General features: G+C 46.9%; 3 protein-coding genes, 1 long non-coding RNA gene and 2 pseudogenes across 12 annotated transcripts; 5 read left to right on the forward strand and 1 right to left on the reverse strand.

The window, feature by feature from the left end:
• Positions 1–4508: 4508 nt before the first annotated feature.
• On the forward strand, positions 4509–34557 carry NCKIPSD (NCK interacting protein with SH3 domain). Its single transcript, XM_020999118.2, is given in 14 exon segments — positions 4509–4746; positions 4748–4792; positions 11674–11786; positions 17475–17679; positions 19892–19976; positions 20993–21558; positions 22550–22720; positions 24464–24550; positions 24723–24861; positions 25091–25171; positions 31905–32033; positions 32256–32348; positions 32635–32807; positions 33471–34557. Coding segments are annotated over 14 exon segments (2220 nt in total). The 5' UTR covers positions 4509–4620; the 3' UTR covers positions 33678–34557.
• A 6538-nt stretch (positions 34558–41095) lies between these two features.
• Positions 41096–43234, forward strand: LOC110217102 (WW domain-binding protein 11 pseudogene; annotated as a pseudogene).
• A 416-nt stretch (positions 43235–43650) lies between these two features.
• Positions 43651–44600, forward strand: LOC110216999 (WW domain-binding protein 4 pseudogene; annotated as a pseudogene).
• A 5164-nt stretch (positions 44601–49764) lies between these two features.
• On the forward strand, positions 49765–90578 carry CELSR3 (cadherin EGF LAG seven-pass G-type receptor 3). Its single transcript, XM_020999259.2, has 36 exons — positions 49765–53836; positions 56688–57347; positions 59841–60066; positions 61033–61148; positions 61522–61610; positions 63596–63753; positions 63977–64140; positions 64478–64603; positions 64854–65023; positions 65238–65423; positions 66705–66815; positions 67410–67581; positions 67925–68066; positions 68229–68349; positions 68765–68948; positions 70156–70257; positions 70538–70552; positions 71289–71383; positions 72884–73093; positions 74241–74445; positions 74586–74741; positions 74920–75088; positions 75701–75868; positions 76271–76397; positions 76725–76931; positions 77090–77264; positions 78613–78725; positions 79130–79209; positions 79935–80046; positions 80192–80308; positions 80410–80555; positions 83406–83521; positions 83739–83912; positions 84257–84472; positions 85185–86238; positions 87802–90578. The coding sequence occupies exons 1-36, from the start codon at positions 49765–49767 to the stop codon at positions 87827–87829; spliced, it is 10482 nt and encodes a 3493-aa protein (XP_020854918.1). The 3' UTR covers positions 87830–90578.
• A 6280-nt stretch (positions 90579–96858) lies between these two features.
• Positions 96859–128710, forward strand: SLC26A6 (solute carrier family 26 member 6). Of its 9 annotated transcripts, XM_020999000.2 has the most exons (22): positions 99271–99412; positions 99874–99942; positions 115923–116105; positions 116415–116554; positions 116772–116882; positions 117264–117430; positions 117694–117858; positions 117981–118133; positions 118827–118909; positions 119145–119292; positions 119675–119788; positions 120189–120266; positions 120424–120519; positions 120772–120878; positions 121167–121236; positions 123827–123919; positions 124099–124203; positions 125098–125184; positions 127456–127617; positions 127844–127898; positions 128064–128200; positions 128386–128710. In XM_020999000.2, exons 1-22 carry the CDS (start codon positions 99390–99392, stop codon positions 128398–128400), a joined length of 2361 nt encoding a protein of 786 aa, XP_020854659.1. In that variant the 5' UTR covers positions 99271–99389; the 3' UTR covers positions 128401–128710. The 9 variants fall into 9 exon arrangements, 8 of the variants coding, with proteins under 8 accessions (XP_078008525.1, XP_078008526.1, XP_078008527.1 ...); XM_078152399.1 differs by lacking the exons at positions 99271–99412; positions 99874–99942 and adding an exon at positions 96859–96942; XM_078152400.1 differs by lacking the exon at positions 128386–128710 and having other exon boundaries at positions 99264–99412; positions 128081–128170.
• A 5541-nt stretch (positions 128711–134251) lies between these two features.
• On the reverse strand, positions 134252–136200 carry LOC144456775 (uncharacterized). Its single transcript, XR_013485872.1, has 2 exons — positions 135424–136200; positions 134252–134762 (listed from the first exon to the last, which is right to left on the reverse strand). It is a non-coding gene; the product is annotated as an uncharacterized LOC144456775 (long non-coding RNA).
• Between the last annotated feature and the right edge of the window lie 5480 nt (positions 136201–141680).

The following is a 141680-nucleotide window of genomic DNA, read 5'->3' on the forward strand; positions in this document are numbered from 1 at the left end:
TCTACATATTACCAGTAAAAGCCAGCAGGAAGAAATAGAGAAATTCCATTTAAAATAACTACAGAATATATAAAATGCTTCAGAATTTACCTACCAAGATGTATACAGGAACTATATGATACAATTACAAAACACTTTTTATATAAATAAAAGCAGAGATAAGTAATTGGAGAAATATTAATTGCTCATGGGTAGGCCAAGTCATATAATAAAAATAACAGCATTATCTAAATTAATTTACCTATTCAGTGTCATGCCAAATTACCAAAGGATTGCTTTAAGCTAGAAAAAATGACAACTTCATTTAGAGGAGCGAAAAATCAAGATTCTCAAGAGAAATAATGAAAAAAAGTGGGAAGGAAAGGGTGCCTAGCAGTTTTAGATCTCAAACTATACCACAAAGCAGTAATCATCAGGATAATACATGAGTTCAAATATGACCTCCGACACTTGAGACTTACTAGTTGTGTGACGCTGAGCAAGTCACTTAACCCTGACTGCCTTGCAAAAAAAAAAAGTTAGAAATACAGTGGTTGATCAGTGGGACAGATTAAATACACAACACACTGAAGCAAACAAACCTGGTCTCCTAATGTGAGATAAATCTAAAGATCATAGCCACTGAGTTACAAGATCACTATTTGAAGAAAAGAAATCTGGGAAAACTGGACACCAGTCTGGAAGAAATTAGATCTAGATCAACATCTCTATACCAAGATAAACTCCAAACTGACAAACATAAAAGGTCACATCAAAACAAATTAGAGGAGCAAGGAAGAAATTATCTTTCAGATTTATAGACAGGGGAAGAGTTAATGACCAAACCAAGGAGACGACCACAATAAGTAAAGTGGACAATTTTGATTACACAAATTAAAAAGGCCCTCCACAAACACATCCAATTAAGCTAAGATCAGAAAGGAAATGGTTAATTGGGAGAAAAATTCTTCGCACCAAATTTTTATGATAAAGGTTTCATTTCGAAGATATAGGAGGAATTGATTCATATTTATAAGAATAAGAGCCATTCCCTAATTGATAAATGGTCAAAGGATATGGACAGGCAGTTCTCAAAGGAAGAAATTCATGCTATCTATAGCTAGATGAAAAAATTCCCCAAATTAATAGTAATGAGAAAAGTGCAAATTAAAGCAATTCTGAGGTTAAACTTCACACCCATCACATTAGCAAAGTTGACAAAAAAGGAAATGGTAACACAGCAAAACTGAGTATAATCCTTCAGGGGAAAAAATGGTCATTCAGTGAAATAGAGGACTTTCAAGCATTCTTGATGAAAAGACCAGAACCGAATAGAAAATTTGACTTTCAAATACAAGACTCAAGTAGAACACGAAGAGGTAAACAGGAAAGAGAAATCATAAGAGATTTATTAAGGTTGAACTGTTTACATTCCTGCATGGAAAGATGATATTTATAACTCATGAGACCTTTGTCAGTATTAGGGTAGTTGGAGGGAAAAAATTATATGTATGTGTATATATATATATCTACATAGATTAGATAGATAGATAGATAGATAGATAGATAGATAGATAGAGGGCACAGGGTTAGTTGAGGATGAAGGGGTCATATCTGGCGAATAAAATTAAGGGGTGAGGGAGGATTATACTGGGAGAAGAAGAAAGGGAGAGGTAGGACAAGGTAAATTATCTCACAAAAAACAGAAAAGAAAAGGCTCTTATATAGTGGAAGGGAAACAGGGGAAGATGAGAGGGAATGAGTGAATCTTGTTCTCATAGGATTTGGCTTAAGGAGGAAATAACATACAAACTCAATTGGGTGTGGAAATCTGTCTTACCCTACAGGAAAATAGGGGGAGAAGGGGAGAAGAGAGCAAGGGAATAGTAGAGAGGAGGGCAGATTGGGAAAGGGGGTAATCAGGAGCAAACAGTTCTGAGGAGGGACTGGGTCAAGGAAAGAACAGAATAAATGGGGGGTGGGACAGGATTAAGGGAAATAGAGTTAGTTTTTCACAACATGACTACTATGAAAGTGTTTTGCATAACTGCACATGTATAACCTATATTGAGTTGCTTGGCTTTTCAATGAGGTTGGGTGGGGAGGGAGGAAGGGAGAATATTTGGAACCCAAAGTTTTAAAAACACATGTTTTAAAAAAATGTTTTCACATGCAACTGGGAAATAAGAAATACAGGAAATGGGGTACAGAAATCTATCCTACCCTACAGGAAAGTAGAAGGGGAAGGGGATAAGAGAAGGGGGGGGAGAGATAGAAGGGGGGACAGACTAGGGGAAGGGATATTCAGAATGCATGCCATTTTGGGGTAGGGGTAGGGGTGAGATGGGGTGAAAATTTGAAACTCAAAATCTTGTGGAAGTAAATATTGAAAACTAAAAATAAATTTAAAAAATAAAGAAAAAATATTTTAAAAAGGAAATGGTAAATGTTGGTGGAGCTGTGGGAAGACAGTTATGTCGATGCACTGTTGTTAGGGATAGGCATTACTCTTTCTGGTAAGTCATTTGGAACTATGCCCCAAAAGTTACTACACAGGCTACAGCCCTGGGCCTGGAGTCAGGAAGACTTGAGTTCAAATCCAGCCTCAGACACTTCTAGCTGTGTGACTCTGGGCAAGTCACTTTGCCTTAGTTTCCTCACCTGTAAAATGGGGATAATAATAGCAGCTACCTCCCTGGGTTGTTCTGAGGATCAAATTTATTATTGTTCTTTGCCTAGCAGGAGGCAGTGTAGCATACTGGATAGCATGCTGAGTTTGTAGTCAGGAATAGTTGGGTTCAAATCTTGCTATTTGATGCTTAATAACTGTATGTTGTTATTGTTCAGTTGAGTGCAGTTTAGGGGGAGGGTTTTCTTGGCAGAGATACTGGTGTGGCTTGCCATTTCCTTCTCCAGCTCATTTGACAGATGAGGAAACTGAGGCAAACAGGGTTAAGTGACTTACCAGGGTCACACAGCTAGTAAGCATCTGAGGCCAGATTTGAACTCAGATATTCCTGATTCCAGGCCTGGCATTCTACCTACTGTGCCATCTGCTACCCCTCTAATATATAGCAGCAACAGCATAGATTTTAATTCATGAACTCTATCCACTGTGCCCTCTAGCTGCATGCCCTTGTGTTAATCTTTATGTACCATGAATAGCTGCCTGGGATTCAATCTATTAAGATATAGACTGATTGGCCAACATGACAAAACAGGAAAATGGTAAATGTTGGAGATATGAGAAAATTGAAACACTAATGCATTGTTGGTGGAGTTGTGAAATGATCTAACCATTTTGGAGAGCAATTTGGAACTATGCCCAAACAACTGTAAAACTGTGCATACCCTTTGATCCAGCAATAGCACTACTAGGTCTGTATCCCAAGAGATCATACAAATGGGAAAAGGACCTACATGTACAAAAATATTTATAGCAGCTGTTTTTGTGGTGGCAAAGAATTGGAAATTGAGAGGATGCCCATCAATTGGGGAATGGCTGAACAAGTTGTGGTATATGAATGTAATGGAATACTATTGTGCTATAAGAAATGATGAGCAGGCAGGCTTCAGAAAAACCTGGAAAGACTTGTATGGTCTGATGCTAAGTGAAGTGAGCAGAACCAGGAGAATGTTGTACACAATAAGTCACGTAGTACGATGACTAACTTTGATAGACTTAACCCTGCTCAGCAATATAAGGATCTAAGACATCTCCAAAGGCCTCATGATGGAAAATGCTATCCACATTTGAAGAAAGAACTATGGAGTTTGAATACAGATTGAAGCATATATTTGCTAATTTTTTTCTTCTGTTGTGTTTTGTCTCTTCTTTCTGGTGGTTCCTCCTATTGGTTCTAATTCTTACTTACAACATCACTAATGTGAAAACATGTTTAATAGGAATGTATATGTATAGCCTATATCAGATTGCACGGTGTCTTGGGAAGGGAGGTGGTGAGGAAGGGGGAGAAAAATTTAAAACTCAAAAGCCCATGGAAGTGATTGTTGATAATTCAAAATAAATTAATTAATTTTTAAAAAAGATATAGACTGGTAGCAAGAAATGACAGGTTCTTTGCACATTTTACTTCGTTAATCTCTTTCATTAACTGCCTTCCCTCAGTTGCCGTGTCAAGCTTGTTTCCTCCGCTAGAGAATACCTCGATGGAGGCTCCAGCTGATGTTCTCAATAGATGCATACACAAAGGGTATCCGTACCTGGCGGTAGCTTTGCGGGGGTGGGCACGCGACGGGGGAGGGTGCCTATAATTGAGTGTGTCATTTTAGCTTTGGCACCTCCCCTTTGCATGACTGTTTCTGCCTGTCATTGTTTCAAATTATTCACACTGTCTCGGGACAGTCCTGGTGTCCGCGGGCCTGCGGGGCTGCGTGGAACCGCCCACTCCCAAGCCTGGGGAGACTGGAGGCCCAGGGTGGCCGCGCTCTCGCGCGTGGGCCAGGCGCGCCCCCCCGGGGGCGGGGCTCCGCGACGGGGGCGGGGGTGGAAGTGGGAGGCGGGAGCGCGCACGCGGCTGTGTCACGGGGCGGAGCAGGCGCGCGGCAACCCCTGGACCCCGGCGTCCCTGGCTCCCGGCTCCCGGATCCTCCAGCCCGCGACGACGGCGGCCAGGCCTCATGTACCGCTCGGTGTACGCCTTCCGCTCGTCGGAGCCCAACTCGCTGCCCTTCGGCGAGGGGGAGACCTTCCTGATCCTGGAGCATAGCAGCCCGCACTGGTGGCTGGCGACCCGGGCCCGCAGCGGGGGAGACCGGCTACGTGCCCCCGGCCTACCTGCGGCGCCTGCAGGTCAGAACTGCCCCCCAGCGCCCGCCAGCCCTGCCCTGGAGCCTGGCCCTGCCCCCGGTTCGCTGCGGCCCGCCCCCGCCCTGTCCAATCCGCGCCTGGCCCTTGTCCCCAGCGCATCCCCGTGCCTGGCCCTTGTCCCCAGCGCATCCCCGTGCCTGGCCAAGCCCCGGCTTCCCTCCCTGGCCTCCCCCGCTTCCCCCGGGTCCCATCCCGCCCTGGGCCTTGATCTGCATTACAGAGCCCACTTCGTCCCCTTCACCCCATCTGCACATCCCTCACGCCCGGGGCACCCTCATCCCTGGGCTCTCTCCAGGCCGGCGTTTCTCCTCTCTTCTTCATCCTCCTCCGGAAGAGCCCCGCCCCCTAAAAACCCCCAACAACGCGGCGACTCCGCTGACTGTAGGCTTCTCTCCCTTCCTCTCCCAATCCTGTCTAGCCTTCGGAGGATCCCCCCGTGACCGGAGCTTGGAGGGAGGGGCCCGGGGAAGCTCTGGCCGGGGGCGAGCATGGAAGGGGTAGGCATCTCTGATTTCCCTCTGCTAGGTCCTTTGCTCTGTGCTGGGGCTTGTTGGCTTCTTGGGATTGTGGGGAGGGGAGGTGGCATGGAAGGAGGACTGCATTCTCAGCCCAACAGGGGTTCACAACTCTCATTTTATCCCTCCTAGCTCTTTCCCCACTCCCATGTTATCCCCCAGACCCTTAGGAAGGTGATGGTGGAACCTCCACCGCCCCCTCCACAGCTCCCGTCTTGTGAGACTTCAGTCCCCTTGGGAAAGGGAGGTTAACATTGAGCTGGAGTCAGGAAAGGGGTGCTGGTATTTGAGGTTTGTGAGTTGGACTGGGAGTGCCCCTTGTCTTTAGTGAGCATCATCTTATTTCCAAACCAGCTCTCAGGACAGAAATAACTCTTTAAATTTGGAGAAGTAGCAGCTGTGTCTGGTTGTTCACTTCAGCCTCCAGTCTGAGGAACAGACTTTCTCCACTGGGAAGACTCAGGTCTGATTGTGAGATGCAGTCATGCCCTTGGAGAGCCTTGGTCTGGGGAGGATGATTCTTGCCTTTGGAAAGCCCGGGCCTTGAGTCTTTAAGACTGAAGCATAAATATGTATGGGTGGGAAGAAGTAGATGAATGGGTGTGCGCGTAATCAGGGTAGACTTCTTGGAGGAATTTTGGTGTTTACCATTATGGAGGCTGGGACAGAATGTAATCAGTAGGTTCCCTCTGCTAGAGAGAGGTTTGGCATTCTATCTGACCTATTCTTCATTTGGGGCTTCTAATTGACAATAGTTGGGGTCACCTCTGGCTCTGACATCTTTACACTGGCCTTCTGTACAAGGCCTCTTCACAGAAGTATACCTTTAGGTATATCATATAACATCTTTAGGCCTCAGTTTCCCCATTTTGTAAAATGAAAGACTAGATTGTCTGTAAGGTCTTTCCAGTTTTAACAGCTTATATATTCCCATGGCTGTCAGTGGCTACATACAAAGTCCCCATCATGACTGACAGTGTTTGTGAGACCCTGCTTGTATGTGTGTACATGTTTCTTTGCATAGCTATGACAGTGTCCCTGAGGAGCTCTGTCAAAGGAATGTCACACAGCAGCCCCTCCCTGGCTAGGGATTTGGAACTCTGCTGTTTGTCTGTCTGGGTCTTGGTCCGTGGGTCAATTTGGCACCGTCTGCGAAAGCTGGGGTGTGTGGGGAAGGTCAGGATATTCTTAGAGAGCTCAGGAAACAGGCAGACACCCAGCCCAGTGGTGATGAGGTCAAAACTGAGCTGGGGAAAGGAGGGGTGAAGTTGGACAAAAAGGTCCAGATTATAAGACCCTGGCAGTTGTGCCTTCTCCTTCAGGGTCTCCCCCGGTGCCAGGGCAGAGGTCCAGGACATTTGGGCACTTCCTTTCCTCTCCCCTCCTCTTCCTTCCTCTCTATCTTTCAGTCTTTGTGTCTCTTCCTCTTAGGGTCTTGCCAGCCATTATTTGAAGACAAAATTGTGAGACTTGCCTTGGGGGGCAAGGAGTGGGTAGAGGAAGAAAGGAAACTAGGAATCGACTTTTTACTAACATCCCTTAATTTTGGGGTGTGTGGACAGCACCATGTTTGATCATCGATGGGGAGAGGGTTAATGGTGGGATATAAGAACCTCAAAGGCTTGTGGTGCCAAGTGGTGCAGTGACTCCCCATGGTGTCTGAGGGTGATAGGAAGTGGCACTACTGAGGAGACCTCTTTTCTCCAGGGCTCATTTTTCTTCCTATTGGCAGTGTCTCTTGGGGGTCCTGGGGAGCCTTTCAGAAGGGCTTCAGCCAGTTCATTGCTCAGGGTGTGGCAGCAAACAGGATTTCTGGATGTTTCTTTCTGACTGGTTGTGGCGTTCTGTACTCCTGCAGGTCTGACGTGAGTTGTTGCATTCAAGGTTCTGATCTGTGACATTTTAATAATCATGATGATGATAAAAATGCTCTATAAATGTGATTTAACATTAACAAAGCATTTTCTTCTCAACAGTCCTAGACTCAGGGATGTGCCTAGCAATGTTAGCATTCCAGCCTCTGTGCCATGAGCCTGCTCTGTCTCTTGTTCTGAAAGACAGGCAAGACTCGGTACCCTCTGCTGTCCCTGGCTCTCCCATCCTGCCCTTGCCCCTCCTCTGCCAACCCTAGCTCCCTGGATTCTTCCAGGGCTTCTTCCCATTCTAAGCTGAGTCAACCACTGAATTCCGCTATCCCCAGCCTTACTCAGTATCTGTCTGGTCAGAGCTATTCTTCTCCCCTCAGTATGGCCAGGGCAAGACTGTACTAACCTTTACAAGGCAACTTCCTTAGGAGGCAGTGTGATGTGGTAGAAAGAGCAGAGCACTAGATATGGGAGTCAGGAAGAATTAAGCTCTGCCACTTACTAATGGAGTGACTTTACCAAATTACTTCCCCTCTCTGGGCCTCAGTTTTTCATCTGTAGAATGGTGAAGACGGGGTTTGGGCTAGGTGGTCTCTAAGGTCCCTTCCCCTTGAAATCTTGTGATCCCATGAGGAAGTTCCAAGGTAATGAAGCATAAACTAAAGTCCAAAGACGACTAGGCTGCTAGACCCAGGAGAGGCCTTGTCCTATTTCTTCATTGCTCCTGGGTCCCAGCCTCATTCCAGCCTTGCTTCAGCTTTGTCTGGGTGAAGGCCTTCTTAGAAGTTGCTTCTGCATGTGGTTATGGTATTGAGGCAGTAGGGGGAAAGGCAGGGGTACCTGCATCCATTCCTTTCTGGCCCAATACTGCTCTGGGTTCTGATTCTACAATCACTCTAGTGTTCTCTGATCCTTCCTGGATGATGAAGGCCCATGTATATCTGGCTACAAAGACGTCTTCCCTGGGCTTCAGATCATCTTTTTTTTTTTTCGAAGTGACTTGCCCAGGGTCACACAGCTAGTAAGTATTAAGTGTCTGAGGCCAGATTGGAAGTCAGGTCTTCCTGAATCCAGGGCTGGTGCTCTATCCACTGCGCCATCTAGTTGCCCTCTCCAGACCATCTTTCCTTGACCTTAGAGTCACTTCCACGTCCCTGGAGATTTTAGTGGCTATGGCTCCTTCCAGGATCCTAAAAGGATCATCCTTTCCCTTTGTCTGAGCCAATTTGTCTGATATACATTTATTAGCCTGTAGTGGAAAGATGATTCGGCTTAGAATCAAGTGGTGGGAGGGACTTCACAAGTCATCTATCAGCAGGAAATCCCTGAAAACGTCCTTGACCAGCAGTCATCCAACTTCCACTTAAAGGCCTTCGGTGATGGAGTGGTCACTGTTTCCTGAGGTAGCCCATCCCACTTTTAGAGAGCTCTGTTAGAAAGTGTTCCCATATAGTGGACCTCTGTGGAGACTTTTCTTCCCATTGCTCGTAGCTCTGTTTTCTGGAGCCAAGTAGAAGAAATCTTATTTCTTTTCTCTGTGACAGCCCTTCTGGTACTTGACAAAAGCTATCCTGTCCTCCCTAAGTCTTCTCTTTCCAGGCTAAACATCTCCATTTCCTTCAGCTCATCGAGAAGTCCCAAGTTTGAGTTCTGGCTCTCAGCACTTGGCAGGTGTGTGACCTTGAACAAGTCACTTAACTATTCTTTGCTTCAGATTTCCTCATCTGTAACATGAGGATAATGCTTGCTTAATGCAGGGTGGTTGTGAAGAAAACACTTTGTAAAGCACTCTAGAAATGGGAATTATTACCCTAAAGAGGTGGGTCTAGACTCACCTCTGCTCCATTTTGTACCTTAAGGATCTCATTTTGTTTTTTTTTTAATCTGTTTTTAAAATGTCTTATTGATGCTTTGTTTAAAAAAACAACAACAACAAACCTAAACACTTGTTTTGGAGCCAAATAATTATAATCAAGTCAACCATGTCCACAATGGGTTATGTCTGAAAATGTATATCATGCTGTACCAATTGTCATCCACCATTCTGCCAAAAGGTGGGAGACATGTTTCACCATGAGTCCTCTGCAGTCTTGACTGGACACTGCATTGATCTGAGTTCTTCAGTCTGTCAATATTGTTTTCCTTTATATGATTATTGTCATCATCCAGTAAATTGCTTTCCCAGGTCTGTTTGCTTCCTTTGCATCAGTTCAAGTGAATCTTCCCAAGTTTTTATGAATTCTTCATCCTTGTCATTTCTTATGGTGTTCCATGATATGCTCCATCATTCATATCATCTCACCAATCCTTGCCTCCTTTTGTTTCAAAACTCTTGCCTCTCACATCACCTTGAACTCCCCCTTCCTCCCTAAGAGTCTAGTCAGAGAGAAGGCCTTGAACTCTTACAGGTAACTTGACAGGTCCTGAGCCCCAGCTCTGGTCACCAGAGACTGCCTACTTCTCCAAATCCTCTTCAGTGACTCCCATTCATTTCCCCAGTCACCAAGGTTGAAAACATTGAAGTTCATTTCTCATCAGGGGTCACAACAGGTGAGTTCCATCAACAGTACCTAGATTTAAATATTGATAGACTCTTAAAGCTGAAGGAATATTGTACCCATTTTTCAGAGGGGGAAAACTGAAGCCCACAGAGAGGAGGGGACTTGCCCAAGCTCACACAATGAGTTAATGATAGAGCTGGGCCTAACAACCAGGGTCTCTAACTCCCAGACCAGGCTTCTTTATGCACTGTGTCACACTACCTCTGTGAGTCTCTGACTGAGCTTTGGTCTGTGGCCTTTAATGTCAAGGACATCTCCTCTTCTCAGTTTTACTTAAAGGTTTCCTCCAGGTAATGGGCTACTCCAAGAGGTACTGGGTCCACCCCACCCTACCCATCTTGGAGGTCTTCAAGCCAAGGCTAGAAGACCTTTTATTGGGTGTGTTGTAGTATTGGACTGGATAGATGTCCATTGAAGGTTCTTTTCAAACCTGACATTTTCTGATTCCTTCAGGAATATCTGACTGTGTTTCCAGGAGGTTTGGACCATTGAGGATCATCTCAGGGTCACTAGAAGGAGAAAGAGTAAGGGACAAAGGGGAGAGGTCAGTGTTGGACCTTTTGCAGTTAGCTAGACATTCTACAAGACTCAGAATGTGGAAGTTGGGAGGGACCTTAGAGACCGTGCAGGCCAATACTTTCATTTTATAGAAAAGAAAACCTGAGGCCCCAAGAGAAAGAGGGCCTAAAGACATACAGTGAACCAGTGGCAGAGCTGGGACTATAACCCATGTTCATTCTGGGGTTTTTTTCATTGCATGACCCTGCTTTTTTCTTTTGAGTACGAGTCGTTCCTCTCTTCAATATACAGCAGAGACTGTATGGAAGAGACTTTAGGATATCAAATATCTGACCTACGAGGCATCATTAGTACACGGAACATGAATACCAGAGCTGGGAGGGATCTTGGAACGGAGAATGCCTATATTCTGAAAACTAAGATTAAAAAACTAAGGGCCTAGACTAGATGATATCTTCAGTCTCCTTTTTTAAGAAAATTTATTTTTATGGTTATTTTTTGTTTTGACAACTTATTTTGAAATCTGTCCCTATCCCTTCCCCCACCTAATGAGCCAACCATTGAACAAAGATGTAAAAAGAAAGAGGAGGAAAAGACTGTTCAGCAAAACTAATACTCTAATTCATCCTCTGGGCCTAAGAGTAGATATAATATTCCAAAGCCATAGTCCCCCACATCCGAAAAGAAGGGACCAGGACCAGGAGAGCAGCTAGGTGGTACGATGGATAGAGTGCCACGCTTGGAGTCAGGAAGGCCTAAGTTCAAATCTGGCCTCAGATACTTACTATCTGTGTGACCCTGGGAAAATCACTTAACCCTGTTTGCCTCATTTTCCTCGTCTGTTAAATGAGCTGAAGAAGGAAATGAAAAACCACTCCAGTATCTTTGTCAAGAAAACCCCAAATGGGGTCACAGAGTTGGACATGACTAAAACAACTGAACAATATCAACCATTATATTTTTATAATTATAATTATAGAACTTTTTTTGTTCTTTCCATTCACATTGTTGTGGTATATGTTATTTTCCTGGTTCTCCTTATTCTACTCTTCATCAGTTCATAGAAGTCTTCTCAAACTTACCTGAATTTTTTGTGTTCTTTATTTCTTACAGCACAGTAGTTCTCTTATAGTTGGCTTACCCATTTTCCAGTGGATGTAGCATGTTCATTTTATAAATGATGAAATTGAGGCTCACAGAGAAGTGAAAGCCAAGACTCAAACCCAATTCTTCTGGTCCTTTTATAGGTCCTTTCCACTACTTCTTCTGATACTGGACCCTAGTGAGACCAAGGGTCCACAGCTCAGGCTATCTCTGTTCCCTTTTCAAGGAGAAGTCTAAAAACACACATTACTCCCAGGGCCTACGCTTAGCCTTACCACATCTCCTTTCCTTTCCCCTAGGGCTTAGAGCAAGATGTCGTCCTCCAGTCCATTGACCGTGCCATTGAAGCGGTGCACAATGCAGCCATGAAGAACGGGGGCAAGTACAACCTGGAGCAGCGAGATGTCCTGCAGTGAGTCGGGGCCCAGCCAGCCCTGAGGAGGGAGGGGAGGAGGCCTTGGGTTGTCCGCTTCCTTCCTTCCCCTGTACTCCCTTCCCCTTCTTTTCCCTTTTCCTTTCCTTTTTTTTTAGATTGGTTTTGGTTCTTCTGTTTCCTAGACTGAAAGAGTATCAGCCAGTGAAGAGCCTGATTGTCATAGGAGCTTTGATCTGCTTCATTTTTCCTCCCTGAGCTGGTTCCAATTCCAATTTCCAAATTCCAATCCCTTAAATTCCAATTCCCCTCAAATTCTGATTTCCAATTCCAGAAAACATTTGTTAAATGCCTACTGTGTGCCAGACCCTGTGCTGGGAATGAAAGTTGGGGGGAAAAAAAGACGTAGCGCATGCCTTCAAGGAGCGTATTGGGGGAAGGGGATGTGACTTATGCACATATATACAAATAGTCATGGAACAGGGACGAAAGAGAAATTCAGACAAAGTGATTTGAGAAGGGAGAGATCACTTTAAGCAGGGAGGGATCAAGGGTGGCTTCATGGAAGAGATGTCATTTGATCCCTGGGCCTTGAAGGAAAAAAAGGATGTTAGCAGGCAGATATGAGGCAGGTGTGCATTTTAGTCCTGTATGAGTGTTAGAGGTAGGGAGGGGGGTAAGGGGGAGGAAGAAGAAGAAAGGTGAGTTCAGAAAGCATCGGATTTTGAGTTAAATGAGAGATTAATTTAAAGGGGAGATGTGAAGAAAAGCTGGAAGGGGGAACTTGTTTAGAGGAGAGGATTGCAGAGTTTGTATTATGTACAATGAAGAGACCCTGAAATTATTCGAGCAAGGGAGTGGCACCCTCGGATATTGTGCTTCAGGAAGAGTTTTGGCAGTTGTGGGAAGAATGGGTTGGGGCTGAGAGAGCTTCGAGGCAAGGAGACAAGTGAAGGAGCTATTACAGCTATTACAGTAAATAGTGCAGCTAGAAAGTGCTCCCTTCACCTCCCACCCTCCCAAATCTCTAGAGTTTCTCCAAGACTCATCTCAAACACCACCTTTTCTTCTGTATGATGCTTTCCGGTTCCCTCCAACTCCTAGAGTCCTTCCTTCCGAATCTTGTACACATTTCGTATATACTGATACGCTCCCTCCTCCCCTACACAAAAACCTTCCCCAAGACAATTTAAGTTCCTTGAGCTCAGGGACTCTTTTACTTTGGTCTCATTATCCTCAGTGCCTACTGGCACATAGTATAGGTGCTTAAGAAATGTCTTCATTAATTCAAACAAGCAGTAAATAACAAGGACCTGAATTAGGGTGGTGTTGGTAGGAGCAGAGAAGACCTAGGAGAAGGAGGTATTGTGGAGGTTTATAAGATAGGTCAGGAAGCATGTGGGCTGGAACTATAGTCATGAGATTTGTCCTCTCCTCGGCCTCCCATAAAGTCCTTCACCAAAGCCTCTGTATGTAGACAGGGACTAGCCAAGGGCATCCTCTCTGTAGAGCTCCAAGGGGCCTGTGGGGAGTCTTTGGAGCATAGCTGCTCGCAACCCTGCACTGCCTGGGTCAGGGATGGTTGTCATGCCACCCATCCCCAGAGGTGGTGCAAGGCCTGGAAGGGGTGGGGGGACACATCAGCTGCAGCAGCATGGTATCATGGAAGAGGCACTGAATTTGGAGGTTCATTCATTTTGGTCTACAAGCATTTATTACACATCTACTAGATACTCAAGGCTCTGTTCTGAGGGGTACGATGACAAAAACAAACCCGGCTTTGAGGAAGTTACAGGTACACAAAGTGTACATAAATGTATACAAAGTATATATGAAATAAATACAGAGTAGTTTCAGGAAGAAGAGAAGGTTGACAACTGAGGGACTCTTGGAAAGGCTTTGTTTGTGTGATAGGAGGCACCGCTGCTTGGTGGTATCTGAGTTGAACCTTGAAGGAAATCAGGGATTCTGAGAAGAGGAGAGGGGAAGAAGGACGTGGATTTGGGGGACGGGAGCCAGTCTGTGCCAGGGTGTAGAGCTAAATGATGAAATGTCCTTGATGGTGAACAGCAGGGAGGCAAGGTTCAAATCCCAGCTCTGCCATTTTTCAGTTGTATGGCCTTGAGCAGATGTCTTCACCTACTTTGGCCTCCGTTTCCTCATTTGTTTTTTGTTTTAATTATGAGATTGGATTAGATGACATCTGGTATCCCTTTCAGTCCTGAATCCTAGGATCTTGTGACCCCTAGTCACTCAGGAGGTATGGGAAGTAATGTGCTGAGTTTTAGTGACTTGCTATTAGAAGACCTTATACAGCTGTAGTGGGATTGAGACTCCGTGATATATTAGAAGGAATCCTATTCTAGGCATCAGAAGATGCCGTGGGTCCCAGCTTCAGCGCTTAATAGCTCTGTGACCCTTGACAAGTCACTTTCCTTCTTGGGACCTCAATTTCTTTTTCAGCAAAATGGGAAGGACAGTGCCTACAATATGTATTTCAAAAGGTTTGTATGAAGGAAGTAGTTTGTAAACCTAAAGTGTTAGAAAAACAGGAACTGCTATTAATAGCCAAAAAAGTGCTGCTGGGCATATTCCTGTTGGAAAACAGAAAGTAAGTAATTCAGCAGGGTAAAACAAAAATAATATTCTAAGGAGCAATTAAGTGGAGCAGTGAATAGAGCACTGGCCCTGGATTCAGGAGGACCTGAGTTCAAATCCATCCTCAGACACATAACACTTACTAGCTCTGTGACCCTGGGCAAGTCACTTAACCCCACTGCCTAGCCAAAAAACCAAACCAAAACAAAACCCAACAACAACAAAAAACAAAAACAATATTCTAGAGAAGAGGAGGAAGGACCCTTAATGTTTTTAAAATCCTCCCATGATATTTCTCTGTTCATTTTGGAGCTGACACCCCCAGTCACTCTCCCTGTTCCTTTCCTTCTTTACCATGGCCTCCAGCCTCTCTCCTATTCACTGGTTTTTTTTTTAAATTTCTTGTCCCCTAGCTCTCCTGCTGAATGAAATGCAGCTTCTAAGCTTCTTTCTCATCCCCAGGAATCCTTGAAATAAGTCAGATCCTAAGAGGTTTACTGCTGGTTCCTTTAGGAACCACATTCCTCTTCTGTCCATCCTGCCTTCCCCCCATACTCATTCCCTCCAATTCTCTTCTCTCCTTCCATGTCAAATCGGATGCTACATTCCTGCCCTTCTAGTTTTCCATTTCTGTTGGAGAGATAGTGAAGGGACCCAGTCCTAGGTGGTAAGCTTCACCAAACTGATTGGGCTTCCTGGAATCTGATTGAATTCAGGAGGCCCAAGGTTTTTCCCTTTCCCACTAACTCTTCCTTGACATCTCACTTCCAGCCAGAGACTTTATTTTCTGGCCACTGTGCTGGGACAGTGGCCTTGAAGAGTGATTCTACTGGATCCCTAAGTATCCCTCTCCTCTCCTGCTGCTGTCACCGTGACTGGATTCTCAAGTCTGGTATCCGCTTCTCCTTTCCCCTTTCACCTTTGTCCACACATGGATCCTCCACACAAAAATGGATTTCCTAGGCTTTATTGACAAGGCAATACCATGGTACAAGCCCTGACTTCATATCCCAGCTTGTCCACCTGTGTGACCTTGGCCAGTCTCTGCATGAGTTTCTCATGGGCATCCATCTCATGGGCTTCAGTTTACTCATATGTAAAATGAGAGGATTGAACTAAATTCTTTCTAATGTTTTTCCTGGCTCTGAATCATATTATCTTGTGATCTACAAATTCAACATGGTCTGTTGGATCAGGTTAGGGTTAGAACCCTGACTCTTCCTTTTATTAGCTTTTCTAATCTTATATGGTAAATATATATAGTTATATAGTAATCATTTAAATTCTTTGGGCCTGTTTCCTGATCTGTAATTAGGATAGGGACTAGACTGGGGATTTCATTGGTATAGGGGCTTCCCTGGTGAGGAAACTCCCTCTACCAATGCAGGTTGGTATCTTCTCTGCAACTGATAAATTTAGAGAGTTGCCTCTCCCGCTGATAAATTAAGTGATTTGCTCGGAGGCAGTAGCCATTGTGTGTCAGAGGCAAGACCTGAACTCGGGTCTTCCGACTCTAAGGCTGACCAGCCCCATCCACTTTGCAGAGGGATATTATTCCCTGTACTTCTAGCCTTTGAAGGTTGTTGTGGGGAATGTGCTTAGTAATCCTTAAAGCACTATAGAAAGAAATTGTGGTGTTATTATTGTTATAATAACCATTTGAACTATAGATTAAGAGAAAATAATCTATTCTCAGATTAGGTAGTACCTAGACTCTCTAAGCTTGTCAGTCAAGCTGTGGTTTTGCCACCTAGCCGGAAGTCTGGCACATGGTTCTTGCCAAGGCCTAGAACATCTAGCTCCCTTCCTCCAGGTTCTCACAAAGAGTGCCACAGAACCCTTAGATTGATTTGGGATCGGTCTACCTGAGTACTCTAGATTAAGCTCATTAGGTCCATTCTACAATTTCAGTCTCCCTCTCAGCCAGTCAGGAATCTGCCATTTTGCACTTCATTCCTTGATCATTCAGTGAATACTTCTCTCTTCCCTTGGTGTGGTGTCAGGGGTAGGTCCCCAGAGTTGGTGGGGACAAAATAAATTTTTTCCTGTCACCTCAACAATAGAATCCAAACAGCTCACCGAAGTGCACAAAGAGAAGCCTCCGGGAGTCTGAGACCCTTCAGCTCACTGGCTGAGCAAAGATGACTGACGGGTTCTGAGCCCCATGAATCTCTAGTTCCTGTTACTAAAGAACACTTTAGAACATGGGCCCATTCTCCACTGATGCAGATTCCAGCCCCTGTGTAATTTGCTAGTGCCCTTTGAGAGTCTTAGACAAAAAAATGCGTCACCCTATAGCCAACCTGGCTATAAACCTTTCTAAATTTATCTAAGTTGGTCCATAGTGGACAGATGCTCACTCCATCATAAGTCTATACCTTGTAGTATCTGGCAGTACCTTCCAAAATGTCTGCCTCACTGGCAAGGTCTTGGAGATCTCAGGATCCCCTTCCCCCCATGCCATTTATGAGGTATCAGGCAGGGATTTTAAGGGCATGCTAAAGTTTATAAAACACTTTTCCTCACAATTCTCTTTGGAGGTAGAGAGTATGTGTATTATTGTCCCAGTTTTCCAAAGGAGGAAATGGGCTCAGAGGTTGAATAGCACATGGTTCTTGCCAAGGCCTGGAACATCTAGCTCCCTTCCTCCAGGTTCTCACAAAGAGTGTCATTTAGAGTTGCCTCTCCCACCAATAAATTAAGTGATTTGCTGGGAGTCACTAGCCATTGTGTGTCAGAGGCAACTCTGCCATTTTGCGCTTCATTCCTTGATCATTAAGTGAATACTTCCTCTTCCCTCAGTATAGTGTTTGGGGTAGGTCCCCAGAGTTGGTGGGGACAGAATAAATTTTTCTTATCACCTCATGCAGCCAAGTAATAGCAAAGCTGGGCTCAAACCCCAGGTCCTCAGACTCTAAATTCAGGCTCTTTGCAGCATACCATACTACCTCTAAAGCAGATATCATTTATATCCCTTTACATAAACAAGTGTAATAACAGAAGATTTTCACTGCTACGAAGAGCTTCATCTCACTTCGTTTCTTTTCAGCCAACCTTATCACCTCAGTATGAAGTTTCTTAAAGGCTGGAGCCTCGATCCCAGCTATCTACACTTTCCTCTCCCTGCAGGAAGCTGATCCATCACAGGAAGGAAACATTGTTCCGCAAAAGTCACGCAGCCCCAAGCCCAGTGACCATGACCCCTTCATCCAGTGACCACCACCTGGACACTGCTACCTCTAGGCAGCCCAATGGAGTTTGCAGGACCGGCTATGAGAGGCAGCACAGCCTGCCCAGCGCTGAGTTCCTGGGAGAGGATAGTGCTTCCTACCAGGTATTAGGGAATAGATCAGGAACCATGAAGTGCTAATCAGCAGATCCTGTAAGTTTAGTTAAAGCAAGAGGTCTTAACCTGGAGTCCACATATCACCAAGGGTGTTTATGGATAGATTTTAGGGGGGCTATAACTTGGGTGGGAAAAAAATCGTGTCTTTTACTAATCTCTAACTGAAATTTAGTATTATCTGCAATTATTTAAAAACATTATTCTTGAAAGGGGACCATAGTTCTTTACCAGACTGCCAGAGGGTGTCCATGACTCAAAAAGGTTAAGAACCTTTGAATTAAAGGGTCTAGGCTGTCCAGTCCCCAGTTGGCAAGGCCTGGACATGGATCTAACTAGAAACTGCAGACATTGACAGCTTAGTGTCTAACACCAGCAGGGTTCTAGACTAGACCATTTGTGAGCTCTTAGAAAGGGAAGTGGGGGTGACTAGCAGCTGGCAAGAGTTCTGAGGACAGACCGTACCAGACTAGCCTGGTGTTCTCCTTTGCCAGGATTCTTAGACTGATGAGTCTGATGCGGCTGACGTCACACACATGCCTAGATTTCAGCAAGGCCTTTGACAGTCTCTCATGATGCCCTTCTGGACAAGATGGAGAGATAATGGTCAAGTTAAGTGTATTTGAAACTGGTAGTAGGACGTTATCGATGTCAGCCAGATGTGTCTTTAGTAAATACTTTAGAATTGGATAGAGTCATAGATGGCAGGTTTCCCGATTACTTGGGAGAGCTAGAACTCCAGGTGAATGACAAAATTAGGATCTAAAAAGGCCTCAGCAGGCTAGAACAATAGAGTGAAGCTAATAAAATGAAATATAATAGGGACAAACATAAAGCTTATCCTGGAATTTTTTAAAAATTGGCTGTACCAGTGAAGAAGGTGAGGCAGGAGGCAATCAGGTGGCCCAGTAGATAGAGCTGGACCTGGAGTCAAGAAGACGTAAGTTCAGATCCAGCCTTAGACACTTACTAGCTAGGCAAGTCATTATTTGACTCAGCTTTCTCAGCTGGAAAATGGAGATAATAGTAGCATCTGTCTTCCTGGATTGCTGAGAGGTTCAAATGAGATAGTATTTGTAAAGCGCTTAGTACAGTGCCTGGCACGTAGTAAGTGCTGTATAAATGCTTCTTCTTCTTCTTCTTGCTATTATTGTACAACAGTCCTGTGAAAATGATCAGGAGATTTTAATGGCCTGCAAGTTTCCAATAAGTCACTTGTGTGTTATGATAGCCCAGCAGGCTGATTTGATCTTGGACTTCATTAAGAGAGACATAGTGTCCAGTCTGAGGAAACCAAGAGTTCTGCTGTACTTTGCCCTAGTCAGACCAGATATGGGAGTCGATTCACATTTTGAAGGGATGTTAAAAACTTGTGGCGTGTCCAGAGGAGGTGACCAAGATAAGAAGGGCAAAGGATTTCATGCTGTGTAGGGATCATTTGAAGGAACTGGAATAGAGAAGATGTAGTGGGAAATATGAAAGAGTTCGAAAGGTTGCTCTGTTAAGGGTTGCATTAAACTATTTCTGTTTAGCCCAAGAGAGTAAAGGTAGGAGCAGAAGGGGTCATTATAGGAGGCATGTTTTGGCTTAAATATAATGAGTTAGGCACCTTAGTGGAGGGGAGAGGAAGCTGGAGTCAGAGTCAGGAGGACCCAAATTCAAGTCTGCTTTGGACACATATTGGTTGTATTACCCTGGACAATACATTTAGCCTGTCAGTGCCTCAGGTAACTCAGACTATAAGTTGCAAGGCATAATTGTACTGGGAGAGTGGATTTCCATACTGGGAGTTCCCTATACCAGGGATAGCACAGATCTGGAGAAAAAGAAAAGCGAGAGATCTCTTTTCATTCATTGGAACTGTTCAGCAGTGTGGTGGGCTACATTATGAAGGAGCAACTTCCCTGTCTTTGGAAGTATTCGGGTAAAAGTTGAATGATCATCTGTAAAGAATTTTGGAGGACGGAGACCTGTCCTGATGGGGAGGTTGGACCAGATGACCTTCGAGGATGTTCCCAGCTCTGAGATTTTAGGATTCTGTGCTCACTGAGACCTGGATGGGGAGTTACAGGCTGGGGGCTAGGATTGGTCTTCAAGGTAGGGCTGGAAAGGAGGCTTTGGGGAGCTGCTGGCACCTTCTTTTTGAGGTTGGGTTGAGCAGCTTTGGAACGTTGCTGTGCCAGACTTACTCTTCTTTCTTCAGGTTCCACCACATCCTCGACGGGTGGCCTCTATCACACCTCCCCCACCAGGGAAACGGCGGCCCATCCCAGTGGGCTCTGTGAGAGGTAAAGGGGCCTTTGTGCAGGGAGGGAGGGGATACTGGAAAAGGGCAGTGAGAGACAAGGTAACAGCACCTCCTTGTTGGGCCCCTTCACCTTGGAGGGTGGTGAGCCCCCTAGTTGCTCTGCCTAGGCCACTGGGCTGGCTCTGAGGGTTAGATACAGAAATTATTTTTATGTCTCCTCCTTTATCCTAATTCTGGAGCAACATGCCCTCAGCTAAACACACTGTAAGCCATTTCTTGGAATCACTGGCTTGGCTGTGTGCGTGTGTGCGTGTGTGTGTGTGTGTGTGTGTGTGTGTGTGTGTGTGAGAGTGAGCTGCCATGTATGCAGGGAATGGTATATTCAGTGTGGTATAGTAGAAAGGGCATTGTTCTTGGAGTCCAGAAATCCTGGATGTGACACTCACCTACATGAACTTGGACAAGTCATTTTATGTCCCTAGCCTCGGTTTCCTCATTCACAAAATGAGATTATAATAATCTGCCCTAACTACTCCTCGGGGTTGTGGTAAGTAAAGTAGTTCATCGCTCTTAAAGCACTATAGAAATGTGAGCTGTTGCTATTCAGAATAATAATAATTTGTCATTATTTCCCCCATCATCTCCCTGCTATCAGCCAGGTGTCTGTGTGCTCTTAGCATATGTGACTGAGCTTGGGCCAGGGGAACCCTTGTATGATTGACATTTCCCCAGGGCAGCTGCTGCCCTAGTTCTCCCACTTACCATCCACCATCTCCCTCCCTGCCTCACTCAGTGAAGGAAAGAAGGGAAGATGGTAATGGAGACAGAGAGAGAAAATTAGAAAAGCAAGAGACAGAGGGGGAGATAATAATAACTAACTTTATATGGCACTTTGAAGTTTGCCAGTTGCCTTACAGAGAGAGCTGTTGAACTCAGAAATTCAGGAGCCAGGTGGAAGAGCAGACAGATAGGAGAGGAAAGGGCTGGAAGGGCTGGGGAGGGTAATGTGTCAGAGCCCCCATTTGGAGTGTCAGGGTTTCTGTCCCCTTTCTGTAGGGAGTCCAGACGCTCGTCCGGATGCTCCAGCTCGGGGCAGCTCCCTGTCCAGCAACTCCTCAGTTAGCACCACATCCCTGGACACGCTGTACACTGGACCCAGCACTGTGGAGCCAGGACCCCCCACAGCTGCCTCGAGTCCCAGCCACACACCTCCTCCTATTCCTAGCCGAAGCAGCACTCGTGGTGCTGTGCCCAAACCCCCCACCTTGCAGAACCAGAGCACCACTGCAGAGCCCCCTGAGACCACAGAGGGCCTTCCTGAGAAGGATGAGCAGGAGGGGGCTCCAGCTCCAGCCCCAGACACAACTCCAGCTCCTGATCTGGAGGCCCTTAGCACCCTGACCCTAGAGGAGCCAGAAAAGAAGGAAGAGGATCCTGTGGCCCCGGTGGCTGTGCCTTCAACAATTGGTGCAGAACTGATGGAGCTGGTCCGAAGAAATACCAGCCTGAGCCATGACTTGTGCCGTGTGGCCATCGGTGTTGTCGTCGGGCATATCCAGAGCTCAGTTCCAGCTGTTGCAGGTGTCATGGAGCAGATCCTCATCTCCCTGGTGGAGAGCAAGGTACAGAGTGGAGGGCTGTGAAAGAGCAGAGGTGGGTGATCCAATCAACTGGGATTTACTAGTCTCCCTACTTTGTTTTTTGTTTTTTGGCTAGGTAGTGGGGTTAAGTGACTTGCCTAGGGTCACACAGCTAGTAAGTGTTATGTGTCTGAGGCCATATTTGAACTCAAGTCCTCCTGAATCCAGGGCTGGTGCTCTATCTACTGTGCTACCTAGCTGCCCCTAGTCTCCCTACTTTGTGCCCAGTCCAGAGGAAGAGGCAGAGAAGAATGAACAGACTTGGATTTGTCCCTTAGGAAGCACTAAGTTTGAGGGAGACAGAAGAGCAAGAGCAGGTCCAGGTCCTGCCCTCAAGGAGCTCCCAGTTTGGGCAAGACAAAAGAGCAGCAAACCAGAGCCCCACTGTCAAGGATTGGGGCTGGCATCAGGACCGAGAACAGAGGATGGAGGGAGTCTTCTATCCCCACCTCTCCAACAATGCACAGGCTAATTCTTGGCATCACCACACTCAGCTCAATTAAATAGTAGGATTAATATTTTTTTGAGGGTCGATCAGTGAGAGAAATAAGCCGGTTGGTCAGGGGGTGGTCATAGTGAAGGATTTATGCTGTTTTTATTCCTTCTTTTCCTGGGGTCTGAGAGTTGCTGTTTCTGTACCAGGAAAGGCTCTGGAGTCAAAGGTCAATTTTAAGGTCAAGTCTGGAGGTTGAGGCTATGAACCACATGAGTAGGAAGACATGGTTGAGAGTCCCTAGTCTGAGAGGAGAGATAGGAACGAAACTAACAGAATTCAGTTTACATACTATAGTAGCAAAAGTTGAAAAAGAATGGTGGGGTGGGAGAGTGATTCTGGTCAATCCTGGAAGGCTATCTAGAGGAGAAGGCCTGTGTACCAAGGCTCTTGAGACTGAGGCAGTGGCTGGACCTGAAGGGGAGGAGCCAGCTGAGACTTCATTTACTAACGTTCCTGTGTCTGGGTCCTGGGTGACAGGATTTGAGCTCAGCCCTGCCGTCCGGCCAAGTGTGTCATGACCAGCATCGGCTAGAGGTGATTTTTGCAGATTTAGCAAGGCGGAAGGATGATGCCCAACAGCGCAGCTGGGCCCTCTATGAAGATGAGAATGTCATCTGCTGCTACCTGGAGGAGCTGCTTCGAATCTTGGTGGGCAGGCTGGGAGCAGAGATGGCAGGGATCCAGGGACGGGAGGAGGGCACACAGTCCTAGAAAAGTGTTTTTGTGTGATAGAGCCACTAAATCTCACATCTTTGAAGGCAAATGCTTTCATGCTTCCTTCCCAGGATTCTGCGTGAACATGAAAGCGTCATATTCCTTCTTGGATACGCAGTTTTCTTGCCCTGGCAGCATCACAGTTAGCGGGTGGGGGTGGTGTGGAAATGGGCAATTAAAAAATAATTCAAATCAACAAGCATTTATAGTGTCTAGTATGTGCCAAGCATATGGTAGGCACTGGGGTTACAAAAACAAAAATGATGGTCCCTGCCCTGATTAGGGAGATATAATAGATGCACAGATAATATATACAAATTAAATATAAAGTAATTCATAGGGGGGAGAGAGAGCATTAAAGTGGGGGAGGGGGGCTAGGGAAAGCCTCTTGCTGGTGGTGGCACCTGAGCTGGGAGCTAGGGGTTCTAGGTGGTAGAGATGAAGAAGGAGAATGTTCTGGGGAGAGGCACGGGGATAAGTGATGTAATGTTGTCTGTGGGGACCAGAAAATAGCTGCATTTGGCTGGAATGTAAAGTGGGTGAGGGGGAGTAATGGGAAATTAGGCAGGAAAGCTAGGTTGCAGGCAGACTGAGAACGGCTTTAAGTGACAGATGGAGGAGGTAGTGTTCTAGCTTAGCGTATGACGCCAGCGAAGTGTTTTGAGTGTGCAAGTGATCTAGTCAGACCTGTTCTAGGAAGGTGATTTTGGCAGTTATGTGGTCAGAAAGGGGAGAAACGGCTGTCACGGTAGTCTATGGGCGAAGTGTTGAGGGCCTGAACTCAGCAATATTTAATTATTTCCCTGTGTCTTTCATGTGATTTTAGAGCTAGAAGGTATTTTAGAACTTAGACTATCCCAGGCGGGGATGTGGGTGGGGTGCTGCATTTCAGCCAAGCTGGACTGCTGTTTGCTGAACTCTTTCCATGCTGGCTTTCATCTCTGTGTATGTGCTTAAGGCATCCTCCATGCCTGGACTGTGTTCTATCCTTTTGTAATCTTTCTCTCCCTCCAGAGACCAGCTCAGGTGAAGTCTTGGGCACAAAAATTCTCATCCCCCTCTGCTAAAGGGATCTCCTTCCACAGATTTTCCTAGAGCAGCTCCTATCTCTGCCTCTCTGTTATTCTCTACTTTATGTTATACTTACTTGGAGACATTTTGTATCCCATCAAAGAACATAAGTGCCATGGTCACCACGGGCTGGATGATTTTTATTTTGTGCTCCCGTGTAGAAAGTACTTAGTAGACACTTAATATATGTTTTTCAAATTAATTTGAATTCGACTCCAAATCTTTTACTGTGTTTGGGATCTTATTCCCAGTGATGGGTATGCAGAGACAAAAATGATGCAGATTCTGCCCTCAAGGAGCTTATAGTCTACTCAGGGGGAGTGAGGGAGCTAGCCCAGAGGTCTGAAATGGGGGTTCTTGCCAGAGCCCAGGATAACAAGGTAGACTGAAATGGGGCAAAGAAGGGATCTAAACTAATGCACTGAAAAGGTGGGAAGAAGGAAAGAGCTCTCTTCCAACTAGAGGTGGGGCATCTGTGGGTCTGAGCCCAGACATATTAGTGCGTGTATCTCTAAAGAGGCCGGACTGGCCCCTCTGCCTGTGACCAGAGGACTAGGCCTCCCTCCACTTAATTGCCACCTCGGTCTCCTCCATTGTGTTTTCCAGACAGATGCAGACCCAGAAGTTTGTCGGAAGATGTGCCAGAAGAATGAGTTTGAGCCAGTCCTCTCTCTGGTGGCCTATTATCAGATGGTATGGGCTGTGGGTTGAGCTGCACAGGTCTGGGCGAGGAGGAAAGGGAGAGTTTCCAGAGACCTACTTCTGCTCTCCCTCAATCCCGGGATTCAGAGCAGGGTATCCTGGGCAGGGTAGGGGATGGGGTGAGTGGATGCTGATCAGGATTGATCATTTCTTCCTTCCTCAGGAGCACCGGGTTCCCCTCCGCCTGTTACTCCTGAAGTGTTTTGGGGCCATGTGTAGCCTCGATGCGGCTGTAATCTCTGCACTGGTCACGTCCATCTTGCCAATGGAGCTGGCTCGGGACATGCAGACAGACACACAGGGTGAGGGCAAAGGGCTCTTTGACCCTTTTCCAGCCCTCAGGACTCCTTCTCCCACTCTTAATTGCCAGGACTTTTCTTCTGCTCCCTCTTCCCCTTCCCAACCTCAGACCTGATTCTGAGAGACCTTCCCCTGAGGACAGTCCAAGGCTTCCCACCACATCCCCCTCTTCCTCCAAGGTCAGCTTGGGCCCAGACTGAGCTAGAACATTTCGCTCTCTTCCTCCCCCAGACCACCAGAAGATGTGTTACTCGGCCTTGGTCCTAACCATGGTATTCTCCATGGGGGAGCCACTCCCCTATCACCATTATGGTAAGGCTGGGGAATGTGCGTGAAGGGGGCCAGTTGAAGGCTCTGGGCCTGATGGAGCCTGGGGGTGGGGAGTGTCCCTGTCTTACTCCCAGCAAGATTTTTCTTCCTGCTTCTTCTCTAGCCTCCACCCTTGCCTTCATGGTTGAGGGTCTGAGTGTGAATCCTGGCCCTGCAGCTTATTTTCTGTGACTTCAGACAAGGCATCTCATTTTTCCAGGCCTAGGTTTCCTCATCTATAAAATAACAAGGTAGACTAGATCAGAGGATTTCACCTGGCTCTGTGTTATGGGCAACTTGGGCAAGTCTGTTGAAACATAGGGACTCCTCAGGATCATGTTTTTAACTGTGCAAAATAAAATACATAGGATCATGAAGGAAGCCAATTATATTGAAGTACAGTTATCAAAATATTTGTAAAAAGCAAGTTCCCAGCCCTCCAGCAGGAAGATCCCTAGGACCCCTGGAACCTTGAATCCTGAGGTTCTTTGCCCTGTGTTCTTCCCCAAGTCTCCTCCTCACTGCCCAGCCCGGTCTCTCCACGCTTCCAACTTCCCCATGACAGGGGCTAAGCGATCTGCCCAGGGTCCTGCAGTCTTTCCTGATCGATCACAAGGCCGTCTCTGTTCATCGTGCTGTACACCTTTCTGTGCTGAAGATATAATTCAGTAATATAGCTAAAATATTTTTCAGAGTATCAAGTGCTATAGAAATACCAGGTAGCATGATGGTGATGCTGACAATAATAGTCATAATAATGATGACTAACAGGGGCAGCTAGGTAGTGCAGTGGATAGGGTCAGGAAGACCTGGGTTCAAATCCAACCTCAGGTGCTTCCTAGCTGTGTGACCCTGGACAAGTCACTTAACCTAAGCCTCAGTTTCCCCATCTGTAAAATGGAGGTCATAATAGTATCCGTCTCACAGGGCTGTTGTGAGGATCAAATGAGATAATTATAAGACACTCAGCACAGCGTCTGGCCCTTGATAAGTGCTATATAGATGTCGTTATTATATAAGGTTTTATATTATTCTATGCCATTATTATACATAAGTTGTGCAGAGCACTTTACGCATCTCCTTTGATCATATTTGGTCCTCACAACAACCCTGTTACATCCTCATTTTACAGATGAGGAAGCTGAGGTGGAGAGAGGTTAAGAAGCTTGCTTGCGGCTGCATGGCTAGTGAGCATGTGAGGCGGGATCTTCCTGACTCTAAGTCAGTTGCTTTGCCCACTGCACCACCCACCTGCCTGTATGATGTGTGAGGGGCCCAGCCTTGGGTTGTGGGGGGACTTAGTTTGGGACTTCTCTCTGACCCTGCCAGTGATGTGACCTTAGGCAATTAATGAGGCCTCTCAGAGCCCCTGGTAACTTTTTTTTTTTAAAGTGAGGCAGTCAGGGTTAAGTGACTTGCCCAAGGTCACACAGCTAGCAAGTGTCAAGTGTCTGAGGTCAGATTTGAACTCAGGTCCTCCTGACTCCAAGGCCAGAGCTCTATTCACTGCCACACCTAGCTACCCCCCTGGTAATGCTTTTAACCCTACAAGTCATAGACCAATTTCCAGTCTGCATTAGTGGAAGAAGGTAGCTCAGTGGATAGAGTTCTGGGTCTGGAGTCAGGAAGACCCGAGTTCAAATCCAGCCTCAAACACTTCCCAGCTGTGTGACTCTGGGCAAGGCACTGAACTACTGGCTGCTTCAGTTTCCTCATTTATAAAAGGAGGGTAAGAGTAACACCTGCCTCCTAGAGTTGTGAGGATCAAATTGAATAACATGCAGATGGCTTTGTAAACCTTAAAACGCTGTGTAAATGTGAGCTGTGATCAGCTTATCCTGGCCCCAGCTGTATGGAGACCTGGATAAGACTGTTTCTCTGTAATAATTTGGGATCTTAAACTGGTGCATTTCTGGGACACAGACTCATTTTACAAAGAGCTTTCTTCACAGCTCCACGCATTTGGTGTTACTCTGAATTCCCAATGTTGATTAAACCACAGGTCTGGTCTGGCAATGTACAGGCTATTCTATTTTATGTCTCTAAGGAAATCATCGGCATATTGTAGAAACTAGTCTCAATTTTTTTTTCCCATAAATCAAAGCTCAGATGAAAAATATACCTTCCCCAAAGTCCTATCAGGAAGTGATAGGAGGAACCATATTGCAATCTAATGTCATACAGGGGCATAGAAGGTTTTTCCTTATGGATCATGGGCTGTGGGAGCTTTTTTGGGATATGGGAGTGAAGGCCTTGTACCCAGGTTGAGGGAGTGTTTGTGAGCCTGGGAAGGTGGGGCCATCAGGCAAGGCCACATCAACTCAGGAAACCATGTGCCTAGATGGATGGCAGTGTCCTCTATAGAACTAGAGAAAAAAGAGGTTTGGGTTTGGGAAGAACTGGGGGAGATTGAGTCAAGCTTGGAATACACTGAGATGCAGATGCCAGTGTGACATATCGAGCAGGCAAGTGTAGATTTGGGACCAGAGTTCTGGAGAATGGGTATTAGGGCTGGATCCATGGATTTGGGGGTCATCTCTGTAGAGGCGATAATCAGACATATGGGAGTGAATAAGATCACCGAGAGGGACTGTAGAAAGAATAGAAAAGGCCTTAAGGGCAGCCATACTTAGAAATTCAGGAGTGGAAAACAGTAAACTAGCAAAAGATACCGAGAAAAGTCCAGTTAAACGAGATAAGAATCAGAAAAATAGAGCAATGGCTTGGAAGGTGAAAGTACTGAGTAAGGACTGGATAAGTAATAATAATAATAAGGACTGAATAAGTAAGCACTGAATGCTGCAGAAAGGTCAAGAGGGATGAAGGGAAAAAAAAAAACCAAAGCCATCGGATGTAGCAGTTAAGACCCCATCAATCAATTCAATCTTGGTCCTGGAGATTAGGTCATGAAATAGAAGTTTGCTACTCTCTTTGAAGAGAAATGAGAGACGTCAGGGGTGTAAGATGACGTATGCTATCTGGGTCAAATTGTTGGTCAGTTTTGTTTCATTATTTTTCTTTGTTAACGAGGAAGGATTTGATGTGGGGATGGAGCATATCAGGAAATGAGTAAGATGCAAAAACCAAAAAGCATTGAAAAAAAAACAAAAACAAAAAAAGAGGTCATTGGGGACCTTTACAACAGGGGTCTTGTTATTGTGGTGAGGTCAGAAGCCAGGTTGCAAGCTGTGTTGAGGAGTAAGAGGGAGGGTAGTAGAAGGAGATGTATCTAGTTAAAGACAGGGAGAGACATTGTGATAGATTTAAAGATCTGAGAGGGGGAATTATCATTTCTGGTAGACTTCCAGTAAGATGGAGGGGAAAAGGCTCAAGGACACAGTGGAAGGAGTTAGCTTAGATAAAGAAGGCCAGCTAATCCTCTGAGATAAGGAGAAGTTGGGGGAAGACAGATTTTGAAGTATGGAGGATGGGAAAGTTCTCATTGGGGGGTCCTCAGTCTCAGTAAAATATATACTGATGGAGAAGTGTGATGGTAGAGTTGGGAAAAAGGCAAGAAAGGTTTAGAATAATCTTTTGTGGGAATGTGATAGAAGCAGTCAATCAGAGATGGATAAATGATTTTTCATGCACTAGTGAGGGGTTGCAGTCAAATGAAAGGAATTTGTAGTGAAGCTATTCATGTTATTTGATACATTTTCCATCAAAGTTCAGTTGCTTGTGAGTAAGAATTAATGATAGCTAGCATTTATATAGTGCTTTAAATTTACAAAGTGCTTTAAGTATATTATCCCATTTGATCCTCAGAATAACCATGTAATGAAGGTGCTATTATTATCCCCATTTTATAGCTGAAGAAACTGAGGCAAATAGAGGTTAAGTAACTTGCCTAGGATTCTCACAGCTAGCAAGTACTTAAGATGGAATTTGAACTCAGGTGTTCCTGACTCCAAAACCAGCACTTTATCCACTGGACCATTGAGCTGCCTTTTTTCTTTCTGTATTTTTTAAAAGTTTATAAAACATAGGGATTATTTGTTCTCTAAATGTTTGCTAGAATTCACTTGTAAATTCATTGGGACCTGAAGTTTCACCTCCCTTCCCCCTGCCCCACAGTGAAAGTTAATTTATGACTTTGTTAATTTTTTTTTCTGGAAATTTGGGTGTTTATTTTGTTTGTTTCCTGTTTTGTTAGCTTTAGTTACATTTTTTGTGGGTTTGCTCATTTCAGTTAGATTATCAGTTTTGTTATCTTATAATTTGGCACAATAGTTCTGGGCAGTTTTAAAAGATTTCCTGTTCACGTGTGAATTCCTCCTTTTCATTTTTGTTTTTGTTAATTTTTCTTGTTGGTCAGCTTAGCTAATAATGTATCAGTTTGTTAGTCTTTTGTTCTTTCAGTGGGCACAGTGTCACTCTCTCAAGGTGATTCAGAGAAGCTTCTTAGTCTTGACCACTCCCAGTGTCCTCTTGTCAGAAGCTGCATGTTAAGTATATTAGAGAATAGTGAAATATTGAGCCATTGTCCTTATGAATCCTCCCCTAACTTAGTGTCCCTTGGACCTTCCAAGGCAGGGTTACTTGTGGTCATGGCCAAATCTGACCATGTCATTCTACTACTCAATAAATGCCGATGATTCCCTATTGCCTTTAGGATCCAATATAAACTCCATTGTTCAACATTTAAAACCCTTCATAGCTTTGCCCTCTGGCTGTCTTATATGTTACTACACTTTACACGCTCAGCAGTTCAGTCAAACTGTCCTCGGCTTTCCTCACACATGATATGTGCTCTCGTCTCCACCTCCGCTGTCTGTCCCCTATTTCTAGAGTGCACTCTATCCTTGCTCCAGCCTCGTGGGAGCCTTGTTTCCTTTAAAACTCAGATCAAGCACCGTCTTCTACAAGAAGTGCCTCCCTCCTCCTCCCAGACTCCTTGTATTTATTTTTATGGATGTAACATTGGTGATTTTGTGTGTCACTGTTAAGGGTGCATTTGGCTGGGAGATACTTGTTACCTTCCTTTCCTCACACCATCTTTGTCTCTGGCAATTTAATCAGCCACACCCTGTTAAAATAATTTGCTTATTTGTTTAGCCTGGGAGCAATCTAAAGACCCCTCAGGTCCATATTTTCCCCTCCTGATCCCCTCCTCTGCAGTTTATGAAATACAATTTCAATAGCTCAGAGTCCCCATGTTAGGCAAATTCCTAATATTTAGGCATAGATTTCTCTCTGCCTTAATTTGAATTTGTGTTTATTTCTATCTGACCCCTGGCATTTTTATGGTTGTGGCAAAAATTCAGATTACCAGAAACATTGAGAGTAAAATCAGTCAGTAAACATTTATTAAGTCCCTACTATGTGCCCTGCACTATGCTAAGCACAGTGGGGATACAAAGAATGTGGAAAAACAGTCTTTGCTGGGGAGAGTATGTTACAGTGTTTATTAAAAAAAACAAACAAACAAAAAACTCAAGTACTGGAAGGGGAAGTTGGAGAAAGAACAGACCTTTTCTTGGGACTTCCCTCAGTCCTTGGAGAGGTTCAGGTACAACTGATAGTTTCAGCCTGAGACACCTGGAAGTGCTGGTGACCCTCCTGAATCTCTTCATTCTCTGTTTCAGCTCAGCCAACTTTCTCTTTCTCCTTTTACCAATAGCTTCTATGCTGCAGATTCTTTCTAGCTCAACTCTTGATGTCTCCTTTCTTCCTCTAAGTCTGTTTCTTTCATGCTGTGTGTGTTTCTTTAAGAACTCCAGGTGTGACTCAGATTCTCCTGTTGGCTCAAATGTTTTGGTAGTCCCAAGGCTAGGGCTGATTTTTGAGGCCAGGAGGACACGTACACTTCTGTACAAAGCCATCCATGCATCCTCCTCATCTCAAGTAGCTATGGACTGGGTATAAACTAGATCTGGACCCCATCTTTGGGCTTTTCCTAGTCAGAGACTGGTAGGGACTAAGACACATATGGATGGAAAGACACATACAAGACACACATATGTGCAGGGTGGGAAGGCTACATAGCTGTGTGTGTTGTTGCCATTTTGCCAGGAAGGTTGAGACTCATGGTGGTTGAATGGCTTGACCAATATTAAACAGCTGTTGGTTGTTGGAGCTAGAATTCAAATCCAGGTCCTCTGACTATCTGAGCACTCCTTTCTATTATACCCTTCTGCTTTCCAGTTATTAATGCTAGCTAAATATTACCAATGATTGATAGACTTAGGGCCATAACACATTCAACGACTTGAAAAACCTCAGAAGAGGGATTAGATTTGTTCTGCCTGGGCTCAGAAGAAAGAAACAGGAATGGCAGGCTGAGGTTACAGAGGCAGATTTTGCCTTGATGTGAACAAAACTCCCTAACAAGGAGAACTGACCAAAAATGCAATAAGCTGTCTTAGCAGAGAGTGAGCTCTCCATCACTAGAGATTATCAAGCAGAAGCTGGATGACCATTTGTTGGGGATATTATAGAAGGGATTTCTGCTCAGGTACAGGTTGGACCAGATGTGGCCTCTGAGCTCCCTTTAAGCCCTGAGAGCCTGTCTTTCTACAAATGAACAGGGAGGTATTTCAGTTAGGAAGAGTTCAGGAGTCTGTATTTGGGATGGTGGAGCAGGAAAGACCTTAACTGTCAGGCATTGGAGACCCAAGGCATTCCTAAAGCCCTTAGTCGGTTTGCTCAGCCAAAGTGGATTGAGTGGATGCCGTGTGTGGGGCCCAGGGAGAGGACGGGTACCACGTGTGACTTTCTGCCTTTCCCCTCCATTCAGAGCACCTTAGTGCCCATTTTGTTCAGTTCCTTTTGGATGTTGTTGAGGATGGTCTGCCCTCGGATACTACTGACCAGCTGCCTGACCTCTTTGTCAATCTACTTCTGGCCTTCAATCTGCACATTCCAGGTGAGAGAAGTCTCTTTCACCTCCAGGGGCTTAGAAACCTCTCATCTCAGAAGTGAAAGATAGCCCTCCCTCTCCTCAGGGAGCCCCTGACCTGAGGCCCTACACACTCAGTGAAGGCCTGATTAAGTTGGGGAAATAGTCCTTGAGAGGGAGGAGGGAGATATGACCTCCCATCATCCCAGATCCCTCACAACCAGTCTCTCTGAGTCTATTTTTCTTCAGACCCAGAAAATAATGTCATCATGACCACTGTCAGCAAACGTTCAAATGTCAAGATCTTCACGGAGAAGCTGCTGTTGCTGCTGAACAGAGGGGGTAAGGTGGAGAGGAGGGGAGGGCCTGGAAGCATCTTGGGAGGAGGAGCTGGGGATGTGCTGGAGGGAAATGCCTTTTTTCTGCCCTTGCCCCCTTTTCCTCCAGGGCTCATGGGGTGCTGGGGGAAGAAAGAGGGGGAAAGCATCTGGAAGGGAAGGAAGGCCCCAGGTAGTGCTGTGGGGTGGGGAGGAGGAAGGCCTTTAGATGGTGACAAGGACCTGGAAAATGAGGAATACAGTGTTCAGATAGGACTTTGTCCTGCCCTGATTCCGACCCCCATCTCCAGATGACCCAGTACGCATCTTTAAGCACCAGCCACAGCCCTCTCACTCAGTCCTCAAGTTCCTGCAGGACGTGTTTGCATCCCGGGAGACTGCTTCCATCTTTTATCACACCGACATGATGGCCTTGATTGACATCACTGTGCGGCATATCTCAGACCTATCACCTGGAGACAAGGTGGGCCACTGGTTGCCCAACTCCTGCCCGTGAGGAATTTTACACACACACACACACACACACACACACACACACACACACAACACACACACACACACACACACACGGGGGTGGGCATTGTATTGGGAATCAGGTGTACTTTCAGACCAGCCTGCACCCACTGCTTTAGGAGGATAAATTTGTTGCCCCCAAATCTATCATTTCTGTTTCAAAGCCAGGCAAGAGCTTCAGAGCTCATCCATACTTTGAAGGCTATCACTGGTTTGGGGCTTGTGCAGTTAGAATTGTCTGTGGTGGGGAGGGGAGGGTTCCCTCCCATTCCCAGCCATCCACACCTATCACCCCTCCTGCCACACAAACGCACTCGGATGCAGACGAATGATGTGACTCTCCGACCTGGCGCACCCACTGCTTTAGGAGGATAAATTTGTTGCCCCCAAATCTATCATTTCTGTTTCAAAGCCAGGCAAGAGCTTCAGAGCTCATCCATACTTTGAAGGCTATCACTGGTTTGGGGCTTGTGCAGTTAGAATTGTCTGTGGTGGGGAGGGGAGGGTTCCCTCCCATTCCCAGCCATCCCACACCTATCACCCCCTCCTGCCACACAAACGCACTCGGATGCAGACGAATGATGTGACTCTCCGACCTGGCTTCCCTCCCCAGCTGCGCATGCAGTACCTGACTCTGATGCACGGCCTCATCCGCTCCACCTCCTACCTGCAGCATGGCCACCGGCTGCCAGACCTGCGGGCCACCCTGAGGCGCATCCTGTCTGAAGAAGAGGGCGGACTGCAGAGCCATACTGACCAGACCATTGTCCGCCACATGTGCGAGGAATTCCCTGCTCTCCTCTGCCCATCCAGCAGCTAACCCTCAGCCCCCTACCTGCCTCTGCCTCTGCTCTCGGCCATCTTCCCTAACCCCAAGCCCCAGACTCCTACCCCTCAACGTCCACTCTTATGACCTGGAGACTTCTGGGTGAGGGGGCTTGATGCACTCACCCTAGGCCTTGGGGGCCCAGAATGTTTTGCACAGAGTTGCGGGATGGGGGGCATGAAGCTGAGCCGGTCTCAACCACCCCCATTCATCCCCGCCCCCCAAAGCAAAAAAACACTGGAAACATTGGGGAAAGGGCTAAGGCTCTGGGTGTTCTTTGGTACAGGGGAGGAAGGGGGAGGCCAAGAACAAACAACAGAATAGTGGAAATACTGTGGGGTTGGGGAAGGTTCTGGGTGTTCCTTGGGGGGGTGAGGGACTGATGCTCCCCCAAGGCCTCTGTCTTTCGTGTCTCTCCTCCCACTGCTGCTTATTACCTAGCCCTGCCCACACTGCTCTTCTGGCCTGACGGAGAGCATACTTGCCAAGCCCTGGCCTGACCTTATTGAGGCTGCCTCAGTTATTCCCTGCCTATTCTTCTCACTTGCCTTCTTGCCTTAGCTTTGCCCCCCAGCCTTCAGGGCCCACCTGTCCTCCCCCTCTCTCCCAGTGCCCCTTGGGATTGGGATCTAACCCCAAGTTGGGAAGGAGGCTAAGGAAGGGAGCCAACAGGCCCTCTTGTGGGCTGGGAGCTTTTGCCCCCTGGCACTCAGGGGTCCACTGTAGCCCTGCTCCACTCTGGGATGGTCTGACCAGCATCAGGTTTTGTTTTCTCTGTAAAAAATGTATGAATGTTCAAAAGGACGTGTATTTTCTTAACTGCTTATAGCACAGCCAGACAGGAAAATAGATGAATAAATTACTCACAAGCATCCCCAGGTTGTGGGACCTTCCTGCCTGGTCTGCATCTGGGGAGGGAGGAAAAGGGACTCCCACCAGGACTGGGGACCGGGAAGCAAAAACTCAGAGAATTTATAGTGGAAAGAAACCCATATATTGGAAATCATTTATTCCAAAAGGCTCATTTTATAGATGGGGAAAGAAGACAAGGGACTTTGCCAAGGTCACACAGCAAGGAGTAAAACTAAGAGTGGAATCCAGGTCTGACTAAATCATTTGCTCTTTCTTTGCACTCTCTTTGAAAGTCAGGGGGCTGATGCAGTCCTTATGGGTCAGGAGAGATGTTCAGAGGCCCTAGTAATTGTTACTTGTGTCTGTAACTGTGACCTAAGCCTTAGGGAGCCTGTTTGGGGAGAGGAGGTTGTGTCTCCCCTTCACCCTTCCTGCCACCTCCTATTTTGGGAGTGTGGAGGAACAGGGTCAGCCTTGGACACCCTCATTCAGCCTGAGGGAGAGAGCTCTGGAGAGATTGTTTCCTATGATCCTAGGGTCTACCCTTTGTCCCTTTCCCTATTTGTCCTCTCATATCTTCTTTCTATCCAGCCCCCTCCCCTTTCTGGCCTTTGGTACGGATTTCCTAACCCTGTGAAGTAATGTGTGGGGTGGGGGTGGGGGTTGGAATATCTCACAAGTATAAGGGAGGAAGGTTTCTCTTTCCATAAACTACTCAACTCCACTCTGCCCCTCAAATTGGGGTTGATGTCTTAACCATTGGAGGTCAGGGTGGGGAGATGCTTTCCTGGGAGACTAAGTTCATCTGCTTATAGCTTGTCTGTCCCCATCCCCAGTGCACCAATAAAGGTGGGAGCTAAAATAGAATTTTAGAACTGGGTGGGACCTTAGAGATATAGTCCAAGCTTTTTTTTTTTAAATAATAGAGGAAGAAACTCGTACAAAGGACATGACTTGTCCAGTTACCTGGGTAATAGTAAACAGATCCAAAATTCAAATCCAGGTCATCTGACTCCAAACTCAAGTTTCTTTCCACTAATCTAGATTATTTCTCTGCAGGTGGTATGATGATGGGAAGTAATGTTTGGAGGAGCAGGTTCATTTTGTAGCAACCCCTTTGCCTTTCCTAAAGGTGTGTGTGGAGCTGGCTCGTGCTCTGTCTCTTGTGTGCCTAAAGGCAGGGGCCAGGGATGAGTTGAGTCAGGAACATGTTACTTCCTTGCCTGTCTGCCTAAGCTTCCTGTCTCCAGAGCAGGATTCTCAAGGAGGTTCTGCTTCCTGAGCTGCCAACAGAAGCCCTCATGACTAGGCATGTGTCATATCATCTATTTTGGGCTTTCCATTTATTATCTATTTGACCTTAGGCAAGTGGCTGTTTGCTGTACCTCAGTTTCCTCATCTGTAAAATGAGGGGGTCGGACTTGGAGGGTGCCTTGGGACAGGCAGCCATCTATGCACATGACACTTTTCATAACTTTTACCAGTACACATCTCTTTTCCTGCTTTAAATTTACAAAATTTTTATTGATATCTTTTATAACACCAACGACTTCATGTCTGAATATATCCTTATCTAGGAAGTCATTCTTTGTAAAAAGAAGAAAATTAGAGGTGAAAGAGAAAGCAGTTCAGCAGAACTAACCAACATATCAGTGGAGACTGGCAATATGTGCAGTGTGCTACTCATGGTCCCCTTCCAAAGAGAGGAAGGAGATAAGTGCACATATCTGTAATGCCAGAAAAGCTCTTTTGTCATGGCCCTAATAAGGCAAGTACCACGTGGTAGGCAGGGACACACAACCTATTAAAGCAATGTTTACTAAGCACTTAACTGTGCACAGAGCCTAGTGCTCGGTGCTAGAAGGTGAAACTAAACAGAGATGAAACACTGTCCTTGCCCATTGAGAGCTTACCTTCTACAGAGCAGGGCCTAGAGGATAAGGAGGAGGGGAATATAATATGCAGACAGATCAGTGTGCTACTGGATTGAGAGTGATGAGAGTAAAGGAGATAGAGGTAGGAAAAAAAGGCCCTAAGGAAATCGGGAAGGGGAGAGAACATCCAGCTGGAGAGGATGGGGAAGACTTCATAGAGGAAGCAGAAACTGAGCTGAGCCTTAAAGGAAGGGAGATTTCAAAAATCACCACTTGAAGGAGTGCTTTTCAGGTATGGAGGCTGATGTGCACAAAGGCAGGAGAAGCTAGGTAGGACAAGATTGGAGAACACCATAATCAGACACAACTGAACAGCAGCAAGAAATCATCCATTTCTGTCAGAGTAGAGTGAATCAAAAGGAGCAGTGTCTGAGAATATGACACTGTGTTTGAGGAGATCCTTGTGAAGGAAGGAAGGCAGGAGGAGCTCAGGCAATGACCAGTGCTCTAGTTAGGTGGCTGTCTATGATCTCTGAAAGGGAAGAATGTGAAATAAGTCTAGAAAGTCAAGGTGGAGCTAGGCTGTGGAGAGCCTTGAATGCTAGGCTAAGAAGTCTGGTTTTTAGTCTAGAAACAATAGGGAGCCAAGGATGTGCAAATGCTTTGTTCTGAGTCTATTGTACTAGACAACGTCTAAAAGTCCTTTTTAACAATAAAATATATATTATTCTGTGGCTTAGCATTCAAGCGTTCTACAGCTACATGACAACTCCATTGTGGAGGTAGGGAGGAAGGCTTCATTGTTTAACAGCACATATACATGTAGCCTACATCTAAATTCTGGGGTTCCTTATCTTAACTCCCACTGGTACTGGCAAGTTGAGTTCCCTAGAGAAACTTTTTCAGTTTCTTCTTCTGGCTAGCTACATTTCCACTTCAGAGGCATAAAGATAACTATAAGGGGTTGTGAAGTTTTCTCTTAATACCATTAGCTTGAGCCTCCATGGTGTGTATTCTCCTCAATATTAATTACCAATTAGAGTTAGTCTAACCCTGACCTGGGGATTAGTGCTTCACTATCAATTTAACCAATTAACATAAATTAGCTTTTACAGAGATATTTACTGAAAGAATAGAGCAAGAATAGAAGTACAAAACATCCTCTTGAACTGGGGGTACACTCTCTGCTATACCACCTTAGTCCCTGGGGAGAGTGGGCTCAAACTTAAAGTGCTTTCTACAAAGTATTTGTCTCACCAAGTTCACACCTAAATGTGGATTAGCCAATGGATGAAGTCACCCAAGAAGATGGCACCAGAGCTGTAGGTTGGCTGAGCTTAATCCTGTAGGTGACTTCATAATGGACTTGCTGCCAGAAAACTCTGGTATGGACTCCAGTTCCTGGACCTCTAGTGGCATACTCTTTGGATCTTTTGAAGCTCACAAAGTCATATTCCTTCACCTAAGAATAGGAAGGAATTGGCACAAAAGAGACAAAAGAATGAATAGGCTGATACACTCGTGGGCATCAGTTTGGAAGATAAAGGCCTGAGGACTTCCCACCTCAAGGGTTACAGTATTTTGTCCTCCTCCTTTGAACACAGTAAACTGAGAGACACTACTGTCCTCATTGTGGTAGCTACGTGGCATAGAGGATAGAGCATTAGTCTTGAGATCATCTTCATGAGTTCAAATCCAACCTCAGATACTCATTAGCTGTGTGACCCTAGGCAAGTCACTTAACCCTGTTTGCCTCAGTTTCCTCATCTATAAAATGAGCTAGAGAAGGAAATGGCAAACTACTTCATTATCTTTGCAAAAAAACCCAAACCAAACCCAAATGGGGTCACAAAGAGTTGGACATGACTGAAATGACTGAACAACAAACAACATGCAAGGGGAAGAGCGAGAGCATTCCAGGTGTGGAACACAGGCAGAGAAAATATTTGCAGCCAAGAGACAGAGTATCTCGTACCTGGAAAAGTCAGGAGACCAGTGTCACTGGATCAGACAGTACTTGGTGGGCAATCAAGCAAAAGAAGACTGGAAAGGTGGGAGAAGGCTAAGTTATAAAGAGCTAGCTAGGTCACACGCTAAACAAAGCATTTCATGTTTGTCCTAAAGGCAATAGGAAGCCACTAGAGTTGGAGTAGGGAATGATGGCATCAGATCAGATCACTTTGGTGGCTAAATGGAGGACGGATTTGAATGAGGAGAGATTTGGGGCAGGCAGACCCTCCCCTCCCCCATCAGGCTACTTTAATAGTCCAGGTGGAAGGCGATGAGGGCCTGCCTAAAATGGGGGCATTTTTTTACCAGTCTATCCAACATCACAAGCCACTTGAGGTTCCTATATCATGACACTCTGCATCTCAGACTTTGCACTGCCCATCTCCTATGCCTGAAATGCTTTGTCCCTCATCACTACCTTAGTTAAAACAGCAGCAGCAGCAGGAGGCCTTTTCTGGTCCATCCCCTTTCCCACCAACCACATTCACCAGCCAGTTCCTTTCCTCGGAGATTACCTTTCATCTATGACATATACATATATTTCCTCCTTTCAAATGACAGTCCTTGGGGGCAGAGACCATTTTCACCCTTATGTCCTTAGCACCTACTATAGAACCTGCTACATGGGAAGCACTTGATAAATATTTGTTAACTGACAAAAGGATGTCTAAAGTGACAAAATTAAAATGAAATGAGCTCAAGCAATAAGAGGATGTCATTATGGCTTAACACTCATCAGCACTGGAAAAAAGATAACTTGAAGTTAGTCACTTGCCAATACCACAGGCAGAAATCAATCAACCTGAACAAATAGAAGTACATGCCATAATTACTACTACCCTTGGTATCCAAACATATAGAAGGGGTACTTTTATATGATGAATGGCAATTCACACATAATGAAAATTTAAATCATCTTCCTTTAAATGGTGCATAACACCAATCTGGGTGATAGACATCACCATAAGTGAAGGCCATTGAATAAGATATGGCCTCATATAAAGTTATGGTTATCACTTAAGGAGGGCCAGAGCAAGATATTAGACCAGTTGCTAAAGTCCAGAGTGCTGATACCACCAAGATTCATATCCAATAATCATTCCAGATTTTGAATGAGGCACTTTGGCCCGATATGGTTATATAAGATGGAAAGACTATGATAGCAATACTCAGATTGACAGTCTTATTTGAAAACATATATACACCCCCATCATAGAGCAAGAATTAAAAAAAAAAACCGTACCAGTGGTCCAGAGTCAAGAAGGTTTCAGCTCATTGGGATACAGTGATAGTGGAAGTTCTTGAAGGGATCTTGGTAATGAGTTAGTGCTGTCAAGTTGAAATCCAGGAAGAAACATTGAAAACTGACACACAGTTTGATGGAACAGCGATATTTATGCAGAATATTTTAGAGGAATACATGACACAGGACCCTTTGAGGCTGTTCCATCGACATGGATGCAATATAACTTTCCATCCATTTTTCAGCGGAGTCTCCCCCAATTAGAGTTTGGGTTAGGGAGCAAAGATTGTCTTGATTTTTCCATTTGTATGCCCTGCGCTAAGCACAATACTTGGCACAGAGGAAACACTTAATAGTTTTTATTCATGTATTTGTTTAGATGATGACCAAACTGATTCTACCTTATTTGGATCAGAAATCCTGGGTAGCAAGGGAGAAGATAAGTGACCTCCTGGCATGTACCTCCACAACCATAAAGAGTTAATCATTCAGCAAAGCCTCTTTGCCTAGAGCACCCAAGCTATGGGCTGGGGGGGAGGGGATGGGGAAAGACTGCAAAATGACTTGTCTTCTGATTATAGGTGGATGACTCAAAAGTCTTGATATAGGCGCATCAATTTCCTGACTTGACTTCCCAACCCTACACTAATCTGCTCTTACTAGCTATTCAGTTTCTCTGATAGACCTCACTACCCCTCCCCCACACCCACACCAGAGTTTGTCAGTAAGACAGAAATCAAGTAGAACTTGGAAGGTCTACCCCTTCTACCAAGGCCACATGACTGAACCACTATGAACAATGGCTACAGACCTGCCTCATCATTCCTGTCACACCTTCATTTCAGTGCTATGGATTGCACTTATTGCTGTTGAAGGCCAGTCACCATTTGAGTGCTAACCAAAAGAGACTAGTAGAAAGACAGACACCCCTCCCCCCCACCCCCCCTTACACACACGAGTAGAAAACGTGGTTGGAAATGTTGCTTCTGCATATCACTCCTGAGGGTGTGGAAGCTGCTGGGGTATTGACAGCTGCAGGCTATTAAAGCTTAATACCTTGTGTTAACATCTTGCGGACACTCTACGTGGGAAAAATCCGACGTTTCGGATAGGCTATAAACCCTGCATTACCCAGCCAATGGGGAAACAGGAGAGAGAACTGCCATTCTGGACTAGGTATAAAAAGCTTTGCTCCGCTGTGCGCGGTTTCAAGACGGCGGTGGCTTAGGTCTCCGCCTAAGAGAGGCGAAGGTGAAGTCCTCCCGCCCCTGGCCCGAGGAGGGCGCGGAGGGCGCGGAGGGCGCGGAGGGCCCTGGAGTCCGATTAAAAAGTTTGAGAACCACCAAGACTTCTGCTGATACTAGTTTTGGTGTATTGCTTTGAATGAAAAAGTTTTTCCCTCCTTAACTGACTAAAACATATAACCTGTGAAAATGGGGCGGAGAAGTGGGAAGTTCATGAACCCCACCGACCAGGCTCGAAAAGAAGCCCGGAAGAGGGAATTAAAAAAGAATAAGAAACAGCGAATGATGGTACGAGCTGCAGTACTAAAGATGAAGGATCCCAAACAGATTATCTGGGACATGGAGAAATTGGATGAGATGGAGTTCAGTCCAGTACAGGAGCCACAGCTAAATGAAAAGGTGCTAAAAGATAAGCGAAAAAAACTTCGTGAAACTTTTGAGCGCATTCTCCGACTCTACGAAAAGGAAAATCCAGATATCTACAAAGAACTTCGAAAGTTAGAGGTGGAATGTGAGCAGAAGAGGGCCCAGCTCAGCCGGTACTTTGATGCTGTAAAGAATGCTCAGTATGTTGAAGTGGAAAGCATCCCATTGCCAGATATGCCTCACGCTCCCTCTAACATCTTGATCCAAGACATCCCATGGCCTGGTGCACAGCCACCCTCTATTCTTAAAAAAACCTCTGCCTACGGACTTCCCACCAGGGCAATTTCTATACTTCCTTTTCTTGGACATGATGTTTGTCGTTTGCCTCCTGGAAGAAAGCCTCCTGGCCCACCCCCTGGGCCAACTCCTCCCCAAGTTCTGCAGATGTATGGCCATAAAGTGGGCTTTGCCCTAGACCTTGCCCCTCCTCGGCGAGAGGGGGATATTTCATATAGTCCAGAACTTGCTCATCAAGGTCATGATGCTGATGCTTCCAGCACCAGTGAGGATGAAGGTTATCCTGAAGACATGGATCAAGATAAGCGTGATGACAGCAGTGATGACAGTGACACTGACAGGTCAGATGCTGACAGTGAAAGAGAGGAGTTCGTGCATCGTGATGATGAAGAGAGAGAGAACAATGAGGACAAAAAGTCAGGTTTCAGTGCTGATGTTCCTAGAAAAGCACGAAAGAAAAAGAAAAACATGAAGGAATTAACACCTCTTCAAGCTATGATGCTTAGAATGGCAGGTCAGGAAATTCCTGAAGAGGGGCAAGAAGTGGAGGAATTTTCAGAGGATGATGATGAGGAGGATTCTGATAATTCTGAGTCAGAAGATACAACACAGCAGCAGCACAAAGAAAAATCTCTTCCTCATGGGGCATCCTCATCTCCTGCTTCCCAACAACAGCAACCACCTCCACAGTCTGTTCCTCCTGCTCAAATACAGGCACCTCCCATGCCAGGACCACCCCCTCTTGAATTGCCACCTGCTCCATCATTACAACAACCTGGGCCACCCACTGGCCTTCCCCCCTGGTCCACCTCCAAGGGCTACTCCATTCTTAAGACCACCTGGAATGCCAGGACTTCGAGGGCCTTTACCCCAATTTTTACCTCCTGGTCTACCACCAGGCCCGCCTCCTGGTCTTCCTCCTGGTCCTCCTCCACGAGGACCACCACCGAGGCTACCTCCCCCAGCACCTCCAGGCATCCCTCCACCTCATCTTGGTATGATGCGCCCACGTTTGGTGCCTCCACTTGGACCTGCTGCACCAGGGCTTTTTCCACCAGCTCTCTTGCTGAATCCAGGGGTTTTAAGTGCCCCACCTAATTTGCTCCAGAGACCCAAAGTGGATGACACCAATGCAGCCACCATTGAGAAGAAAGCCACAGCAACCATCAGTGCCAAGCCACAGATCACTAATCCCAAGGTAGAAATTACCAGATTTGTGCCCACTGCACTGAGGGTTCGACGAGAAAACAAAGAAGCTACTGCTATTCCCCAAAGAAAGTCAGAAGAGGATTCTACTTTACCCCTTGCCAAAGCAGTCCCTAAATCTGGCCCCACTGCTCCTGTTTCAGTACAAACCAAGGATGATGTGTATAAAGCCTTCATGAAAGAGATGGAGGGGCTACTGTGACAGCTTATGATGCCAGGGGAAGTTTTAATCCCACAAATTCGTATTAGAAAATATGGTTCATAGAGGAAGAAGTTCTTATATATTGGACTTGAGTGCAGAGGAGTTAACTTTTACTCTGTCAGAGCATTTCCTAACATCAGGGCAAGGATTGTCTTAATATTATTTAGCTTTGGTCAGAATTCACTGCACAGAAGAAAAAGATGTCTCATTCAGAGTAGACTGGTAAGCTTCTATAGCAGTGTCCCTTCACATCTCTACTATATCCATCACCACCACCATTTCCTTTTTTCTTTGAAGGCATGAAATAGACAGGATTTTAGTGTCTGTACTTTTTTTTTTGAAATCCTTTTCTTAAGTGGGTTTGGTAAACCACTGGAATAGATACTTCTTCTGGTGTTTTTTGTGTTTTTACTTCTGGTTTTGTTTGTTTTTTAACTTTCCTTGTAAATATTTTGTAACATTTTACTTGTAGTAAAATGGATCACAGCTTCATTTCTCTCCTATGGAGCAGGGTGTCTGGGGAGGACTATACATATGTATTAATTGAGATGACTTCAGTGACAAAAAAAAAATCGAATGTCTCTCATGAAAGAAATAAATGTTCTACAAAAATAAAAAAATAAAAAGCTTTTTCTCCTCATTGGAGTTCTGCCCCTGCTCGGGGGGACGGAATTTGAGAGAGGAGGAGTGTTCAACGCAGCTAGAGCCTCGACTTCGGGCTGCCTTGGGCCCCGCGAACCCCGCGAGTGCTGACCACCCCGCGAGCCCATCCGGAGCCGCTACAGTCGCCATGGCCAACTACTGGAAATCACAACCTAAGAAATTCTGTTATAATTGCAAGTTCTGGATAGCAGACAATAGGCCTAGTGTGGAACTTCATGAACGGGGAAAGAACCACAAGGAAAATGTGGCCAAAAGAATCTGTGAGATTAAACAGAAAAGCCTAGAAAAGGCAAAAGAAAAAGAAGCATCGAAGGAGTTTGCAGCAATGGAGGCAGTTGCCCTTAAAGCATACCAAGAGGACTTGAAGAGACTTGGAATCAGTTCAGATGTTACAGAAGCCAGCACACCGCAAGTAACCAACACTGCCTCACCTGTTTCATTATCAAGTCAGAAGGAAAAGAGGAAAAAAGACCTCTCCAATAGAGATTCAGTAGGAGCTTCCAAATGGGTAGAGGGCGTGTCTTCAGAGGGTTACCATTACTGTTATAATACCATCACAGGAGAATCTCAGTGGGAGAAACCGGAAGGATTCCAAGGAAAATTGAGTAAGAAATCAGCAATGCCTCTTTGGGTAGAAGGTTTAAGTGAAGATGGTTACACCTATTATTATAATACAGAAACAAGTGAATCTAAATGGAAGTAGCCTGAGGATCAAGAACAAGGTTCATTAGGTCCATTAGAAGAAAAGCCTAGATCTTCTAAAAAACCAAAACCTTATGGGGAATGGAAAGAAGTTAAGCAAGAGAATAATCCCGACGAGAAGATAGATTTGGAACTTCCAAGTACAGAGGATGAATACATATGAGCTCCAGTTGCTGATATGAGTGAGGACCCAAAAGTGACATTTAAAGAAAAAACAGTCATTTCTCTTGGAGATATGGCAGAAGGAGTAGCTCCAGTCTTCAAAAAGAGAAGACTTGATCATGGAAAATCTGAAAATTTAAAGCAAAGAGGAGGTGATCAACAATTTTAATTTAACAAAAACAGTGTCTGACCTTTTATGGACCTATTTGGACTTTAACTATTGTAAGCTATTTTGTTTGTTTAATGGTTTAGATACTAAGAATGTAGACTTCTAAGTTGTACTAGATGTGAATTGTAATAAATCTACTTTTTATTTTTGTGGAAAAAATAAAAAGCTTTGCTCTCAAAAAAAACCCCAACCAACCAACCAACCAAACAAAAAAACCCCATATAGTTCTGCATTTTAAGAAGATTGCCTGGTGGCAGCTAGGTGGTGCAGTGGATAGAGCATTGGGCCTGGAGTCAGGAGAACTCGAGTTCTAATCCAGCCTCAGACCAGACCCTTGATGCTTATACTAGCTGTGTGACCCTGGGCAAGTCACTTAACCCCAATTGTCTCACCCCTCAAAAAAGAGAAGAAGATTGCTTTGACAGGTAAAAGGAGGATGGACTAGACTGGGGAGAGATTTGTGGCAGGGAGACCAACCAGCAGACTCTAGAGATAATCCAGGCATATAGGTGATTAGGGCTTTTACCAAGATGGTAGTGGTGTCATAGGAAAGAAGAGGGGCCTATATGAGAAACGACCATATAAAGATAGGACTTGGCAACAGATTGCCAACTTAGCAATGGTGAGAGAATGAGAAGTTGAGGATGACACCTAGGTTTCAAGTTTGATTGGGGGGGGGAATATTCTCAATTTAATAGTGAAGCTTAGAAGGGTGAGAGTTTTGAGGAAAGACAATGAGTTTAGTTTTGGACATGTTGAGTTTAAGATGTCTTTGAGATATCTGGTTTAAGATGTCTTGAAAACAACTGTCTTGTTCATTCCATAGATATAAAAGAGACTTTGGAGACATCTCCCTCCAGGTCCCTCATTTTACAGATGGTATGGGGATTAGGGAATAAGCATTCCCTAGTACTGCCAAGCACTGTGCTAAGAACTTCTACAAATATAATTTCATTTGATCTTCACAAGAACCCTGTGGGATAAGTGCTATTATTATCTCCATTTTAACAGTTGGAGAAACTGAGGCAGAGGTTAAGTGATTTGCCCAGAGTCATATAGCTAGTGAGTGACGGAGGCCAGTTTTAAACTTGGGTCTTCCTGATTCCAAGCCCAGTGCTGGAATCACTAGAGCCACCAGCTGCCTCTATTGAGGACTGATGAGAAAACTGAGACCAAGGTTAGGAAAGAGATTTGTCCAAAGTCACATGGACAGTATGTAGTGGAATCAGAATTTGAATCTATGTCCTTTGACTTCAGATCCAGTATTTCTTTCCATTATTCCACACTCCTCCTTGGATGGTAACTACATCCATCATTGTTCATTACAATTACACAGACTGTTAAGCTTTCTTTTAGTGTTAACTTTTAGTTAACACTTTATTTTAGTGTTATTTTCATTTACATTATTGTAATTCTTCTATCTATTGTTCTCCTGTTCCTGTTTACTTTACTTTGAATATAAGATCCTTGAGTACAAGAACTGTTTTTCATTTTGTCTCTGTCCTCAACATCTGGAAGAGTTCCTGGAACACAGGAAGCTTATTGAACTGCACTTTTTTATAAAAGTTATCTGCTAGATTGTGACCTTGATGACAGTCAGCCTGTAGAATGCTGGCTGTTGTGTGTGTCCTGGAATCTGAACAGCTTCACTTTGGCTTGTTTATATTTTGTGTTATCCCCTTCCTTCATAAGCCTCCTGCTTCTGTGACTAGGTGGCAAGTCTGCTTCTCAACAGCAGAGGGAGTCAAAGCCCTATGCATTTGTAGGTGGGTCAGACTCCTATGTATATGTGTTACGAGAAGGACTTGAAACTTGAGCATTTGGGACACTGGAGGAAGTAAGAGCAGTGTATACCAGGCAGGGGAGGAGGGGTCAAAGATATGTGAATTTGGAGAGGAGGACCTGTGAGAGCACCTTGTGGCTATTCACACAGAAGGGTTAGGGTCTGCCTCTGTCTGGAGAGCAAGGCTGTGGGTCAGAGTTGTGTGTGTAGAGAAGGGGCAGAGTTGTGCATGTTGGGGAAGCAACAAACATTTATTAAGCTCTTTCAAGGGCCAAAGTGATGTTGCCTTAAAGTGAGGGTGGGGAGGTTAAGGAGTTGGATTTATTTGTTGGAAGGACAAACAGTTCAGGGGCCAGATTAATGAATGCTTAGAGGGGAATTGGAGGTGGGGCTGGAGCCATGGGGGAAGGTTTGGAAGATTGAGGCTGTGTGCATTAAGGAGACGGGATTTAGAACATTGCATGATAAGTACATCAGAGATACTTATCTTTACATGAAAAGTACATCAAGTCTCAAGGGACTACGGGGGTGATTAGGGCTTCCTGAGGGAGTGAGAATTTAAGTTTGGCATTACTACCACTACCACTACCACTACCACTACCACTGCCACTACCACTACCACTACCACTACCACTGCCACTACCACTACCACTACCACTACCACTGCCACTACCACTACCACTACCACTGCTACTGCTGTTGTACTATGATAAAAAATTTTTTTAAGTATATATAGATAGACAGACAGATAGGTAGATAGATAGATAGATAGATAGATAGATAGATAGATAGATAGATAGATAGATAGATATACTATGTGGCAAGCACTGTTCTGGGTGCTTGGGATGTAAGACAAAAATGAAACAAACTCCATTCTCAAGGAATTTTCACTGTATACTGGAAGACAACACAGCATGTACATATATGTAAGTATATACAGAATAAACATCTCCAGATAAATGCAAAATAAACACAAAGCAGTTAAAGAGGGAGGGCACTAGAAGTTAGGGGTGGGGCTCAGGAAAGGTTTGGGGTAGAAGGTGATGCTTAAGTGGATCCCTGAAGCAAGTGAGGGATTCTTTACAACTCTGACTACCAGGGAGGCAGTGTGGTTTAATGGAGAGAGAGCTGGCCTCAGATACAAGGAATCCTGGGTTTAAAAGCTGTCTCTGACACCTACTGGATATACGGCTCTCCTCAAGTCATTTAACCTCTCAATTCTCCCAGAAAGATCTCTAGGACAATAAATTTCAGAATAGGGAATGATCTGCTTCAATAGAGGAAATATTCTACAAAGATGAAATCTCTGGTAAGGTCATAGTTCCCATTTGTTTAACACCTCACAGTTTACAAAGCACTATCCTTAAAGCAGTTCTGTGAGGAGGTAGTGTAGGTATTATTCCCCATTTAACTCAGGAGGAAATTGAGATTCAGAAAGATTTGTCTAGTTCCACACAGTTAGTAAGAACGTAATTTGAACCCAGGTCCTTTTGAATCAAAATCCAGTTTTCCCCCCCCGTAATACATTAGGAAAAGGAAGAATCCGACCTGTGCCGACAATTGGACCTCAATACACTTTAACAGAGGCCGAGATCCTTCACGGAGTCCTTTTCTTTCCCACCCACAGCAAGGGCAACCACTAAACTGGGCTTCGGGAGGGGTCTCAGAGAGTAGCCAACGCCCACAGGGGATGCTAGTCCAGGCTCTTTATCCCCGCCCATACCTTCCCCAATCCAGGAGGTGAAGGGAGGAACACGAGCGAAGCCTCTGATTGGCTGACGATGATGTCATAGGTACCACTGCCTAGACAGCCTAGAGCCCTGTGGGGAGGGGAGCCAAGGCTTTAAGATTCCTGGATCGCATCCCTAGGATCCTGGATCTGGATTACCCACTACCTCCTCCACCCTTTCCTTGTGTCCGGACTTCTAGCGCTACCCTCCCAGCCCTTGGGTCTTGCCTTTCCCCGCCCAATATTACGCACTAAATTGTTGCTGAAGGATTTAGCGGGCCCAGGGCTAGCGGAAGTCTAAGCCATCTGGCAATCGCCTTCTTCCCCGTAAGTCCAGAAGACAAAGAGGCGAGCGCCTCTGGGGGGCGGGGTCTCTCATTGTGCTGATGAAACAATGTATTTCTGATTGGAACTTTGGATATCGACCTTCTCTTCTATTTGCGCCTCCGCTCATTAGCCTACTGGGTATGGATGGTGCCAAGAGCAGCCGCGATTTGGGAGGAGTGGGACTGTACCATTAACCATCACCAATGGAATTAGGGAGCAGAGGGTTATGATAATGTCTTCTGTCTCTTAAAGAGTTAAATGAGAGGGCTCAGATCACTGGGTTCTTGGAGAAGCCTCTTTCCGGACAACCCTACCAGGCCAGCGTATCCCAAGTGTTGTTTACCCAGCTTGCCACGGGGCGGCCGCTGGCTTCTCAGTTTCTTTAGAGCTCCTGTAGAAATCGCAGGCTTCACTCCTAACCCTCCACGCCCATCCAACCCAAGCTTAACTAGGAAGAATGGGTGGGCGGAAGCGTATCATCCATCGCACGGTCTCCGGCAGACTCAGCGAATGTTAAGTTGGCAGCTTCCAAAGAGTAGGGTCCAAACTGTTGCTGGCTTAATTCAGTGCCAAAGACCGCTCCTCAGAGATTCCCCGTCCTACATAGACTGAGGAAGTGGTCGAGATCCCAGAAACTTCTCTCGGACTACACCCTTCAAAGTCGTTAGAGATTTGTGGTTACTTATCTTACATTTCTATGCATTTGGGGATGGGGGACACATGAGGAGTTGGTAGAGGGTAACGAAAGTAGAGAGGGCAGAGGTTTTTTCCCCCTTTTTGTCTCTATTTGGAGTCTTTCCCTCCAGGATAGAATTTGTCCCGCTCCAATTCACACTTTCCCCTTCATTACTTAAAGGGGTCTTTCCCACCCTGAACTAAAGGAGAAAATCCTTGTCCTTACTCCCATTGCCCTTCCGACATTCCCAAGGGAAACTCCCCAAAAGGCACACAACCTACGCTCCCCTACCACGCTCCAACTTTAGATGCAGGAGACCGGTCGCTACAGGCTCTGAAAGCTGGGCTGTAGGGTTCTGGGCACTAACTCTTCAGTCCCTTTAGGGCTCCGGATAAGGTGGAGTCAAAGGAAGGGAACTAAATGAGCAGGAGCAAAGTTCGCCGGGGCGGTAGGGGTGGGGAACTGAAGTGGCATAAGTTGGAAGTAATGGAAGGTGGAGGGTGACACAGACAGCGGAAGAAGGCAGGTCGCGAGAGACTCAAACCAAGAGTCCATTCAGTACCATAGCCAGCGCCAATGCCCTCAACCAAGATGGCAGCAGAAGCATCTGGTGCACAGGCTGCCATGCGCGGCGGGCCGTACCACCGGGCGTCGGGGATCGGGGCGGGGGCGGAGCGGACCATCGGGGCTACCGGGAGCCATGTTGGAGCTGCGGGAGGCGGCGGAGGCGGCGGCGGGGATGCTGTGGCGGGGGCAGCGGGGGCCAGGGCAGTGGGCTCGGGCTGCACTGGCGGCGGAGTAGATGGTGCCCGAGGGGCGGCGGGGGCGGGGGCGTGGAGCGACAGGGTGGGGGTCAGGGGACTGGGGTGGGGGCCCGGGCGGCGGCGGCGGCGGGGGGCAGCGGCGGCGGCGGGGGCCCGGGCGGTGGGGTGGGCCCGGAGCCAGGGAGAGGGACGGGGGCAGCAGAGGCCAGGCCGGGGGCGGGGGGCCATGGCGGAGGGGCTGCCGTTCAGGGGGCTCCAGAGCCGGCCGCGGCTACTGCTGCTGCTCCTGTTCCTCCTCCTCTCTTTGTTCCCTCTCAGCCTGGAGGAGCCGGGGGGCAGCAGCGGCGAAGGCCGCGGTCTCAGGGCCCGAGAAGAAGCGGCCAAGGGACCCGGGGAACAGGGCGCCCATGGAACCTTAGCTCTTTGTCCCGAGATTCGTGGAGCCCTGGAGGCTGTTGGCGGCGTTGGTACAGCCTTCCCCCGGAACCCTACGACCCCGGAGGGACAGCGGCTTGGGGAGGGAGGAAAGACTGGCCCACGAACTAGAAGCGGTGGCCATGTCTCCTCAGGGCTCCCCAGGAGTGGCCGGGGGACCTTGGGTCTGCGCCATACCGAACAGGGTCCTCAGCCCCGGGAGGGGTCCCTGGGGACAGGCCCTAGGGAGGAGCGGCCGGCGGGACCGGGATCCGGGCCCCTACTATGTTGGGCTCGGGAGGTCATATCTTGCAGGAGGCCGGGTCCAGGGCGCTGTCTAGTATCTGGGGGTCAGTCCCCAGGGCCCTTGGCCTCTGGGAGGGGAGGCCCGCCCCATGCCGGCAGTCTTTCTGCAGCTCTTCCCTCCAGGCTCCGCTTTCCCAGATCCTCTCAGGCTTCAGAGCCTGGTCAAAAAGTGCATGGAAGCGGACGGGAGCAGCTGGGGACTTTGCAGGCTGTGAGCTGTGGCAACGAAGCATCCCGGCTACGGCGAGCTGGAGAGCCGGCTTCAGCACCACGAGCTTCGGGGACAGCTCCCGAGACCTTCGCCCAGCGCAGGCGCCTCCGCCCGCGCGGCTTGCTCTGCTGTGCGCCCCCCAGCGTTCCCCTTGCCCGTTCCCGACGTGCAGCGAACCGCCACCCTCACTTTCCCCAGTACAATTACCAAGCACTGGTGGCGGAGAACCAAGCACCCGGCACTCCCGTGCTGAGCGTGGCGGCCCAGGACCCGGACGCAGGGGAGGCCGGCAGGCTGATCTACTCCATGGCGGCGCTCATGAACAGCCGCTCCATGGAACTGTTCCGCATTGATGCCGCCAGCGGCCTCATTAGCACTGCCGAGCCACTGGACCGCGAGAGCATGGACCTACACTACTTCCGAGTGACAGCTCTGGATCACGGCTCTCCGCGCTTGTCTGCCACTACCATGGTGGCTGTCACGGTGACTGATCGCAACGATCATTCACCGGTATTCGAGCAGACAGAGTACCGGGAGACAATTCGGGAGAACGTGGAGGAGGGGTACCCTATACTGCAGTTGCGAGCCACTGACGGGGATGCAGCTGCAAATGCCAATATCCGGTACCGTTTTGTGGACGCACCTGCTGCACAAGCTGTCTTTGAGATTGACCCTCGTTCAGGCCTCATTACCACTAGCGGTAGAGTGGACAGGGAGCAGAAGGAAAGCTATGAGCTGGCTGTGGAGGCCAGTGACCAGGGCGGGGAGCCAGGGCCCCGTTCTGCCACTGTGCGTGTGCATATCACTGTCCTAGATGAGAATGACAATGCCCCCCAGTTTAGTGAGAAACGATACCTGGCCCAAGTAAGGGAGGATGTGCGTCCACATACGGAGGTGCTCCGAGTTACAGCCACAGACCTCGACAAGGACACTAATGCCCTGGTTCATTACAACATCATCAGTGGCAATAGCCGGGGTCACTTTGCCATTGACAGTCTCACTGGTGAGATCCAGGTGGTGGCCCCACTAGACTTTGAGGTAGAGCGAGAATATGCCCTGAGGATCCGAGCTCAGGATTCAGGGAGGCCTCCTTTATCCAACAACTCTGGCCTTGCCAGTATTCAGGTGGTGGACATCAATGATCATGCTCCTATCTTTGTCAGCACCCCCTTTCAGGTGTCTGTACTAGAAAATGCCCCTCTGGGCCACTCAGTCATTCACATCCAAGCTGTGGATGCTGACCACGGGGAGAATGCTCGGCTGGAATACAAATTGACTGGCATGGCCCAGGACACACCCTTTGTAGTCAACAGTGCCACAGGCTGGATTACAGTAAGTGGGCCCCTGGACCGGGAATCTGTAGAGCATTACTTTTTTGGGGTGGAGGCTGTGGACCATGGTTCACCCCCACTTTCTGCCTCAGCTAGTGTTACCATTACTGTCATGGATGTGAATGACAATCGACCAGAATTCACCCAGAAGGAGTACCACCTTCGGTTGAATGAGGATGCAGCTGTGGGCACCAGTGTCCTTAGTGTGACTGCTGTAGACCGTGATATCAACAGTGCTATCAGCTATCAGATCACTGGGGGCAATACCCGGAACCGTTTTGCTATCAGCACACAGGGGGGTATGGGACTGGTCACATTAGCCTTGCCATTAGACTATAAGCAGGAGAGATACTACAAGCTGATATTAACTGCTTCAGACCGCACCCTCCATGACAACTGCTATGTGCATATCAACATCACTGATGCCAATACTCACCGGCCAGTCTTCCAAAGTGCCCACTATTCAGTCAGTGTGAATGAAGACAGGCCTGTGGGCAGCACAGTTGTGGTCATCAGTGCCACAGATGATGATGTGGGTGAAAATGCTCGAATCACGTACCTCTTGGAGGACAACCTTCCCCAGTTTCGAATTGATGTAGACTCTGGAGCTATCACGCTGCAGGCTGAGCTAGACTATGAGGACCAAGTGACTTACACGCTTGCCATAACGGCCAAGGACAATGGTATCCCTCAGAAGGCTGATACCACCTATGTAGAGATCATGGTCAATGATGTGAATGACAATGCCCCCCAGTTTGTGGCCTCTTACTACCCTGGTGTCATTTCTGAAGATGCTCCTCCCTTCACCAGTGTGCTGCAGATCTCAGCTACTGACCGAGATGCCCATGCCAATGGCCGGGTCCAGTACACCTTCCAGAATGGTGAGGATGGTGATGGTGACTTCACTATTGAGCCCACCTCAGGTATTGTCCGAACAGTACGGCGGCTAGATCGGGAGAGTGTTCCCGTGTATGAACTAACTGCCTATGCTGTGGACCGGGGTGTTCCCCCACTTAGGACCCCTGTTAACATTCAAGTGACTGTCCAGGATGTTAATGACAATGCCCCAGTTTTCCCGGCAGAAGAGTTTGAGGTCAGGGTGAAGGAGAACAGCATAGTAGGATCAGTAGTGGCCCAGATCACTGCCATTGACCCTGATGAGGGCCCTAATGCCCAGGTCATGTATCAGATTGTAGAGGGTAACATCCCAGAACTCTTCCAGATGGACATCTTCTCTGGAGAGCTGACAACTCTCATTGACCTGGACTATGAGACACGACCTGAGTATGTGATTGTGGTGCAAGCAACCTCAGCTCCCCTGGTCAGCAGGGCCACTGTCCATATCCGCCTCATTGACCAGAATGACAATAGCCCTGTCCTCAAGAACTTCCAAATTCTTTTCAATAACTATGTGTCCAACCGGTCCAATACTTTTCCATCTGGGATCATTGGGCGGATCCCAGCCTATGACCCTGATGTCTCTGACCGCCTTTTTTATACCTTTGAGCGAGGCAATGAACTAGAGCTGCTTGTAGTAAACCAGACCAGCGGGGAGCTTCGACTCAGCCGGAAGTTGGATAATAATCGTCCACTGGTGGCTTCCATGCTTGTGACAGTAACAGGTAAAGGGCCCAACTACACTCATGGGGAGGGAAATGGAAAAATAGACTCTGCAGAGTTGGCTCTGGAGAAGGCAGGCAGGGCTAGGAGGGACTTAGGCTCAGGCTTCCGTTTTCCTTTAGAGGAATGACTCAGATAGCCATTGGTACAGCAGGGTTTGCCATCTAGACAGTCTGGGTCAGTGCTTATCATAGTATTATAGAATTTGGAGCTGAAAAGACCCTCAGAGATCATCTAAGAGGACTTGGGGTTAGGAAATCTGGGTTCAAACACTGACTCTGATCCTTATTATCAGTAAGACCTACAGTCTGTTTGTAGTAGTTGCTCCTTAATCAAATTAAATGGTGTAGGGGCATGAGATCTGTAGCAAGGAGTAGTAGAAAAATCCTGCAGTGCCTTGCCTGTCTTATTCTGTTTATAGCCTCTCCACCATCAACTCCCACTTGATTGAGGAGCCTGTGATCTCATGAATTGTATTGTGGTTTGAAGTTAAGAGGTTTGAAGCCTTCTCAAAGAAAGGGACTATTTCCTGGGTTAATGTGGAGGTGGGGGGAGGCCTGGCTTGGAATCAAAAGACCTCTATGTGAATTCTGGGTCTGTTCCCTCCTCCACTAGCTGTGTGACAGTGGGCATAGAGTTGGAGTCACTTTCCTTCTCTGGGCCTCAATTTCATTATATGTAAAACAAGGGAGTCAGCTTAGATGATCTCTAAGGTCCTTTTCAGGAGCCTAGGGACTCAAGGTGGCTGGACCTCTCCTCAGGAGACCAAGCTCCACTTTCTAGGTCATACTGGGAAAAGAAATCCCTGGATACCTCCTTCTGTGCCTAGCACAGTGAATTGTGTATAGTAGTGGATGAATGAATTAGACAACAATCATTTATTAAATTCAGTTGTACACAAAACACTGTGCTGGGGTGGGCGAAGAATATAAAATCTACAGAGGGATGGAAGATGGGGTTTCTCAAGTCACCCTTCAGATTCTCGTGAGGTTCCTTATGTACCTCACTTTCCCCACTCATAACACAGGAGACTGTTATTGGCCTCAGGTGGCATACGTAAAGTGCTTGGAGATCCCATAACAGTCCTATCCCCTCAGCTCTCACTTCTTTCCTACTGGCTTTTGCTTGACATCCTCTATCCCATATAAGAAGGGCCCACTGAGTCGTCCACTCCCCATTTAGGAAAGGGATTTTTGGGCAGTGGAGTGGGGAAATAAGGAAGAATGGTGTAGTGGAAAGAACATGGACTTTGCAGGCAGAAGACTTTGGCTTGAGTCCTGGATCTGAAAATTCCTGGCTCTATGACTTTGGACAGCTTCTTTCCTTTTCCTGGCTTCCATTTCTTAATCTCTTCACTGAAGTGGCAACATAGTTTTCAACTTTCATGGACAGAGGTTGCTCCCAGTGTTTGAAAGAAGGTTCCAAACCTTTCTAGACATTGACTATGTGATCATAGGCAAGTCATTAACCTCTCTGGGCCTTGTTTTCTTCATTGGAAAAATAGGATAATAATACCTGCAGTATCTTTCACCTTGGGTTGTTGTGAGGCTCAAATAATTTAATGTATGTAAAGCATTTGCAAACCTTAAAGGACTGTATAAATTGTTGTTTATTTTGTCTGATTCTATGTCATCTCATTGACTTTGTCCACGGGGTTTTCTTGGCAAAGATATTAGAGTAATTTGCCATTTCCTTCTCCAGGGTGTCCCCATTTTGCAGATGAGGAACTGAGGCAAATTGGGGTTAAGTGACCTGCCCAGGGTCACACAGCTAGTAAATGTCTGAGACTAGATTTGAACTCAGGACTTACTAACTCCAGACTCGGGGCTCTATCTGCTGTTACCCAGGTGCCCCATTGTATAAATATTAGTTAGTAACAGGGATAGGGACTAAATTTGTGATTTTACTGGTAGAAGGAATTCACTAATAATCAAACCCCCTCTACCAATGCAGGTTGATACCTTCTCTAAGTATAGACTTAAATGATTAAATCAGTGAGGGGTTAAGTGACTCTGTCAGAAGGGAGACTTGAACTCAAGTTCTCTTGACTCTAAGCTCAGCTATCTATCCACCGTGGTCAGCTGCCTCTCCAAGCATACTGTCAGACTGTTGAAGGATAATGTCAGTTACTATCATTAAACAGAGAGGTTGGACTATATGGTTTCTAAGGTTTCTTGTCTCTCTAAAGCCTGGTGTTTGGCTCCAGGAGGTTGGGGCAGAGTGTCTGCAGCTGTGGCTGAGAAGTCACAGAGCATTCTGTCTGAAAGACAACTGGCTGAGTGGGTAGACAAGGAATTTTATTTTAATCTAGTCCATCAAAACGCAGGTTTGTGGGAGGAGGAGGCAGTGGTTACTGTCCTGGTTGCTATGTAAAAGCTCTGTGCTGTTCTCTGGCCTATGATCCCTAGGAATATTCATGAGATTGTAGCTCTGAGACCTGGCATATCCCTGGGGGGCAAGATCCAGCCCCTTTTCTGCTTCATTCTGTGAAGGAATATCTGTGACCATCTGCTGCTCCCTTGGGGAGGGGGTGGTGCCCTGACAAGGCAGCTCAAGCCTTAGTGAAGGATGTGGGGGTGATGGAACAGTTGAGTGACAGTTCTAGACCAAACATTAGATTTTGTGATTTTCTGCCCATTAGTATTATTTGGACGTCTCTTCGACATTAGTAGGGAACAAATCTCTCTGCACCTGCTTCTGTCTTCAGTTCTATGTCTCGTCTGTCAGGAGCTCCCAGAAGGTTAAGGTTGTCCCCCACTGAAGTCAAAGTTTGCCTAGGGCATTTCCCCTCCCCCCACCCCCACTTCCCTCTTAGGGCCCAGGCCAAGTCTCTCGCTGACACTGTTTCCGCAGATGGTCTCCACAGCGTGACCGCGCAGTGCGTGTTGCGGGTCACCATCATCACGGAGGACATGCTGGCCAACAGCCTGACGGTGCGCTTGGAGAACATGTGGCAGGAGCGCTTCCTGTCCCCGCTGCTGGCCAGCTTCCTGGAGGGAGTAGCCACCGTGCTGGCCACGCCCAAGGAGGACGTGTTCATCTTTAACATCCAAAACGACACGGACGTGGGCGGGTCAGTGCTCAATGTGAGTTTCTCGGCGCTGGCGCCGGGAGGGGGCGCCCCCGGGGCAGGTGGTGGCGGGGGCCCCTTCTTCAGCTCCGAGGAGTTGCAGGAGCAGCTGTACGTGCGCCGGGCCGCCCTGGCTGCCGCCTCGCTCCTCGACGTGCTGCCCTTCGACGACAACGTGTGCCTGCGGGAGCCCTGCGAGAACTACATGAAGTGCATCTCCGTCCTGCGCTTCGACTCGTCCGCGCCCTTCCTGGCCTCCGCCTCCACCCTCTTTCGGCCCATCCACCCCATCGCCGGCCTGCGCTGCCGCTGCCCGCCCGGCTTTACAGGCGACTACTGCGAGACCGAGATCAACCTGTGCTACTCCAACCCGTGCCGCAACGGGGGCGCCTGCGCGCGTCGCGAGGGCGGCTACACGTGCATCTGCCGCCCACACTTCACAGGTGAGCGGGGCGGGGCCGGAGGCGGCATCCTGTGCCTAAGTCCCTTGCCTTCTTCGCCCTCTCCAAGGTAGCGACGGGGGCCGAGGCCAAGAGGCGGAGCTGAGTGGGGCTCGTGGGCGCGAGGGCGCTGGCTTTTGAGTCTCCAGGCCTTGGCCCGCGAGTGGAGGGGAACACCTGGGAGCACGGAGGGGCGGAGCGGGCTGGGGCCTTCTTCACCCGGTTTGCTTCCCTGCTCCTCACTGTGAGACAAGTGGAGCCGTGCTAGGGATTACTGGATGGGGTGGGGAATGGTGAAAGGTCTTGGTACCAGGGCTGATGCAGGCGCCTCAACCACAGCCCCTCACTGAGGAGAGGCTGGACTGTGGCTGGCTCCCATGCCTCCTCCCAGACTCCTCTGACCTTTTTGGTCCCTGGGGTAAGGAGCTGGTCTTCGGAGCTGGAGGGGGGCCTCCTCTCAGGGGTGGTGAGACTGGAGGTGACAGAGCCTGAACAGATTTTAGAGCTGTAAGACACCCTAGGTGGCGTAGTAGTTAGAGTTCTGGACTTGGGAGTCTTGAGTTCAAATCTTGTCCCTTTCACTTATTATCTGTATGACTCTAGGCCAGTCCCATAACCCCCAGTTTCCTCATTTGTACGATGCGGATAATAAGCGTTGTTGTGAGGATCAAATGAGGTAACACGTATAAAGTGCTTTGTAAATCCTGAAGCCCATCAGCTGTTATTCTCATAGTTCATTTTACAGATAAGGAAACTGAGGCCCAGAGAAGTTAAGTGACCCATCTAAGGTCATGTAGCTAGTGAGTGTCTGAGGTGGGGATTTGAAACCAGGCTCTCCTGACTCCAAACCAGGGTTCTTTCCATTATTCTCATACTTGCTGGTTCCTGGAGCTTTGGGTGCTTTATGCCCTTGTCTCAACTGTTGGGGCCAGGCCCCCCACTTTTTACTTTTCTCCTGTGCTCCTTTATTCTCAATTCTTATGCAGAAGAAGATGGCCACAGATTCCATGCTTCTTTCCTTGGGTCCCTCCTCATGCTTTACTTCATCACTTTGGATTTCAAACCAAGGGTAGCATCTCACATAGCCTCGATATCCAAGGCCCTAGCCTGTTGTCTCTTTCTGATAGAGAGCAAGAATGGTGTAATTATAGGGTGCTAGCCTTGGAATCAGAAAGACCAAGGTTTGAATGTTGCCTCAAACACAAGCTCTATGACTCTGAGAAAGTTAATTAAACTCTCTGTGTGGACCACAGTTTGCTCATCAGTAAAATGAGAGATGTGGATGTGATGAACTTTGAAGTCCCTTCCAGCTCTGAGTCTATGATTCGATGACAAACCTCTCTAGAGCACCCTCCCCCCTTTGTCTTTGGGCTCTTCTTCCCCTGATTCCTCTAGTTAGCTCCAGTCAGCCCTGCCTAGGAATTTTTTTCATGGCTCTCCCACCCTCCTCCTTTCCCCTCAATTTAACAGACAGTAAATAAACAGTTCCTAATTTATTAGAAACTAATTTTAGTCACAGGGAATACAAAATAAATAAGTTTGCCTTCAAGGAGCCTATCATCTAGTAAGCTGGACACAACTTGTGCTTTATAGCGGTATCTAGCACAAAGCTTTGTACATTCCTACATGCTACATTTATGGCTCTATAGACCTGAAAGGGACTTGAGAGGGCATCTTGTACAACCTCCTCATTTTACAGATGAGGAAACTGAGCCCCAGGAAAGTTATCCAGCATCTTGCAGTTAGTAAGAGTCAACGGTGGGATTTGAATCTAGGTCCTCTGACTCTCCAATATAGCTCTGCTGTTCACCTGCTTGGATTGTGTTTGACCTAACCCTGAGGCTCTTTACTGAGTCCTTGACCCTACTATGGAAGCCTGAGGTGCCTATTTGATACTATAGATCGAAGGTATCAATCACATGGCTTACTGGGGGCTCTTGGAGTGCTGCCAGAACCAGATTACAATGTAATTGGGAAATATTTAACAAAATTAATAAAAGTGGGGTAGCTAGGTGGTGGTGCAGTGGATAGGAGTACCTGGAGTCGGGAGGACCTGAGTTCAAATCCATCCTCAGACACTTGACAACTACCAGCTGTATGATGCTGGGCAAGTCACTTAACCCCATTACCTAGCAAAAATAACAACCACAACAAAAACAAAAGTGATTCCTTCAGGGGCAGCTAGAAGGCACGGTGGCTAGAGCACCCCAGCACGGGCCCTGGGGTCTGGAAGACCTGAGTTCAAATCTGGTCTCAGACACAGGATACTCACTAGCTGTGTGACCCTGGGCAAGTCACTTAACGTCAATTGCCTCGCCAAAAAGAACAAAAACCAAACCAACAAAATTAATAAAAGTACAATAAAAAATAGATAATGTTAACATGTGGTTTTCTAAGTCAATACACAGCACAGATCCTTACGTACAGTTTAGTGACTCTCATTTGTATTTGAATTTGACACCACTGCTCTAGATAATCGATGTTGTTGGCCTCTAGGTGAGAACTGTGAACTGGATAGCAGAGCTGGTCGATGTGTGCCCGGTGTCTGCCGAAATGGTGGGACTTGCACCAATACACCTTCTGGTGGCTTCCGTTGCCAGTGCCCAGGGGGCGGGGGCTTCGAGGGGCCCTACTGTGAGGTAGCTGTCCGATCCTTCCCTCCTAACTCCTTCCTCATGTTCCGGGGCCTGCGCCAAAGATTTCACCTCACTCTCTCCCTCTCGTAAGTGTCCTTCCCTTGTGTCCCTTATGTGTCACCTAACACGTCTAGCTCATCACTGCTAACAATGCGCCCCCTTTCCCCTGCCTGCAGCACTGGTGCACATCCTTGTACCCGCTAGGCAGCGTTCCTACTGATCAATCCCTTCTCACTCAGCTCTGAAATATCCTTGACTTATCTTGATATGAGCCCCTTGGCCACCAAGGAAGAGGGATGGGAGGTGGAGAATAACGATGAGAGACTAGCCTGTCACCTGTTCTTGACACTTCCAAACTTGCCAGTACTATAAGCTGTCAACCCCAGACCTCTTAGTGCCACAGTTCTCACCCTGTTACCCCCAAATATCACTTTCAAACTTTTCCCTCCACATATCACAATTTTCAATTTGTCATCCTTACAACTCATCACCTTTTCAGACAGTCACTCCTCAACTCAGCCCCCAGCCTCTTTTCTCCCAAGCCTGTCACTCCCAAAGTCACTTCTCCCAAGCAGCCCCCAATCTCAGTGCCTCTAACCTATTACCACCAAACATCACTGCTCTGAAATAATGTCCAGCCTGTGAACCCCACGTCACTGTCCCCAGTCCGTCACCCCCGATGTTGCTGACTTTAAATACCTCATCTAACTTGCCACCTCTTAAACCTGTTATTCTCAAATGTCCTCCACCCACTGACTTGTCAGCCTCTCCTTTGTCACCATACTCTTATCTCTCTCCTCCCTCTAATCCCTTCTCCTTAGTGGCCAAGGGGCTCATACCAGTATGGAGTCAAGGGTATTTCAGAGCTGAGTGAGGAGGTTAATCAGTAAGAGTGCCACCTGATGGGCACAAGGATGGGCAATTCTAAGCTCCAGTGTTGGGGGCAGGGGAAGGGGGGCTAATTTTTGGAATCCTTCTGGATGGTGTTGGGTGTATGACTTTGGAATCACCTAGAGGTCCCCTGACTGCTGTGCTTTTCCTTCTCCCCCCAGGTTTGCCACAGTGCGGTCCCATGGGCTCCTCTTCTACAATGGCCGCCTCAATGAGAAACACGATTTTCTTGCTCTGGAAATTATTGCAGGACAAGTGAGGCTCACCTACTCCACGGGTGTGTGCATATCCATGTGTGTATCCCTGCATGTGTGTTTGTGTACCCTCATAGACTCATAGAATATTAGAACTGGGCAGAACCATGGAACATAAACTGTCAGAGCTGAGAAGGACCTTATACATCATTCAGTCCAAGGCTCTCATTTTACAGATGGGGAAACTCAGGCTCAGAGAGGCCAGTGACTTGGCCAAGGTCATGCAGTTAGTAATTCTATATGGGGTTGAGGTGGGATGGCATCTTTTCTTAAAGGTGGTGGTGGTAGTTGTAGGTATTAGTTTATAGTACTGAGCACTTAGGACTCTGTGGGGCACGTGTATAGACAGTGAGTATCGTCTACCCCATAGATGACCCCATCTCTCCCTCATTATAGGGGAGTCAAGCACAGTAGTGAGCCCCATAGTGCCCAGTGGTGTGAGTGATGGGCAGTGGCATACAGTGCAGTTGAGATACTACAACAAGGTGAATATTTTTTTGTTGCTTTCCAGACCTTCAACTCTTCCTAAATCCCCTCATTCCTTTTGGGCCAGTCCTGCCTCAGTCAGTTCCACAATCCCTCCAAACCTTCTGACCTTCCTTTCCCCAAGTCCTGGTGGGAGGATGAGCCCAAGGGATACTGGGTAATATTAATAATGATTATAATGAGGGTGCCCAGGTATTTTCCTGGGTTCTCATTGTCCCTACTGATAAGGACTTTGCCTTTGTTGTATCCCTAGCAAAGTATGAAATTATCTTGGCACAGTTATTTCCTTGATATGGTGTGAATTCCTTGCTTTGTTCTGGGTTGCTTCATTAACACCATCTTGAGCGTAATTGATTCATGGCTAGTCCATACACTTAGGCTGCACCTTTGGACTTGGTCTTTGAAGGAGAAAACAGAGACACAGGGCAGAGAGAGTAAGAACCAGAGCTGGAAGGTCAGATTAAAAGAAGCCAGTAAGACACAAGTAGGCTCAGTTCCCTGGGGGAAACCTGTCTTGGCTTGTCGTCCCTAGAGAATCACGTGCCCTAGGACATCTTTTCTTAAACTGTGGTCTAGAGTCTAGGAAACCATGAAGTCCCAAGGAGGAAAGGAGGCAGTGGTCAAGTGGTAAGGAATTACTGGACCAAGCCTCCTGGACCTAGCGGTGGAGATTCTGGATGAAATGAGAGCTGGAGCTGAGGGACAGCAAGAGTGACGATCAAAATGGGGTTTTCACAGGTTCAAGGAAGAGAACTCCAACCTCCCTGAGTTCTTTCACCACTTTGGGGGTCCTCAACCTCAAGGATAATATAAGTCAGGAGGACTGTATACGTCGCTAGAAGATCTAGGGCTCCTTAGAGAGATAATTTACTTACCTCTAGACCAGTGGTCTCAAACTCAAATAGAAACAGAAGCCACTATTAACATTATCTGTGTTCTATTGTATTTTTATTTATTTTGCTAAATATTTCCCAATCACATTTTAATATGATTTGGGTCACAGTGGACACCTCTGTTCTAGTCCCACCTCCCCATGGAACTTATCCAGTTGTCTAGACATATAGCAACTGTTGCTGTCAGTTGGTTATACTTTCCTCATCCTTAGAGTTAGTACTACAAAAATTTGCGGTCCTTTGAGAGTCAATCCATCTTGCACAGTCCACATAACTCACAGTACCAGTGTAGGGCAAAGACTATGTTTGCTCCTCTATATTTCTGCTGTAGAGTCTTCTGCTGCACCTTGGGTTTCAGCTCCTTCTTATCATAAGCACATCCTACAGTTGGTTTAGGAGGAGATCCTCCATTGCTCTGCTACTGCTGCTGATCCAAGATCTTGCAGCTCTGAGCTTGGTCAGGAACATCTTGCCACTAAATCACTGCTTTTGTTTGCTGCCACCCCTGGGCTTCATGCTTCCCTATGGCACATGGTTCCCTGAAGGGGATGTATGACTGCAGAGACTTCCTCCTAGGGGACCAGTCTAAGTGTATCTAACTGGGTAATCTCCAGGATGACCTCCCAGCTCTGGTCCCCTCTCTCTCTTTCTCCGCCCCTGTGTTTCTGCTCTCCCTTTTAAAGGCCAAGTCCAAAGGTGTAGCCCAGGTGTATGAACTGACCATGAATCAATCAGTCATCCTTATGTGGTGTCAATGGAGCAACCTAGGACAAGGCAAGGAATTCACACCTTATCAAGGAGGTAACCTTGCCAGGGCAATTTCACACCTTGTTAAGGATACTCATGATAGAGAGCCAAATCCTCCTTAGGGGGAGCAGTGAAGAGCTAGGACAGTACCTGGGAGCACTCAGGACATGTTTATAATGATAATTATTATAGAAAAGGAAGGTATTGTTGTTGCTATTATTGTCACATCTGTGGGGTGTGAAGGACAGAGACAGATGCTCTAGGGAAAACCTGGCCAGAGGGTGGGGTGTCTTGTCTCTTTCATCGTGGACTCCTCTGAGTCTCTAATAATGCTGTGCCCTCAGCCCCGGACCAGTGCCCTAGGAGGGGTTCAGGGCCCTTCCAAGGACAAAGTGGCTGTGCTGAGCGTGGATGAGTGTGACACCCCCGTGGCCCTGCAGTTTGGGGCTGAGATCAACAACTACTCCTGTGCAGCTGAGGGTGTCCAGACCAGCTCCAAGAAGTGAGCCTCCTGCGTGTCTTTGCCTGCCTTTCTTGGCTATCCCCTATTTCCTGTCTTCCTACCTTCCTTTCCTATCTCCTTAATTTCCCCTTTTGCATTTACATCCAGTGGAAACCTGATCCCCTCATCATCTTCACGTCCATCTCTTCCCAAGGAATGCGCAGATCAGCCCCAAGAAGGGCAGGCCTTCCCGGAACTGCCCTGTCTCGTATCTCCTCCTTAGGTCACTGGATCTGACCGGACCCTTGCTCTTGGGTGGTGTTCCCAACCTGCCTGAGAATTTCCCTGTGTCCCACAAGGAGTTTGTAGGCTGCATGAAAGATTTGTTTATTGACAGCCGCCGTGTGGATATGGCAGCTTTTGTGGCCAACAATGGCACCACTCCTGGTATGACCTCATCTGTACTCATAGGAACACCTGTGTCTCAAACCCATTTGGAACCTCCTTGATAATCCTATCTCAACCCCTTATCATAGCCAACAGTGGCACTTCTTCCAGTATGGCTCCCTAGGACCTGCTGAGTAAGCCCAAATCCCTGTGGAGCACTGACTTCTGTTAACACCCTTCTTATCAATCTATGTTCCCCTCATCACCTATTCTCCCACCTAGAAAGGGGGGGGCACAGGAATTGAGTTTGGGGGCCTGCCCAAAGAGCTTGGGAGCCCAAGCAGAGGGCAAATGGCTCCCTCTTCATACCTGTGTTTTGCTTCCTTGCTTGCCCCAGGCTGCCAGGCCAAGCGTGCCTTCTGTGTCTCCAGCCCCTGCCAGAATGGTGGTACCTGCTCTGATGGCTGGGCTGGCTTCCGATGTGATTGCCCTGTGGGCTTCGGGGGAAAAGACTGTGGGCTTGGTGAGGGACGCTGCTGGGAGAGGGAGGTGCAGTGGAGGTGGGCAGGGGCCGCAGGTTCAGGATGGAGGCCGTAGGAGACATGGGGGTGTGGCGGAGGATTTTGGTGGGAGGGTGGGATATTGTGGGCTCAGGCACAGGGGGAGGGATTTACAGGGCAAAGACTGTTAGAAGTGGCACAGAGAGGGGAACCACGAACCCACACTGTGAGGGGGAGGGTTTGGATATCCCTTCTTCCTCTTTTAATCCCTAGCCATGGGCCATCCCTACCGTTTCCATGGCAACGGAGCCCTGAGCTGGGACTTTGGGAGTGAAGTGACTATTTCGGTGCCCTGGTACCTGGGGCTGGCATTCCGGACACGGGCACCACATGGGGTCTTGCTGCAGATTCAGGCCGGACAGCACAATTCCCTCCTGTGCCAGGTGTGACCATGACCCCTGATCCCTAACCATCACTGCCCATCTAGGCTAGGCAACAGCCTTCCCTGCTAGGCTAGTTGTGATCCTCCTGACCCTTCCTGAGTACAGGTCCCCGATACTGATTTTCTCCCATTCTCATTCTGTGGTAAATGGGAATGTCCAGATTTCTGTATTGTCAAGTGCCACCCACCACGGGACTGGCTTTCTCTCTCCACAGCTGGAGAAAGGACTCTTGTCCTTGGCGGTGGACAGGGGCTCTGGCCGAACCACCCGCTTTCTGCTGGACCAGGTGACGCTCAGTGACGGGCGGTGGCATGACATCCGTCTGGAGCTGCAGGGCGGACAAGCTGGGCAGCCTGGGCACTATCTTCTCACGGTCACGGTGGATTTCGGCCTCTTCCAGGTCTGAGGCCACTTCTTTGTCACCCTGTTTTATCCTCTGCCCCTATAACATGTCTGTCATCCGAACCTGGACCTAGTTCCCTCGGTTACTCAGGATCCCGAGTAAGCCCTCTCTTCACTGGCCCTAGTGGGTTCCTATATGTTCCTGTTTCTCATAACCCAATGGCCTCTCAAATTACTGTCACCACCAGCCCTTTCTCCCTCCAAGGGGTGGGCCGAGAGTTGAGTTGTAAAAGCATCAAAGGTTGCCCTCAGAGAAGGGAGAAATAAGCTGTCTTCGGAGGAGACTCATAACTGCATGAAGGTTGTCACAGGTCCAGCAACACCAGGGTGGTAACTATCTTCTGGAGGTGGGGGAGGATCTTGGTCTCTTATTCCCCCTCCTTGCAAGAACTGCCTGAGTTCCATTCACTCATTCATTCATTCATTCATTCACTCATTCATTCATTCATTCATTCATTCAACAGATGCTTACTCTGTTCAGGTTTGGGTGCTCAGTCTGAAGCTATGGAGATGAAAAAGGAAATACCATCCTTGAGGAACTTATACTCTGATAAGGGAAGGGGAGAGGACTTATTTTCAAATAAGTGTACAATAAGCAAAAATGCAATGGGGCAGAACGCTTTAGGACAGTTTGTGGAGGGGCTGCAGCTAGGGTAATCAGGGAGGACAGAATAGAAGAGGCAGCATCTGATACAGAGCTTGAAGGAAGAGAAGGCTTTCACCTTGCCCAATCTGGGAGGAAAGGACTCCAGGAATGGGGTGTGACTAGGTGTAAGATGGACAGATGGACGAGATTACAGAATGGCCCTGTGTGGCTGAACTGTAGAGGGTGTGAAGAAAGGATAGGAACGTAGGCTGGAGCCATTGTGGGAAGCCTCTGAGTATGATGTGGCCAGGCCTGGCTGGGCATTAGGAGGATTAGCATCACAGAGGTTGGCTGTGTGTGCAGTGGATTGAGGAGCAGAGAGAACACAGGCTGAGACCAGTTAGGCTAAAAGAATAATCCATGTAAGAAATGATAAGGATCTGAATTAGACCGTGGGGTCACTCCCTGGCCAGTGTATTTAAGTTTTGGACTGTCAGTCCTGTTTGTTTTGAGGATAGGGAGCCAGGCAAGCTGGGCTGTCTGAAGTGATTGTTTTTTTTTTTTTTTAGCAGAAGGGCATTCAGTTATTCTTCCTCATTCCTCAGCCACCTCCTACCCTCAGCTCTGTTCCTGGTGCTCTATGGCCTAATCTTATGCTGACCTGAAGCTCCTTCCTTTGTCCTCCCTGCGCAGGACACCATGACGGTGGGGAGTGAGCTGCATGGGCTGAAAGTGAAGCACCTCCACGTTGGGGGCCTGCTGAAGGCCCATGATGTCCATCGGGGCCTTGATGGATGTATCCAGGTAAGGAGCCTACCTAGCACCCCCCCCAAAGCCATGGGGTACTGAAGGGGAATCAAGCTGGGAAGGGAGAATCTGAGGGGCATCAGGTGACCCAGAAACCTTGGGGGCAGGAAGCACAGGCTTCCTGGGAGACAATTTGATATAGTCTGGGGGATAGGTGTGATGTCAGAATGGGTAGAAGAGGACTATTTTGGGGAGGAAGTCTTGTTTGAGAGAGGGTACTCTGCCTCAATGCTGGGAGAGATGTGCTCAGGACTAGGGGGTGAGTCTTGGGTTCTGAGGGGAGGTTTGGTAGAGTAGGGATGGGACTTGGTTTCCAGTGCTGTGAGGCTCTTGCTGAGGATGGAAGGTGTCAATCTGGGAGTCTTGGAGTAAGGGGTTTTGGGGCTTGGAGGTATTCTTGGTGGAGTCCAGAGGTCTCATTTTGGGAATGGGGTGGTTCTCAATCTCATGTTTGGGGAAGGTGTTGGGCAGGGGACAATCTTGGGGCATTTGGGATCAGGGCAATTGCTCCCACTTGGGGCTTAGGTAGGCTTTGTGGCTCTAGAATTTGGGGTACAGTGCTATATCCCCCAGTGACCCATCTTCTGGCAGGGAGTGTGGCTGGGCACCATGCCATCAGGGGCCCCAGCCCTCCCTCCACCCAGTAGTAAGATGAATGCAGAGCCAGGCTGCAATGTGCTCAGCCCCTGTGCCTCCAAGCCCTGCCCCCTGCATGCTGACTGCCGGGATGAGTGGCAGACCTTCTCCTGCGTCTGCCACCCAGGTAGGATTTCCTCATGGCTGGGCGGGGGAGGGGGTGTCTACAAGGGTAGTGTGGAAGGTGTCCTGGGGTTCTGGCCTAGAGTGGTGACCACAGGGTCCAGGGAGTGACAGTGTACCGTCAGAGAGACTTGGGTTCAAAACCTAGGTCTGCTACATGATCTTGGGAGAGTCAGTTGATGTCTTGGGGTCTGAGTTTTCCCTCCCTTAAAACTGGGGGATTGGACTGGATGGTTTTTGAGGTCCCCACCTACTCTAAATCCTGTGACTTGGGACAACCACCAAATGCCTTGATGTTACTATCCTGAGGATGGGATTAGCGTGCTGAAATGCTTCTGATTACCCAGGTTACTATGGGAAGGCCTGTGTGGATGCTTGCCACCTGAATCCCTGTAAGAACAAGGGTTCCTGCCAGCGGCGGGCAGGAGCACCTCATGGTTACGCTTGTGAATGTGAGGATGGCCACTTTGGACCTCACTGTGAGCATAGGTGAGAGGGCTGAGATTAGTATCCGTGGGGTTGAAGTGGGGGAGTGGTTCTTGAAACGCAGGCCCGGAGAGGCCAGAGATAAACCTCAGAAGGAGAATTCTGTTGTTGGGGGACAGTCAGGGGAAGTTCTCAGTGTAACTTCTGCTCCCTATTCCTCTGCAGAATGGACCAACAGTGTCCTCGGGGCTGGTGGGGGAGCCCAGCCTGTGGCCCCTGCAACTGTGATGTCAACAAGGGCTTTGATCCAGATTGTAACAAAACCAATGGGCAGTGTTATTGTAAGGTAAATGGGGTGGGGTACACTGTGTTTCAGACCCTGACTCCTCACCTCAGACCTTGACCTTTGACCCCTTACCTCTAATGGCTGCTACCAGTATCCTCTCCTCCTTTGATCCCTGAACTTGTTTTACTTTGACCTATGCTGACCCAATTTTTAGACCCATATCTTGATTTTCTTCTTTTGACTCTTGACCTCTGACCTTGACCCTTGCACCTCCCCTCTGACTCCTAATTTGGACACCCTGGCCATGACCTCCATTCTTCTTACCCACCAATTCTCGGCTCCTGGTTTCAGCTTGCCCATGACCTTTGACCCCTTAATCACAAATACCTGCCCTGACTTCTGACCCCAACTCCTATGACCCCTTCCCTAAGCCCTGACCTCTGACCCCAGGCCCCTGACCCCGTCCCCCCTTCAGGAGTTCCATTACCGACCCCGGGGGAGTGACACCTGCCTCCCCTGTGACTGCTATCCTGTGGGCTCCTCTTCACGCTCCTGCTCCCAGGAAAGCGGGCAGTGCCCCTGCCGGCCTGGAGTCATTGGCCGGCAGTGCAACAGCTGTGACAGCCCCTTTGCTGAGGTCACCGCCAGCGGCTGCCGGGGTGAGCTGGGGTTTCCAGAAAAAGCTGCTTTTAGGGATCTAGATATGGCTGTACAGGTGGGAGATACAATTTAGTGGTCTTTACTGTTCAAATCACTGCTCTGGCAGTTCAGGTGTGCTGCCACCAGGTGGCAGGAATGTGCCATAATCGTGAGCGGGAAGGCTTTTGCCTGCTTTCAGAAGACGCTATTTAAATACGAGTTTTCTTTCACTGTTGACACACAACTCTTGGTTCTGTTTGGCAAATGAACAATAGTAGAAATATGTACAAAGATGATGCTTTAAAATAAAATTTTTCAAAAGGAGAAAGACTCTGAGGATCTCAAGGGTTGAAAGGGACAATAGAGATCATCTGTTACAGAAAGAACTATGGGAGGTCAGCAAGAAAGGACCTTATAGCACAAACCTTCGAGGGACATGGAATGTAGCCTAACAGAGCTGGAAAGAACCTGAGAACACAGAATGTTAAAATATAGAAATTTAGAACATTAAGTATTGAAAACTACCTTAGAGGTCATGTACATCAGCCCTCCTATTTTGGAGAGATCCAGGGAAATAAATTGGTATAATTTGATATCTATCCTAACATTTCCTTTATGAGTGAGGTGGCATAGTCAGGAAGACCTGAATTTGAATCCTGCCTCAGACACTTAGTAGTTCTGTGACCCTGGGCAAGTTACTGTACTGCTCTCAGCCTCAGTTTCCTCATCTGTAAAATGGGGGTAATACTAGCACCTACCTTACAAGGGTTTTGTGAGGATCAAATGAGTTAACATTTGTATAATACTTTGCAAGCCTTAAAGTGCTTTGCAGATGCTATTATTATTCTTTGTCTGCTTATCAAAGCCCCAGTCTTAGATGTAAACCTAAGTAGGACTGTTTTCTTTATAATCATTACTTATCTTTAAGCTGGGATACAGACGTGTTTTACCAAGAGCTTTCCTCACAGCTTTGTGCATTTGGTAGTGCAAGTGTAATTGTCTCCTTATGACAGATGGGGGAGGATGGTCTCAGAGAAGTCAAGTGACCTGTCCGTTGTCCCACTGCTAATACCTGGAGGACAAACACACATCTCCTGACTCCAAAATCAGGGCTTGTTGCTAAGCTTTCTGGGGGGCACTGGGCTCTGCAGAATTGTCAGGGACTACTTCAAGACTTGCTGGCCCTCTCTGATCCTGGTTTTAGCTTCCTCTTCTCTCCCTTCCCAGTGCTCTATGATGGATGCCCCAAGTCACTGAAAGGTGGTGTGTGGTGGCCACAGACCAAGTTTGGGCTGTTGGCCATGGTACCTTGCCCCAAAGGCTCCCTGGGTAAGTGACTGTGGTTGGAAGTGATAGGTCCTCAGTGGGACCTGGGAGAGGGAGGGGACAGCTAGAGAAAAGGGAATATAGGGCCCTGGGATCCTGCCAACTTGGGGGGTGCCCATAATATGTGACAAGTTAGGCCTTAGGGGACATTCCTCTTAGGGGGTAGGAAAGGGAGGGGGAGATGGGAGTTGAGGGGATATGGTTTAGAGCCTCTCCTCTACCACCTCTGCTGCCCCTAGCCCCCTCACCTGTCATTTTTCCATTTCTCTTGGTTTCTGGGCAGGTTTGCGGGGAGCAGGTAAGTCCCCCCACTTTGTCCTCAGGGATGCTTAGGTCTCTCCTGCTGCCTTAGGTCCCCAAGAATCCTTTGCTGGCTGAAGTCCTGCCTGTAACCCTTCCCCCCTTACCACTTGCTGCCTAAATTCTTCGAATTGCCTGGAGTCTCTGCAGATCCCTGCTTTTCTTGGCACTAACAAATTAGTTGGTTCTCAATTATCCACAATGTGGTGTGGATCATATAGGGCTACTGCCTCCTTCCGACTGTGGGGTTGGATATGAATGGGTGTCTGTGTGTTTCTGAGAGTGGATGTGTGTGCTGGGGGAGGGGCAGCTTGTTTGTGTTTGCTTATACCTCCTTGCTTCTTAAATTCGATTCTAAATGATTTTTTAATTATCTGCTGGCTTAGGGTCATTTTTGCCTCTGCCCTGCTCTGTTAGTACAGGTGATTGAGAACTGACTTATAATGCTTATAATCCTCCCTTCCCCCCCCCACCTTGTCACTGTCTTCTGCATATGGTGCCACCAGGTTTCAGGAGCGCTAGATTTTTGCACCTGGAGGTTCTGGGGGGACAGGGGGTAGGGCTTCCCCTGTGGTGACCTGGAGGGGTCAGTCGTTGGAGGTCACTGGCTTCTCTGGCCCCGAGCTGGCTCTTGACTCAGGCTGTGTGGGGCCTTGGCTTGTGACTAGGACCTGGGGAACCTGGCTGCCCACAGCCTGGGGCTCTGACAGTGATGACTTCTCACCTTTGCATAGGTGCCGCCATCCGACGCTGTGATGAGGACAAGGGGTGGCTGGAGCCAGACCTCTTCAACTGTACCTCACCTGCCTTCCGGGAACTGGGCCTGCTGGTAGTATTTCCCTCACACACACCCCCTTCCTGTAATGAGGTGGCACAGTGGGTAAAACTTTGGGACTAGAGTCAGGAAGCCTAAGGGACTTACCAGATGTGTGACCTTGAGCAAGTCACTTAATCTCCGTTTGCTTGTTTCCTCATCTGTAAAATGGGGATAATATAACAGCACCTATTCCCCAGGGTTGTTGTGAGGATCAAATGAGATAATACTTGTAAAGTGCTTAGCACAGAGCCCTTCCTGGCGCACAGTAGACACTTAAGAAATGCTTGTTCCCCATCTACCTCAATATCCTCAGACTCCCTCTAGCTTTCTAGGAGATGCCTTTGCTAGTAGTACATCTCTCTCTAACCCCAGAGACCCCCTCCATATCTTCACAGCCTCCTGCATGCTCCACAGCTCCCTAATACCTTCCAACTTTCTGGAACTTGGCTCAACTGGTAATAACTCCTTCTTCCCTGGGCCACAGCCTCCTCCTGAGACCTCCCTAGTGTCTACCTTCCCGAAGCCGATGCTACTATGAATAGCCTCTTTCAACTCAGAACCAGAAATTTCTAGACCTCCTTAAACCCTCTAGTTCCCTCCCTTCTCCCCACCAACTCCATAGGCACCCTTTCCCCATGATCCTACTGGCTATTCCCACTCTGGATTTTGTGACACTAATAGTAGACCCCAGTATTGTACAGACATTCTTCCCAATTTGAAGGCAATATACTCTTGTACAGAGAACCCTGTCTATGACAGTTAGGTGGCCCAGTGGATAGAATATTAGGCCTGGAGTCAAGAAGATGTGAGTTCAAACATTTACTAGCTCTGTGAACCTGGGCAGGTCACTTAACCTCCATCTACTTCAGTTTCCTCAGCTGTAAAACAAAAGCATCTATTTCCCAGGTTTGTTTTGAGGACCAAATGAGATTATATTTTTAAAGCACTTAGGAGCTTAATAAAGACTTCCTTCCTTCCTTCCTTCCTTCCTCCCTCCCTCCCTTCCTTCCTCCTCCTCCCTCCTCTTCCTTCCTTCCTTGCTTCCTTCTCCCTTCTTCCTTCCTTCCTTCTTCCTTCCTCTCCTCCCTCCCTCCATCCCTCCTTCCTCCCTCCCTCCTTTCCTCCCTCCCTCCTCCCTCCTTTCCCTTTTTCCTTCCTCCCTGTGGAATGAGCAGCCGTTTCTCATTTGGAATGAGGTCAAATCCTGGCTTTGTGACTCTGGGCAAATCCCTCTGTCTCCTCTGAGTCCATTTTGTTCCGTATGACATAAAGAGGTTAGGTGAGGTGATTACTACATTCCTATCTAGCAAAGGTGTTCTGTGATCCCTCAGTGTCATCCTTACGCATAGTCTCAGTCTGCCAGTGGTCCTTACCCTGTGCCCCTTGGCGTAGGTATGGGAGGACTAGTAGAAATGGGATGATTCTGGGAATCTTAAGGCCAGGTGGAGATGGGGAGGAACAAAAGGGGAGCTTCAGAGTGACCCTTTGTCCCTTCTGCTTCGTCCTGGGCAGCTGGAAGATCTAGAGCGCAATGAAACAGAGCTGGACACCATTGAGGCCAAGAAGTTGGCCCAAAGGCTTCGTGCAGTAACCGGCCAGACTGAGCGATATTTCGGCAATGATGTCCACATTGCTGCCCGACTTCTGGGCCGGCTCCTGGCCTTCGAGAGTCATCAGCAGGGCTTTGGGCTAACTGCCACACAGGATGCCCACTTTAATGAGGTGACCCTGACTGTCCCTGCTGACCCTGATCCCTGATCCCTGAATTACCCTGGCTGACGTCCCGTAGAACTCCCATTCTAGGAAGGAGATCCTAGACATGCTTCTGACCCTCCTGATAACTGTCTGAACCCACCTCCATAGCATCCTGGTCACCACAACAATTCCCCCCTTCCCCAGCAGGATCACAGAAAATGAATGTCTGAACAAGCTGACTCTGGCCATTCCTCACTGACTTCAGAATCGGTTTATCTCTGACTCTCCACCATAGCTGATATCCCCACATTTCTATAGGAAGCCTATTTCAGTGGGATGACCCTAGCGACCCCTTGCTCCACTAACTTCTGATTCTATTTACCACAAGTCAAGACTGCTGATCTCTATCCTCTTAACCCCTGTCTGATACTTAACCCCACTTAAGGCAGCGTTCAGAGCTTTGCTTTAGGGAAATCAGCCTTCTTGCTTTCTGTCCCAGTGGACTTTGTTTTGGGGGAAAGGGCCTTGAGCTCAGAGTCAGAACTGGGGACCCCTGGCCCAGCTCCCTCTAGGCCTTGCTCTGAGGGGCGTTTCTGAGATACCATGAAGGTGGAATTGACAGAACTGATCTAGTCTGGATTGTGCTTGATAGATAAGGGAGGGGAAAGTCACGGAGAACCACAAGGTTTTGATCATATGAAACGAAATGAAGGGCAGAGCTACCGACAGAAATAGTCAAGTCATGGGAGCAGGGAAACTAGAGCTGGGCGGGGCCTCAAGGCCTGGTCCAGTCTCCTGACTTTATGGATGAAGAAACTTAAGCCCAGGGAGGGGGAGGGTTGGCCTGAGGTCACACAATGATAGCTGACATTTCTGTGGCCTTTTTACACAGTTATTTATGTTTATTATCCAATTTTCATCCTTACAACTGACTTGCCAGGTAGTCATGGATATCCCTCATTTAGAGAGGGGGAAGCTAAATCTCAGGCTAAGTGACATGCCCTGGGTCCCATAGCTACTAAGTGCCTGAGAACTTGCCTGATTCCCAATCCTGCAGTCTGTTCACTGTATTTCAACGGCCCTCACTCTGGAGCTCCTTGTGTTGGGTAGTGCTGGGGTTGTGAGTGGGAAAGGGTCACCAGAGCCCTCCTCACCATAACCTTCCCATCCCCAGAATCTACTCTGGGCTGGCTCAGCTGTGCTGGCCCCTGAGACCTGTAAGCTGTGGGATTCTCCATGGCCACAAGCCCTAGGTGGGACCCCAGCCCCAGGGGCCAGCGCAGGCCTCATCGAGCAGCTGGAGGAGTACACAGCAACATTGGCCCAGAACATGGAGCTCACGTACTTGAACCCCGTGGGCCTGGTGGCACCTAATATTAGTAAGCAGGGACTCCAGTGGGTGGGCGGGTGGGGGCCAGAAGCTCCCAGTGAGGAAGGAGGAAGGGAAGGGATACGCTTTTGAGAGGAGAAAGTGAACTTTGGCCAGTGACCTTTGACACTTCCTTTCCTCTGCCCCCAGTGCTCAGCATTGATCGAATGGAACTTCCTGTTCCCACTGTGGGGGGTCATCGATATCCTCGTTACCACGGTAGCCTCTTCCGGGGCCAAGATGCCTGGGACCCTCATACACATGTGGTGCTGCCCCCTCCAGTACCCCGGCCCCCACAGCCAGAAGGTAAGTCCCCTAAACAGGAGTACAAGCAGCACTAACGAGGAAGGGGATTTCTCGAGCCACTGTCTGCCCCCACAGAACAGCACCTTCCTTGGAAGTCACTGATTGTGTGGTACTGGTGGGGTTGTCTGGCTGATTGTCCTGGAGGGTCACTGACTGGCTTACCCTTTTCCTCCCCCAGCTCTGCCCACAGGTGGCAGCAGTGATGCCAATGGGACGGCCGAGAGCGTGGCAGGCCGAGGGGGCCCCCTGGAAGCAGAGCCGGGTCTCACCATTGTCATCCTCCTCATCTACCGAACCCTGGGAGGGCTGCTCCCTGCCCGCTACCAGGCAGAACGCCGAAGCGTTAGGTATGGGGGCCAGCTGAAGGGTTTGCTCTAAAGGGGAGGCTGGGTGGGTCATTTCTGGGGCCACCTGCACCCTGGGTCCCAGCAGAACAGGGTGTCAGGGCAAGAGATCTCTTCCCTAAAGACACTTTTAGTATGGGACCTAATCCCTTATCATTGTGGTATAGTGGCAGGGCTGATGAATTTGGAGTAAGGATCTGGGTTCTTCTCTTTGCTGAATGACCTCTGGGCCTCAGTTTCTAGATGTATAGACTCCACGGTCTCTAGAGTTGTTCCCTGAGTGTTCTTTATAAAGCAGCTTGTCCAGGTTGTCTCTTCATGTGGTAGTGGTCAAGGGGAGGGAAGGGAGTTGAATGGGAGTGTCTGTTTTTCTGAGAAGGTCTGGGGTCCTGAGGTTGTGGTGTTTATGCAGAGGCCTCATGATCATGGCTGCTAGGATCTAGTAAGCTCAGAAGTTGATGAAATCCTTTTTGCTCTCTGAGCATTAGTTTCTCCACCCGTACAATGAGGTCAGACTAGATGACTGTGAGACTTTGAGGCTGTCACTGGGGGGTTGGGTCGGTGTGAGCATAGCATGACAATTCTGAGACTCAGGTGATAATGCTCCTCCTTCAGGCTCCCCCGGAACCCAGTCATGAACTCTCCAGTGGTCAGCGTGTCTGTGTTCAGGGAGCGAAGCTTCCTGCAGGGCGTTCTAGAGTCCCCTGTCACCTTGGAGTTCCGCCTGCTGCAGACGGCAAATCGAAGCAAACCCCTCTGTGTGCAGTGGGAGCGGCCTAGCTCGTGAGGATGCATCCTTTCTTCCCCTGGCAACCCCCCTGGGGTGATCCTCAGAGCCATCTCTGTTGAATGATGTTGGCTTAGCCATTGAGGACCTGTCCCTCCCACTCTAGAATAAGCCTGTGGGTGGTAGAACTGGCCCAGCGCATGGGGATGCCCAACCCAGCACCCGCACACCCACTTAACCTTGCTCAACCTCCGGTGAAGACTCACCTTTGAAGAGGTTGGATCAGATGGTTTCTAAGGGCTTTTATAATTCTAGATTTTTTGATGTTATTAGTCTGTGTACTGGGATGGCCCATGAAAAGGTGCACACATTTGTCCCTCTCTCCACCCAGTCTGGGTGCAGGCACAGAACCTGCTACTGGGCATCTGGACACTGAACCCATATGTGACTCTCCACAGGAGTGACCCTTGGGGTGTGTGGACAGCCCGTGATTGTGAGCTTGTGCACAGAAATGGTACCCATGTGCGCTGCCAGTGTTCCCGGCTTGGTACTTTTGGGGTGCTCATGGATGCCTCCCATCGAGAGGTATGGGGACATCCATTTTCTTGGATGTCAAGGAACTTTCCAAACTATTCCTGAGTTAGATGGGAGTAGGGAATGATCGTCTGAATCCCTCATGGTTCTTGGTGGGAGGGGGCTCAGTTAAATCCTGGGGGCTTAGACTGTGTTAATGGGAATGTTATGTCAGAATGGAAGGTTTGCTCTATCAAAGAATTGAGGGATAGGTGTCAGGCTAGGGAGACAAAACCAAAGGTGGGTAGACTGGGGAGGGCAGAGGTCATGGCAGAAGCTTTACCTGGGTTTGTGTGTAAGGTCCCGTTCCTTCCTGACTGCCCCTCCCCATGCCCACAGCGTCTGGAAGGTGACCTGGCCCTCCTGGCTGTGGTTACTCATGTGACTGTGTCAGTGACTGTGGTTTCCTTGCTCCTGACTGTGGCTGTCCTGCTCAGCCTTCGAGGCCTCAAGTCTAACACCCGTGGGATCCATGCCAACGTGGCAGCTGCACTTGGCCTGGCTGAGCTGCTCTTCTTCCTGGGGATTTACCGTACCCACAACCAGGTGCTCAGCTGGGGGGTCCAAAGCTAGGAAGCCATCTGAGGCCTGGGGCTCTGTTGGTGGTGCTGATGGTGGGGAGTTTGGGGGACAGGTGGGCAGAGGAAGCAGGGGTCCACCCTACGGAGCTGAGGTTACCCTCTTCTTTCCTTCCCTTCCTCCAGTTCCTGTGCACTGTGATTGCCATTGCCCTACATTACCTCTTCTTGGGCACCTTCTCCTGGCTCTTTGTGCAGGGGCTGCACCTCTATCGCATGCAGGCAGAGGCTCGAAACGTGGACCTTGGGGCAATGCCTTTCTACTATGCGCTGGGTTGGGGTGTTCCAGCTATCCTTCTGGGTAAAGTGAACCCCTTCTCCCCTGAGAATTATTAGAGTAATTATAGCACTTGCTTTTATGTAAGACTTACAAAGGGCTTTCCCCTCAGCTGTGGGCCCATCTAGCACAAGAATTATTATTCCCATTCTGTAGATGAAGAAGATTTGAGGCCCAGTGAGAGGTGATTTACTCTAAGGTTATGCAGCTAAAAAGAAAAGTAGGATTCAAACCCAGGTCTTCTGACTTTGAATCTAGTGCTCTTTTCACTCTAACACATAGCACACACTGCCCTGGGTATTGTCCCCACCCCTGGTGGGTAACAAAGCCAACACCCCCTAGCCATCCCAGATGATGTGAGGCCCCCACCTATCATCACTGTCCAAACCAGCTCAGCCATAGCATCTGAGAAAGAGACCTGGATGCTGCCCTCAGGGAGAACAAGAGGGTGCCTGAGGCCTCCTGCTGTCTTGTAATTCTTTGAAGGGCTTGAACCCAGGCTTCCACGTTGCCCCACTTTCTTCTCTAATTCCCCGGCCTGTTGGCTCCTTGATCGCTGAGTGGGGTATAGATCACCCTTTGATCCAGGACACCTGGGTTCAGATCCTAGCTTTTCTGTGTCTTGTGGAAACCTGAGTCATTTCCCTTTCAGAGCCTCAGTTTCCTCCTCTAAATGAGGATATTTAAGTAGCTCCTCTCTAAAGTCTATGAAACCCAGGCTTCCCTTCACACACCTGGCTCCTTTCACCTCAGACCTCCCACAGAACAAGCCCCAGACTTGGTGGTGCTCAGGTGCTCAGGACTGTAGGTGGCATGGAGGAACAGCTGGGGTCAGAGGAACTTGGAGAGAGGAGAGCCCTTTTAAAAAGGTCAGTGAGGTCTGGGCCTCCTGACCCTGTCAAATGAGGGTATTGGATCTCTAAATCCCATGACCTCCCTGAGCCTTGGTTTCTTCATCTGACAAGTGGATTTGAGAAACCTTTCACGTCTACTTGACAGAGTTATTCTTAGGGCAGGCTTCCATAAATGACAAAGTACATTGGATCCATTGGGATGGTTATACTGAATATTAATAGATTGGTCAGGATAGGTCTCCGTCTCTGAGTTTGTCCCCTGGACCTTCTCTCCCTCTTTGAGATGCCTGAACTCCCCCGTCCCTTGATCAGGAAGGAGGAAGATGCGTCCCAACTCTCTGATGTAGCGGGACAGTGGGTGTGGAGTGTGATTCCACTGGGCTCCTTGTGCCCCTCCTTGCCCCTCCTTTCCTTTCTCCCTCCCTTCCCCCCATCACTGTGGTCTTCCTTCTATAGATGAGCCTGTCAGGGGTTGTGGGGAGGGAATTGCTTCCTGCTCTGAGCCCTCTTTTCTCCAGGCCTTGCAGTGGGCCTTGACCCTGGAGGCTATGGGAACTCAGACTTCTGTTGGATTTCCATCCATGATAAACTGGTCTGGAGCTTTGCTGGCCCCATTGTCCTGGTCATTTCGGTGAGGCCCTGATGTACCCCCAGTCCCAACCTCAACCCCCAACCCTAACTCTGTCCTTAATTCTGACACCTACCTGTTTGCTCCCCCTGGGGTCTGGGCTGGGGCTGGGGGCTTTGGGTGTTTGGTGAGAGGAAACACTGACTTAGGTGTCTATTTCTCTCCAACTGTTTGTCTCTATGGATCTTTCCCTGTCTTTCCATGTCTCTGTGGCTACACCTGACCCTTTGCGTCTGAATGTCTTTCTGTATTTTTCCATATCCGACTGATGCTGTCTTATTTTCCCCCATGTCTTTGTTCCATCACTCTCTCCTCTCTCTGTTTTCATGTGCCCCTTTCTGCTTCTGTCTTGCCATGTCTTTGCTCTCCATCTATCTGTCTCCATGCCCCACCTGTTGTGTGGCCAGATGAATGGGGTCTTGTTCCTGCTGGTGGCAAGGATGTCCTGCTCCCCTGGGCAGAGGGAGGCCAAGAGGATGTCTGTGCTGTGAGTTGATATCGAGGGATGGGTGGGACAATGTTGGTCCAGACTGAGCCCTGCTGGGCTGTAAAGAGGGTATGGCAAGTGTGACCAGGGCCTAGAACATATCACCATGGAGGGAGGTTTGGGGGAGTGGGAGAAGGAGGGAAGGTTGTTGGCTTGTGACTTAGGAAAGGGACTGCACTTGCCCTGTCCACTCTCCTCCCTCCCTCCGTAAGACTCTCCTCCTTCCTCCCTCAACTTCCCCATTAGATTCCTGTCTCTAGAAGGAAACTCTTCTGGTACAAATTCACCTCTTTGGACATCTGTTTTTATCCCTCTTGTCTTTGTTATTTTCTGTCGCTGCCTCTGTTTCTGTTTCTCTTTCTATCTTTATCTTCATTCCTTTGTCCCTATCCTGGCTTGTCTCTGTTTTTGTCCCTGTCTGGTTTTGGTCCCCATCCTCACCTCTTTCCCTGGCTCTCTCTGTCTCTTTGTCCTTATCTCTTCTCCTTCCCTCTGTCTCTCTGGCCTGCTGCTGTCTCCTTGTCTGTGCCCTTCTTCTTGTCTCTCTGTCCCTGTCTGGTTTTGGTCCCCATCCTCACCTCTTTCCCTGGCTCTCTCTGTCTCTTTGTCCTTATCTCTTCTCCTTCCCTCTGTCTCTCTGGCCTGCTGCTGTCTCCTTGTCTGTGCCCTTCTTCTTGTCTCTCTGTCCCTGTCTCTATGTCTCCTCCACATGTGACCCTTCACAGCTCCTTCCTACTGCTCCTGCTCATCAGTGCCTCCTGGCTCTTCGGTCTCCTGGCAGTCAACCATAGCGTCCTGGCCTTCCACTACCTCCACGCTGGGTTCTGCGGCCTTCAGGTGACCCTGCCCTGCCCCTTTGCCACAGTTACCCCCCCCAAGCTTCTCCACTACTCCCCAGGCTCCCCCCCTTCCTCTGAATATCCCTCTCGCTTCCATTTGTTGTCCCTTCACTGACTCCCCCTGTCCTCTGCCATTGCCACAGGGCCCAGCTGTGCTGCTGCTCTTCTGTGTCCTGAATGAGGAGACCCGAGGGGCTTGGACCTCAGCCTGTCTGGGCAGGAAAGCAGGAACGGAGGAGGCAAGGCCGACCCCGGGAACGGTGAGGCGATCTCGGGGGCATCGGTGGTGGTAGTGCTGTGTCACTACATAGGGGTGCTGGAGGCTTTTGGGTCCTGATTGACCATGCTTCCCCCCTCGCAGGGCTCTGGTGCTTACAACAACACAGCCCTGTTTGAGGAAAGTGGCCTCATCCGAATCACTCTGGGTGCCTCCACGGTGTCTTCTGTCAGCAGCGCTCGGTCAGCCAGAACACAGGACGGTCAGCGGGGCAGAGGCGGCCTCCTCAGGTACCGGAGGGACAGGGTTAATCTGGCAGTCCATGCAGGTTGGACCAGAGCGTGAGGAATGTCAGGAGCCCTGAGGTGTTTGTAGACTTCAGAGTTGAGGGTTGGAAGAATGTCCGGTGTCATCGATTCCTATCCCTTACTAGATCAGGAATTCTCACTCTGGCTTCCCTGAGGAAGGGCCTGGGTACGTTTCCTGGCCTAAATGTGGAACGTCTCCTTCTGTCCCCTTAGCTCAGCCTGAGACACAGTCAGGATTTTTACAAAGGCTTTATATACTTCCATCCTGGAGCAAAGGACTTCCCATCTCTGGGCCTCCATTTTCTCATCTATAAAATGGGGATGATAATAATCATATAACTTATCTTCCAGGGTTATGGTGAGAATCAAAGGGCCTTGAAGGAAGAGGATTTCAACAGAGATTTAGGGGGTTTGGGGGGTCAGATGACCCTAGCCATGAGGAATGATGAATACCAATGCACATAAGGTCAAAAAGTCAGAAAGAGGTTGGGGAACAGTGGGATATGGACAAAAAAGGAAGTAGTGGAAGATAAAACTGGCAAAATGAGACAGAGCCAGATTGTGGAAGGCTTTGAATTTCAGGATTAAGAACTAATATTTCAACATTTAAGGTAGTGGGGAGCTGCTGAAGTCTTTTGAGCAGGTCATTATTGTGCATTGCGACGATCACTTTGACAAGGCTAGGTAGGATGGGCACAAGGGGAAGGAGGCTGGAGGCAGGGACTAGCATTTCTCTGGGATGTCGTTTTACTTCAGGAGAAAGCCCAGCACAATCTCTTCTCCAGAATAAAGGAACTCGTCAGCCCTCTCCCAGCTCTTCTTTCACTGGACCCCATCCACTCTGATGCATCCTTGATTAGCCCCTTCTCTCTCAGTCAGAGAACATGTCACATCTTCAGTTGTGTGGGTGTATAAGACAGATAGTCACACCCTATGTAGGCCGCATCTTCTTTTTGTAAGGGAGGGGGCAGCAAAGTAGAATGAAGGTTTTTCGGGTCGGAGTGACCTATATGTGTTTGTGCCAAGGGGGAAGATTCTGTAGAGAGGGGAGATTAAAGATGCAGAAGAGAGGATGATTGAGGTCTCACTGACGGACATAGACATGAAGACAGGGACATAGGAAGATGCATAGAGACCAGGAGGAGGCAGTGGTCAGCAGTGTCAAATCCTCTAGGAAGTTGAAGGAAGATGAAGACTGAAAAAACACCATTGGAATTGTTGATTAGGAAGGAAGTTTACTAAAGAGAGAGGTTTGCTGAAGACAGCAGGTTCTTTTGAGTAGTAGGGATGGAAGCCAGATGACAGGGGGCTGAGAAAAGAGTGAGAGAAAGGGTACAGCAGTATAATATTCTATACAAGTCTGTCAATCAAGGAAAACAGAAAGAGAATTGTAGCTTAATAGGACGACAAGCTCTTCAGGGAAGATTTTTTTTTTTATAAAGGAGGCCTGGACATGTTTGTAGGTAGAGGACAAGGGAACAGTAGCTAGTGAGAGGTCGAGATTAGAAATGAAAAAGAAAGAAGGATGGAGCAAAGCCTAGAGTGAGATAGGAAGGGATGACACAAAATGGAGGGCTTAGCCTCAGAAAAAGGCTACCTAACCCTGTGGAACTGACCAGGAGGGAGACAAGGGGAGACAGGACAGAGATTTACTGTATGATTTTCTTTCTCTCCATTACATGTAAACAAAACCTTTTAACAGCTGTTTTTAAAAATTTTGAGTTCCCAATTCTCTCCCTCCCTCCCTCCTTGAGAAGGCAAGCAATTTGATCATACATATACAGTCATGCAGAACATTTCAGCATTAGCCAGAAAACACAGACCAAAAGCCCCAAGAGTAAAGATTGTAAAAACAGTATGCATTCAGACTTCATCAGTTCTTTCTCTGGAGATGAATAGCATTTTTTAACATAAATGACAGTAGTTTAGAGGAAGACTCAAGAGAGAAGGAGCTCACAGCAAGTGATTTTTCAATCTTTTTCAGTAAAAGAGGAAGTAAGGTTATCTACTGAAAGGTGTAGAGGGTGAAGTTTCAGGTTCAAGGAAATAGAAGGTTTGGAACAGCCTTTGTAGAGAATGACAGACTTTCAGAAGTAAAAAAAAAAAAAGATTATTTTGCAGTGGATGGAGTTTTGGGTCTAATTCTGTGTGCCACATTTCAGGAAGGATTTAGAAAGGTGTAGTGTACCCAGAGGAGGCAAACCTGGGTGGTCAGAGGCCTGGAGAACATACTCTATGAGGGATACTTGAAAGACTTGGAGATTTGTTATCATATTGCTTGCATTCTCAGCAGGTGCAAAAGAGTCAGGAACGAGGGAAAGCATTTGGAATTCAAAATTTAAAAAGAAATGTTAAAAATAAATAAATAAATGAACTTGAGGATGTTTAGCCTAGAGAAGAGGAGACTTAGCAGGATTGGAGAATTTGTAGCCCAGGGGACACACAATAAGACTTAGCACAGTGCCCAATACATTTAGGAACCTAGTAAATACTATTTGTCTTGCTAGCTGCCTTCCAATATTCAGTTTGTTGTAAAGGAAGACTTTTTAACAGCGTTCCAAAGTAGAATGGGATGCCTAAGAAGATAGCAGGTTTTCTGATTTAGGGAAGCCTCTAAGAAGAGGTTGGATAATCACTTATCAAGAGTGTTGAGGAGGTGATTCCCACTCAGACATGGGATGGAAGAGATGCCCTTGCAGGTTCCTCCCAGTGCTGAGGTTACTCTGGGATTCTCTGATAAGGTCTTTGCTAAAAAGATGAGGAATGTTTAAAACAACATGTAAATAAGGTTAGCCACATCGGTTACCCTGACTTGTCATCTCTGTCCTCTAGGGAGAATGTTTTGGCAAAACATGGCTCAGCTGCTGACCATACTGACCAGAGCCTTCTGGCCCATGGTGGGCCCACAGACCTGGACGTGGCCATGTTCCATCGAGATGCTGGGGGAGGTAGGGCTTTGAGGAATGGTGGGTTCAGGAAGTTTTTTGTAATCAGAGTGCTCATCTATCAGAATCAGGCCGGAGGGAGCCGAGGCACCACTGGGAATACCAGTTTTTTCCTCAGACTTCCTGGTTCCCTTGTCCAGTTCCCTCTTACTCCTGATCTTCCAAGTCTGTTCTAGCCTCTGTTCTCAAATAGTCTCTTCTAATGTCCACTGTCCCCCAGGCATGGGCTCAGACTCAGACAGTGACCTGTCCCTGGAGGAAGATCGTAGCTTGTCCATCCCATCCTCAGAGAGCGAGGATAATGTCCGACCCCGTGGCCGATTCCAGCACCCTCTTCGACGGGCGGCCCACAGTGAACGGCTCCTCACTCACCCAGCCAGCAGCACTCCCAAAGGTGACCCCAGTGACTCCTAGATGCTGTCATAAAACCCTCTGAACACCCTCAAATCACTTATAATAAACAAGTTATTAGTCTCAGTTCTCCTCTCCCACATTCCCCCTCCCTTTCCCCTTCATCCCTCCCTGCCCTCATCAATCTCTGTTACTATTGGTAGCATTTTTATGTGGCCCCTGTGGATCCATGGCTTTTCTCTATCTATGGCTATCCCATCTGGGATTATTGTTTTTCCTCTCTGGCTTGGATTCACTCGGCTGAGCTATACTCATGGCTAGGGTGACCTGTTAGGGGTCATGAGGAAGTAGTGTTGGTCAGAGTGTAATCCAAATCCCCACCTGCAGATGTGGATGGTAATGACCTACTGTCCTACTGGCCTGCCCTGGGGGATTGTGAGGTGCATCCCTGCTCCCTGCAGACCTGGGGATCTGAGCGTCGCCTGGGTCTGGATACCAGCAAGGATGCAGCCAATAATAACCAGACTGAACTGGCACTGACCAGTGGGGATGAGAACACAATCGGCCACACCCAGCTCAGCCACACCCAGCGACAGAGGAAAGGTAAGAGGATTGAAGAGCTCACTGGACTAACCCTCATGAACCCTCCCATCTTCCTCTTGGGAATCCTCTTCCTCCCAGATCCATCCACAGTGACCCATAGACCCTTCTTCACACCTCTCACCCTACCTCAGGATTCCTACAGATTGGCTCCAAGATTTGGTCCTGATGCCCTTCCAAAGACTTTCCCCATGGGATCCTAGACCCAACACCCAGGCCTTTCCCTTGGAACTCCTTCGGATTCCCCCCAGCTCCTACACACGTCCCCTGATGCTCTCTTAGTAACAACCCTTCCTCTCAAGATCAGCTTCCAAAGGGGGCTGGAAGCACTCACCTCTAGACTCTTCTTGGGATTTCTTAGATTTGACTCCTCCGTTAGGATCCTTGAGTCCTCTCACCCCAAATCCTCCCCCTAGAACTCCCCCTAAAATCATCCCCTCAGAGTCCCAGACCTTCCCCCCTAGTACCCTAAGATGCCTTCCTCAGAAACTTCTAGGATACCCTACCAGATGTCCCCCTGAAGACACTTGGGGCTCTCATAGTGCCTCTGAAATCTCTTTTCCCATTCCGTGAAAGTGTCTTCTTCCAGGTTGCCTTTGAGGGGGGATGGTAGATATCCAGACATTCACCCCCTGAAGGGGCCCTCTGGGGCGCTGTTGTCCCTTTGGCATGTATGCCCCCAGCTGCCACTAGCTTATATCCTGTCCACCCTCAGGTATACTGAAGAACCGGCTGCAATACCCATTGGCTCTCCATGGGCTGCCTTCTGCCAGAGCTCGAGGGGCTCCTGAGCTGTCCTGGTACCGGTCCTCTACCTTGGGCCACCGGGCAGTACCGGCTGCCTCCTATGGCCGCATCTATTCTGGCACAGGTAGCCTCTCCCAGCCAGCTAGTCGCTATTCCTCTCGGGAACAGTTGGATCTGCTGCTTCGTCGGCAGATGTCTCGGGAACAGCTGGAGGAGGCCACCCCTCTTCCCACGTACTCCACTAGCCGCCATGGCTCCCGGGAACAGTTGGAGAGGGTTCCTAGCTGTCATAGCTCGCGGGAACACCTGGAGACCATCCCTAGCCGCCATGCCTCCCGGGAGCATCTGGAGACTATTCCCAGTCGCCATGGCTCCCGGGAGCATCTGGAGACCATTCTCAGTCGCCATGGCTCCCGGGAACATCTGGAGAGCTCCAGCAGCCAACATGGCTCCTGGGAACATCTAGAAGCTTGTCTTGGTGGCCCAGAGCCAAGGTTCCGGGGTAGCACGCTGCCTCGAAGGCAGCCACCCAGGGACCATCTGGATGCCCTGGCCACCCGGTTTGGGTCCAGGGAGCCCTTGGACTCTGGGGCATCTCAGGAGTGGCCAAGCCCACTGCCCCACCTCAGGGGCTCCAGAGACCAACTCTTGCCTACCAGTCAGAGGTCTCGGGAACAGCTGGATTGTTTAGCTAGGAGCTCAAACTCTCCAGAACAGCTGGACATGAGGCCCTGTCGGCATCCATCAAGGGAAAACCTGGAACCACTCTCTAGGCGGCTCCCATCAAGGGAGAATGTGGTGACTTGTCCAAGCAGGGCCCCTTCCACTGAACAGTTAGACATCCTCTCCTCCATTCTGGCCTCCTTCAACTCCTCAGCTCTCTCCTCCTCTGTGCAGTCCTCCAGCACACCTTCAGGCCCTCACACCACCGCTACGCCTTCTGCCACAGCCTCAGCACCGGGGCACTCCACACCTCGGTCAGCTACGTCCCATAGTATCTCAGAGTTGTCGCCAGACTCAGAGTAAGTAGGGGACCAAGAGCCATTGAACCATTGTGTGCACCTGTCCATCCACTCAGCCACCCACCCACTCCTCCATCCCTCCCTCCAAAAGGTATTTATGGATGGATACCATGCCCTCCGAAGACCCTTTCTGTTCTGAAGTTTCATAATTCTAGGGAATATTTTGAAGGTATATAATATCTAAGACCTGGCAATTACTGAATGTAGGGGGTAAGGGAGAGGGAAGAATGAGGGATGATTGGAGATTTCAGGCTTAGATGATTAGAAAGAAGGTGATCCCAAACAGAAATCAGAAAGCTGAGAGAAGGGGTGAGTTTAGGGTGATGAGTTCCACTTAGGACATGTTGCATGCAGAGGAACATTTTAGCGATAGGGTCATAATAAAATAAGTGTCAGGTGCTTTGCAGACCTTAAATGTAAGCTATTATTATTATTCAGCAGGCAGTTGGAAATGCAGGCCTGGAACTCTGAAGAGTAGGATGGAGTATACATATATGTTTGGGAGCCATCTCTACCTAACCATATGAATTGATGAGGCCATCAGGAAAGAGTCTAGAGAAAGGAGAGAAGAGGAATTCAAAACAGAGCTTGGAGTGCTTTCAAAAATGGGAGGTAGAGGGGCAGCTAGGTGGCAAAATGGATAGAGCTTCAGCCTTAGAGTGAGTAAGACCTAAGTTCAAATCTGGCCTCAGAGGCTTGACACTTACTAGCTGTGCGACCTTGGGCAAGTCACTTAACCCTGATTGCCTCACCAAAAAAGAAAAAAAAAAGGAAGGTGGATATCGATGAGGGACAGATCCACCTTCCACTGACCTCTTTCTTTAGATTTAATTTTATTTTTCAGTTACCAGGCTTCCTCCTACCCCATCTCCTTCCCATTTCCCCTCCTCCCATTAAACAAAAATCAAAAAGAAAGAATGAATGAAAGAATAAGAAAACTCTCAAAACAAATATGTTTAGTCAAAGCAAATTCCCTCATTGGTCACGTCCAAGAATGTGTGTTTGATTCTGCATTTTGAGTTCCTCACCTCTCTGACAGGAGTAGGTAGCATGCCTCATCTTTGGTCAGCTAGAATTGTGGTTTATCATTGCATTGATCAGAATTCTCAAATCTTTCTTCTTTTTTTAAAATTCAATTTTATTTTATTTTCAGCTACAAAGTCTCTTCTTCTCACCTTCTTGTCCCCTTTCATTGAGAAAGCAAGAAAAACAAAACTCACTAGAAACATATATAGTCAAACAAAATGAATCAAGTCTTTTAGAGTTGTTTTTCTTTATAATGTTGTTATTGTATAAATTGTTCTGGTTCTGCTGACTTCACTTTGTATCAGTTCATGTAGGTCTTCCTAGTTTCTTATGGAACTATTCCTTTCACCATTTTGGGGGCTTAATATTTCATTACATTTCTATGCCATTAATTTGTTTATCCATTTCCCAATAACTTCTTCTCCTGACTTCTGACCATTCATCAGTGACCTTTGCTTGATCACTTATGACTGTTGAGCTTTGATCCCTGGGAAGTTTCTAAACTCTTTTCACCTTTTTGACTTCTATCCTTTGCAGAGTCACCAGAAGTGAGGGCCACTCCTGAGAAGCAGACAGCGGCAAAGGAGGAATGAACAGAATGAAAGGAGCAGGAGGTGGTTTGAAGGGAAGCACAGACAGATATCTCCAACACAAGTTTGGGGTCTCTTCTTTCTACCAGTCCTGGATTAGACAGAGGAGAGTTTGGGGTGTCAGGATCCTTTCCCCCTCTCCTCCGACATTCAGCCCACTCGCTTGTGAGAGGAGGGGCTCCCACTGGCCCATCCCAAACTGGATCTTCCTTTCTGTAACACTTGGGCACTGTGTGTGCATGAGTGTGCATGCTGGTGCGTGTTTGGGGAGGGGCCAGGGCCTGGGAGGACTTTTATATATTTTGTACCTTTGTAATTAGAGAGAAAGATGTCTATCCTTATTTTTAAGCTTTTCTGTCCCATGACTTCCCTGGGCTAGGTTGAGCTGGTCTGGTCTGGGGAAAAGTGGTTGGATTGGGATAAAGTAAGGAGCTACCAGGGTCTGTGGTCTCCCTCCATCCATCCCAAGGCTCCATTGCCCCCCATCTTTCTGCATTTAGCCTCCTCTCCCTGTGCCCCAGTGCCAATGATCCTTTCTTCAGCCTCATCAGACTTTCCCTTTTCCCTTACTCCTGTGAAGTCCTTCACATACCCTTCCTTGCAAGCTCCACCATACCACAGGATCATCATGGAGCTGGGAAGGACCTTAGAGATCATCTAATCCCACCCCCCTATTTTATTGAGAGAGAAAGTGATTTGCTTCAGATCACACAGGTTGGTTACATAGTGACAGAGTCAGGATTTGAACCCATGTCTTTTGGCTATAAATCCAGGACTCCTTCCATTATACTCCTTCTTTCCTGTTAGCCCACTCCTATCCTGCCCTCTTCAGGGTCTCCCCTGAGGGCTGGGCCCCCTGCAAAGGAAGCCTTCCCCTTCAGCCCTTTCTCTCATCTCAGAAGCTGGTGGGGGTGTGCCCAGCCTGTCTCTCTACCATTCCTCACATATACTTGTTCATAAGATTTTTTTGAACAGTAATTTCCTATTTTGTTTTCTTCTCTAGTGGCCTGAGAGCCAAACTCCTCCTGAAGGAGAATGCCCAGACCTCTAGAGCCTGCTCTAGGACAGAGATTGATGGAGGTGGTTCCTTCCTGGGCTGAGTTGATGCCTCAGTCCTTTCTTGTAACTGAGCTTGACAGGGCAGGGGAGAACCTCTTCCCTGCCCCAGGACCCCCCACTTCCTGGCCTTCAGGTTAGGGAGGAGTGTGTTCTCAGACTCAGCTTGTGGAGGGGGTGATAAACACAGACCATCCCTAGGCCCCGTACTAAACTACATGTATGTATGTATTGTGGAGTCACCCTAACCCCCATCCCCACCATTTACTGCCTTATAATCCTCCGGGCCCAAGCGGAGTTCAATATTTATTCAAGCAGCAGACAGAATGTTTACAAAGCAAGGCTCGCCTTCCTCGATTGTTGGGGTGGGGTGGAGGGGAAGGGCTCTGCCCCTTGGGGAGGGGGTGCCAGGCCTTTATTCAGATACATTCCATGGTGTCCTCCTCCTGCCTCCCAGGCTGGTCCAAGCTGCGAGAGACCCCTACACTCTGAAATTGGGGAGGGGGTAGTGGTTCTTTCTTTCCCTCCCTTAGGGACAGGAGGGAAGGAATGAATAGTCTGGGATGGAGTGGTTTGATTTTCTCATTCCCCTCCCCTCACCCCTCTGCCAGGCTGTTTATGGTTGGATGGGGGTACAAATTGGGGACGACTACCTCCCCTAATATGTTTACAGGAAATCCCTCAGGCTTAGTCCTCTGGTGACTCAGTTCTTCCTGTTTCTATATTTTCTTAAAAAGAGGAAACGTACTTGTTAGGGCTTCTTTCATAAAGTGGGTTTTTTTTTGTTTACAGTATGGAATTTTGGACTTTGTTACTCTGTTTACATTTTGGAACTATGGGACTTTGTTTACAATTTGGAACTTTGAAATTTTTTTTACTTTGTTTATGGTTAAGCTCTTTGGATTTGCTACTTTGTTTACAATTTAGAATTTTGGACTTCAAGTTACTTTGTTTACAGTTAAGAAAGGGGGAGAGGGGCTTAGATCTCAAGCTGGGGCTCTGCACTTGCCCCTTCCCCTAAATGTCTGTCAGCCCAAAGGGCATTCATTCCCCCTTGCTTCAAGGCCCCGTGCATGTGTTATCCCCTGGCTCATGCGGAACAGGGTGTTTTTGTCCTTAGAGGAAGAAGACTTTCTCCCTCTTACTTGAACAGCACAGTGCAGATTTGGAGGGCCACCATTTGCCAAGGAGATTAAAAAGTCCCGTCACCTATGAGTGCCAAATCCCCTTCCAGCCACATCCCTGGTCACCCATTCAGCTTGTCTTCGTGCTCCCGCACTTCAGTGCTGATTGTGCCCTAGGTTGGAGTGGGGGAACCGGGTCTGAGTGAGTGATCCCTCAGAAAAATATGATTCAGAGCTGGAAAGGCCCTCCGTGATCATGGAGTCCAACCATCTCATTTTACAGTGGGGAGCAGGGAGGGGAGACATTCAGAGTGGTTAAATGACTTCGAGGTCACAGCTAATAAGTGGCAGAGTTGGGGCTCAAATCCCGAGTCATTGCTCTTTCCACTACACATCCTGCATACTGTCCTTCCATTGCTCCCATTCTGTTAGCCACAGAGGAGGGAGGTTGTTTCCCTCTCCCTATCCCCAGCAGCCACTTCCTTATCTGTATAAATTGTGAAAGCCCGGGGAGGGGGTTGGGAATAAACTTCTATAGAAAACAGCTTCAGCCTCCATCTGTCCTGAGGAGAAAAAAGGGGAGGGTGGGTATGGGTGCTGGGGGTTTTCTAACCATGGTGCCAAGGCCTGGAGTAGCCCAAGATATGTCAAGCCAGGGATGACCTGGCTTCAGTGATAGATGGGATAGAAGAAGGACTTCCCTTCTAAACGAATCCTGAACTATTTTTAGCTTCATTCCTTACCCCACCCCCATCCGGGAAAACCTCAATCTAGGCTTCAGCTAAACTACGTCTCTGGTGTTGGATTTACCCGTTAGTCCTTCACGTCTGATAACATAATCTCTGCTACTTTTCTCCTTTTAGACCTCTAGTCACTGGGTAATAGATTAACTGCTAGAGATTTTCTAGCCTAAACCTCTCATTGCACAGGGGAAGAATGTGAAACTCAAACCAGCTAAATTGCCCAATGTCACAACTAATTTAGTAGCAGAACTAGAACTCAAATCCAGGTGATCTGACTCCAAATTCAATGCTTTTTTCACTAGGTAAAAATATGAGAAAACCTGCTCACCAAATTTGTAGATGATCTAAAGCTGGGAGGTATATTTGGAATCATAGAATCTGGCTTGCAGAGAAGAGAGGAGCCTTCAAGAGAATTTCCTCTAACTCTCTAATGTTATATAGAAGGGGGAGCTGGGAGCCCAGAGGAGGCAAGTGATTTACCTAAGATCTCACATTGAGTTAGTGGCAGCATCAGGATTAGAACCCAGATCTCCTGACTCCAGGGTTCTTTCCACTGCAGTATGACATTCAGAACCAAGGTCTAGTGAAGAAACAGTGATAAAAGATACCAGAATTGGGATCCAAGAACATTGCAACAGGCTAGAAGTCTGCTGAATCTAAGAAAGCATATAATTAGGATAAATGTAAATTATTTTTGACTTTTTAGAAAGTCATTTAAAAAAATCTACGTAGCAGCTAGACATCATTTCACATGACAAGATTTGAGAGTTTTAGTGAACTAACCCTTGTTTGTGTGACACAGGGTATAACTTCAGGGACCTCTAAACTTCTCTTTAGTAGAGTCTGGAAATGTCAATAACACAAGGTCCCTTTGAAAGCACTCAAGCTCATGAAGCATCAAACACAGAATGGGTTCTAATTATGAGGTAAAGGATATATGAAGGACTTAGATCGGATTCTTGCCTTTACAGAGGCAAGAACACTCCTTTTCTCTACCTTAGAGATCTGTACAATTCCAGATAGGACTTTCTCCTCTTTAGCTCTCTTTCCACAGATGCTCCCTGGCAGTTCTTCTCCCCCAAGAGATAGTGCCAACACTCCAATTGCTGATATGTGGTGAGATTACCTGGAATCTAAGCTGCCAATGTCAGGCTCTAGGCTGTTTACTCCACCTTTTACAAAGGGTCTCCTAGCCCTACCCTACTAACAAAGGGCCTCATAGGTACTGCCCTGCTCAAGTCAGTCTCTCACTCTGAGTTAGGGTGAAGTCATTTCACTCAGCTCCCATTTACAGTTTCAATACCTCCTCCTGAATCTTGGGGACATTAAAAAGATATTCCATTTGCCTTTACACTACTGTCTAAGTTTTGGGGGCAGCTGGCTGGGCCATACAAATTGGCCTGAGACAATTTCAAGAAAGAACTGGAAAAGAGAGAGGGGAAACCTCATTCAAAATTGTTTTAATGGTCTGTAGGTAGATTGTGGTCCTAAGGTAGCTCTCAAACTTCCTCCAGTGCTGAGGGCCTTAGAAACTTGGGTTATAATGACATGTTCATAATTTCATCACTGGGGAAAATAATCTTTTTTTTTTTTTTTGCATTCTTCCTCAGGAAGAACTATCAAGACAAGGTAGTGTGTGGGACAGTGACCCTAACCCAAATTAAACTCAGAGACTTCTCAAGGCGGAAAGCAAAGGTTACCTTTATCACAATCTTGAGAGATGGCTGTCTGCTCCTTGGATACAGAAGAACCGAATAACAGGGGCCGCCTTATAAAAGCAAATCTCCACCCACCACTATCCCTTACCCCCTTAACTGGGGGTGGGCTTACATTCTAACTGGGAGGTGGGGCTTACATTCCAGGCCCAAAATTCAGAGAGAAGGAAAGAGGCAGGAAGCCAAGGGCAAAAGGCTCAGGTGGGGGGGGGTAGGGCTTTCTGTTATGTGCTTAAAAACAGGGTCTGAGCGGGGGAGGATTTTGAAAATAATAATCAAAAATTATTAACCTTTTGAGGAGGCTTCACCTCTGAGAGTTCATCTCTCACAGCAGCAAATTGCTTTTCCAGGCCTGTACTTCCCTCAGTCCCTCTCTAGCCCAATGGGCAATATTTCTCTATACCTGCCACATTTAAAAATGTTAGGGACAGTGGCATCTCCCTCAGAAAGCCCCTTTTCCTTGTCCATGATTTCATTTTCAGTATTTTGGAGTGACTTAGCCAGTAACCTTAATTAGCAATTTTTCCTGTAATTGACATCACTTGAAAATTATAGGAATATAAAATGTCTGTGAGAATAAGAACAATGCAAATAATGTTACTGTCAAATTTTAGATGGATTCCTCGGATAATTAACTGTGACTAAATATAATCCTGGCCTTGTTGAAAAGGTAGGAGAGAGAGTCTGTATCTTGAGTTTATAATATGGCATTGTAGTCAAAAAATCTAAGGTTGAATCAAATGAAGTGAAGAGACCTGGGGTGGTGAAGGTTGGAGTCCTGCTGTTCTTTGCTTTAGCCAGATCACACTGGAGTATCACATTTTGTCCTGGGTGCCCCATTTTAGGAAGGAAATTACCAAATTTGAGCTTGTGCAGAACAGGGTGGCCAGGATGGGGTGGGGGGTTGGACTGAAGATCCTGCATAAGGATCCATTGAAAGACTGGGTTGTTTATGCTGAAGAGAAGACTGGTGTGACACAATAGCTATCTTCAAATACTTGAAGGGCTGATTCTGGGGAAGAGGAATTTGGCTACTTCTACTCTGCCCTAGACAGATTTTGCCTTGATATGAGGAAGCACTTTCTAACTAAAGCTTTCTCAACAATGGAAGATGTTGTGTTGCTAAGTGGTGAACATTCTTTGCAGAAGGCCCTTCCGAGTTCCCTTTAGCTTGTGCCTTCCCCTTGGAGATTACCTTCTATCTACTCCAAGTATATCTTGTCATTTACATACTTTATTCTCTATTAAAATATAAGCTACTTTAGGACAGGGAACATATAAAGACTTCTTGCACGTAGTAAATGTATTAAATACTTTTTGACATGTTCAAGCTTAGGCTAGATAGATGTTTACATATCTTTGAAGGTTTAGGGAGTGGCAGGGTTCTGTTTGAGGTCCCTTCCAATTCAGATGTTTTGGTTTCAGATCCTATCTCCAGTCCTGGGATCTCAAACAAGTTTGAAGGCTGAAGTCTTTGATTAGCTGAAGAGTTCTTTGTCTTCCTCTTACCCCTGCAGTACCCCTGGGTACCCTAACCTCTTACTCCAACTGGTTCTGTGAAGGTTGATTTTCCCTCAGCCTTGCCCTGTAACATCACTCCCCTCTCTACATACAGGGGTTGGTGCTGAGGGGCTGAATATTGTGTGCCCAGCTGTTGAGATTTAGGGGTGTTGGGACCCCAAAATCACAACACGCAGGTCCTGCCTGAAAGAATTCAACCCAAGCCTTCTTTCAGCCAAAGATAATGCTTATTAGAACATCTGTCATATTGGGCAGACTGTTTTTTTTTTTGGCGAGGCAACGGGGTTAAGTGACTCACCCAGGGTCACACAGCTAGTAAGTGTTATGTGTCTGTGTTCGAATTTGAACTCAGGTCTTCCTGACTCCAAGGCCAGTGCTCTATGCACTTCTCCACCTAGCTGCCCCTGGGCAGACTCTTAAAAAGTCTGAACATTAGTAAGCTATTGGCTAGATTATAGGAATCTGAGCAGTGGCTAGATTGTAAGAATTTGAGCACCTTATATACAGAAAGACTGTGGGAGTGGCCAAGTAGTTTGGGGTGACTGGAGGAGGGGTCTAAAGAGCATCTGGATGGGAGTGGCCAGTAAGCTGGAGTGAACAGAACTCCTGGAACCTGGACCTGAAGGCCAAGGGAGAATAAAGCCCAGCTAGGATTATGGGTAGGAAATGGCCTGGGGCCATGGGGAGGTAAGACAAAGGAGGGCTGGGCTAGGTTAAGGATAAGAGAGAATTGGGAGATTGGGTGTAACCACAATGAAAGGCCAGTTGATGGAATTATAGCCTCAGACAAACCAGAAATCTGGCCATGTGGGAAAGTCCAGGGTTTCTCCTTTTTGGGGTCTAGATCCCATCCTCATCACAGCCACTGGATAAGCATTACAAGGGGGAAAGTGTAGGTATCCCAGGTCCCTAGGATCACAAATTTATACCCTATCTCTGCCTCTAGGCATAGTGCCCAAGGGCAGAAGACAAGGAATATGCTTGGGGCCTGGCTGAGAAACAACACTGAAGTACCCATTCCATAACCATGACTGACCTTTCCTGTACTCCCTTAGCTCTCCAAGCCAAACCAAATCAACCCCCTGGCCCTCTGCCTTTCCTTTCTCTTCCTAGGGCAACTCTGGTCTGAATTCCCACCTCTAGAGGCACCAGCCCTTGGAGGTCTAGGACCCTTTCCCCTGATCACATTTGGCCCTGAACCTTCTATTCTGATCTGGCGGTAATTATAAACAGTCCCAGTTCCAAGTCTGATGGTGACCCACTGACTACTTAGCTCCATGCCTCACCTGACTGCCAAGCTTGGCCTGGGAATGGTCTCTTCTGCCTCCCTGTAGTTAGTCAAAGACTCATAGAATTGTGGGGCAAAGGGGTAGAAGAGGGCTGCTTCTAACTAGTCATAGACTTTCAGAATTAGAAAGGATCCTAAAGATAAGCAAGGCGGCTACTCATGTTTACAGAAGACACTAATGCAGTTTCTGGGGGCACCCCCCCCCACTGCTCATAGGGAAATCTGATGGATATTCCAGGTTCGTGGTACTACTAGCCCCTGAAACTAGTGAACTCCCACTGATGTGTTTACCTAGGCAGGCAGCTAGGTGGCATAGTGAGTGGACTGCTGGATCTGGAGTCAGAAAGACCTCAGTTCAGACCTGGCATGAGACCCTTAAAGGCTGTGTGACCCTAGGCAAGTCACTCAACAGAGAGCAAATAATCTCTGTCTGCCTCAATTTCCTCATCTGTAAAATAGAGCTAACAATAGCACCTACCTCCCAGGGTGGTTGTGAGGAGAAAACGTGAAAATATTTGGAAAGCCCTTTGCAAATAGCTTATATTGTTATCATCCTGGACATTAATGTATTAGCTGGAGGACATGGTTTATTCAAAGCCAAGACACTTAATGAACACCCGCAGCAAGAAAAGTAGCAACAAAATATTTCTCCCATAAACCTGGAGGCATGTAATACATATTGCATCAGTGAGAAGAATGCACACCCATGGGGGACACTTCACAAAGGGAACAGGAGTGTGTGGGGGGATATAGGTAGGGAAAATAAGGCCAAGATATGCCTGCACCCAGCCCTCTACCAGTGCCCAGAGCCACTGATGTCTACCAGGAATGTTGCTGCTCTATTCCCACAAGGCAGCTGCTGGTCTCTGATCTCAGCTGGACACAGGATCTCTGTCAGCTACTGTCCTGTTGGATTGTGGTCCATTATTTTTTTCACAGGGCGAGTGGGCACTGTCCTACTTTATTAGTTTAAAGCTTAAAGGGGAGGCTTTTCTCTGGCTCTTTTAGAAAAGGTAGGACTTTTGCCCCAGAGCCAGCAGAATGCCTCTCCTGTTTTGTTCCCTCAGTATTGGCTACTGAGGCCTTTCACCTTCCTGGCAGGATAACCTCAGACAGAAACTGCTGAGCTGTAGCAAAAAACTCTTTGAACTTTTCTTCCCAGGACTTGAAGCTTTCATCAAGGTTCCTTATCCTAGTTAATAGTGAGCAATTCATATATTTCACAATTTTCATGGTAAACCCAGTAATTACCAAATTACCAGAGCTTGGAATTTCCTGTTGGAATTGGAAATTCCTGTTTTTTCCAACCCTCATTCTCTTCTTCCAAGCAGATTAGTGAGTAGAGGAAAGCCCAGGCACAAGTCAAACAACCCAGGGGCAATTATCTCTGCAACAGCCTTAGGTACCAGCTAAGCTACATTCCTAGCCTAGCCTCTTTCTATGTTCCAACAGCCAGAGTCTGAAAAGGACATTTTCCAAGGTCATCCAGCTGACCAATGACAGTCTGGACCAGAACTCAGAGCTCCACGCAGAGTGTTTCCATTGGTGGCTTTTCCTTTCCGAGTTCCTCAGTCATTTGCTCCGTCTTGGACTCCCAGAGAGACGGATTCCTGGGGAAGACCTACATATTTCTAATCATTGGTAGGTATGTGTAGTTATAGAGTTGAGGGGGGGAAGGTGGAGGGGCAAGGGGTCCTGTTTTGTGCTCTGAAGGGGAACAAAAGGGGTGGGTGATTAATCAGACTGAAAGCTGGGCATAAGGGAGGCACTCTTATGGAATCCCTTTCCCAGGTCTCTCTTTCCAGACATTTCTGGATAACTGATGTTGGCTTGAGCCCAATCTACATTTTTCTTGTAGATGTTTTCAAATCATTGTCTTATGTATTTGTGTCTTGAGCTTCCCTGTCATCTTACTAGCTCTTTATGGCCAAATTCTTTACTTTCCCCCTCATTTTCCAGCCTCATTCTTGTATTTTTTTTTTGTTACATATTTTATTTTTTCTAATTACACATAAACCCTTTCCTGCTCTGAGTACTAGTTTAGGTATCCTTTTCCATTTCTTTCAGTCCCAGTGCTTCCCGCTCTGGAGTTTTCAATTCCTTTTCAGTTCTGAGTACAGCAATGTTTCCAGCCCTGCTGCCGCCACTGCTACTACTGGGGTCCTGGTCTGCCCCCATTGCTCTCTGGCTGTCTTCCCAAGCTGTTGGGAAGATAAAATGACTCACTGTGACTTTCCTCTTGGTTTTCCTGATCAGAATCTGATCTGGCACATTTGTCTGGGTTGTTATGGAGGTATGTTGGGAGAACTAGGCAAAAATACTGACTCTTTTTCCTAGGTAATTGATTTAGAGAAAGGGTTCTTATTATTGTTTGGGCACCTCAGTTGTGTTGACTCTTTATGACCCCATGTGGGGTCTTCTCGGCAAAGATACTGGAATGGTTCTGCCATTTCCTTCTCCAGCTCATTTTACAGATAAGAAAACTGAGGCAAACAGGGATAAATGACTTGCCCAGTATCATGCAGTGAATAAGTATTTGAGGTAGGATTTGAACCGAGGAAGATGAATCGTCCATGCTTCAGATCGGGCACTCTATCTGATGAGGTCTAGAGGTTTAGGGGTGCTGAGACCCCGAGATCACGACATGTGGTGGGTCCTGCCTGAAAGAATTCGACCCAAATCTTCTTTCAGCCAGAGACAGGCCAGACTCCTAAGGAATCTGAACATTAGTGATGCCCATAAGGACAAGCAGGCATGAGAAAAATCTCAGCATTTATATGGAAGCTAGGGTGCATCTTATATACATTCAAATAATTTTGGGTGTTTGGAGAAGGGGCTGGGAGAAAGAGCCTGAAGCTGAGGTGAGTTTAGGGAGAATTCTGATTGGAGTGTCTGGCAGGTTGAACAAAGGGAATAGATAATGAAAGGACCTGGAAGGAAGAGGTTTGAATGGGGTCTGGATAAGATCAAAGTTGGGAAATATACTAGGGCTTCCTTAGATTTTCAAAGGGAGATAGGGAGAGTAGAAGAGGAAAAGCCATTGAGTGGAATATAGCCTGAGGTAACCCTAGCTCACATTAATGTTTCCAAATCCATAAAGTGCATAGAATTACAAAGAAAACCAATATATATGGAAATATGGTTGTTAAAATATTTTTAAAAATGAAGTCCCACACAGATGCTTGAGTGAAGGGAGCAGAACCATTGTTGTACACAGTAACAACCACGTTGTGCGATGACTAATGTTGATAGACTTGGCTCTTCTCAGCACTGCAAGGATCTAAGACATCTCCTAAGGTCTCATGATGGAAAATGTTATTCACATCCAGAGAAAGAACTATGGAGTTTGAATGCAAATCAAAGCATACTACTTGCTATTTTTTTCTTCTCTTTCGTTTTGTTTTCTCTTTCTTATGGTTCCTCCTATTGGTTCTAATTCTTCCTTACAACATGATTAATGTGAAAATATGTTTAATAGGAATGTGTATGTAGCGCCTATATTAGATTGCGCGCCGTCTTGGGAAGGGAGGTGGGGAGGAAGGGGGAGAAAAATTTTCAACTCAAAAGCTTATGGAAGTGATTGTTGATAAATTAAAATAAATTAATAAAAAAAAATCAAGTCCACAGGTATCTACTTTAAGGACCCTCAGACCAGGGTCTGAGAAGAAGCCGCGGATGTGGGTGGCAACCCTAAGGCAAAAGCGTGCTGTGGTAGGGAGCACGTGACAGGACCACAGGCGTCCCGCCGCTACGGGTCTCTGGGAGGGACAAATGCGGGCGGTCACTGCCTGGGCTCCTGACCTCCCTCTCAGCCCCTCGCCTTTAACGAAAGAGGGTCTCTGGAGAGGAAGGAGTTAAAGCTCCTTCTTGTCAGCCCCGCCTTCCCCGTTGCGTCACGGCATCCGCCCTAGACCTGAGCTCTGATTCGTAGACATCCTACCGTACGGTGCGCTGATTGGCCGTTGGGAGGGCGCACGGCACACCGTCGTATCCCGCCTCCTCCGTGGCCGGCAAGGAGCCCAAGTGAATCAAAGCCGGGTCGAACGCGGGAGGCCACTCTGAACTTTGGACTCGGACTCCGCCTTGCCATGGGGCCGCTGGAGCCGCCCGGGTGAGTGGTACCTGCGGCGCCGGTGCAGCCCTGGCCCTGCGGGTCCGACTGGACTGATCTTTCCGGCTCCGACTCCAACGTGACTTGGCTTCTCACCCACGAGCCCGGGTCACCCTAAACTTGAACTTTGACCCCCGAGCCGGCAAATGCCTCTCCCTCCCCCACTTAGAATCCTCCCCAGTCGCTTCTTACTCTTCTCCCCAGAACTAGTTATCAGATCTCTGACCCCAGCCGATCCCAACCTAACTCTGTATTTTTGACCTCTGACGTCCAACCTTGATAGCCCTAGTTTCAGACCCTGGCCTGACCTTTGACCCCCGCCTACTTATCGGATCCCCATCCAAACCTTTGATCCCAGCCCACTTCTCGGGGTGGTGGTTTCCCTATTCGAGCTTTGACCTTAAACCTGACCTTTGACCGCACTGAAAATTTTTTTTTATTTGATTTTGATTTTTTTCCAGGCTTTCCCGAACTCCTCCCTCGAGTGTTTCCTATGGTTCTCTTCGCCTCCCCCCAAGTCTGTTGTCTGGGTTGGTGTTTCTCATGTTTGAGGCAGGTCCAAAACAGGTCTAGAGATGTTCAGGCTTGTGTGGATTGTCAGAGGTGGGGGAACCTTGTTGCAGGGTGGAGAGGGACAGAGACAAGAGAACAGGGGCTGCTGTGCTTCTAGGACCCCATGCTGATGGAGTCTCCTTGAGGAGACACAGGAGGGTGAGTCCCCTCCTCCTCCCTCCTTGTGCCTCACCTAAGGCTCTGCCCTCTGCCTTGGATTACCTTTGCCCCCTCCCCCACCCCCCAGGATCACCTTCCTAACCCCCAGCCCTTGGCGTAGTGCTTTTCACATATGTCGTGAGACTTGAATAAATGTGAATTTGAAGCTTTGTCCCATGGAAGGGGGATTAGACCTGCTCTGCTTGGCCTTGGAGGACAGTTAGGATCAGAGGGAGGAGGCTTCAGAGAAGCACATTTCTTTTATCCCAGAGTGGACTGGGCTGCCTCAGTAGGTGGTAGGTTCCCTGTCACTTGAGATCCACAGGCAGAGGCCAGATGTAGGTAATAGGGGCTTCCTCCTCAGGGAACAAGTTGGACTCGATAATTCTGTGATTTTGTCCTCACCTGTCTCTGGGCCCATCTTTGATGGACCTTTGGTTCATCATTGATTTATTCTTGGGCTCCTCCAGAGTCTGTTTCCATGTTGTTCGTTGGGAGTCTCAGCTCTTTCCTCCCCAGCTGTATGGTGCTATAAACCACCAAGTAATTTTAAACAGAATCATCAGCATGTGGTCACTGAGCTATGCCCACCTAGTTTCTTTTTCTTTCCCTGGGGTCCTGTCTTGATGACAGAGCTCTTAACAAGATCAAAGAACAATCAGTTAAGGACTGATGCCGAGCCATAGACTAAAGACTCAAGAGGCTCAGGAGAGGAGAGAGCACTGCGGGCTCGAGGAATGTGTTCAATTTTTGGAAACGTCATTCTTTACTAAGTATCTACTGTGTGCAAGGCACTGTGCTAGATGTTGCAGATACACAGACAAAAAGTAAACAGTTCTTGCCCACAAGGAGCTTACATTTGGGGAGAAGGGGCACGACATAGCCACAGATGAGTTAATAGAAAGTAATCAGAAGTAGGAGAAAATGCTAAGGGTTGGGGGCTCAGGAAAGACTTCATTCACATAGGATATTGCACCTGAGCCTTGCAGAAAACTAGGGCTTGTTAGAGAAGGCATTTAGAATGGGGTGCATTCTAGGTGTGGGGGCTGGCCTTCACAAAGGGATAACAAAGAGATGGCAGGGTCAGATGAACTTTTTTTTTAAGGATCTGGGAAAATGGGTGAATTTGTAGATGTCAGGGAAGGAGCCAGTGGATAAGGAATATTGAAGTCTCAAGAGGAAATGGTTGAGACAGAAAATGAGAAGAAATGAAATCATACACAGAGTCTAGCCCGGTGCCAGACATATTGTGGGTACATAATAAATTCTTGCTGATTGATTGATCAGTTGAGAGGCTGGGTTTGGTAAAGATCCTAGGTTCTTTAGATCTAGAAAGGGGCCTTAGAGATCATCTAATGCAGTCTCCTCGTTTTAGAGATGAGGAAATTGAGGCACAGAGAAGAGTTTAAGGTGGGGGGGAGGGAAGGGAACAAGCATTTATTAAGTGCCTGCTGTGTGCCAGACACTATTCCACTATGCTTAGATTTCATTTGATCCTCACAACGACCCTGTGAGGTAGGTGCTGTTAGAGGAAACTGAGGCAGACAGAGGTTAAATACTTGCCTAGCTAGTGTCCGAGGCCGGATTCGAACTCAAGACTTCATAAAGCCCGGTGTTCTATCTACAAGGTCATTTAGGAAGGAAATTACCTGAGGCAAAATCCAAACCTAAGTTGTTTGACTCCAGAGCCTGTGCACCAGTCTTCTCAGAGATTGGAGCTGAGGAGAGAGAGAGGGGCACAGAGAGAGAGAGAGAGAGAGAGAGAGAGGGTTTTTAAGGTGTAGAATAGGGGAGAAGAGGTTAGTAATGTATGGGTTCTATATTTTCAGTGAAAGGGGGCAAAGTCCTCCAGTGTGTGTGTGGGTGATTGGTAGTTTATGTCTAAGTGTCAAACTCATGACCTACCAAAGCTCAGAGTGTTTAACAAAATAAATAAAAATACAGTGCAACATAGATAATGTTAACTTGTGGTTTTCTAAGTGAAAATGAGGCTGCAGGATTCTGTTTTTATTTGAATTTGACAGCACTGGAAGAATCTTGAGAGAAGAAAAGGTTCAGAGTAGTACCTTCTATGGAAATCTTAGTGTACACACACAGGGGTATGACATGGACATGATTCAGCAAAGGAGACTGGGGAGTGGTAAGAACCAAGTGGAGGAGAGCCAAGAGAGAGCAGTATCACAAAGATCCAGATGTGAGAGAGTATCTAAGAGCAAAGGATAATTAGTTATTAGTGTCAGATGCCAGAGGGTATGATAAAAAAGACAATCAGGGAAAAATAAAAAAGATTGCCGTGCAGCAGCGAGGCTCTGTTTATGATAAGTTCAGAAGTTTGTGGGTTGTGAAAATGTATTTAATAGGAATGTGTTATGTAGAGCCTGTAACAGATTGCATGCTATCTTGGAGAGGGAGGGGGAGAAAAATTTAAAACTCAAAAAGCTTATGGAAGTGATTGTGGATAACTCAAAAGAATAAAAAAAAGACATTAAAAAAAAGTTTGTGGTAGATCCTGTTTGCAAAGCTTAGTGATTTTCTCTTATAGAATTCAGCCCCATGGAAGGAACAGATGGTGGGAGTAACTCAGGATTAAGGATTAGCAAAGCATGAGTGGCAAAAATACCAGACAAGGGGCAAAGCATTCAAGAGTAGAGGGCAGTGTCTTGTAGAAATGGCTAATTAGAGGGTGAGAGCTGAAGAGAAGAGTGTGGAGTCACATCAGGAGTGATGGGCTAGGAGAACAGGGAAGGAGTGAGGGACTAGAGGTTTTGGGGAAAAGAAAGAATAAATTTGGGAGGAGCGAGGCATTAGGAGAAGTGGAAGGACAGGAGGCTTTGATTGGAGAGGAGAATGTCGGAGTGGAAGGTTCATGGAAATTGAACATGGCGCTGGTGAGATCTGAAGTAGGGCCATTTCCCTTGGTGTCTGATGTAGAGTGGATGTCAGAGGAGCCAAGGAGGGAGAGCACAGGGAGTTAGAAGGGTCTTCAAAGTAGATATTGAAGTCTCTGAAGAGAGCGGCAGGAGAAGAGGAATCTGTGAACTAGAGGCCAAAGACTACTTGGGGATGTTTGGAAAGTGACTTGGAGTTCAGTAGATGGCAGTGTCAGGGATGGGAGAAGAGTGATCTGCATGGAATGAACTTCAAAAGACCACAGCTTCCTAAGTGCCCGTAGCAGAGTGGGGGTGGGGTCTGGGAATGATAGTTGTGGGACCGGGGAAGGGGAGCAAGGAATATGTCCACTTCTCTTCCTGTCTCAGAAGTTTTGAACAACATGAGAAAAGTAGTGAGTGGTAACGGAGGTGATGAGGAATGAGATGTCTTTAGAAGACCAAGTTTCCATGACCACACAAAGATAGAAGGAGTGTCAGAGAAAGAGCTCTAAGGTGAAGGCAAGTTTGGTAAAGGATAGAGTGGGGTCACAGGGGCAGAGTGGAAGGAGACGGGGAACAGAGAATGGGGACTTGGGAATGTGGCATAGTGAAAAGAATACTGGCCTTGGGTTCAAATCCTGCCTTTCACACTTACTGTCTGAAAATGGGGGTGATATTTCAGAGCTTTGTTGAGGTTCAAATGAGAAAAAGTCTGTAAATCACATTGCAAACTTTAAAGTGCTATATAAACAGTTGTTAAGTCATTTTTATTTTGAGGATGAGAGTTTAGGGACAGGTAGCAAGAGTTCCAGGTCTAAAGTCAGGAAGACTTTAGTTCAAATCCAGCCTCAGACACTTACCAGCTATGTGACCCTGGGCAAGTCACTTAACCCTGTTTGCCTCAGTTTCATCACGTGTGAGATGAGTTGGAGAAGGAAATGTCAAACCACTCCAGTATCTTTGCCAAGAAAACCCCAAATGGGGTCATGAAAAATGGGACAGCTAAAAAATTTACATTTCTGAAGGTCACAAAATGACCAGATGAGGTAGGTAGTTTAAGTGTCATTATCCCTGTTTTACTTATGGGAAAATTGAGTCTTCCAAGAGGGGAAGGGGCTTGTTCAAAGTCACACAACTCATAATTGTTCATTATTTTTTTCTTTTCTTTTTCTTTTTTTGGGGTAGAAATGGGGTTAAGTGACTTGCCCAGGGTCACACAGCTAGTAAGTGTTATGTGTCTGAGGCCAGATTTGAACTCAGGTCCTCCTGAATCCAGGATCTATCCACTGCGCCCTCTAGCTGCCCCTTATTCTTTTTTTAAAATTAATTTATTTTTAGTTTTCAACATTCACTTCCATAAGATTTTGAGTTTTAAATTTTCTCCCCCTTCCTCTTCTCTCTGCCCCCCAGCATGGCATGCAACCTGATGTAGGCTCTACTTATGCATTCATATTAAACATATTTTCACATTAGTCATGATGTAAAGAAGAATTAGAGCTAATGGGAGGAACCATGAGAAAGAAGAAACAAAACAACAAAAGAAAAGGAGAACAAATAGTATGCTTCCATCTGCATTCAGATTCCAAAGTTCTTTCTCTGGATGTGGATAGCATTTTCCATCATGAGTCTTTTGGAGTTGTCTTAGATCCTTGCATTGCTGAGAAGAGCTAAGTCTATCAAAGTTAGTCATCGCATAATTTGGTTGTTACTGTGTACAATGTTCTCCTGGTTCTGCTCGTTTCACTCAGCATCAGTTCATATAAGTCTTTCCAGGTTTTTCTGAAGTCTGCTTGCTCATCATTTCTTATAGCACAATAGTATTCGATTACATTCATATACCACCACAACTTGTTCAGTCATTCCCCAATTGATGGACATCTCCTCAATTTCCAATTCTTCGCCACCACAAAAAGAGCTCCTATAAATATTTTTGTATATGTAGGTCCTTTTCCTGTTTTTATGATCTCTTTGGGATACAGACCTTTGCTGCATCCCATAAGTTTTGGTATGTTTGACCCACTCATTCTTTAGGATTAGATTATTTAGTTTCTGATTAATTTTTAGTCCATATTTCTGTGGCTCTTTTTAAATTTTTTTTTATTAATTTATTTTGATTTATCAACAATCACTGCCATATGCTTTTGAGTTAAAAATTTTTCTCCCCTTTCTTCCCCACCACCCTCCCCAAGATGGCACACAATTTAATATAGGCTATACATATATATTCCTATTAAACATATTTTCACATTAGTGATGTGGTGAGTAAGAATTAGAACCGATAGGAGGAACCACCAGAAAGAGGAAACAAAACTCAACAGAAGAAAAAAAAATAGCAAATAGTATGCTTCGATCTGCATGCAGACTTCATAGTTCTTTCTTTGGATGTGATTATCATTTTCCATCATGAGGCCTCTGGAGATGTCTTAGATCCTTGTATTGCTGGGAAGGGTTAAGTTTATCAATATTAGTCATCGCACAACGTGGCTGTTATTGTGTACAATGTTCTCTTGGTTCTGCTCACTTCACTCAACATCAGACCATACAAGCCTTTCCAGGTTTTTCTGAAGTCAGCCTGTTCATCATTTCTTATAGCACAATAGTATTCCACTACATTCATATACTACAACTTGCTCAGCCATTCCCCAATTGATGGGCATCCTCTCAATTTCCAGTTCTTTGTCCATGGCTCTTTATTACATGTAATTTTTATTGCATCATGATCTGAAAAGGATGCATTTAATATTTCTGCCTTTCTGCATTGGATTGTGAGGTTTTTATGCCCTAATACGTGGTCAGTTTTTGTGTAGGTACCATGTACCACCTAGAAAAAGATATATTCCTTTCTCTCTCCATTCAGTTTTCTCCAGAGGTCAACCATATCTAACTTTTCTAAAATTCTATTCATCTCCTTAACTTCTTTCTTATTTATTATGTGGTTCTAGTTCTGGGAGGGGGAGATTGAGGCCCACCACTAGTATAGTTTTGTTGTCTGGTTCTTCCTGTAACTTCCTTAACTTCTCCTTTAAGAATCTGAGTGCTATACCACTTGGTGCATATATGTTTAGTAATGATATTACTTCATTGTCTTTGGTACCTTTTAGCAGGATTTAGTTTCCTTCCTTCTTTGAATTAGATCTGTTTTTGCTTTTGCTTTGTATGAGATCAGGATTGCTCACCATGCTTTTTTTTTTCTTTAGCTAAAACATAATATATTCTGCTCCAGCCTTTTACCTTTACTCTGTGTGTATCCCTCTGCTTCAGATGTTTCTTATAAACAACATATTGTAGTATTATGGTTCTTCTAAATGTTGATTATTAAATGTTAAGAAATGGGCCTAGGTCTTATGTCTTCAAGTACAGTGTGCTTTCCTAAACACCACGCTACCTCCCTCATCTCTCACCACCCATCCCATCCCATCCACTCCTCTCCAATCTTTTAGTTGTTATAAGGGTGTTGTAAGGAAATTAATTTGGAAGTTGTGAAGAGCAATAGAAAGAGAAGCTATCATTATTGTCATTAGCTCCTTCTTGCCAGGACTCTGTCCTGATTATTGGCTCCTTCCTGGCCTCTCCATCTTCTTTCCCTTTCAGTCCATCCTGTACAACCTGCCAGAAGCATCTTCCTCGTCATTCACTGGTCTGAACACATTACTCCTCTGGTCAGAAAGTTTCAATGATACCTTTTGCCTGTAGGATAAAGTTCAGATTCTTTGGTCTGGCATTCAAGGCTCTACCAGAGCCGCCCTACCTTTCTAGTCTTGTTTTGCAGTGTTCCCACCACATCCTTTACCCTCAGACCAATTGGACTTCTCTGTTACACTAATATGTCCTAGATGTGCCAATCTCTGTCTTTGTTCATGCCATTCCACATACCTGGAGTGCCCTCTCTTCCTCCCCTGCCAATCCTATTGAACTCCTGTGCATCCTTTAAGGTCCAGCTCAGATAGCATTTCTTCCATGAAATCTTCCTTCCAAAATTACCAGTGAGCTCTTAATTGCCTAATCTAATGGCCTTTTCTAGGGTTTCGGTCTTCTTGACCTCTCTGCAGCATTTAATGGTGTTAACTGCCCTCTCCTCCTAGGTAGACCTCTCCACTCTGGGTTTTTGTAGCTCTCTTCCTGCCTGTCTGACTCCTCTTTCTCAGTCTCCTTTGCTGGATTTTCATCCATGTCATGCCCCCTAATTGTGGGTATACCCCAAGATTCTTCTAGGGCCTCCTGTAACTATTTTCTCTCACTTGGGGAGCAGATCAACTCCCATAGCTTTAATTATTATCTATATGCTGATGACTCCCAGATGATATATTGAACCTCAGTCTCTCTTTTAAGCTCTAGTCTCTGTTCACCAACTGTCTGTTGGACCCTTCAAGTTGGATGTCCTGTAAGAATCTCAAATTCAACATGTCTAAAAATTTTCTCCAAAACTCATACTTCTTCCCATTTTCTGTTGGATACTACCATCCTTTCTGTTTCCTCAGTTTGCAACCTCAGTGTCATCCTCAGCTCCTCACCCTCATCCCACTGATCAAGTCAATTGCAAAATATTATTGTTTCTGCCTCCAAATAATCTGTATCTGCCTGCCTGCCTGCCTAGCTAGCTTAGTTTCCACAGAAATCTCTGAGGTGGAAGCTTTCTAATCCAAAGGTGTGCTTGAACAGGAAGCTTTCCAGTGGTGGGTAATTCACAGGCATTTCACTTTTGTATAGGTCTGCTTTGGAGGAGGCTCTGCCTAAGCTGAACTCTGCCTCTTGGACTCACCATGCCCACTTTTGCCTTCTGGGCAAGCAGAAGAACAGAACAAATATCCATTTTTTCAAACAACCACTTTTCAGATCCTTGAAAACATACCAAGTCAGTTGCCAGATATTATCGTTGGTATCTCCAAATAATCTGGCATGTCTTCTCTCTAGTCACATGGCCACAGTCCTACTTCCAACCCTCATCACCTCCTTCCTGGAATATTAGAACAACTTGCTAATTGGTCTCCTTGCTTCAAGCCCTTTCCCATTCCAGTCCATCCTTTACATAGTTGCCAAAGTAATTTCCCTTCATTATCTATCTGACCATGTCACACACACACCTCTTGCCCGGTAAACCCCAGTGGCTCCCTGTTGCCTCTAGGATCAAATATAAGCTTCTCTGTTTGGCATTCAGCTTTTCCACCTCTTTACGTATTGCTTCCCTCTATGCATTCTGTAATTCATCCAGACTGTCCTTGCTGTTACAAACACACAGGCTTCTCCATCTCCTGTTTTGGCATAGGCTTCTATACAACTCCTATTGCCTCCCAAACCAGTGCCTAGCATGCATGCCCTCCTCCTCTCTGACTCTTGGAATCCCCGGTTTCTTTCAAGACTCAGGTTCAGGGCCACCTTCTGTATGAAGCCGAAGTCCTCCTAACTGCTAGTGCCTTCTCCACCAAGGTCACCTTGTTTCTGTTGCTTCTACGTGCCAGAAATTTGCATGTGGTCTCCTAGTAAGGAGGGCAGGGGCTGTTACACTTTTGTCATCCTCTTCCTCTAGGTACTGTCTCCTAAGTTGGCTTCCTTTGATGCTGCTGTCCCGATTACCCTCTATTCTGTCAGACCACTCCTTGTCTGTTTCCTTTGCTGGCTGATCATCCATTTCCTGGCTCCTAAGTGGAGGTGTCCCGCCACACTCTATCTTGAGTCTCCTCTTTTCTTTCTGTGCTCTCTCACTTGGTGAGCTCATCAGCTCCCATAGGTTCACGTCATTTCTACACTAATGACTCCTACCTCTATGTATCCAGCTACTTACCCTCTGCAGTTGAGTCAGTCAGTAAGCATCTATTAAGCTCTTACTATGTGAAATGCATAAGGTGAAGTTCTAGGAATGCAAAAAGAGGCAAAAGACAGTCCTGCACTCAGGAAGCTTATAATCTAATGGGGGAGCAACAAGCAAACAAATATGTATGAATAAGCCATATGCAGGATAAAGAAGAAATAATTAACAGAGGGAGGGTACCAGGATTAGGAGGAATTGGAAGGACTTCCAAGAAATCTTTCTAGAATTCCATCTACAAGGTGGGATTTTCTTTTCTTTTTTAAAAATTTTTAGTTAATTTATTTTGAATTATCAACAATCATTTCCATAAGCTTTTGAGTTTTAAATTTTTCTCCCCCTCCCTCCTCACCTCCCTCCCCAAGACACCGTGCAATCTGATATAGGCTATACATATATATTCCTATTAAACATATTTTCACATTAGTGATGTTGTAGGTAAGAATTTGAACCAATAGGAGGAACCACCAGAAAGAGGAAACAAAACACAACAGAAGAAAAAAAAATAGCAAATAGGATGCTTCGATCTGCATGCAGACTTCATAGTTCTTTCTTTGGTTATGGATAGCATTTTCCATCATGGGGCCATTGGAAGATGTCTTAGATCCTTGTATTGCTGAGAAGAGTTAAGTGTATCAATATTAGTTATTGCACAAGGTGGCTGTTACTGTGTACAACGTTCTCCTGGTTCTGCTCACTTCACTCAACATCAGACCATAAAAGCCTTTCCAGGCGCTTTCTGAAGTTAGTCTGTTCATCATTTCTTATAGCACAATAGTATTCCATTACATTCATGTACCACAACCTGTTCAGCCATCCTCTCAATTTCCAGTTCTTTGCCACCACAAAAAGAGCTGCTATAAATATTTTTGTACATGTGGGTCCTTTTCCCATTTGTATGATCTCTCTGGGATATAGCCCTAGAAGTGGTATTGCTGGGTCAAAGGGTATGCACATTTTTATAGCCCTTTGGGCATAGTTCCAAATTGCTCTCCAAAATGGTTGGATCATTTCACAACTCCACCAACAGTGCATTAGTGTTCCAATTTTCCCACAAGAAGATGGGATTTTAGCTGGGACTTGAAGGAAGCTAGGGAATTCAGGAGGCAGAGATGAGGAGGGAAAGCATTTTAGGCGTGGGGGATAGCTAGAGAAATTGCCCAGAACTGAGAGATGAAGTGTCTAGGTTGTAGAACAGCAAGAAGGCCAGTGTCACTGGATTGGAGAATCAGGGGTCAGGTGTAAGAAGACTAGAAAGGTAGGCTGGGGCTAGCTTATATTGTTTGGTCATCTTTCAGTTGTGTCTCCCTCTCTGTGATCCCATTTGGGATTTTCTTGGCAAAGATACTGGAGTAATTTGCCATTTCCTTCTCTAAGTCATTTTATAAATAAAGAAACGGAGACAAAGAGGGTTAAGTGACTTGCCCAGGGTCACACAGCCAGCAAGGATTTGAACTCATGAAGATGAATCTTCTTGACTTCCTGATCTCCACTGCGCCATGAGCTCTAGAACTTCAGCTTGATAGTACCAGTTTCAAAATATGTTTCCCTCTTGATATACCACTTGGCGTCTCTAACTCAACACATCGAAAACTGAAACTCATTATCTTTCCCCACCAAGAATGCCTGGAAGACATGCAGCAAAAGATGAAAATTGAAATGAGAGCTCTGGAGGAAGAAAAAAATGGAAGGAGAATTTAAAAAAACAGCAATTTTGAGCAGAAGGTGGAAAATAATACTCAAGTAATGGGCTCCTTGAAAAATAGACTTTGAGGGGTCAGCTAGGTGGCGCAGTGGATAGAGCCCTGGCCCTGAAGACAGGAGGACTTGAGTTCAAATGTGACCTCAGACCAAATACTCGACACTAGCTGTGTGACCCTGGACAAGTCACTTAACCCCAATTGCCTAAAAAAAAAAATAGACTCTGAGACATTCCTGTTTCTCTTGATGACACTTAGAAACTTCAGCCAACTTGGATTCTTCCATTTCTTTGTCTTCTTCCCCATCCAGGTTCTATTCATTGTATCATCTACCATCTTTCCCATTCTCTACACTCATTGCCACCATACTGGTTTGGGCCATTATTCACTTCTTATCTGGACTATAGTAATAATTTCCTAGCTGGGTTCCCTGCCTCCTCTTTCCAATCCTTCACATATTTGCCAAAATAATCTTTCCAATGCAGGGTTTGAAGTCTTTAGGATAAAATGCAACGCCCTTATCTTAGGTTTCCAAGTAGCATCTTGGCCCACTCCTTGTCATGTCGTCTCTACTCAGAAACCAGTAACCTGGATGCTGCCTTGATTATGATAGGTAAGGTTTTTTCCCTGTCTTCTTCCTAGAGCAGGCTTTCACACATTTGCCTTTCCTCCCCAAGCTTCCAGGTTCAATTTATATGTTAGAATTTAAATTCTTTGAGGGCAGAGATTGTCTTGTTTGCTTGTGTGTTTGTATTTCTAGAACTAAGCTCATAGTAAGCGTTTAATAATGCTCTATCTGCCACTCCCACTCCGAGTCTACATCTGCATGTCTGACTGTCTACCTATAGGTAGCTTAGCTTTCACAAAAATCTCCAAGGCAGAAGCTTTCTATTCCAAAGCTGTGTATGAATGGGAAGCTTTCCAGTGGTGGGTAATTCAGTAATTTCACTTCTGGATAGGCTACTTTGGAGGAGGCTTTCCCTGAGCTGGTCTGTCTCTCTGCCACTTGGACACACTGTGCCTACTTCTGCTCTCTGGGCAAGCAGAAAAGAAGAACAGATATCACCCATTTTTCACACAACTGGCTTTCAAATCCTTGAAAACAGTTATTATGGCCCCACTGAAGTTGTAGAAGAAATGGATCAAACTTGTAAACTGTTGAGTTTGGGAGGAACATCTTTTTTCTAGAAAAAGTAATCTTAGAGGTTAAAGAAACAGCCACAGGATTGTGTAGAGACAGACCTTCAGTCTGTATTTTTTTCAACAGTAAGGTGAGCCCACTGATTCTATCTTAAAAGGAAGCCCCCACTGTCTTAAAGATCACTTGCCCCACCAGGATACTCCGATGAGATTAACAACAGAGAAGATATCCCCATTGGAATAACTCCTGAGACCCCATATCATCTTGCCCCAATTACTGAACCTCTCAAACAAGTTAAATAACAGAGTTTAGCCACCTGGTAGGCTGATTTGAATCTTTCCTTTTGCCATGAAATGTCAGCACATAGTTGGGTAACAACATACATAGGTGCCTATCTCTTTTCTAGACTTAAGAAAGTGATGGAGAATAGTGTTAGCAATGCAGATTCAACTTGTGTTCTCTACAATGCAAAGAGCCTCTGGGTACTGGCTGCAGCCTTTGAGCTAGTCATCCCCCCCAATCATTCACTCTTAACTTCCAGCCAAGCTGACTGTTCGCTGTGTCCTCACTGTTAACCTGCTGTCTCCTGTGGTGCCTGTGTCTGGGATGCACTTTCTTCTCATCCTCACCTTTGGACAGATGAAACACATTTCCCTCCCAGAGTAGAACTTGCTTCCTTCTGAGGCAATGCATGCAGGATGTTAATATGCAGCTTACTACATTTTTTTTTAATTGAATTGAAGTTTTAGTGGGCCGGACTTTGGCAGCTGAGGCTAAGAGACTGAGAGTGAGGAAGGTTAGAGCGGCCAGTGACAGGGAGGATGAAGACCAAGAGAAGGGATCCATCCTGGTTCTGCTCCCTGGCTCCCCCCTCCATCCTTCCTCTATCCTCCCCTCTTTAATTGAGCAGTGGGGGATGGGAAAGGAGGGTGGGGAGACGGGCTGGGGCCCTCAAAGATTCATCATTAGGCTAGAGGAGTAGCAGTGGGAGACACTAAAGGGGAGAACCCAGGCTACTCTCCATCTTCTTTCCCCCCAGCTGGGTTTGGTCTGTGAGAGGTCTCTGGGCCCTTAAACACCTAATGTGAGTCATGTAGCAGGAGGGGATGTTTCCCCTTCCCCCCATTCTTGTATTCTCTAGGGAACCTTAATCCCAAATGGCTAATTATAAGCCAGGGAGTGATAGTGGCAGTGCCTGATAAAGTTCTTGATAGTTGAGACCTGGCAGGTTCTGGGTATCTCTCATAGGGAGCCCTTCAGGCCCTTGCCAGCCCTTAACCTTTGGGAAATCTCCGCCCCCAGAGAAGCCTTGCTCCCCACGTTCCTCCCCCACCCCAGTCTTTCTTGTATTTTTCCTTTTCTCCTTGTCTCAATTCCTCCCAGTCTGAGCAGCAGGGACAAGCAGGTGGTTTGGGGGCTCCTGGTGTTGCTGTGGCTGCCTCTCCCTTCTTCCTTCGTGCAGGTGTGGTAAGCTTCCTGGCAGGGGTCACAATTCCCCATCCCCCCATCGTGGAGTGGGGGGAAATGAGCATTCAGACTCTCCTTGGTGCCTGTGTATTCTTGGATCCTGAGTGCACGGCTGGTGACTGGGGGGCCCCAGTATATTCCAGGTTTGGAGAGTGGTGTGTGTAGGAGTGGGGAGTCCAGTTTGCAGAGAAAGCGTGATGGAAATAGTGTGAAGTAAAGAAGGAGAGGTCACTTGGCACCCTTGGGAAGTCTTCACTGCCTGACTGAGGAGTTTGAGTTTTATCCTGTAAGTACAAGGGAGCCGTTGAAGGTATTTGAATGTGGAAGGAATGAGGTCAGGAAGCTGGCTTTGGCAGGCTGTCCAGAATGGATTGGAGAGGAGAGACTAGAGATGGGGAGACCAACTAGGAGGTTAATGCAGTAGTTCAAGCAAGGTGATGAAATAATGGTAAAGACTCCTTTCTATAGAGGAACTCAATGGATGTTTGCTCCATTTGGTCCCAAGGATTTGTTAACATGGGGGAGGAGTGAGAGAGGGAGGGATCTAAGCCTCTCTTGGCTCACCTCTTCCACCTGAGTTGGAGCATGGTCAAGGAGCCTAGGGCTCTTAATAGCAGGGGCCCTTTAAGAATGAGGATGACTCACCTAGTAGGGGTTGGGACAAGGGATTCAAAGATCTCTCCCGGGACCTTCCTCTTAGCTCTTGAGAGGAGTGATTGCAGAGCCTTTGCAATCTCTTTGTGCACCTAGTACTCAGGAGCCTGAGCTCACCCTCTGTGTCAGGACCATCCAGCAGGACCTCCCCTTCTCCGGTGAGATGGGCCTATGCTCCACTTTCTCCTAGTCTGTCTTGGGCACCAGTTCGTATGGACATGGCATCCCCGCTCCTCTTCCACATCACCTACATTCCTTAGAGCTTGGACTTAGGCTCAGGGTGAGAAAGAGACAATACTTTGGGGGTTCTTTTGCTCACCTATCCATGGTATGGGTAGGGAAAGCCTCCTGAGTGGCGGACAACTCTCCGTCAGCTAGATCAGTTCTTCCTCTCTGGGTCCTTGCTTTTAAAGGGCTGGGCACTGAAGAGGTTACTGGGTTCCTGTGGTCTAGGTTCTGCTAGTGGGGCTGGGTACCCCTTTCCCCCAGCTCACACACTTGGATTAGAGATGAGGTAGAGCCTCTGTGTGGTCAGCGTCTGGGGGTAATGGAGGTCTTTTAAGAACACTTGGGACACAGGTGAAGACTGGGCACAAGGCTGGGTATATGGCTTACAGTTGTACTTCAGAGCAGAGGGGAAAGATTGAAGGACGTGGCTGAGGAGAGGTAAGAGTTGGTATTTGGGGTGTGGGGGATAGGATTGAGAGGTGGGACTAGGGGGCAGAAGATTATGGAGCATTGCTGATAAAAAGCAGTTGGGGTACGAGGGGCTCGGCTGAGCATGGAGAAAATGGGAAAGAAGGGGTATGACTGGCTGTGGGTCAGGGCTTCAGAGAAGCAGTTTATCCTACTGTCTTTAGAGGACTTTGTTCCCAAGGAAGCTTCATCCTAGCCAAAGTCCGTGTCTTAGCTTGGCTAAGGAAAAAGGGGGTGGGGTGCCTGGGAGGGAAGTCTGGAGGTTATACCATTGGGGTCAGCTGGAGTTCCCCCTGACAGGGCCTGGGACAAAGGGCTTGGGTTAAAGGCTCTGCAGGAGAGGCTGTCTCTTGGTGTCGCTCAGCATTGGGTGAGGGTGCACGAGGTTGGGCTTGATCGTTGTTCACTGACTACTCTTCCCCCTGCCCCTGTGAGACTGTAATCTTATGGTATGATGATGATAATAGTACCTACCTTTCAAGGTAGGTGTGATTATTATCTGTTTGTGGGAACTGAGGCAGCAGAAGTTAAATGACTTGCGCAAGGTCACAGCCCTAGCAAGTGTCTAAAGACTGATTTGAATCAAATCTTCCTGACTCTGGGCCCAGCAAGCACTCTGTGTCCTTTACCACCAGCTGCCCAGACCCTCTGTCTTGAATTCAGGAGACCTAAATTCTCGTCGTAGCTCTTTACTTGTTAGATCTGTTGTCCTGGCAAAGTCACCTACCTTCCAGAGCCTCAGTTTCATCTCCTTTAAAATGAGAGTGTAATCCTTAACTTCCCTCCATTGAGGGAAATTCAGTTCAATTTAATGGGCATTTATCAGCTGCCTCCTCTGTGAAGGGCACCACACTGTGGTAGGTGCTGGAGATACAGAGACAAAAACTAGACATTGCCTGCCTGCAGCTAACTTTGTGGGGATAAAAGACTTTGTCAACCTTAAAGTGCATTATTTTAAGATGAATTTTATTCATACCTTTTATTTTTACATCCCTTTTCCCGTTTTCCATCATATGCTTCACCCTTCTTTTCCCCTCCCCTCCTAGTGAGAATCTTCCCTTATAAGAAAGTCTCTGTTTTACACAGAGACAAGCAGCCGAGCCAACACATTAGAAAAGTGTGGCATCCCACAGAGTGTTCTGTATCTGTGCCCCATCCCCTCTTTCTACAAAGAAGAGTAGAGACCTTGGGGGATGGGGGTAAGGAGGAGGGGAGGAGAGGGGCGGTGCCTTCTTGTAACTTGTCACTGGGGGCCAAACTTGGTCATTACAATGACCTAGCATTTGGTTTGGGCAGGTCTTTCTTTGACATTGTGTAGATTTCTTTCCTAGTTCTGCTTACTTTACTTTTGCATAGGTTCGCATAAGCCTTCTCATGCTTCCCTGTGTTCGTCATTTTTTAGTGCTGTGCTGTAAGAAATTATAAATATTATTTTTATTATGACCTCATCCTTTTACTCGTTACCCAGGCCTAGGGACACACAGGCCTTATTGGCTTCTCAGGACTTGTCGATGGAGAAGCTGGAGGTGGAGCCGGGTCCCCTGCCATGTGACTATCGGGTGGACAGGCGGGTACTGAATGAGCAGGAGCTGGAGGAGACGGGGCAGAGGAGCCAGAGCCCAAAGCCTTCCCGATGGTTTACTCTACCCAGGTTGGAGAGGGAAGGCATTGAGCAGTACCATGTGCTCCCCCCACTTCCCTAGACAAGTGTCTGCATCCTACCTAGGGGAAACCAAGTCTACCCATCTGTTCTCTCTAACTGTCTATCTGCTGATTGTCCATCTCTCATCTGTCTTTTATCCTTACCATTCATCCACTTATCTCTCCAGCCATCCCCTTGATTTTCTATCGGACCAATGATTTCTGTCCATGCTATCTAGGGGGAACCCAGAGCAGGCAGTAAAAGAATAGTGAGAGGCAGTGACTCCGCCTTCTTCCTGAACTCCTTTCTTCCTGACAGATGTTCAACAGCTGTAGCCTGGGCTACCCTCTGCCGCTTCCTGCCTATCCTGAGCTGGCTGCCCAAGTACCCAGCGCGCGAATTTCTCCTGGGGGACCTGCTGTCTGGCCTCAGTGTGGGCATTGTACAGCTGCCACAGGGCGAGTTCGGGTGGGCGGATGGCTGGGCAGCTTTGTTCCCATTGGGTTGTGAGTCTCAAAGGGGTCTGGGGGTGGAGGAAAGGGTTGATATTGTGAAGGGACCATAACCCTGGGAGGCAAGTGGAGGTGGAGGCGGAGGGGCTGGTGGTGTGCTGGGGCCTTGGTTGTAGGTGGGTAGAGATGGAGCTGACAGTGAAGTTCTTCTCATCTTCCTCAGGACTGGCCTATGCCCTCCTCGCTGGACTGCCCCCTGTCTTTGGCCTCTATAGCTCTTTCTATCCCGTCTTTGTCTACTTTTTATTTGGTACCTCCCGGCACATTTCTGTGGGTAAGTGGAGTCTCCAGACCCTGAATGGACCATGCCTCTCCTTCTAGTCAGCAGTGAGTTCTTTGTACTCCATGGCCCTGAGGGAGCACATTGTGGGGAAGACTGGGAGCGGGCCTTAGGCCCCGTGCCTTTAGGGTCTGTGGTGGGAGATGGAGCTCACACATGAGACAGAGAATGAGCAGAGACAGGTGGTTATGAGTACTTCCCCTGGATGCCCACCGTGCTTTAACTCTCTCTTTCTCCCTGTGTCCATCTGCTGGCATCTCCGACTGTGGGTGTCCACGGCCCTACTTCCCCTGTCTGCCTGAAGGCCTCCCGAGGGTCAAGTGTAGCTATTGGGATTCTCGCGATGAGGGTCCCATTGTGGTCTCTGGTCTGCAGGGACTTTTGCTGTTATATCGGTTATGGTGGGCAGTGTGAGTGAAGCCCTAGCTCCCAATGATGCTTTCCTGGTCCCTGGAAATGATACAGAAGTAAATGAGATAGCCAGAGATGCTACCCGTGTGAAAGTGGCCTCAGCCCTGAGCTTTCTAGTTGGTGTTTTCCAGGTGAGGTTGGACGGGGTGTTCTTTATATCTGCTACTCTTGTCTTCTTGACTTCTTGCCTGGCTCTTTCCCCTTCCCATCCTTTTCGTCTGCCCATTCCTCCCCCAGATTTTCTACTTGTCTGTCAAAGCCTTGGTCATTGGTTATGGACCTCTGACTCTCTAACTGTGTATTCATTCTCCTGACTGTCCCCTGACCATTGGTCCATCTGTTTGTCTCCCTAACCACCCTTCCATCCTTTGCTCATTTGTCTTTTTGTACCTAGGTGGGAATGGGCCTCTTACAATTTGGCTTCGTGGTGACCTACCTGTCAGAGCCACTGGTTCGTGGCTATACCACAGCTGCCTCTGTCCAGGTGCTTGTGTCCCAGCTCAAGCATGTGTTTGGCCTCAGTGTTAAAGACTATTCGGGGCCCTTGTCACAGATCTATGTGAGTCACTAGGAGGGAGCCAGGGAGGGACTCCTGCTTGGCCCCTGGGGCCCAGGATATGGGAGCAGGGGGGACATCCCTGGGCTCTAGGGGCCCCTTCACACCCACATTGCATCCCACAGATAGTGTTGGAGATCATCTGGAAGTTGCCAGAAAGCAACGTGGGCACTGTAGTGACTGCTTTGATAGCTTCGACCCTGCTCTTGGCCATGAAGATAATAAACCAGAAACTGGGCCGAAAGCTGCCCGTGCCTATGCCAAGTGAACTCATCATGGTATGAGGGGCACAGGAGGAGGCTCTGGGGGTGTGGATGAGGAAGAGCAGGATGTAGAGGCATGGGCACTGGCCTTAGAGTCAGATGATCCGGGTTCAAATCCTGGCTCTGATGAAATAGCTTTGCCTCTTCTTTATTTGCTGCCTTGCCTCTGGGCAAGTTGCTTTCCCTCTCTGAGCCTTGTTTTCCTCATCTGTAAAATGGGAACGATACAACACCCACTTTGGGGGATTATTATGAGGAAATTATATCGTAAACCTTCAAGTATAATAGAAATGGGAGTGATTGTGAGGATTTATTCTTCCCCTGAGCATGGTTTGGGGCAGGGAGTGGGGCCACGAGAGGGATGAAGGCTTATCTGGAGGGCGCAGGACAGGGCTGTTGGCCTGGTGGTAACTTGGACTGTGGCCAGAGTGGAAGATCTTTCTTCTGACCATTGGAGATCCAGGACCTCCCATAAAAGGAGGAAGGGGGACTCCGCACCGATGTGATAGAGGCAGTGTGGTACAGTAGAAAAAGTGCTCACTCTGGACTTGGGACTTAGGTAGAACCTTGGGCCAGTCACTTGGCTTCACTGAGCCTGTTTCCTCAACTGTAAAATGAGGGGGTTGGATTGGATGGACTTTAAGGTCTCTTCCATCTCTAGATCTGTGATGCTATGATGTTGCTTCCTGCCTCTTCCCTCCCTCCCAGCTCATTGGAGCCACAGCGATCTCTTATGGAGTCGGCCTGAAGGAGAAGTTTAAAGTGGACATCGTGGGTAACATCCCTGCAGGGTGAGAGACCAGCAGAGGCCCTGGATGGATTTTCCCATAGCCCCGGGCCTGCTCTGTCCCTTCTTTCCTCCGGGGTGCCACAGCCCAAAGCTGGGTATGGGGATGAAATAGAGGAACACTCTGTCCTCAGCTCTACCTTCATCGGTCTTTGTTGGTCTGGGTTTGGTTTGTGGGTTAGTGGTTTGGGGACAGGAAAGGCCTGAGCATGGAAGGTCCTGTGCCTCCCTCTCTCAAGACTGGAGCCTCCTCAGTTGTTTGACTACCACTTCTTTGGAAAGATCGTGGGGAATGCATTTGCCATATCTGTGGTTGGTTTTGCCATTGCCATCTCCCTTGGCAAGATCTTTGGAATGAAGCATGGTTATGAGGTGGACAATAACCAGGTGTGTCATGGTGCAGGGGGTTTGGTTGGGGTGAGGGGAACCAGGAGCCTGTCCAAGTGGGGGAGCCTGTTCTGTGTGACTAGGGGAGCATATTGGCTGGGGATGCTTAGAAAGTGGGAGGTGTGGGGCAGCAAGAGGGTGCAGTGGATAGAGCATCAGCTCTGGAGTCAGGAAGACCTGAGTTCAAATGCGGCCTCAGATACTTGACACTTACTAGCTGTGTGACCCTGGGCAAGTCATTTAACTCCATTGCCTAGCAAAAAAAAAGAAAGTGGGAGGTGACCCTGGATGGAAGGGTCTGATTGCTGGGAGGAGTGATCTCCATGGGAATTGCTATTGGATGTAATAACCTCTTCTCTCCCCTCCCCCCCAATCTCCCCAGGAACTGATTGCTCTTGGCCTCAGTAACTTCTTTGGCAGCTTTTTTCAGTGTTTTCCTATAAGCTGCTCCATGTCCCGGAGCTTAGTGCAAGAAGGTTCAGGGGGGAACACACAGGTAATAGGGGCACATGTTGGGCAGAGTGGCAGTGAGGAGACGTGGGTGGTAGAGGTGGGAGAAACATGGAGGGCATGGGAAGGATGCCAAGGGAACCTGGAAGAGACAGGTGGAGTATGGCCAGCGTGGGAATTTGTTTTGCTTGTCTATGCATGTTTGTCAGAAGGGTTTGTTTTTGTTTTTTGGGGGGATTGGGGGTTGAAGAGAGGGAAATAAATGACTGTCAATTTAAAACACTGAAATTTAAAAAAAAAGACAAGTTGGAGTGGAGGGAGACCAATCAGAGATGAGAAGGATGTGGGGTACCGTGCAAGGTGGTGGGGGAGTGGTTTAGCCAGTGAGGAAGTCTTGAGAGGAGGATTTGAGGTGTCCCATCTACACCCTTCTCATCTGTCCTCAGATTGCTGGGGCCATCTCCTCCCTCCTCATCTTGATTGTCATTATCAAATTGGGGGAGCTTTTTTATCACCTTCCCAAAGTAAGTCTTCCTTAGCCCTCCCTCCAAAGCGGGTTGGTACCATCGGCTTTGGGGTTTCTGCAGGGCTGATTGGGGCCGGGACAGGGGCTAGCATGACTGCCTGAATTGTCTGGGCTAACTCGACGTCCCCTTCCTCTTCTTCCCACTCCCCACCCAGGCCATCCTGGCTTCTATCATCATTGTCAACCTCAAGGGCATGTTCGTCCAGTTTTCTGATATCTGCTATCTATGGAAGGCAAACCGGGTGGACCTGGTGAGGGGCTGGGGAAGGAGGGGGAAGGTGTGGGAAGGAGAAGGTATGAGGGCAAGCTGGGAAATAGGAGGGGAAAGGAAGGACGGGAGCAGGAAGAGGGGAAGTAGAAAGGATGGATGCAAGAGTTGGAAGTGGAGAGGGGCATAGAGGGGAAAGAAGGAAAATGAGGTGGTGAGGCAGTTAGAGGCAAGGGATGGAGGAGAGGAGGGAGAGGGAGGAAGCTTCTTGACCTCCTGACTTTCTTCCCCACAGCTGATCTGGTTGGTGACCTTTGTGGCCACTGTCCTGTTGAACCTGGACATTGGACTGGCTGTTGCTATAGTCTTTTCCCTGCTCTCTGTCGTCTTCCGTACTCAACTGTGAGTGGTGGGGCGGGCAGTATGAGGGTCCTTGTTCTCTCCTACTCACTCCCCCTCCCCGTCCCCAGCAGAATCCAGTGCTAAGGTATCCCAGGTGTGAGAGAGAGAGAGAGACAGAGAGAGAGACAGAGAGAGAGAGTGTGTGTGTGTATGTGTGTGTGTGTGTGTGTGTGTGTGTGTGTGTGTGTGTGTGTTAGGGGGTGGAATGAGGAGTTCCTACAGATTCTGATACCTGTGTCTTTCTTGGTCTCTCCTTATCTCTGTCTCTCCCTGTCATCTCTCCCACAGACCCCATTACTCTATCTTGGGGCAGGTGCCAGACACGGACATTTACAGAGATGTGACTCAGTACAAGGAGGTAATCTGGGAAGAGCCCTGGGGCGGGGGGAAGCCCAGGGGTAGAGGACATCCAGGATCTTCCAGGGCCCCAGGGCAAGTAGTTTGTCCTTCCTCAAAGGTGGCAGGAGTCCAGGGGAGGGAGGCTTTTTTGATAAATGTGGTGAGAGACAGTGTGATGCAGTGGAGAAGAGGAGGGCCTAGAATCAGGAGACAGACGGGATCCTGGCCCCATCACTTACTTGCTGGGTTGCTTTGGCTAAGGTACTTCCTATCACTTGAGTTTCCTTTTCTGAAAATGGGGCTAATGATACTTACACCTCTGTGCCTCATGGGATTCTTTTGAGGAAACGACTTTGCAAACCTTAAGTTGCTGGAGAAATGGAAAGCACTGTTGTCTTGATAACTAGAGGATGTAAACCTGTCTAAGAGGACAGTGTGGCTAGGGAGGTGACCATCATTAGCCAGAGGAATAATAGTTCCCCCTAATAGCACTTTAAAGTTTCTGTGAGAGGGGGAGGGGGAGTGTTTGTAGCCAATGAGAAAACAGACCCAGAGAAGCTGAGATGTTCCCATGAGCCCTCATATGGACTACAGAACTGGCCCCAGCACTGAGGACCAGAGAGAGAAAATCCAGAATAGGCTGATTTGGCGCAGAGTATCAGGAGTGCAGCAAAGCATCTTAGAGCAGGGGCTGCTGGGAAAGAAGACTTAGGCTGCTGGCCTAAGAAGGCGAGGGAGCACTTTCTACCAGAATTCTGAGCAGGAGGTTCTGGGGGCCCTGTGAGGGCAAGGAGGAGAGACCGATGAGAGTGGAGGATGGGAAAAGGTGGGAAAGGGGCAGGGAAGAGAGAGGAGAAGAGAGGTTAGGAGTGTGCTTTCTGTGGAGGAGCCTGCTTTCCTTTTGTACCCTCAGATGGAGGTGGCATGGGCTTTTGGGAATCAAAGTTGATCTATGAGGCGGGCACACCCAATATCTGGCCATCCCAGAGCCCTGTTTGGGGAATCATGTGTTTGTTTTGGGGATGGTTTCTCTTCCTAAGTTTACCTTCCAACCCCCCCTGCCCCCTTACCCTAAATTCATTCACCTATCCATCCGTTCACCCATCTGTCCATTTACTACCACTACTATTCACTTCTCTCTCCACCCACCTGTCAGTCTTCTCATCAGCCTTCTGCTCAGGCCTACCTGTCCATCTTCATCTGCCTGCCCAGCTGCCTAGCCAACAAGCACTTATTGGCACCAGTTTTGTGTCCTGTTTTGAGGCAGCTGGTGGACCAGTGGATAGAGCACTGAGGCTGGAATCAGGAAGCTCTGAGTTCAAGTCTGATCTCAGATACTTCCTAGCTGTGTGACCCTGGGCAAGTCACTTAACTGAGATTTGCCTCAGTTTCCTCATCTGTAAAATGGGAATAATAATACTACTACCTCGCAGGGTTGTTGTGAGGATCAAATGAGATAATGATGATAAAGTCCTTAGCATAGTGCCTGGCACATAATAAGTGCTATATAAATGTTAGCTCTTATTATGATGATGAAGATGATGTGGGAGAGGCAGACCTGGAAGAAGTGGGCCTTGTCCTTGAGGATCTCATGGTTTGTGCGAGCTAGGCTGGGGTGCTAGTAAAGGACATGATCCAGACAGAGACCAAGTTCTGTGATTCAGGCTTCGGATTCTAAAGGAGATCAAAAAGGGAGAGTCACTGTGAGCTCCAAGGATCAGGGAAGATTTCACCGAGGAGGTGTGATTGAGGTGGCCCTTGAAGGACAGAACGATTCATTAGGAGGAAGAAAGGAAAGAATGAATCCTGGTAGATAATGAGGAGAGTGATCTGGCCAAAGCAGAGGAGACGTGTGCAGGCTGTGACAGATAAGGTGGGAAGGATTGGTGAGAGCCAACCTGTGAAGGGCTGTGAAGGCCATTTTTCAGAGTTAGTATTTTATCCTCTAAGTAATAGTGAGCCACTGAAGATTTTTGAGCAGGAGCATGGTATGGTCAGAGTTGTTCTGACAGCTTGGGAACTGTGGAAAGATGGCTTAGAAAAGGCAGAGCCTAGAGATGGATGGACCAATTTAAAGGCTATTAAAATAGGCTAGACAAGAACTATGGCGGTACCAGTTGGGGGGTTGGGGGGGGAGAAGGGGATGGATTTAGAAGACCTTGGGAAGGTCAGACAACTGATTGGATGTGAAGAAGAGGGAAGGGTCCAAGATAACTTAGGAGGATTTGAGCCAGCCTGACAGAGAGGATGGTGGCAGGCACCCAAGCCAAAGTGTCCAGCAGGTAGTTGTCCCTGTGGTGTGGTAGAAAGAGCCAGAATCTAAGGACACGTATTCCAATTCTGGCTTCGTTACCAGCTGTCTTAGGTTGGACAAATCACTTGTTGGACCAGACGATCTCTAAAGGTCCCTCCTGGTTCTGGGTCTGATGTTCTGAAGTGTAGGATTGGTGATGAGGGGAGCAATCAGGGGGAGATGGAGACGGTGGCAGGGTTAGTAGTCATGGCTAGTTGGTACCATGGAGTGGCGGAGCATATGAGGGAAAAGAACTGGAGCTGAGGATTCCAGGACCATCTGTTTCCATCCAGCCACTCTTCTGTTTGGGTTCTAGGCCAGGGAAGTCCCAGGAGTGAAGATTTTCAGCTCTTCGGCCACGTTGTACTTTGCCAACGCCGAGTTCTATAGGCAGGCCCTCAAGGAGAAGGTGAGATGGGACAGGATTGGGGGATCACATATGGGAAGATGGAGCCTACCATCTATCCGTCCATATATCTCCCAGGACGTGAGGTGGGGAGCCCACAGGACAGGGCTCCCAGAGCCTGCCTCCTTCCCACCCCATGCCCACACATTCCTCTCTATCCTTCCATTCCTCTCTGCCTCCAGATTGGTCTGGATGTGGACCACCTCATTGCCAAGAAGAAGAAACTGATCAAGAAGCAAAGATTAAAGACAAAGAAATTGCAGAAGAAAGAAAACCGGCAAAAGAAAGTAAGACATGTCCTCAGCTCAGACTCTTCCATTTGGTCCCTCTGATCTATTCCCTTCCCCTTAGCTTTTGACCACATGACTTCCATCTTTGATTTCTGCTTCTCTGAGCCTTCCTGGTCCCTGACCTCCAAATTGGATCCACCTTCATGGTGTAGTAGAGACAATATGGGATTTAGAGTCACAAGACCTGGGTTCAAATCCAAGCTCTTCCACTTACTACCTTGAGCAAGTCATAACCTGTTTGGATCTCAGTTTCCTCATCTTAAAACAAGGGAGTTGGAATATATGCCTTTTGAAGTTCCTTCTACCCGAGATGTGTGTTCAAATCCCCTCTTCCCTTGTAATAATAACTCTACCACTCTGGCCTCTATCCACTTAGATCTCCTTTGATAGCTCACTCCTTCACCACACACAACCCCCTACTCCAGCCTCTTTCTCAGGATCCCCATTTTGTTTCAGCTTTCTAACATGACTCACTCTGGTCCCTTTGGAAACAGTGACTCAAACTTTAAAGCTCATTACCCAGTATAGATTGACATTAGCCCAGAGGAAGGTCAGCTGAACTGGGCCCATTGCACATGCAGCCCTAGGCTCTCACTTAGCTAAACTAATGGGTAATTTAAAACACCCAGGGAGGATAGGGACTAGACCTTTGACTTTATCGGCATAAGGAGCTGGACAGATAGGACACTTTGTCTACTTGTGCAGGCTTATGTCTTCTTTGCACCTTATACTCTCAGAGAGCGGCCTGGGAGCACAGAGGGGTGAAGAGGCTTGCCGAGGATCAGGGAGCCAGAACCCAGGCCTTCCTGGCTCTGGGACTGGCTGCTCTGGTTTTGCTAAATCACAAAATTATTAGAACATCAAGTTTCCTGTCTTCTTCTCTTTCCACAGGCTGCTGCCCGAAAAGTGCCCTTAGATTCCTCAGAACCTAATAGTATGAATGTTAAAATTGAGGAAATGGATATCGAGAATGCCCAGGTTTGGAGGAGGGAACTGGGGTGGAGAGCTAAGAATGGGAATGTGTGAATGAGTCTCTGTGTGCTGTCAGGGTGGGGAAGGACTTAAGAGGTAAATGTAAACATTTACTGGGCTAAAACAAATTAATTTTGCAAAGACAAAATAAGGGTGGCATGGGAATGAAAGTGTCCTGTAAGGTCCATGAGAGTCACCAGTGTCATGGGGCAGCCAAGAAAGCTAATGTAACCTTGGTCTGCCTTTCTTCAAGGGACAGTAGAGGGCCCAGGGCTAGGAATGGGATGACTCCCCCAACCTGGGTCTGGGGCAGGCCATGTCTGCAGTGCTGTGTTAGGGATGCTCCATTTTAGGAAGGACCTTGATAAGGTGGGTCTAGAGTCGGGCAGCCGGCAGGGCAAGAGGACCAGAGAATGTCTCCTAGAGACTCCTGGGTTCCTTCACCATTTGGGGGTCGTGGGCTCCTTTGGTTGTCAGCTGAAACCTCTGCATGAAATAACTTTTTAAATGAGTTTATATTGGTGTGTTTCATTCTTTTACATCACTGTGATTCCTCCCAGGCTCCCTTCCCCTCCCTGTCCCACTTTGCAAGAGATATTGCATAAAGCAAATAGAATTTTTTAAGAATTAAAAAAAAAAAGGAAAAAGAAAGATGGAAAAAGTCAGCCCAACTGATACATACATCTGAACTGTCTGAAACTCTCTGCAGTGCCCAACACTTGTGGATGTCCCCCCCCCCCAGCAATGAGATTGGGGGGGGGGGCCTTCTTCTCATGTATCTTCTTTCCAGCCAGACTTGTTCTGTGTAATTTTGTAACATTCGCTTTAAAAAATTAATTTAGGTTTTTATTTATTTTTAACATTCATTTTTTAAAACTTTGAGTTCCAAATTCTCTCCTGACCTGCCACCCCTCCACCACCCATTAAGAAGGAGAGCAATATATCAATCACACACGTCAAGTCATGCAAAATGTATTTCTCTATTAGCTGTGCAACATTCATTTTTTATTTTTTTAACTGTGGTTCTTTCTATTTGCATCATTGTAGTCATTGCCCCTCGTGTCTCAGGGCAGCTTAAACTCCACAAAGACTGTTGGGGGTGCTCAGCTCATCAGTTCAGGTAGCTCTTTCCACCCTTCTCGATAGTTAGCACATCTGTCACTTTTTACCGCACATACCACAGATTTGTTTAACCATTCCCCAGTTGATGGGCATCTACTTTGTTTCCAATTCTTTACCATCCCCAAAAATGCTGCTATCAATATTTTGGAGTATATGGAGACTTTCTTCTTATCATATAAGCCCAGTAATGGAATCTCTTGGTCAAAGGGTGTGGACATTTTAATCACTTTGTTTGCATGGTTCCAGACTACTTCACCAGTAATGCACTGATGTGCTTGCCTTCCCACATTGACTATTTTCACCTTTTATCGTCTTTTTGCAGGGTGTGAAGTGAAATCTTAGGGTTGTTTGGATTTGCATTTCTTTTCCTGTTAGTGGCTTGGAACATTCTTTCATGTAGGTGTTAAGAGTGTGTCGCTCTTTTGAGAACTGTTTATTCATAACCTTTAACTCCTTGCCTACTGGGGATGGCTAGAATCATTGAAAAAAATTCACAGTTGAAATAAATGTTAACTTTCAGTTAGAGGTTAGTGAAATTCAGGATGTACATTGTCAGCAGGTTTCTTAGGAGTCCATGGAGCCCAAATTGAGAATTCCTACCCTAGAAGGGTCTTTGGAAGGAACTGGAGAAAATGGGGGGAATGGGAAAACTGTCTCCAAAAATTGGAAGGGGCCATATGGAAGGGGGATTGCTCTCAGAGAGCAGAAGTAGGAGCAGTGGGTAGGATTTCTAGGGAAGCAAATGGAGGCTTGGCTTAAGTAAAAAACGTGCTAACAGATGGGAGGTGATCTGCCCTAAAGGTGATAGTGCCTTCCCTCCCTGGAGAGCTTCAGGCTAAGGCTGGAAGGCCTCCTGTCAGGTGTGGTGCAGAGGGGAGACTCATCCATGTGTGAGGTTGGACTGGATGGCCTCTAGGGTGTCTTCCAACTTTTGAGATTTCATGATTCTGCGACTCCCTCACGAGGTTGTTGAAAAAGGAATTCTCGCACTGGAAAGAGATTTGAGAAATCAAGTCTCTTGTAGGCCTTTGATGCAGAGTGTGTATGGGTGTGTGTGTGGGTGTGGGTGTGTGTGGGTGTGGGTGTGGTATTGACTAACTTCTTTGTCCTTCTCCTCTGGCTACTACCCCTGTTTTTCATCTGATTCTGTACTAGGTTGGTGGTGTGGACAGGCCAGACAATGCAGTGGTCAATGACAAAGGGTTCACACTCACCTTGGAAGCACTGGGCCTACCTCAGCCCCACTTCCACAACCTTATTTTGGATTTGGGGACTCTCAACTTTGTGGATACTGTGTGTATCAAGACCTTGAAAAATGTGAGGCCAATTCAGGGTCAAAGGGGAATTTGATTGATTTGGGGGGCAGAGGAGAGGGTAGTGAGACCCTAAGAAGATGGAGAATATGGGGGAATGATGAGGTGCTGAGGGGCAGGGTGATGGGAGGTACAGTGGAGACTGTGTGGGTTGAAGAGGAGGAGCACATAGGAGGGTCTGGCCTGAGGAGTCAGTCCTCTCCTGAATGGGGGCTCTGATTCTGTTGTAGATTTTCCGTGATTTCCAAGAGATTGAAGTGAATGTGTATTTGGCTGGCTGTCATGGTGCGTGTGTGGGACTGTGGGTCCAATTCTAGGCAGGGTGGTAGAGGGAGTTATTTTGTCTAGTTGGGGGATTGGCCCTGGGGTTGGGGGAATGCCAGTCCTACCTGGGGGTCAGGGCTGGTCTGCCCTTGGGGGCCATGGCATTTCCCCGCCTTCTCACACCAGGCAATATAATCTCCCAGTTTGAGTCTGGGAACTTCTTTGAAGACTCCATTACCAAGGGCCACCTCTTCGTTTCCATCCATGATGCTGTCACCTTTGCCCTTATGCAGCCAAGACCCAGAACCACACAGTCTGTCCTGGTGAGTATACTGTCCTCCTACTTGGGATTCCCTTCTGGCATGAGGCCACAGCCTTAGGGCTCTGTCAGGAGGAGGGGGAAGGATGTCATGGCCCCTCAGGCCTGGGCTAGGGAGAAGGGTGTATAAGGCAATGGGGTAGCTCTTTGCAGGCCCTGAGATCTTGTTCTCTGTGACCATCCCTTCAGGCCACTAGAATGTGACACCCCTCCCTGCTGCTGCTGCTGCTGCTGCTGCTGTTGCGTGACCTATGCACTCCTTGATGGGGGTTAGGGGAGACTCAGAACTCGCTCTTTGGAGAAGGATGTTCTCTTCCATCCCTCACGGCACACCACCCTCCTCCTCAGCCCTTAAGGATGGAGACTTTGGAGTCTGGGGTTGGGGGACGCTGAGCCAAGACATGTGGCTAGAAGGAAGTGTCCTTACTTTGGCCAAGCCCAACTGCACAGTGCTGGTGAGGGGCTGGGCACAGGTTTTATATGTCTTTATGAGAATAAAGTGTTTGGCTTTGTTCTTGCCCTAGTTCCATCCATGCTTCAGGATCTTGGCCAGCCTAGAAGGTGGGGAGAGATGGAAGTCAGTGAAGCTCCATCTGTTACTGTAGGAGCACAGGATTTATCCTGTGTCCAGAGGCCCTGGGCTGCTTTGGAGATGGAGGGAAAAGTGGCCTGTGAAGGTTTGGGGCTGGGTAAGGTTTTGGGGATCAGTGAGGAATCATAGGATTTAGAACTGAAAGGTACCTCTGAGATCTATTTCAGTCTCTTCATTTTACCCTCTTTCATGAGGAAACAGATGCAACAGCTTAGTTTTTTCCCAAGGTCATATGGGTAGTGAAGGAGTGGTAAGAAGCTGGGATTCAAACCTAGGTTTTCTGCATCCCAAAGCAGAGCTCTTTAGAGGAAGGACGCCTTTCATAAAGGGCACCCAGAGTAACTCGTGTACAACAGAACCTGAGTCTTGGCTTTCTTCAGAGGCAAGTGAGTCTCCCAGTAATGCCCACTCTAGGGTCATTTGGGTACCCAGCCATTCCAGGGCAACCATTCCCTGAATCTACCCTTCTGGGGTGCTTACTTCAGACTTGGGCCCCTGCCAGGGCCCACTAGGGGTCAATGAAGGCAATAGGTAGGCTTTGCTCGCTGGACCCTGCCTTGGGTCCAATGTTTTTCTTCCTCAGTGCTCCACCTCGACTCCTGGGCTCCTGCCCTGGGCCCTTTGGGATCTCGTTCCTAAAGAAGTTTACATTCCCCAGGCCTGTAGTGTTCAGGCTTTACTCTCCAGCATCACTTTGTTGTTGTCTTTCCATTTATGTTGTAGTCACTGTGCACATATTCTTTCTGGGACTGCTCACTTAGCTCTTTTTCAGTTCCTAGAAATTGTCTCATGATTCCCTGAATTCCTCATATGTATACGCTTCTGATGATGCAGTAATCTTCCGTAACTTTGTACCGTGGCATATTAAGCCATCCCTCTTTCATGGCAGTCTACTTTGTTTCCATTTATTTGCTACTACAAGAAGTGGTCTTATAAATATTTTGCTATATGTGGTATCTTTCTGTCTTTGACCTTGAGATCTACTCTGTCTCAAAGAGTATGAATGTTTTAGTCACTTTTCTTAATAATTATAATGCTAATAACAGCCAGCATTTACATAGTGCATTAAGGTTTGCAAAGTGCTTTACAATTATTACCTCATTTGATCCTCACAGCAATGCTGGGAGATAGGTGCTATTCTTATCCCCATTTTACATGAGGTAACTGAGGCAGAGGTTTAGTGACTTGCCCAGGGTCACAAAGTAAGTGTCTGAGATAGGATTTGGCCTGAGGATGATCCTGACTCCAAGTCCAGCACACTATCTACCATGTCACCCAGCTGCCAAAATTGCTTCCTAACATGGTTGAACCAATTCACAGCTTCACCAACAGTGTATTAGTGCGCCAGTTTTTCCATAGCCCCTCCAACATTGACAGTTCCCAGTTTTTTGTCATTTGCCCATTTTCTGAGTGTGAGGTAAAGACCTCAGTTTTGTTTGGATTTAAATTTCTTTTGTTAGTGATTTGGAACAAACCTTCATGTGGTTGTGAATAGTTTGCATTTCTTCTTTTGAGAACTGTTTGTTCACGTCCTTCAACCACTTATCTATTGGGAAATGGTTCTTGCTCATATATATATTTGTATTAGTTCCTTGTACATCTTGACCCTAAACTTAGATATTTTGATTCAAATATTTTTCCCAGTTGACATGTTTCCCTTCTTCTAGTTAAGTTATTAGTACAAGAGCCTCATAATTTCATGTTATTGAAATTGTCTGTCTTTTGTGATTGCTTCTGTTATTTGCGTAATGATTCTTCTGATAGCCTTTCATACAGGTGAAGATTACCTAATCTGATTCTCTTCTAATTTTTTCTTATGGTGTGACCTTTAATATTTAGGTTATGTACCCGTTTCCACCTTATTGTAGTATATGTTGTAAGCTATTGGTTTAAACCTATTTTCTGCCAGAATGCTTTCAGATTTTCCCAGAAGTTCTTGTCACATAGGGAATTCATTCCCAAGAAATTTGTGTTTTAGAGTTTCTTAAACACTGAGTTATTGAATTTAGTTGTTTGTGATTCTTCCTTATCTAGTTTGTTCTGCTGGTCTAATTTTCTGGTTTTTAACCAGTGCTAACTAGTTTTTGGTGATTGCTGCTTTGTGGCATAATTTGAGGTCTGAAAGTGTTTTTCTCTGTCCATTTGTTTTTTTTTCCCATTATTTACCTTGAGTCTAAATTTTTGTTTTTTTAAATTAAATTTATTATTTTGTCTCTGTTTATTAAATATCCCCTATGGAATTTGACTGGTTTAGCACTGAATCTGTCATTGAATTTAGATAGTATCCTTTTTTTTTTAAATTATATTGACACAATTCTATGAGGCAAATATATATTGTAACTTCTTTTGATTGGGTGATATTTTTTTTAAAAAAGAACATTAGTAGCAAGGAAGAAAAAGGACTTTATCTAGAAACCACACTTTGAAAGAACAAAGCTCAGAACTGTCAGTGCACAGAGCTCAAGGGAGCAGCTTTGAATGGTAGTGGAAACAGCCCTGGATCTGGATTCTGAGAACCTGAGTTCCGCCTCAGCCCCACCACTTACGACCTGTGTGAGTTTGGGCAAATCACTGGGCCTCTCTGAGGCTGTTTGCACAGCTTCTTAGTTTATTATTAGGTCATCACCTGTTTCTCAGTTTCCATCACTGTCCTTTCACCTGCCTACTCAGTGTAAAGTTGTCTGTCTTGGGCTCTTTTCTTTGGTCTATATCCTCTGTGTTGGTAATCTCATCCATCCCACAGGTTCACTGATCTTTACAGATGACCTGTCCAGCCCTCCTTTCTGTCCAGAACTCTAGTTCCACATCATCAGCTTCATAGCCTGTTGTCTTCTTAAGGTGAATACATCCAAAATGAAATGTGTACTTTTTTTGGGGGGGGGAAGTATACTCTTATAAAAGTGGTTTTTCTGTAGAGGGCACCACCATCCTGCTAGACCCATGCTCATAACCTTGGAGATACCTTTGGCCCTTTTCTCTCCCTCACTGCCCTTCAGAGTCAGTTGGTTGCTAGATCTCATCATTTGGGCTGCCACAGCCTCTCAGTTTCGACCCCAATTCTGGTCCTCATTACCTCTCACTGGAACCATTACATTGGTCTCCTTGTATCCATTTTTTCCCCCGTCTCCAAGCCATCCTCCACATAGCTGCCAAAATATAATCCCAAGACACAAGTCTGATCCTGTCACTCTTTTATTCAAAAATTTTCTTTCATCTCCATTCTTTTTATGACAAAACAAGAACTCACTAGGCTGGTACTCAGAGCCTTACATATTTTAGCTGCAAACTACCTTTCCTCCTTTGTTTCATATTTCTGCCTAGCGTGCATTCACCTTATCAGTCACTCTGGCCTAGTTGTTTCCCTAAATCAGTGCTCCTTCTCGTATCTCTGTGCCTTCATACAGGCTTAAAAGCCCATGTTTGGAATGCCCTTCGTCCTCACTGCCAAGTAATAGAATCCTTAGCTTCCCTCTAGGTGCACTCAGTTTAGGGGTCTGGTCCTATGGGAAGCCTTCAGTTGTTATGCTTTCTGTGTCTCTTTGCCTCTCCATCTCTCTCTTTTCAAATTGCCTTGCATTTCATTTATCTAACATCTATTTTCATATTCTGTTCCTTCAGTAGAATGTCAGTTCCTTGATGGCAGGGACCACTCCAGTATCTGTAATTGAGCCGAATGAGAACAGTAAGCCCTACCTCACAGGAATTTTGTGAGAAAAGTGCTCTAGAAATAGGAGTTTAAGAAATATGATTTTTTCTGGATACCCACTCCAGATTAGCTCATTAATGGCAGACATACTTTCCTGGTTGATAAACCTCTTTCAAGGAGCACTGGGTTGAGTCGAGACCTGGGTGTGGTTACCTCCTCAGACACTGTGACCTTGGACAAAGTCACTTACCTTCCTTGGGTCTTAGTTTTTTCATTAGTAAAATGAGAGGGTTGGTCTGGCCCAAGATGATTTCTCAGTTGATTTTTAACTCTGAACACTCCATGATTCTGTGATCTCTTTCCAGCCAGGCTTTGGCTTGACTTCCTTTAAAGTTTGAAGTCCTAGGCCCTCATAGGCCTTGCTGATAATGTTATCTCGGGACACTTACTCTACTCCTCAGGAGATTTTACTCTTACTCTCTGGCATTCCTGATTCTGGCTCTTTTTTGAATCCTGAGCCTGCATTGCACTCCAAGATCTACTGCCTCCAGTTCTAATCACTTTTCCCCTCTCCCCTGTTGCTCCCTTTATGAAGGGAAACATTAGTCAGATATTCGCTTCCAGCTTTCTTCTCTTTCATCATTGTGCCCCGCCTCCCCCAACTTCCAAACAAAGTCTAAGTAAGCCACAAGAGTGGTTTTATTCATGAAGGAAAAAGAGTTTACGCACACCATTGGAATGGAAGTCAGAGGACATATTTTCAAATTACGACTCTGCCACTAGCTAGTTGTATGACTTTGGACAAGTCACTTTCTCTTTCTGAGCCTCTGTTTCCTCATATAAAAGGAGGATTGGCTGAAGACCTCCCATTCCTTGAATACTTTAAAATTTACAAAGTGGAATTCCTTCTATGAAACAAATAGATTAAGTGGGGGGTGGGGGGATAGGACTATCAACCAGTATCCCTAATGAATATCAACATAAGAGTATTGAATAAAACTAGCAAAAAACACAACGTTTTACAAAGATTATTATACGCTATGGCTGACTTGCAGGGTTAGTTCACTATTAGGAAAAATTATAAACAAAATAGACCATGTTAATACCAAAACAAGAAAAATCCAAAGATTGCATAAATGCAGAAAAAGCTTCTGACAAAGACTCATTAAAAAACACTGAAAAAGTGTACGAACAAATGGATCTTCTTCAATATAATGAATAGTTTCTATCTAGAACCAAGGGCTAGCATTATCTGTAATGGAGAGATTCTAGGTGCCTTTCCAGTAAGGTCAGGGGTAAAGCATTGATGACATGACAATGAATGTCCTTTGTCAGAACTATTGATATATAGTTCTGGAAGTATTAGCTATGACAATAATATAAGAAAAAAGGAAATTGAGGGATTAAGCTTAGACAAAGAGGAAACAAAATTATGACCTTTTGCTAATGATATGGTTTACTTTGAATACCCCAGAGATTCAACTAAAAACAAACTTCAGTAAAGTAACAGGTTATAAAATAAACCCACAGAAATCTTTTACCTTTCTATATATTACTAACAAAACCCAGCAAGAAGAGATAGAAAAAAGAAACTACATTTAAAAGTAATTGTAGAAAACATAAAACACTTAGGAGTCTACCTACCCAGGTACATACAGGAACTATATGAAAACAATTACAAAATGCTTTATGGAAATAAATACAGACTTAAGTGATGAGAGAAATGTTAATGATCATAGGGAGGCCAAGCCAATATAATAAAAATGATAATAGTACTACCTAAATTAATTTATATGTTCAATGTCATGCCAATCAAATTACCAAGGAGTTATTTATTTTTGAAAGGGGGGTATAGTAGCATGGTTTTTGATAAATACAAGGACTCCAACCACGTGCTATTCAATAAAAGTTGATGGAAAACTGGAAAGCAATCTGGCAGAAAATGAACTTAGACCAGCATCTCACACCATTTGTCACAATCAGCTTCAAAGAGATACAAAAACCTAAATATAAAAGATCATATAAACAAATTAGAGGGGCAGGAAAAGAGGTATCTTTCACAATTATGATTAGTGGATGAGTTCTTGATCAAAGGATAGAGACAAATCACAGGAGATAAGACAAGGAATGTTTACATAAAAATTTTTTTTTTACAAAATCAGTGTAGTTAAAGGTAGACGGGAAACAGTTGACTGGAAAAAAAATCTTTGCAGTAAACTTCTCTGATAAAGATATGATATCTGAGATATACAGTGAATATATAAACAAAAGCCATTCACCAGTAGATAGATGGTCAGCCACAAATAGGTAGTTCTCAGGGGCAGAAATCTGGTTTTTCAACAACCTTAAGAAAAAATGCTTCAAAACAATGACAAGAAATACAAATTAAAACAACTCTGAGGTTCTACCTTGTACTGATTAGACTGGCAAAGATATCACAAAAGGAAAGTAAGTGGTAGTTGCAGGAGCTGCAGGAGAATATTACTAATGATGCCCAAGTGCTGGAACTGAATTGGTTTTCAGTCTTTCTGAAAAACAATGTAGAACTGTACCCCAGATGTCACTGAACTGCACTTACCCTTGGACCCAGTGATTTCACCACCAGCCATACGACCCAAAGAGAGAAAAGGCGAAGAGATCCATATGTCAAAAACATTCATAGCACTTTTTGTTGTAGCAAAGAATGGGAAACAAAGTGAATTCAGATGAATTGGGAACTGACTAAGCAAATTACAGTATATAAATGTAATGGAGTATTATGCTGTAAAAAATGAGGCAAAGGATGGATTTGGGTTCTAAGAAGCCTGGAAAAACTTGTATAAACTGATGCAGAGGGGCAGCTAGGTGGCACAGTGGATAGAGCACCAGCCCTGGATTCAGGAGGACCTGAGTTCAAATGCGGCCTCAGACACGTAACACTTAACTAGCTGTGTGACCCTGGGCAAGTCACTTAACCCCAATTGCCTTACCAAAAAAAAAAAAAGGATACCAATCAAGGGGCCGGCCACTTCCATCGAGAGGCCTTTCCTTCCATCTCCAGTTGTTAGTCTACTCTTCTTCCCCTCAAAATTATTCTGTATGGATAGCGGTGTAACGTTGGGACAAATGCTTCTGGAATCAGAAGACCCGGGCTCAAACCCTGCAGGTACGGATAGGACTTGGGCCTAGGCCTCAGATCTGTGGCCTCAAGTTCCTTCTGGTTCCAGAGGCTGTGGTATCTCATACTTGTGCATCTGTGTGCACGTTCTAGCCCCTTGGTGGGATGTGCATCCTCAGTGACTGCCTCTTGCTCATTGAATGACATCCTCTTCCAAGAGGACCACTCTGAGTGCCACACAGCGGTCCTATCTTTTCTGTTGGCCCTACACAGAAGAAACATTTTCCTCTGACAGAGTGGCCAAGCTAAAAACAGATGCATTCCAACATCAACTGCGCATTTTGCAAGATGTCACTATAGACCGAATACCGATATCAAGATTTAGCCAAAACATTTTACACCAAAACTACATTTAAGACTGTCGTCAAAATGTAAAAGTTTCATCCGTCTTGCAGGAGGCCCAGGTGAGTAAGTTTTGCGCAGCGATACTCTGTTCCGCTTCAGCCCCATCGTCTACACCCTCCGAGGCTGGGCGGGCCGGAAGCGTTGCACCTTTTCTCCTTCCGCGGCCTCGGGACGCGCCCAGACGCGCTCGGCCTCCTCGCACGTGACTCGGATCCGCCGCCTGTCCCATCCCACGGGCTCTGCCCCCAGCTCCATGGCGACAGCTCTTCAACTCCACCCCCCACCCTGCGCACTAGAGCGACCCGGTAACGGAAGCGGCTGCCGCCACCGACGTCAAAGGGGAGGACATAAGCAGCCACCAAAAAAAAAAAAAACCGACGCCTGCGCATTCCGCTCCTCCCGCCTCCCTTCACTACTTCCCATCTCTTTGCAGATGGTGAATGACTTGTATCTTCTCAGATACGGCCGGTGTGTGTATTGGTTCCGTTTTGTATTTATGCTTAGTACAAGGGAGGATGAGTTATTTGCGGGAAGAGGAGTAATGATAGTGATGGCAAAAAAAAAAAAAAGAGAATTAATGGAGCCCGTAGAAGAGAGCAGGAGCCCCCGTCCATCCCCTGAGAGACACAGACAAGCCAGTTTGGGCAACTGTGTCCATTTAGTTTATACTTTAAAACCCCCCACCAGGCTGTGTATAACAAAGCTTCGTAATTTCATATACAGTATTCTTTCTGTTCTTTTTGTGTGTCAAAATGATTGTTGGTCTTTGTCAAGTTTGTATTTAAAAAGAAAATAAAGTTTATTGACAGTTTTCCTTTGAACAAGGGTAGTGTAAGAATTTTTATTCCCATTTTACAGATGAGGAAACCAAGGCCCAGAGTGGGGAAGTAATTTGACCACAGCTAGTAAATACTAAACCAGGGGTGGGGAACCTTCAGCCTCGAGGCCACATGTGGCCCCGTAGGTCCTTGGGTTTGGCCTTTTGACTGAATCCAAGTTTTACAAAACAAATCCATTTATTAAGGGTATTTGTTCTGTAAAACTTGTGGTGCAGTGATTATGGCTAGGTGGCAGCAGTGGATGGACACAGGCTTTGGATTCAGGAGGACCTGAGTTCAAATCGGACCTCAGACACAACACTTACTAGCTGTGTGACCCTAGGCAACTCACTTAACCCCATTGCCTAGAACCAAAACCAAAACAAACAAACAACCCCCCCCCCAAAACTTGGACTCAATCGAAGGGCAGCCCTTGAGGACCTAGGGGGCCACACTTGGCTTCAAGGCTCCAAATTCCCACCCCTGTACTAGAGTAGGAATTTGAATTCAGGTTTCAGGACTTCAGATTCAGTGCCTTTCCGGCTTCTGGTTGACTAGATGATCTCTTAGATTTCCTGCAGTTTATCATCCTATGAAATATCTAGGCTAGGCTTATGAGTAACCAAAATTGAATTAAAAATATTTTTTTTTACCATATCCGTATTGGGTAATAATATGAATTTGCTAAACTGGTATGGAGTGAAAGTTCTGCATTGCCTCAGTTCACATGATTCCCTAGGCCTCTAGAGAGTTCACACTTTATAGAATACTGCTGGCCTCTGAGTGAGAATAACATTTCTTTTGCTAGAACTCTCCCTCCCTCATTTTGTACATTACACACATTGAATGCATTGTCCTCTTAGGTAACTCAGCCCAAGTTCATTTTTCCATTCTTTGATCTGTTAACAGGATTTTTACTGATCTCTACCTTGAGAATGCTAGGAGCTGCACAAAGCAGGCCTAGGAGACAGGAGTACCAATGATCAGGTAGTTTAATTAATCATTTTCAGAGTGAGGAATGTTCTCTTTGCTGAAGTAAAAGCACAGGTTGTATACTTCAATCACAACTCGGGAAGGATCGGGGAAGGTGGATTACAAACAATTATTTAGTAGTTTCCACAAGCTACCCATAAAACCCACAAAAAAACCCCAAAACAATTCTGGAGTCCTGCAGGAGCAATACTGCTCAAGTCCTTGCGGGCCGTTAATTGATGGGCCACAGGACCAGAGTTCTGTGACGGGAACAAGTTCTACAGTTTTTGATTCGGTTCACTTCAGATACACAGGCACAAGGATGCCTGTGATTGTGAGCCTTGGCAAGGTTTGATTGACCAGTTCAAGCTGCATTGTGAGTCTGACTCCCAAGCTGGAAAAGGCAGCTCTTGAGAAAACTAAATTATTAGTATATTCATTCCACATATCATATAGATTACTATGAAAATTAGAAATTCATTTCTATTATCTTTATGATATAAATAATAAAATAGAATATAAATATATTAAAAATGAATATATTACATATTTATATCAATATATTATATAGATATAAAAATAAAATATAAAATAATAATATGTTTATAATATACAAAATTATAAATTCCTTATAAGTCGGTTAGTCTTAACCCATCAGATCAGGAAACCTCCAGATTGCCAGTGGAATCTTAGATCACTACCTATTAAGGATGGTGTCTTTCCTTCCTTCTATCACTTTTGGCTTTTGATAATCTCTTTTGCTATCATTGTGGACAAGCTGGAGAGAGATGGACCAGACGAGAGTGCAGTTGTATTGATTAAGAATTGGTTGACTGACCACTTTTGGTCAAGGTCCAATGTCCTCATAAGTAGTTGTTTAATGAGTCAATGCTAATTTGGAGGGATAACTCTAGTGGAGTGTCTCAGAGATCTACCCTTGAAGTTCGGCCTTTTTGTCAATGACTTGGAAAGTCATAGAAGTCATACTTGTCATATTTGTAGATTACAGGAAGCTTGAAATGTTAGCTAATATGGATTGCCGAGTCAGAATCCAAAATTATTTGAAAGGCTAGAACCATGGGACAAGTTGAATGAGATAAAATTTAATATGAACAAATATTGAGATTTACATTCAGGTTCAAAAAAATCAACTGAAATACAGGATGAAAGAGTTGTAATTGAAAATAGTTTCTGTGAAGATGGTCTAGGTTGAACGCTCAATATGAATGAATGGTGTGACATCACAGCCAGAAAAGGTAACTCCATCCCACGTACATAGTGTGAAGGGAATTAGAGTGTCCAGAACAAGACACGTAATGAATAGCTCTTTGATACTCTGTCCTGGCTGGACCCTATTTGTAGTGCTGTATTCAGCTCTGGACACCGCATTTTAGGTAGGACATAGACAAGCTGGAGTGTGTTCAGAAGAAAGCATGGTGAGAGGAGTGGAGAATATACCCTAGAAACTGTTAAAGGAACGGGACAGATTTATTCTGGGGAACGCAAGACTTGGTAATGGGGCGGGGCAGGGTGAGACATAATAGCTGTCTTCAGTTATTTGAAGGGCTGTTACTAGATTTGGAGTGAAAGGACCTGGATTCCAATCCTATTTTTGTTGTTGAATTGTTTCAGTTGTGTCTGACTCTTTGTGAACCCATCTGGGGTTTTCTTGACAAAGATACTGGAGTGGTTTGCCATTTCTGTCTCCCGCTCATTTTACAGAGGAGGAAACAGGCAAATACAGTGAAGTGATTTGCCCCGGGTCACACAGCTAGTAAGCATCTGAGGTGGATTTGTATCAGTTTCCATTACTCAAATAGGGACAATAATACTTGCACTGAAAGGTAGCATGATTCAGTGCATAGAGAGCTGACCCTGGTGCTTCATGTCTCCTTACCACAGGCAAGTCTTTTTTTTTTTTCTTGGCTAAGTGACTCCCCAGGGTCGCACAGCTAGTAAGTGTTATGTGTCTGAGGCCGGATTTGAACTCAGGTCTATGCACTGTGCCACCTAGCTGTCCCTCACAGGCAAGTCTTAAGAACGGAGTTGGTAGAGAAGTTTCCTGGCTCTCACCAGGAACTCAGGTGAAACCACAAATCTGATAATGAACAAAACTGGTGACAACTGCCTGTTGTTAGGCAAAAGTTAAATAAACCTTAAAGAGCTGTAGTGGAAAGAACCCCAAGTCCGAGGATAGGGTTTGAGTGAATACTCTTCCACTTCCTATATGGATAGGCAAGCTATCCCCCTCTCTGGGCCTCACTTTTTCATTTTAAAAGGAGAGAGACGGAGTGAATGAACTCTCAGGCTTCTTCCAGGCATAACATTCTACATTCTAAAGACTCCTCTAATTTTGACTTTCTGTTCTAAAGGCCCTCCCCCACCTCCCACCCCTAGCTCTGATAGTCCACATTCTAAGGTCCCCTTGGATCTCTTAGGGCCTACCCCATGAAAAAGAAATAATTCCCTTTGACACTGTTCACAGAAGGGGCTATTCCATTTCTTGACATCACAGGGGGAAGCCCTTTATCCCTGATATTCCAACATACACTTTCTGCTTCTCTCTGTGAGAGCTGCACCTTTGCCCTTCCCCTTCCCCACTTTGGGCACTCCTCACCCCCATTTGCCAGCAGTTGGACCCAAAGACTTGGCTCCTCCAGACTGATATGTCATAGCTCGGATGACCACCTTCCTCCCTTGGGAAATCATGCATTTCATTCATTCACCAACATTTATTACCTACCTATTATGCAACGCTCTTTGCTGGGAAAAATGCAAGTGATAATGCTAGGTTTCACTGTGGAGCTGACAGGGTCTGTGCTCACCTCACTTGCCCCTCCTAAACAGTAAGGGGGCGGGACTGAAAGCTTCCAAGACCACGCAAGCAGAGGTCAACCTGGAGGGAGGACCTTCTCCTCCAGTCTTTCCTCTTGCCTTTCTTCTCACTTGGAGGAGGAAGGATTTAATTCCAGGGTCCCCCTGCTGCTTCTAGTGATCCTGTCACCAGATTGGGTTTGTGGACTGAGGCCAGTGGCAGATAGAAAAAAGTCCTGGGAGAATCCTTTTAACTTAACACTGACCTTGGGAGTTTAGTTATGAAACATATGAATGGATTGTGATTATGCCGTGTGTGTGAGTGTATATGTGTGTATGAGAGAGAGAGAGAGAGAGAGAGAGAGAGAGAGAGAGAGAGAGAGAGAGAGAGGGAGAGATAGACAGAGACTGAGACATTCAGTGACAGAGAGAAAGAGACAGAGAAATTCTCTACCTGCAGGCTGGTGGTCGTGATCCCAGCCCTACTCACTGTCTTTGTGCCGGGCTTCCAGGGCTATGCACTCCCGGTTCCTGCAGAAAACCGATGGACACAAGGAAATACACATCAGTGTCATCCACAGATATTTAAAAATTAGATGAATGAGACACGGCTTAGAACAGAATAAAAGAACAAGGCTTAGAAAGGATGCCAGTGACATCCAGCCAAAAGGGGAGCGGAGGAACGAGATTAATTCAGTTTCAAACAGGCCGCTGTCCATCAGAGTATCCATGCCTCCCTTGGCTGGCTGTCTTTCATCTTGTCCTTTTTCCTCCTGTGGCCTGGAAGAGAGCTTGCATCTCCTTACATGTCCCTTTCTGGTGGCCACTGCAGCCCCAGGCCCACACCAGCACTTCTGTTTTCTATATTGCTCGACTTCTTGGAGAACAAGATGAGTCCCAGTCTCTGAACTACTCTCCATGAAGTCCTCAGCTCGGTGTCCCTCACCTTTGGGGTTCAAACAGCTGTTAGGCAAGGCTTAGATAAGTCACAGTCTCAATCCTAAGGGAGCTTACCATCTAATATTAGAGGAAAGGTGGAATAAGAAACACAGGTAATAATAATAATAATAATAATAATAATAATAATAATAATAATAATACATAATGCTGTATGGTAACTAAACCAGACTGGTGCTATGG

The sequence above is a fragment of the Phascolarctos cinereus genome, unplaced genomic scaffold, assembly GCF_003287225.1.
Source record: "Phascolarctos cinereus isolate Bilbo 61053 unplaced genomic scaffold, phaCin_HiC Scaffold_4;HRSCAF=312, whole genome shotgun sequence".
Taxonomy (NCBI): domain Eukaryota; kingdom Metazoa; phylum Chordata; class Mammalia; order Diprotodontia; family Phascolarctidae; genus Phascolarctos; species Phascolarctos cinereus.

Excerpts from the sequence above, each read along its gene's own strand:
- CELSR3 (XM_020999259.2), top strand. The coding sequence starts at position 49,765 with ATGCCCTCAACCAAGATGGCAGCAGAAGCATCTGGTGCACAGGCTGCC. Across the intron at positions 79,210-79,934 it reads GCCAAGAGGATGTCTGTGCT|CTCCTTCCTACTGCTCCTGC; the intron begins GTGAGTTGATAT and ends GACCCTTCACAG. Across the intron at positions 80,556-83,405 it reads GGCAGAGGCGGCCTCCTCAG|GGAGAATGTTTTGGCAAAAC; the intron begins GTACCGGAGGGA and ends TCTGTCCTCTAG.
- SLC26A6 (XM_020999000.2), top strand. The coding sequence starts at position 99,390 with ATGGGGCCGCTGGAGCCGCCCGG. Across the intron at positions 99,943-115,922 it reads CCCCCAAGTCTGTTGTCTGG|GCCTAGGGACACACAGGCCT; the intron begins GTTGGTGTTTCT and ends CTCGTTACCCAG. Across the intron at positions 120,267-120,423 it reads TTTTTTATCACCTTCCCAAA|GCCATCCTGGCTTCTATCAT; the intron begins GTAAGTCTTCCT and ends CTCCCCACCCAG.